This window comes from Doryrhamphus excisus, linkage group LG22 (genome assembly GCF_037039965.1).
Source record: "Doryrhamphus excisus strain RoL-2023G ecotype Guam linkage group LG22, RoL_Dexc_Guam_v1.1, whole genome shotgun sequence".
Lineage (NCBI taxonomy): Eukaryota > Metazoa > Chordata > Actinopteri > Syngnathiformes > Syngnathidae > Doryrhamphus > Doryrhamphus excisus.
Window position 1 is genome coordinate 8,737,398 of NC_136378.1, and position 130,306 is coordinate 8,867,703.

At 40.3% G+C, this 130,306-nt stretch overlaps 3 protein-coding genes and 1 long non-coding RNA gene across 5 annotated transcripts; 2 read left to right on the plus strand and 2 right to left on the minus strand.

Annotated features, from left to right (window-relative positions):
• Nucleotides 1–8,015: 8,015 nt before the first annotated feature.
• dusp1 (dual specificity phosphatase 1) lies at nucleotides 8,016–10,734 on the minus strand. The gene is made up of 4 exons (XM_058063897.2): nucleotides 10,151–10,734; nucleotides 9,823–9,968; nucleotides 9,515–9,734; nucleotides 8,016–9,003 (listed from the first exon to the last, which is right to left on the minus strand). Exons 1-4 carry the CDS (start codon nucleotides 10,557–10,559, stop codon nucleotides 8,648–8,650), a joined length of 1,131 nt encoding a protein of 376 aa, XP_057919880.2. The 5' UTR covers nucleotides 10,560–10,734; the 3' UTR covers nucleotides 8,016–8,647.
• Nucleotides 10,735–13,925: 3,191 nt separating this feature from the next.
• On the plus strand, nucleotides 13,926–36,251 carry ergic1 (endoplasmic reticulum-golgi intermediate compartment 1). The gene is made up of 10 exons (XM_058063206.2): nucleotides 13,926–14,091; nucleotides 20,437–20,498; nucleotides 23,791–23,863; nucleotides 26,491–26,585; nucleotides 29,632–29,756; nucleotides 30,549–30,653; nucleotides 30,953–31,013; nucleotides 31,362–31,462; nucleotides 32,732–32,854; nucleotides 34,465–36,251. The coding sequence occupies exons 1-10, from the start codon at nucleotides 14,072–14,074 to the stop codon at nucleotides 34,570–34,572; spliced, it is 873 nt and encodes a 290-aa protein (XP_057919189.1). The 5' UTR covers nucleotides 13,926–14,071; the 3' UTR covers nucleotides 34,573–36,251.
• A 447-nt stretch (nucleotides 36,252–36,698) lies between these two features.
• LOC131110272 (uncharacterized) lies at nucleotides 36,699–98,458 on the plus strand. Of its 2 annotated transcripts, none has more exons than XR_009120865.2 (4): nucleotides 36,699–37,149; nucleotides 51,137–51,211; nucleotides 82,579–82,662; nucleotides 98,372–98,458. It is a non-coding gene; the product is annotated as an uncharacterized LOC131110272 (long non-coding RNA). The 2 variants fall into 2 exon arrangements; XR_013625253.1 differs by lacking the exon at nucleotides 36,699–37,149 and adding an exon at nucleotides 50,775–51,070.
• Nucleotides 36,709–96,083, minus strand: flt4 (fms related receptor tyrosine kinase 4). Its single transcript, XM_058063205.2, has 30 exons — nucleotides 95,975–96,083; nucleotides 75,876–75,972; nucleotides 74,593–74,867; nucleotides 71,955–72,082; nucleotides 71,707–71,872; nucleotides 69,629–69,768; nucleotides 69,391–69,562; nucleotides 68,146–68,263; nucleotides 67,801–67,985; nucleotides 66,150–66,315; nucleotides 63,604–63,739; nucleotides 63,070–63,178; nucleotides 60,907–61,257; nucleotides 60,308–60,454; nucleotides 57,306–57,437; nucleotides 55,667–55,773; nucleotides 55,192–55,327; nucleotides 54,696–54,800; nucleotides 50,932–51,045; nucleotides 50,540–50,628; nucleotides 50,280–50,451; nucleotides 50,117–50,211; nucleotides 47,167–47,289; nucleotides 46,943–47,054; nucleotides 46,606–46,705; nucleotides 43,922–44,027; nucleotides 43,725–43,849; nucleotides 42,551–42,671; nucleotides 37,232–37,317; nucleotides 36,709–37,143 (listed from the first exon to the last, which is right to left on the minus strand). The coding sequence occupies exons 1-30, from the start codon at nucleotides 96,030–96,032 to the stop codon at nucleotides 36,906–36,908; spliced, it is 4,209 nt and encodes a 1,402-aa protein (XP_057919188.2). The 5' UTR covers nucleotides 96,033–96,083; the 3' UTR covers nucleotides 36,709–36,905.
• Nucleotides 98,459–130,306: the final 31,848 nt, after the last annotated feature.

Consider the following 130,306-nt stretch of genomic DNA (forward strand, 5'->3'; position numbering starts at 1 on the left):
AGACCCTGTAGACAATGTAGACAGTCACATTCATACCTACAGCAAATTTAGTCGCTATGCATGGTTTTTGGACTGTGGGAAGAAACCCACACAAGTACAGAAAAAAATGTAAATAATAATACTTAACAAAGAGTATAAAATGTATTTTTATTTTTAGCACACATTCAAAATAAATAGCGTAAGTGAGCAGTGTTACTTATTAACATCTCCGGTCAAAGGTCAACCGTTTGAACAGATTCTGCTGAGTTGGACCAATAGGAGACCAAATCGGAGATTTTCATCATATTTGTTTAACTAACGTCAATTTTAGTTCTGTTTGCCATTAAAATTTTACATATTTAGTCAATTGAACACAAATCAGAAATATATTTTAATTACTTCTAGGCATGATTAATAATGAAAAACTCATTTTAAACATACATACATCCATTTTCTATACCGCTTATCCTTACAAGGGCATGCTGGAGCCTATCCCAGCTGTCTTTGGGTGAGAGGCGGGGTAGACCCCGGACTGGTCACCCTGCAGCCAATCACAGGGCACATATAGACAAACAACCATTCACACTCACATTCATACCTATGGACAATTTGGAGTCGCTAATTAACCTTGCATGTTTTTGGAATGTGGGAGGAAACCGGAGTCCTTAAGGAAAACCCACGCATGCACGGTGAGAACATGCAAACTCCACACAGAGTCCTGCCTCAGGCGTGTATTGTTTATATTATTGTCATTCACGTAGTCATCCAGCAGATGGCACCCCTAACCAAAGAATTTTATTTTATATGCAGGCCAGTATGTGATGGCTTCTGGTGATCACGTGATCAGCTCATATAACCATTCATTATATAGTCACCCGACATTAGTCACCCACACATCTGGCAAGCATCTCTAGTGCGCCACTGTAAAACCATAAGAAATGAAGGAAGACGTTTATGCTGAATAATGCATCATAACATAACATATCAATCCCCAGATTCCATGCTTATATGATATGTTTTGATACTTCAAAATAGTCATAACGCGCAGGGGTTCAATCCCCGCCCTCGGCCATCTCTGTGTGGAGTTTGCATGTTGTCCGGTTTCCTCCGGTTTCCTCCCACATTCCAAAAACATGCTAGGTTAATTAGTGACTCCAAATTGTGCATAGGTATGAATGTGAGTGTGAATGGTTGTTTGTCTATATGTGCCCAGTGATTGGCTGCATGGTGACCAGTCCAGGGTGTACCCCGCCTCTCGCCCGAAAACAGCTGGGATAGGCTCCAGCATCCCCGCGACCCTCTTGAGGGCCTGGAACCAATTCATTGCAATAAATAAGGAAGGACAGTATATCTTATATTTAAACCAGTGCCTCTCAAATAGTGGGGCAGTGGTACTTTATATGTTAGTGCGGACCTGCCAACATGTACACATTTTTTGTACACTTATGCTTCACAACTCTGCATTTTTTATATTTTCTAAGTTCTATGTGCCCTGTGATTGGCTGGCGACCAGTCCAGGGTGTACCCCGCCTCTCGCCCAATAGATAGCTGGGATAGGCTCCAGCATCCCCGCGACCCTCTTGAGGGCCTGGAACCAATTCATTGCAATAAATAAGGAAGGACAGTATATCTTATATTTAAACCAGTGCCTCTCAAATAGTGGGGCAGTGGTACTTTATATGTTAGTGCGGACCTGCCAACATGTACACATTTTTTGTACACTTATGCTTCACAACTCTGCATTTTGTTGTATTTTCTAGGTTCTATGTGCCCTGTGATTGGCTAGCGACCAGTCCAGGGTGTATCCCGCCTCTCGCCCAAAAACAGCTGGGATAGGCTCCAGCATCCCCGTGACCCTCTTGAGGGCCTGGAACCAATTCATTGCAATAAATAAGGAAGGACAGTATATCTTATATTTAAACCAGTGCCTCTCAAATAGTGGGGCAGTGGTACTTTATATGTTAGTGCGGACCTGCCAACATGTACACATTTTTTGTACATATGTGTCTATATGTGCCCTGTGATTGGCTGACGTCCAGTCCACGGTGTACCCCGCCTCTCGCCCGAAGACAGCTGGGATAGGCTCCAGCATGCCCTCGTGAGAATAAGAAAACTAATGAATGAAAATAGTCATTTGAGGTCATTGTAACAATTGTATTGTTACATTGTATCTGTCACCTGTAGTACACTGATGTAACCTTGTATTACAATTAACAATGTCCAGTTATAATACTGTATGTGTACCTTTAAAAATGGGTCATGTGGGACTCGTCAGTAAAAGAAGCCTTTGTAGCCGTACAGAGTTTGGATTTAGGACGTCTGGTGCTTTCACTCAAATATGTGAAACCAGATTTACAGTATGTTTGGGAAGATATGGAGCTATAGTCTGGAATAACTGAAAAACTCCAGATGTTTTGTGTAAGCCGTCCAGGACAAATCGATGTTGTGTGCTTCAAACTAATATTGTTAACATATAATCAAAAAGAATCGGAACAAATTGTGATGTACATCTGCTCCTCTGTGTATGTTTTCGGAGTGTGACATCACTGAGCTATAGAGGGCAAGCGGTGAGGAAGACAGGATGCCAGACATTCCTTGAATGCCCCACACAGGATCTCACTTCTGCTTGTGAACACAACCCGTCGGCCTCTAGCCAGTGGAAAAATACAAGCTTGTCTTCAGGGTCGCAGGGGCGAATGAGGGAGGCTCTTTGGTGGGACTGTTTTGTTGACCAGCCGTGGAATATCTGCTGGTTTCTGATTGATGTCATTGTGTTCCATATGTTTGCTACATGTTGAGAGACGTTGCAGACCTGCAGAACTTCAAACACAATCATACAATGGTAGAGACGATGAACAAAACAAGCTCTTTCTTGGCCATCGTACGTAATGTTGTGACATTCAAGTGTTGGGCAATCAAGCAAAAGATCTGGTCTTATCTGAGCCCCTGTCACGCAACTGCTGCTTGTCTGGTTTATTTGACTTCAAAACGTCTCAAACGCAAAAGTTTCATCATGTTTAAAAATGGCGAAAGAAGTTGAGAAATGTCCTATCTTCAATACACATTTCGGCTAGTCGGTATAATGAAGTGTGTAAAGCAGGGGTCTCAAACACGCGGCCCGCGGGCCAAATGTGGCCCGCAGGACGCTAGTTTGAGGCCCCCGCCTTGATATGAAAGTTTAATGTTAGTGCGGATGCTGTATGGTATCATGTACCCAGAAAAAATTTGATTAATGTTCATGTTAAAGGTTAAATAACTGTTAATAGTTATCCTCCCTATCCGTGTGGAAGTGGTAAGTTTTTGGCTATTTAAGTTTAAAGGAAATAACTTGAAGGCTACCGTTTAGGTCGCTAGCTCTCTAGTTTGCGAGTTAGCATGTGTCTCAAGACGCTGCAGTTGCGCAATATGTTGTAAATAAAAAGAGTATAAATGTGACTATAGTCGTGTTTTGTCATGTCTACAGGGCTCTAATAATGCTTTGTTCATTTTAATCTGAAAAAAATAATTTGTCTACCCACCAACTATATGTAGTTTCTTAATTTTTAATTATTGGCCGTTTTATTATTATTATTATATTTATTTATTACTGATTTATTGATTGATTTTCTTTATTCTTGATTTGTTTATTTATTTTTCATCTTTTTTGTGCAGAAAAATTAAAATTAAAATATTTGAGAACACTGGATTTTTTTTTTATTGTAGAAAATCGGAACCAAAGCACTGAAAAAGTTTGTATATTTTTCTGTTTTTAATAAATCCGTTTTTTTTTGTTTTTTTTTTGGAAAACCTGATGCGGCCCAGCCTTGCCCAGACCCTAGCTCCAGTGGCCCCCAGGTAAATTGAGTTTGAGACCCCTGGTGTAAAGGGTTACAACAAACAAGAGGTAATCTCCTTAAACTGTAGATTGACCTTAGGTGTGTATTGTGCCATGACTGACATCAATATATGTGCTAAATCTTCTCGGTCAAGACATTCCGTCTGTGCCTGTATGTGTGTGAGAGTGTGAGACAGATTTAATCCGATGTTGTGCATGTACTACACCGCAACTGCAACCAAGTGTCAAGTACTGCCTTTAAAAATGGGGAAACCATTGGTATTTTTACTGGATCCTTATCATATCGCGGTACCATCATAGGCTCTTTACAAAAGACAGTGTGGTTTTAGCTGTTCATTTACATGACAACCATTATGGAGCCTAGAAACGATCCAGTTCCAATAAGGATGTTTTAAATTCATTTTCTACCGCTTTTTCTTCACAAGGGTTGCGGGGGTGCTGGAGCCTATCCCACCTGTCTTCGGGCGAGAGGCAGGGTACACCCTGGACTGGTCGCCAGCCAATCACAGGGCACATATAGACAAACAACCATTCACACTCACATTCATACCTATGGACAATTTGGAGTCGCTAATTAACCTAGCATGTTTTTGGAATGTGGGAGGAAACCGGAGTACCCGGAGAAAACCCACGCATGCACGGGGAGAACATGCAAACTCCACACCGATGGCCGAGGGTGGAATTGAACCCTGGTCTCCTAGCTGTGAGGTCTGCGCGCTAACCAGTCGACCACCGTGCCGCCAAGTAGGACTCATTATTTATAAATAAAAGCATAGAAAACCTGCTTAAGATACAGTTTAGAGCCCTCTAGACATGAAATAACACCCCTATAGTCACATTTACTTCTATTAGCTAATATATTACACATAATAACAAAATATAAGCCATTTAAGACATAAATGTATATATGTTCCAGTGCTAGCAGAGCAGAGTTTATGAAAATAAAATGTAGTTAGCTAAAGCAGAATTCCCAGTATTCTAGTTTCTTTGAACATATTGTATCTACATCTTTACATCAAAGATGATTTCCTGCAAAGACTGCTTTGATGTAAACCGTCCCATTCCTTGTAAAAAAAAAAAACCTCCAGGCGACTTTCCACATTCACATGATATTCCCAAGCAAATAACAACAACACGAGACATTTCCTGTGGCAAGTTATTGTCTGAAAATGTGACTTATTCACACATCGTCAAATTGTTGTTTTGTTTCAGACGGTGTCAATTAAAATGACTTTGAAGTTGAGGCAGAGTTTGGTTGCTAAATAAAACAAGCAATTAGCGACATGGTGAAAGATGCAAATGCCATTACGGTGTCTGACTGACAAGACAACAAAATATTGAAGGAAAGATGTAAGACAGTGTCCATTTTTTGTGTTTTGCAACGTATTGTGTCCACCCTCAAAACCCAAAAAAAGCACAGTCAATATTCAGGTTGCGGGGATGAAACTGCCTTATAACAACATTCACACGCATACAGAGTCATACACACCTCCTTTCTGACAACAGGAAGTCAAGGGACACAAAGAGGGGGGTCAGTTTGTCATGGGGACTGGTTGAGGGGGGGGTTGCACATATGTCACCCTTGTCTGAGAGAAGTGGTGAGGTCACGGATGAGCATTTCCCACAGAGGCGTCAACACTACTGATGTTCCTTTTCAAAGACTATTTACATGGCAGGGATTAGTCTAGGGGGCCCCCGCTGTGCAAAATATGGCTCAATAGCCTGGATCTGCTTTGAGGATGATTGTGATAGGCTTTTCAAATTGTTTTTTCCCACATTTCTGTTGAAATTTAGTGGTGATATATTGGGAAAATACGCTTCTTTAGTCCAGACAGTACATGATATGCTGCCTGCTACAATAGCTTTGTTCATTTTGACCCAAAATGTGAACACATCTCATTAAAAATAAAGGCACTATTATGGCAAAATATGCTTTTTTAGTGCAGACAATACATGATATGCTGCCTGCTACAATAGCTTTGTTGATTTTGACTGAAAATATAAACACTTTATTAAATGTAAAGGCGCTATTTTAATAAAATGTGCTTTTTTTAGTCCAGACAGTACATGATATGCTGCCTGCTACAATAGCTTTGTTCATTTTGATCCAAAATGTGAACACATCTCATTAAAAATAAGGGCACTATTATGGCAAAATATGCTTTTTTAGTGCAGACAGTACATGATATGCTGCCTGCCACCACAATTTTATTGATTTTGACTGAAAATATAAACACTTTATTGAATGTAAAGGCGCTATTTTAGTAAAATGTGCTTTTTTAGTCCAGACAGTACATGATATGCTGCCCGCTCCAATAGTTTTGTTTATTTTTACAGAAAATATAAACACTATATTAAATGTAAAGGAGCTATTTTAGTAAAATTTGCTTTTTCAGTCCAGACAGTACATGATATGCTGCCTGCTACAATAGCTTTGTTGATTTTGACCCAAAATGTGAACACATCTCATTAAAAATAAAGGCACTATTATGACAAAATATGCTTTTTTAGTGCAGACAATACATGATATGCTGCCTGCTACCACAATTTTGTTGATTTTGACGGAAAATATAAACATTTTATTAAACATAAAGTCGCAGTTTTATTAAAAATTAGCTTTCTTAGTCCAGACAGTACATGATATGCTGCCTGCTACAATAGCTTTGTTGATTTTGACTGAAAATATAAACACTTTATTAAATGTTAAGGTGCTATTTTAATAAAATGTGCTTTTTTTAGTCCAGACAGTACATGATATGCTGCCTGCTACAACAGCTTTGTTGATTTTGACTGAAAATACAAACATTTTATTAAACATAAAGTCGCAGTTTTATTAAAAATTAGCTTTCTTAGTCCAGACAGTACATGATATGCTGCCTGCTACAAACAGCTTTGTTGATTTTGACTGAAAATGTGACCACATCTCATTAAAAATAAAGGCACTATTGTGGCAAAATGTGCTTTTTTTTAGTTCAGACAGTACATGATATGCTGCCTGTAATAGTTTTGTTGCATTTGATCCAAAATTAGATTATTTATTCCCGACGGTACACGATATGCTGTCTGCTACAATATCTTTGCTGATTTTGACCCAAAATGTAGAAAAATCAACTGAAATACAAGAGCAATATTATGGCAAAAAAAGATTTAGTCCAGACAATACATGATATGCTACCTTCTAGATCAGCTTTGTTTATTTTTGACCCAAAATTTGAACAAGTCCAGATTGATGCTGCCTGTTACCTTAGTTTGGTAGTTTGAATAAGTATTTTTGATTATTTTTGATACTGTGAAATACTTCATCATGAATATGACGGTACTTCCTTTGCTGCTATGTCATGTTTTAGTCTTTCTATCTTTTACATCAGCTTCCTCTGAAACTATGATTATTATATCATATTTACGCTAAGCTGTTGTGGTTTATGATCCAAGCTGACCAATTTGGACGAGTCTCCACAGCAAATGAGTGCAGATGGCTGTTTTGTTCTAAAGGCCTTGCAGTACTGTCAACCTCACCTTTTTCTCACACCCCACTAGGAGTCACAGTCAATGTTGTGGCTAATTTGCAACCCAAACATATTCCTTTCCCTTTCAGAGGCGCCTCCATAAATGCAACCCCGTCCTTCTCCTCAACCCCCTCACCCTCCAACTGCCATGGGCTTGTATGGCCGGCGCACGACTGAGCCCTGAATGCTCTTCAGCGGTCACACTTTTCCCAAACGCCTTGCAGCTGCTCCTATTGTAGCTGCGTAGGGAGGGTTTCTTATGCGATTCTTTGGGCCTCCTGTCGTTGTCCGGGGCCCCACAGAGGGAGTGTGACCCCCAACAATGGAGGACGCAGTGACATCATGAGACTTGTGTGGGTAAAACTCTTATGACAGAATTCCATCGCATGAACAAAGAGAGCCAGTTGGTTGCATTATGGCAGCTTGATGTAAATAATAAATCAGATTTAAGTTTGAATAAAGCTGAAGAATTATCTTTACAGATATTTTACATAATATTGCTGTACATTAGAGTAAGATATTTTAGCTGAATCTTAGTATAATGCTCAGATCATTACATATTTTTGTATTATGAGATGCAAATCCAATAAAACATGAGTCATTTGCAGTAATTATCTTGCAAAATATCATATTTTATAACATTAATATATATTTATATGTGATGGCTCATTGAAAATAAGAGAATTTTGAAGGTACAAAGTCAAAGCAGATTTATTTGAATGGTATAAAAAACATTTACATGAACATATGCAAAAATAGATATGCCAAAGAAATATATTACTTTAGTTTAATAAATATGTCATATAGCAGTCAATGCTGACTACGTGCCCATTACAGGGCTTGCAGTACACAGTACAGAAACATGAGGTATTAATGGTCACTTTCCCCATTGAGTCAGGATCGTCGTATGTAGCAAAGGCAGACATTTGCATTCAAATTGGCCTTTTCTCCCACATTCGCAAAAAAAAAACAAAGGGGATACATTCATTGTTCTTCAAATGAAGGAGTAACTTGTCAGCGATGGGTTAATATTGGATCCCTTAACTAGGAAGCAAAAAGGACATTTGGGAGGTTGACATACCTGAGACTACTGTTAGCCCTCACTTTTTTTTTTTTTAATGATTGATTATCAAAAGCAGATGCCTTCATGAAAGAATACAGAAATATTCAGATACGTCTAGCAGTTATACATCAATACTGCTCGGTGGTAGCTGCCATGTCTCCTCTTGAAATGATGTTAGGACACAAGGTCACAGTCAAATTGAAATATTGTACAGTGATACCAGCACCACTGTTAAGTCCGAAAACAGTTCCTGCGGTCAATTCATCAGCAGCTAGGCGAGGTAGTGATGGGACTGTGGAGGAACGAGAGCTGATTGGCCGATGAGTGCACCGGGATGGAGACCGGGAAGTTAAAAACGGTACTGCTGTTGCCGATGGCTGGGCTTCCCGCTTCCGAAGAACAGGACGACGTGGCCAGGACCTGGGACTCGAACTGGAGGAGCTGACCCATGAAGCTGAAGTTAGGGGAGATGATGCTGCGACGTTGCTTTACAAACTCAAAGGCCTCATCCAGCTTGACACGATTAGTGCGCATGAGGTAGGCGAGACAGATGGTGGCCGAGCGGGAGATGCCTGCTTGACAGTGTACAAACACTCGACCCCCTTTATTCCTGATGGAATCTGCATGAAGACAGAAAACATCGAGGTTAAACATTTTAAAGGGTTAAAAGTGCAGGAAACAAATCCAATCCTCCCAGTTTCAGCAGCTCATTAAGACACGGGCGCATAGCTGATGGGGCTGCGGGGGTGTGAGCATGTGGGGGCTTGTGCACAAAGAAGGGGAACAAACCCCCACTAGGCATATTGATTTGGGAGGAAGGCCGTCAGTGAGCAAGAAGAAGTTGCCTTTTGTTCGGGCCAGAACAAAAGGACGGCACGAAGCCAAGCCCCCTGTTTGGAGGCCGCAACCTGGCAACTCATTTAAAAAGGATGGGTGGGGGGGGTCCTTTTTCTATGAATGACTGAGAGGTGATGATGTAACCACCATTCAAGCAGCATTGCTGAGCCAGCTGGTGAGTTTTGGAGGGAACTTTTTCAAATTTAAATCCAAAGTGAGGCAGATGAGAGGGGGGTGGGGCTCTGGGAGGAAAAGCTGTGACAGGCACTTGCAAGGGAAAAAAAAAATACTAACCGATGAATTCAATTGCCTCGTTGAACCAGGAGCTGATATCTGCTTTATGGTTGTCCTCCACGGGGATGCTCTTGTACAGAAAGGAGTCCTCAAAGTGGTTGGGGCAATTAGCGGAGACATTAATAAGAGCTGTGATCCCTAGCATGTCCAGCATGTCTTTTCGGGACGCGTGGTAGGCACTACCAAGGTATAGGAAGGGAAGGATTTCTACAGGACCACCCTGAGAAGACGACACATGAGAATAGTCAGTCAGAGTGGGACAGTAAATCTCTGTGGATGCCATGATTGCGTAATAAAATGATACAAACCTGGTCATAGAGTGGTGTGTTACATGGGCTGCAGCTTGGATCTGCACTGTCTGGGTGGCTGGAACTCAGAGGCAAACTGAGCCCCTGAGTGGGAGACGGTTTGGTGCACATGTCTGGGTACTCTGTGGAAAATGTGTCAAATCCACCTAAAGAAATAGAAGTTAAAAAAAACATGATGACATGTTAAAAGACATAACCAAAAAAGGGAATATGAGGTGAAGGGTCTATTTTGGAATTGTTTACAGCAGCACCAGCTGGTATGGTGACAGCTGTAATCCACATTTGTTGCCACGCACACACACACAAAACACAACAAAAGTCAAAGTACCTTTTAGGATAAAGACACTTGCTCCACAGGGGTCCCGGCAGAGGGCTGCCACAGCCAGCATCAAAGTTCCGTCTTTCTTGGCCTGGCTTAAGTCACAACTGTGGTCGTCCAGAAGCACCACAGACTGGTACTCCCCAGACAGGAGCCGGCTCCTAGTGTCCTCGTTGGGGACAATGTGTTCGAGTCCCAGGCCGCCCCTCGCTCTTCTCCGCACGATGGTGCTAAAGCGAACGTTGGTGGAGGCCGCGATGTGGGACGCGTTAAAGGACAGGAAAGAGCGGCAGTCCAGCACCAAGCAGCCCGGAGCGTCGCCCTCCAACAAAGCACGGAGGGACGCACAGTCGATGGTTGGCACCTCCATTATGACCATAGTAGGGCGACGGGAAAGAAATGTTAAATCCAAATACATATAGCTTGACCCGCGAGGGAACACGAGTTTCGGCTGGGAAAAAGTGTTGAAAGTCGTCTCCGAAGCCCCGAGGTAAAAAGCTTGATTAAACGGGGGAAAGAAAGCTTCTTTAGTGTATCCGTTGTTGTTAACCCCTCTTTGTGGTGTGGCTGTAACAGTACTTAATAGCTAGTCGCTCGTGAGCGGAGTTTATATACTCCCACGAGCTCGTGTTGAATGAAAGGCCACTGACGTCACTAACCCGCCTCAACTGGCGCCCTGCCAGATTTAATGACGTCAAAGGCGCGCGCCCGCAGTGAATAAACACAGCGCCAACGCGCATGCACGACTGGAGAACACTTTTTTTTTTTATGTCCACGCTCCGGTCACGTACGTGTGAACACGTCTTTCTCGTCCACCCGCATTCATTTCAAAGATGTCCTGTCTCAGCATGGACACACGTCCCAAGAAATGTTGCAATAAAAAGCAACATTTTAGTGTTGACTCCTCTCGGGAGTTAAAATGATTCATCATTATATATCATATGGTGGTGACATCATAGTCACGTGAAACTTCAGAAATAACCTCTGTTTAACCAAGGGATGTGTCACATAATATTAGTTTAAAACAAATATTACATTCAGTCATTCCAAAGTGTGTAAATGTTTGTCTTTGACTTTTCACACTTAAATTTTTTATGAACCATGATAAACCATGCACATTTACGTTTATGCTCTCATTGTGAATTATTTTGTTTTTTTTACTTGGTATTTATTTTGTATTTTTATTTCTTATCTTATTATCAATCGCAATCTAAGTCAAACACACAAAACACACATGTTAGTTTAAACAAATATAATATTTTGAATGCTATTTGTATTCAAATTAATATTTTGAATATTATTTACATTATGTCCTCCTGGTGTAATGTTCAAAGTGGTTATAGGGTGGGAAGGTCAAGTAATTAGTACACAGTATTCCTGTACATTATCTTTACATTATATTCCCTTACGTCAGACATGTCCAAAGTGTGGCACAGGGTCCATTTGCGGCCTGGGTTTGTGTTTTCTTGGCCCCAAATTAAACCAAAAAAACTGAGCAAAAATGGGAAAAATAAAGGAAGAAGAAACAATTTAAAATGTTGATAATAACACACATCTTTGTTTTTAAATATACTGAACTGTATGTAATTAATTTTGCTAAATTTTCTTTCATAAATTGAAGCATTAGAGTATGTCAATAAATGATAACGTTACAGATAAACAAAACAGAATGCTTTACACCGAAGATAGTAAACGCAATAAACTCTTCAACTTTCAGTTTTGCTCTCCTATTGGTGAATATTAGGTATTCACGTTTTTACAGTATATGCCATTTGTCATTTACCAAACTTTCCATGATGTTAGTGTATAACAACAATTATTATTTTGCCTCTTCACCTGAGAGTTGACAAATAAGAAAATAATAGGTAAATACCTGACACGGGGGGCCATAAACATTTATTCTTTGTTTTTATTAGTCAGAGGCACATAATGTTCAATGCCCCGAGAGCAAAGGCTAACCATAAAAGTTAATCACTGTATAGAAATCTGAAGTCCAGTAAATTTCCACATGCTGAGAACCAAAACACGGGCCTTCCAGGAAGACAACACCAGATGGAGATCTTTTTGACTTATAACGTGTGACCTAATCGAGACAGGAGGATGAAATCTTATTGCCCAGAATGAAGCTATGTCACATCAATGACAGTCACTTGGAGAAACCCTTTTTCTTTTGCTGCTTTGCTGACTCAGAATGGATGCTGCTGCCTCATGGTTGACATTGAGCGAATGGGTGTGTTCAATTCTTTTGTGACTGGAAACTGCTGAAGGTAAACAACAGGGTGGTTTTGTTGTGCAATGGGTATACCTGTTGCATACATTACCTTCCTTTCTGCATCGGTGTTATAATGTTTCACAAGTCAGACACTTATTGCTTATATATGGGTCATGACCTTCTTTTGCGACAATAAGAACTCACACCCATGGTGTTATGACGCTCAGTAAAGGGAATCACAATGATACTAGGGGAGGGAGTGGCACAAAAGTAACCAATAACAAATTAGTGCAAAAACTCTACAGCCGGTTTAACCTAACACTCCTGTGTGATGAGTCAACGGTGAACCAAATTCCACAGAGCAGGAATGTAGTACATATAGTACAACAGAGCAGGAGGGACTACCCAAACATTTTGTCCTGTAACTATAAATGTATCTTACACCAAGTGGGGGTAAGCAAAGACCCTTCAGAGTGACCAGAAACCGAAAAAGTGCATGAAATATATAAGTCATACTCCATCGTATAGATTTTTAATGAAAATGTAACATGTTTATAGACTGAAATTTGAGGCTGAGCTTTTTCTATGTTTTTAATTCCCACAATTACAGTACGTAAGCTAAAGTCTGCACCCACAAATGGGAAGTGAAACAGAGGACGCAGTGCAGTGATTTGGTAAGCCCGATCGTGTTGTCACTTGCCGTTTTTCCCTGTCCGTTTACTGTCATTGTTACTATAGGCAACCACTGAGCCATCATGGGAAAACACACAGCTTATATCCAACAACTCACATGCCCGGAATGTTTTTCATTTCCGAAAAAGGTTATGAGTGGAAGTACAAAAATGAGAAGAGGACACATTTTTGTACTAAGTTATCATCTACCAATGAGGGAACTTTCTGTTTTTGGTTTTACATACCCTTATGTGTATAAATGTATATATATGAATGTGTATATATGAGTATGAAATTATTAAAGAATTTATTCTTACTTTCATAATTGTTTAAAAATAAATGATTTAAACCTACTGCTGTTACATAAAATCACATTCAAATTCATCTGAATCTCAGAAATGCTTTAGTACTATGAAAGTGTGAAAAAACTACTGATGTCACACTTTAATCGGCCAATTAAACGTACAGGCTTTCCAGTCTCTTTGTCTGAATTGACCTCTTAAAATCAAATAACTTTAAAACAGTGCTCTAAATTGTTGAAATGTGCTAGTTCATGTGATATTTTGAAGTTATCTTATGTTATTCAATGTGCAGGGTTACATAATGTTAAGTGAAGAGTGAGAACGAGCCAGGATAATAATTCAAAAACATACTTTGTATGTTTTGCATTGCATATAGCATAAAATGTCTGACAGAAAGGCTCAGGAGGATAAAGTTGACTACATTTTCACTACATTTCACTACATTATCAGTCAGAAATAAGTAATTTTATTCATATAAAAGTATTTTGAAAGGATTATTAAGAAAAACACATTTTATGTACTTGTGTTTCGTTATTATTATTCCATTTTTTACCTGAATACGTCTGGATTCCAAACCGGAAGTAGAATCACGACAAACCGGAAGTATCTCTCCACCAATCACATTGTGCTAAGCGTCCTAAGCTGACGTCAACCCGGTACCGATGAACAACCGGTAGCTTTGAGAAGAACCGTGCGGTCGCTGTGATTTTGGCCCTGAATCAACCCACAAACCGTGCAAGCATCATGCCTTTCGATGTTAGGAGGTGAGTACGGGCCTTCCGGCTTCTTTTTGGAAGTTAGCATCCATTTCAGCTGTGGGTGACTATAGCGGTGAGTAATGAGCGAGGTAAAGTTGTTACGGTGGTCAACATCTGGCATGAATAGGCTTCATTGTGACATTTTTGGTTGTTTTTCGCAGAATCTCCGATTTAGCCTCCTTTTTGACATTCCCCATAACCAATTATTTTTTTATTAGGCGTGGAGAAACTCCTTTGACTCGCCTCAGTGTTTGGTAGCTAATGCTGCTTGCTAGGCTGCACATTTAGCCCACAGTGAGGGTCTGGTGTGAATTCACTCATTAACTAAAGTATAAAAAAGTCCCCTAATACACATTCATGATTCAGCATCAGCAGACAGTCCATTTGTAGCAACTGCAATGCCTCTCCATTGATACCAGAGCACCAGACAACAGATACAAAGCTGTTGGCACTGCCAACACAATTAACACATTAAGTCATAATCAAAATCCTAATTATTGCATGAATTTAGAAAAATGCACACCTTAATTACATTGCATTCAACTGTTTAAGGATTATCACACAAAGACTATATGATTAGAACCCACATCCCTCCTGCATAGAGGTTATCCTTTTGTAATATCCTGTTTAGTTTCTCTGCAGACCCATTACACAAAACCTGCATTGCCACACTTCAAACAGACCCCCTATTGACCAATTAATTAGTTTCAGCAGAGTCTGTCACACCATACTGTCGGTTGCGCAATAGGTTGAAGCGTACACTTTCCTAGAATGATGTGATGCACAGCACAGGATGTTCAGTTCCGTGAACCGCTCAAAAAATGTACTTTCTCAGAGATGGCTATTATTCTAAGTGCCAAATGCAGAAGAACCTGCAGGTTGAACACAACTCACATGATTGTTTAGACTAGAGGGTTGAGGTGTTATGGGGGAACTTGAAATATAATGATAGACTATGAAGAAAACAACAAAGATGCTTTGAACAACCTCAATGGGGGAAACAAATCAATGTGGAACCTTGGTTAGTGTCATTAATTTGATTCAGGAGGTCTGACTCTAACAAACATTTTAACCCAGAGGTTCCTAAAGTGGGGGGTTTGTGTTTAAGTGTGCAGGTGTGTGTGGGTTGGGGGTGTACATGACTTCCAGGCAGATGCCTGAAGAGGTACTCCACTGTGAAAAGTTTGGGAACTACTGCTCTAACCGAAACAATTTTTAACCGACGGTTAGCACGCAGGCTTCACAGCTAGGAGACCCGAGTTCAATTGCACCTTCTGGGTTTGCATGTTCTCCCTGTGCATGCGTGGGTTTTCTCCGGGTACTCCGGTTTCCTCCCACATTCCGAAAACATGCTAGGTTAAATGCTCGGTACGAGGTGCATTATTAAAAAAAAACAAAAACCTTAAACTATAGAAAGCAGGAAGTGAACAAATGTAACAGTTACTGATTGTAAAAGTACCAGATGGAGGGGTAGGATTTAATAAGCTTTGCTTCTTCCTACTCCTTTTGGACATGTGGAACTGTGAACTGATTATGTGATGCATTCAATTGTAATCTGATGCATGTTCAAATGAAATAAAACCATTACCATTACCAGTTGGCGACTCCAAATTGTCCATAGGTATAAATGTGAGTGTGAATGGTTGTTTGTCTATATGTGCCCTGTGATTGACTGGCCACCAGTCTAGGGTGGACAGGTAGGATAGGCTCCAGCATTCCCGCGACCCGTTTGAGGGTCTGGAACCAATTCATTGCAATAAATAAGGAAGGACAGTATTTCTTATATTTAAACCAGTGCCTCTCAAATAGTGGGGCAGTGGTACTTTATATGTTAGTGCGGACCTGCCAACATGTACACATTTTTTGTACATATGTGTCTATATGTGTCCTGTGATTGGCTGGCGACCAGTCCAGAGTGTACCCCGCCTCTCAATGGAAGACAGCTGGGATAGGCTCCAGCATGCCCGCAACTCTCGTAAGGATAAGCGGTTTGGAAAATGAATGAATAATACAAATGTACCTATTGGGAATGTAAAAATATGTCAATCTGGCCTTGGATTATTCAGTACCTTAAGACTCACTCATGACTCACCTGTGATTGGCTGGCGACCAGTCCAAGGTGTACCCCGCTTCTCGCCTGAAGACAGCTGTGATAGGCTCCAGCACCCCCGCGACCCTTGTGAGGATAAGCGGCAGAAAATGAATGAATGACCCAATCAACAGCGCCTCTGCTGGTTGCACACTGTCAGTTCAACACAGTCAGATTTTTAACTAGCCATTGAATGAATAGATGATCTTTCCATCCCTATGAATAAAAGATTATGGAAAATGATGATGTACTCTAACAATATGATACTGGTGGCTTTTATAGCCAGCATTAGAGTAGTGCTAAATTAAGTGAGCATTAGTGAGAATGAGGCTTTAGATACACACTCAATTTTCATGGCAAACAAGTAATGGTTTAATTACGCCGCAGCTTAGAAAATGTAAAATGTGTTATGAGAGCTAATTCTGGTAGTCTCTTGTATTTTTGTCTTGCCCTAAATCATAGGCAATGTGTTAGTTCGAGGAGGACTCATGAACAACTGACTCACTATGAGTCATGTGCTTCATATGGTTTATTTTGTAAGATTTTGTCTTTAAAAAGCAACCTTGTGTGTTTCATTTCTTGGGGTCAGCAGAGGGTGGACGGTACACGGTGTTCTCGCTAATTACTAAACATTTTGAGGTCTTGTGGGGAGGCGTGACGGAGCGAGGCAGACGTGCTGACAACAATTCAGGAAATTACAAGCGTCAAGGATGACCTCTTCGAGTCAACATTAATATTCATGATTACATAGTGTCCTCCAGGGGAGGAAATGAATGAGCCTATCAAAGGTGCAATCTTTTGAAATAGTGTACTACTAAGCAGGTTGGAACAATTCAAATCTGATCTTTATCGCCATTGTGATAATTACACTAGCGCAAGTTCAACACCTAAAAAAAAATTTATTCATTTTCTACCGCTTATCCTCACGAGGGTTGCAGGGAGTGCTGGAGCCTATCACAGCTGTCTTTGGGCGAGCGGCGGAGCACACACTGGACTGGTCGCCAGCCAATCACAGGGCACATATAGACAAACAACCATTCACACTCACATTCATACCTATGGACAATTTGGAGTCGCCAATTAACCGAGCAAAATCACACACAGCTCTGCTGCAATGTTATGAGCTATCTATCCCGGGTTCCAATATTTGTCTTTATTGGTGTGGAACGCAACCAGTACACACAGAGTCATGAAGTGACGGTGATGCCAAAAATGTGTAATTAGGACACCTGCACTTGTTGCGTGACGAACGTGTCATATGATGGAGTCGTGTGACACATTCATTGTGTAACACACACTGTTTTACGGTGGACCATTAGGATGTTTGCACAAAACTTCACAATCCGTTCAGATCGCTGTGGGGCATTTTCATTCGTTTGGAGAAATCTCTAGTTTGTAGAGCAGGGGTGTCCAAAGTATGGCCTTGGGAGGGCTATATGTGACATGTGACTGTTTTTTTTATAATTTTTAAATTGGCCTGTGACACAAAAATATGATTTACAATTTAACAAAAAGTAAAGTAAAAATATTAAGAGATAAAGGTTGTAATCTAACAAGAAAAAGTAGCAACACCGTAATATTATGGGAAAATTACATCAATGTAGTTATTAAAAAATAAATAAAATTAATAATAGTAATTTTTCCAAAATTAGGTTGCAGATATGTTATGTTCCAATAATAACAACGTGACAATATTATGGGAAAAAGTAAAAATTACATGGAGACAATTTACATGAAGAAAGTTGAACCAGTTGAGGGAAAAAAACAGCAAAAATGAAGAAAAAAAACATTTATTTTTTTAAAAATAATTTTATAAAATATTATAAAATAAAATGTAATTTTAAAATATAATAATTTTATATTATAATATATAATTTTTGGAAAATATTCAGGGAAAAAAGTTCTAACAAGAAAAAAGTCACAATTGCACAAAAGTAAATTGTTGTTATATTATGAAGAAAAATGGTGTCATTTTAGTTGCATAGAGTTTAAAACAAAAAATACTTTATATATATATATTTATCTTTAGTACTAATAAAACATTTTTTTCCACCCATAAGGCTATCTTAAATGTTTGTTGGTTCACAAAATAGTCAAGTTTTTATCATTTTTAAAAATCTTTTTCATCATTTTCCAGTGTGTATTCTCCATCTCCACTCCATCAGTTATGTAAATATTTTGAAATACCATCAAATGTCATCGTCAGTATGTTTTTTTTATGCCACTTTTTCTTTCAACATTCACGGTGAAAAGTGGGATCATAATTTGCGTCAAACTGATATGAGATGTGTTGCTAGGCGGAACACAAGTTAAACAAGTCTATATCCCTGCTTCATATACTTCATGAGGATCTTAAAAAATTGTCAGTATTTTCCTTCTTCTCTGTGACGCCACCCAATGCGGTTTGACCCAAGGACAGGAAATTCTGAGTGGAAGTGACCGAATAAAAAGCTTGAATGGACCCAAGCTTGGACCCTACTGGCAAAGAGAAGAAAAAACAAAGTGAAGTAGCAGGGATCGGGCCGGACAGGAAGCAACTCCCTACCGCTTCCTCCCCCACCCAGCATTGCCTCAACAGTGATGATTTCACTGGCAGCTCGCTGTGGAAGAAATGTCAACAGATGTGACTGTTTTAGTAAGAGATGAGGAAGGAGTGTGTGAGGTTCTGTGTTGTCAGTGGTTCAGTTTAGGTCAAAAAATGTATCACTGCCCAAAAAGGACATGTTCGTGAGCTCATTCACCTAAATAGTTATGGTGTTGAGTCGCACATTTTCCCTCCTCTTCGCTCCTCAAATAGGTTTAAATAACATTACTTCAGAAGAGCTGAATGTGTCACTTGGTAATGACTCTTCGCTTCTGATTCACCGCTTGCTGACAACTTGTTGAAAAAGTTAGAATTTTTGTTTGTCCTTTTATATGCGTTTGGACACAATTTTTTTGCGTTGTTAATGGACTGGTGGCCAGCCAATCACAAGGCACATATAGACAAACAACCAGCTACTGATACAGATGAGAATTTAATTTAATTTGCAAATTACTAGGTCATGGTATTTTTGTATCTTTTTCTATACTTGAACCTAGAAAATACAACAAAATGGAGAGTTGTGAATCGTAAGTGTACAAAAAATGTGTACATGTTGGCAGGTCCGCACTAACATATAAAGTACCACTGCCCCACTATTTGAGAGGCACTGGTTTAAATATAAGATATACTGTCCTTCCAGGCCCTCAAGAGGGTCGCGGGGATGCTGGAGCCTATCCCACCTGTCCACCCTGGACTGGTGGCCAGCCAATCACAGGGCACATATAGACAAACAACCAGCAACTGATACAGATGAGAATTTAATTTAATTTGCAAATTACTAGGTCATGGTATTTTTCTATCTTTTTCTATTTTGGTATTTTTATACTTGAACCTAGAAAATACAACAAAATGGAGAGTTGTGAATCGTAAGTGTACAAAAAATGTGTACATGTTAGCAGGTCCGCACTAACATATAAAGTACCACTGCCCCACTATTTGAGAGGCACTGGTTTAAATATAAGATATACTGTCCTTCCAGGCCCTCAAGAGGGTCGCGGGGATGCTGGAGCCTATCCCACCTGTCCACCCTGGACTGGTGGCCAGCCAATCACAGGGCACATATAGACAAACAACCAGCGACTGATACAGATGAGAATTTTAATTTAATTAGCAAATTACTAGGTCATGGTATTTTTGTATCTTTTTCTATTTTCGTATTTTTATACTTGAACCTAGAAAATACAACAAAATGGAGAGTTGTGAAGCATAAGTGTACAAAAAATGTGTACATGTTGGCAGCATATAAAGTACCACTGCCCCACTATTTGAGAGGCACTGGTTTAAATATAAGATATACTGTTCTTCCTTATTTATTGCAATGAATTGGTTCCAGGCCCTCAAGAGTAAAAATAAATGGGTTTCTCTAACGTGAAAACATTGCGAAATTATAAAAAATAAGAGACCTTTTTATTAAGGTCAGGTCAGAAATACACTGCAGACATTAGGCCTGTGTTTGGGTGTGTTAGTGTGTGTATGTGTTGCAGTCGTCTGCCTGGGCCTGCATAACTCATGGCTGTCTTCCAGAGCTAACATTCCAGCACTCTTCTGTAATATCGCACAGCCTGATGGGTACAAAGTGTGCTTCCCTTCTCTGCACGTAGTGTTTACCTTTTCAATCTTTTTTTTCTCTCCCCCTCCCCCTCACCTCTCTTTCCACCTTCTTCCTTTCTCTTCTCAGATTCGACATCTACAGGAAAGTACCAAAAGATCTCACCCAGCCCACCTACACAGGAGCGTTCAGTGAGTGCAAACCAATAATTTGTTATTTTTGTGAGATCATTTGTCCACTGCAGAATCGTAGGCATATGGTGTTCTTGTTATAAATTTGTGAAACCTAGCTTTGCATATTTACTGCACCTGTAACCTCCTAGCTAAGTGAACGCTTTCAAAGACAGCTTGTGATAAAACAGCAAAGCAAAACGGTGTGGAAATCAAAGTGTTTCTATGAACTCTAACAGAGGCTGTACATTACAGTAGAAGTGACTGTTAATTGCATTCATTATTTCCAGTGAGCTCTAATAACAATCCACGTCTCTCTTTAATTGCCATTGTTCGCTTGCGACAAAGATTAACAAAAGTTGTGGTTGAGAAAACATCGCCCCAAGTGTTTCAGCAGAGAATCGCACATCTCTCACTCACTCCGACAAAAACTATTAAAGGATCCAGACGATGTCAGTTTGTAACTGTTCTAACATGGTTTTATTATTGTTTACATGGCAAAGAATATATTGCGATATATATTGTTATTATGAGAGGATTCACTTGAGCAGCTTCAGATTAAAATGAACAAAGCATTATTAGAGCCCTGTAGACATGACAAAACACGACTATAGTCACATTTATACTCTTTTTATTTACAACATATTACGCAACTGCAGGGTCTTGAGACACATGCTAACTCGCAAACTAGAGAGCTAGCGACCAAAACGGTAGCCTTCAAGTTATTTCCTTTAAACTTAAATAGCCAAAAACTTACCACTTCCACACGGATAGGGAGGTTAACTATTAACAGTTATTTAACCTTTAACATGAACATTAATCAAACGTAATAATTTTTTCCGGGTACATGATACCATACAGCATCCATATCAAAAACTTACCACTTCCACACGGATAGGGAGGTTAACTATTAACAGTTATTTAACCTTTAACATGAACATTAATCAAACGTAATAATTTTTTCCGGGTACATGATACCATACAGCATCCATATCAAAAACTTACCACTTCCACACGGATAGGGAGGATAACTATTAACAGTTATTTAACCTTTAACATGAACATTAATCAAACGTAATAATTTTTTCCGGGTACATGATACCATACAGCATCCATGTCAAACTTGCACGGGCCGCACTAACATTAAACTTTCATATCAAGGCGGGGGCCTCAAACTACGACCCGCGGGCCGCGTGTTTGAGACCCCTGCTCTACAATACCAATGAATTGTAAAAATATTCATTAATTCATTTTCTACCACTTATCCTCACGAGGGTCGCGGGGGGTGCTGGAGCCTATCCCAGCTGTCTTCGGGCGAGAGGCGGGGTACACCCTGGACTGGTCGCCAGCCAATCACAGGGCACATATAGACAAACAACAATTCACACTCACATTTAACCTAGCCAATTAACCTAGCTTGTTTTTGGAATGTGGGAGGAAATCGGAGTACCCGGAGAAAACCCACGCATGCACACGGAGAACATGCAAACTCCACACAGAGATGGCCGAGGGTGGTATTAAACCCTGGTCTCCTAGCTGTGAGGTCTGCGTGCTAACCACTCGACCGCCGTGCAGCCCACCAGGAAAATATAAAAAATATAAAATGTGGTTTTATTGAAATGCATAAAGAATTGAACAAAGTGACAAATGTGTTCATGTCACCGACAGCTGTGATTCAAGTGCCTTCTCGCCCAGATAGATGGATAGATATCCTGGCTGAGTCAGTGTGCATGGCGTAGTACCTGTTAAGCACAGCTAGTATGACAACAATGTTAATGACAGCCGTAGGCATCTTTGAATATAATTCCACCCACATTCCGTCTTTGTCACCAATAAGTCATCATGTAATCATTGCCTTCTTTTTTTTTTTTCTTTCTTGACTTTTCGCCACTTCAGAAGATCCCATGACACATTTTGCGCTCCTCATTTTCTAATATCGGTCACATGATGAAAGCACAAAGAACAAAAGGCTAGTCATATGCAGACCTGATGACATAATGTTTAAGTGGTCCTCGTTACAAATACCTTCCTGGATGACGGGGAAGGAGGCTGCTAAAGATGTCTATTTCCCCACCCAAGAGGAAAGGGATGTAAGTAGTTCCTGTGTCGAGTCACCACCCTTCCTGTCGCCATCTACTGTCTGGTCCGAAAGGGAAGTGGGTTGTTGTCGATATTTGGGGCGGCTTTCTTAGAGGCGACCAGAAACGACCGTGGCTCCTGACAAAAGGCGACATATTTGACCCCTGCCGCACTTGTTGGTCTGTTTTAGCACCACATTCCTTTGGGGGTATTGTATTTTCTTCGAACAATACCTCTGTTTTCAACTACAGTGCCTTCCGGAGCCACCCCCTTTTAGCTGTGGACACAGTGACATGTATAATATGTGTTAGTCCTGCCCGAGTTGATGCTCAAAATGGTCCTCGGGCTGAGCAGAGTCAAACGGTTCTGTGTGCAGAACTGCTAAAGAATTCACTTTTTGAGTCCACGAGAGAACACTAAGAAAAAAAATGAGCTCATGTTATGTCACTTTGCTTGTCAGTTTTTCCAACTGTACCCCCCCGCCTCCCCAACCAGTTAGAATAACTTTACAGTACGTAGTGCCTTCGACTCTTCACTTCAACCTGAATTACTGGCTCGTGTGTCATTGTGACATTGTTGTTTGTCAGTTAAACATTACCCAAAGCAGATCCTTTAACAGCCACAAGTATGACTGTGACGCCCTGCCAACCGCAAGGTCATGTGACTGTGATCCTTGGAGACGGTTGCTACATAAACACGCCTCACCTGCTGAGTGAGAGCTTTCTGGCCGAGGCTTCTCACCATAGCGGTCAGACCGCAGTTGTGCAAGCACGTCAGCTCCTTTGCTATTTATTTTGGTACACACAACACACATGACAACATTTTTTTTAATACAAGCACTTAGATGATTAGTTTCACTTTTGAAATAAAACTCCCCAGATGCTTAGATATGCAGGAGTCAATGAGTTCAGCTTCGTCATGGTGTCCCGCTGTGATGGCATTTCATGTGTAATTAATGGAGGAGGGTGTCTTAAAAACCAGCGTTAAAGCAAGCTTAACACCACCATTAGAGCTGCTATTCAGAGAAACTATTTACAGCCTCGGTGATTTCATGTCAGCACCACACGTCCAACTTCGTTTCCTTCATGGAGCAGACTAGCTCATTTGGTTTGCATCATCTTTTCAAAAACGGTCATGTAATATGTGAGAAATGCCAAATGTGATGTTGGTGTTTGCCTTTCTGTGTGTTTAAAGGAAGGTACTCATTCACACTTTTTTCTCCTCTGCCCTGCAGTTTCCATCCTCTGCTGCGTCTTCATACTTTTCCTCTTCCTCTCAGAGTTGACGGGATTCATAGCTACTGAAATGTAGGTATCCAGGCCTCGACAATAACGATGTACCGATGGCCCGGGGCAAGTTAAAACAAAATTCGGGAAAGTAAATCCAATCAGTGATATTCCCGTCGGGGAAGTGCACTTTGGAATGCCGTACTGCCAAGTTTTTTTTTTAAAAGCGGTTCTTGTTGGGTGTTGGTAAAACACAGACTGCGTAATTCCGGTGATAATTTGAAAACCAATCCTTGCAAATCTTGAAATGGACCAATCAGAATCGTTTATTTAGCCCGCAGTCCTCGTTTTACCCACACCCGTTCTTGTTTGCAATCAACCAATCAGCGATCGTTTGATTACGAAAACATCTATCATGGCGTCCCTGCCAACATGGTCACAATTCTTCAACAAAATCTTAAAGAAAACAACAAAAAATGATGAAACAGTGCCAACTAAACAAGTATTTTATTAGCGGCAGCAAATCAAATGATAGCACAGGTGAGTGAATCACATTGCTGTGACAATTTGAAGCGGTCACAATGAAACACCACCGATTAGATCCAATACCAAGTGCTGATTTTGCACAAGCTACAAAATGTAGCGGTGAGACACATGCTAACTCGCAAACTAGAGAGCTAGCGACCTAAACGGTAGCCTTCAAGTTATTTCCTTTATACTTAAATAGCCAAAAACTTACCACTTCCACACGGATAGGGAGGATAACTATTAACAGTTATTTAACCTTTAACATGAACATGAATCAAACGTAATAATTTTTTCTGGGTACATGATACCATACAGCATCCATATCAAACTTGCGCGGGCAGCACTAACATTAAACTTTCATATCAAGGCAGGGGCCTCAAACTAGTGTTCTGCGTGCCACATTTGGCCCGCGGGCCGCGTGTTTGAGACCACTGGTCTAATTCTTCAACAACTTCTGAAGGAAAACCCCCAAAAGTAATGAAACAGTGGCTCCTAAACAAGTATTTTATTAGCGGCAGCAAATCAAATGATGGCACAGGTGAGCGAATCACATTGCTGTGACAATTTGAAGCGGTCACAATGAAACACCACCGATTAGATCCAATACCAAAGTGCTGATTTTGCACAAGCTACAAAATCTAGCGGTTCCATTTCTCTGTGTATTTTTCTCACCTTTGCTTCACAAATTATTGTTTGACCATTGAGCCTTTTTTTCTGGTAAAAAACACTTGTGTCTATTCAACAATGTTTCATTGTGGTGCACAACTTATAAATATCACTGCTTACTACGACTACGATGTGTAAGGTAGTATGGCATGCTATGTTAACATGCATGTCCACAATTTGATCTATTTAATCATGATATATGTAGGAAAACAACCACAAGAAATGATAATCATTTCATCTTTATTTGAGATTCTCATGTGATGCCACAAACATTACATGATATCATTATGGCAGTCTTTTCATTTTACATGGGGCAAGTTCGGGCAAGTAGTTTTCACCTTAAGGATTCCCCATGGGCAAGTCATTTTTGTTTTTAATGTAGAGCCCTGGTATCACACTTTTTGCTAAACACAGGAATATGTTGTAACATCCTGGATGGCAGCAAGATGCACTAAGATGCTGCTTGGTTGCTACACTCGTTCGAAACGTGCAATTTGGAATACCCGACAACTGAACGTCATCACAAATGTCACTGCCCTCATTTTGACGCTTTGTGCCGGGAGTCTGTTTTGTCACAGGAAATTGTCTTTGTATGTGCACCAACCTCTAGGTAATGTGTAATAAAGCAAGGCATGAAGTGAGGTGTGACGGTACGGAAATTACATTGGCACAGACGCACAAATCCTCCAATATATTCCCAATGGTTACCAATGTATATTTACTGTGCTGACATAGGCAAGCCTTACTGTCCAATGAAAATAATTTCAATCATTTGCAGTTTCTCCAGAATAAAAAGATTTTTTCCACAGATAATAGAAAGTAATGGAAACAGAAATAATCAAACCATAATTATCAATGGTAATGGTTTTATTTCATTTGAACAAACATCAGATTACAATTGAATGCATCCCATAATCAGTTCACAGTTCAACATGTCCAAAAGGAGTAGGAAGAAGCAAAGCTTATTAAATCCTACCCCTCCATCTGGTACTTTTACAATCAGTAACTGTTACATTTGTTCACTTCCTGCTTTCCATAATACAGTTCAAGTTTTTTTTTTTTTTTAATAATGCACCTCATACCGAAGTACGTACCTAGCATTTAACCTAGCATGTTTTTGGAATGTGGGAGGAAACCGGAGTACCCGGAGAAAACCCACGCATGCACAGGGAGAACATGCAAACGCCACACAGAAGGTGGAATTGAAATCAGGTCTCCTAGCTGTGAAGCCTGCGTGCCACCCACTCGGTTAAAAATTGTTTCAGTTACATTTGTTCACTTCCTGCTTTCCTAATATAGTTTAAGTTTTTTTTTTCTACGTACTGAAGTACAAGGTGATATGATATGTAATCTCACACATTAATAGTGTAAAAACTGTCTTCCTTAACTTTGATAATCTGAGCTTCATTCTGTGTTTCATTGGACAGTAGTGCTAGAGCTCATGCTGGAATTCTGTATGAAAGTTCTGTTATTGTATTATCGGACTCTAACCAGCGTTCTTCTTGCATTCGCAGTGTAAACGAACTGTATGTGGATGACCCAGATAAAGACAGTGGTGGGAAGATAGAAGTGAGTTTAAACATCAGTTTGCCAAACTTACACTGTGATTGTGAGTATATACACAATATATACACATATATTCTTTCTTTGGCTTCTACTTGTTTTTTGTCTGTTGTGCACCGTCTCCATCGTCATTCGCCATGCTTTTTCGTTTTACACGTCCTGGACAAGCCCACTAGAAGACTCAAACATTCATTCGTAATACAAACCCACCGATTTAATCAATGCTCACAAACAAATGGTGGAAAAATTGGGTCCAGATTTCTGCAGAAGACATTTTTGGCATTCGGAAAAACAGCTGCTGGCCTTCTGTTATGACAAGATCACTCATAACACACCAAACAAAAGCCAGGCTAAAATCCAAACTATAACACCATCTGGCCTTTCTGTCTCAAATGTAAAATTTGGTATTTTCCAGACTTATGGAGAATATTGTCATCACATCCTCCGTATCTGCTGTTCCAGAGTTAAACAGCACCTTCCTCCTTTCCACCTTTAGCATGTTGCTAGGCCTTGATGCATGACTTAATTGGAAAAGCAGAACATGCCTCATAATAACCTCATCATCATCATATTCTTCTCCCCCACCCCACACTCACTTTTGGAACTCTTAATCTCTTAAAAAGGAGAAACACGACCTGATATCTCTGTGCTGTATTTCGATACCACCATTAAAAGAAGCGGGTGGGGGTTAGGGGTGTCCAACATGCCACAGATGTCAAAGGTCAGACGTACGGCATGTGGAGGTCTTTAGCAGACATCCCACCTGTGCTCGCAGTCGACACACAGCCAGACACCGAAAATAGGCCACTGCTTCACTAGCCTGCAGGGAGGTGCTACACGAATAGTGGTTAGTGACGATGGACAAACACAACGGAGATGTTGGGGGAGGGGGGGGTTGGGTAGGCTGGGTCAAATATTTCCACGTTAGTCACCACGTGGGTCAAATTTAGTAAGATGTACTGAACTACTCGGCACGTATTCTGGAAAATATTTTCCTCAACGGGTTTTAAGACACATGGTTTTTATGAGAAGTAGCAAGTCACGGATGATGTGAGCATGCAGTTATTCTCCACAACTATATTGATATATATATATATATACATCGCCACGATGGATTCAATGACACAAAGATGACTGAAGTGCATTAAAAATGCACAATTTAGGAATTGTGATTTGTTTTTTTACACCTTAATTTTCAGGGGATCAAAAGTGTTTGGACTAAATGACAAGTGTTTTCCTTTTGGTTTACTGTATTGGAGTAGCACACAGGGAGGTTATAAATACCAACACACAAACACAGTCAGAACATTTACATTTGATAGCCACTAGGGGGGTGTATTGGCCAGAAGAAACAGTATCACGATACGATATATCACAATACTGTTAACAAGGCGATATTTTTTTCGTTTTTCTTGTAGTTAAAGATTATTTTCTGGAAAAACTGGATTACACCAGCAATATGCACTTACTAAACACATTTTTATTTGATTAGAACAGTAAAAACTGAAAGTGTGGCATTTGGATAAATAAAGCTTTAACATCCAGCTTTAAATTTACAAAAAAAAAACATAAATTAAATTATGTCTCAAGATCCTGCTCAAATGTTCACATTCTATTCGCTGTGAAAAAATGCAGAGTATATACAGTCCCTGACTTATCCACCATTAGAACAGTATTTTTGTGGAACTAACATCAGTAAAAAGTCATTTTAGGATGCTTGAAATAACCATTATTTAACAAAATAGTGATATCAATTTGAAAAACAAAATGCCTGCAATATCACAGTACTACTTTTGTAGTATACAAAAGGACCTTCGCATTGCTTGCTAGTGGCAGGTCCTCATTGTGGCTCACTAAGTGGACTCGGAGATTTGTGTCATGTCATTTGTGTCGTTTCCCCCCCCAAAAAACGCATTTATTAAAAACAGAAAAATTAATAAACTTGGCTTTGGTTTCGATTTTCTACAAGAAAAGCTCTGATAAAACATTCCACTGTTCTCAATTATCTTACTTTTTATTTTTCTACACAAAATAAGATGAAAAATAAATAAACAAATCAAGAATAAAGAAAACCAATCAATCAGTAATAAATAAATAAATATAATAATAATAACAAAACGGCAAATAATAAAAACTTAAGAAACCACATATAGTTGGTGGGTAGACAAATTATTTTTTTCAGATTAAAATGAACAAAGCATTATTAGAGCCCTGTAGACATGACAAAACACGACTATAGTCACATTTATACTTTTTTTATTTACAACATATTGCGCAACTGCAGGGTCTTGAGACACATGCTAACTCGCAAACTAGAGAGCTAGCGACCTAAACGGTAGCCTTCAAGTTATTTCCTTTAAACTTAAATAGCCAAAAACTTACCACTTCCACACGGATAGGGAGGATAACTAACAGTTATTTAACCTTTAACATGAACATTAATCAAACGTAATCATTTTTTCTGGGTACATGATACCATACAGCATCCATATCAAAAACTTACCACTTCCACACGGATAGGGAGGATAACTAACAGTTATTTAACCTTTAACATGAACATTAATCAAACGTAATCATTTTTTCTGGGTACATGATACCATACAGCATCCATATCAAAAACTTACCACTTCCACACGGATAGGGAGGATAACTAACAGTTATTTAACCTTTAACATGAACATTAATCAAACGTAATCATTTTTTCTGGGTACATGATACCATACGGCATCCATATCAAACTTGCGCGGGCCGCACTAACATTAAACTTTCCAATCAAGGTGGGGGCCTCAAACTAGTGTCCTGCGGGCCACATTTGGCCCGCGGGCCGCATGTTTGAGACCCCTCATATACAGTCTATGAAAAATGCCAAAAATATTGATATCATACTTTTTAATATCACACGCCACTACTTTTCATAATTGGAAGCAATAGTAAAAGAGGTGCATAAATACTTCTAAATCTAACTGTACATATGTCATCAGAGATCCCATTTTTCATGAGTCAATTCCCTGCTGTACTCATTATTGTACATTTCATGTTTTATTAATTGACTGTAAAGAACCTAAGCAGGACACTGCACGCTTGTCTTCCAGTGGTGGGGTTGGACATCCAAGACGAGATGGGCCGCCATGAGGTCGGCCACATTGACAACTCGATGAAAGTTCCTCTCAGCCAAGGAGCCGGTTGCCGCTTTGAAGGAGAGTTCACCATCAACAAAGTAAATCCCGCACTTCTACTTGTTGCTTCCGATGTCTGGACCTCATGAAGCTCCTAGCGTGTCGTCTAACCGTCTCATGCGTCAGTTTCTCCGTAAAGCCACACAATCATTAACCCAGCAGTTGTACGTTTAACACATTCACCCGTGTCAAGTAGGATGGTTTGTTGTCCGAAGGGTGAAGAACGTTGAATTTTCCCGACTCCCTCAAAGTGTTATTTGTTAACCACAGTCTCCTCTCATACTGAATTATGTGTACTGTAGACAAACTAATGCATTTTTATTTGGTGGAAATAGTGCTAAAAGTGCTAAATGACATGTGCAAAACTGTCTTATGTCGATGTCTATGAAGTCATCTCATGTGTGGTCATATTTCTGGACCACTCGATCGAACTTTAGCAGGAGAAGGACTTAAGGACGTAAGGAATTAAGGCACAATTTCCACCCCGACCAGGTATGACAGTACTGTTTAATGTCCAGTTTGATTTATTGACCAAAGCAAAGGGGTGGTCTGCAGAAGAAATTGGCATCATATTATTATTATTATTATTATTATTATTAAATTGTCTTACTGAGTGTTGAATCAGAGCAATTGGACTCGCTTGGGTTTTTAACGTCTTGTTTCACTTCTCATCAACTTCTTCTTCTCAACAACACAAACTGTGCATCATCAGTACAGCTTTTATACTGGCTGTAATTTAACTGTGCGATAATACCTAATGTTGTGGCTAGTAAGTTTATGGTTTAACCGATGAATACCCTATTTATAATATTTGCCCGTGCATGTGTGATCAGGTGCCAGGAAACTTCCACGTGTCCACACACAGCGCCACAGCCCAGCCCCAAAATCCTGACATGACCCACATCATCCACAAGTTGGCCTTTGGGGAAAAGCTTCAGGTTGATTTTGCACACAAAAACACACAATATTTAATTTTTCAGGTGCAAATGATCTGAATAGACATTTTTTTTTTTTTTACAAAAAATTAGTTTGATCATTGAGAGCAGAATTTGTACTAATAATGCACTTTTTTTCACTAATATCACGAAGCTGAGGTGCAGGCTATTTATTTTTGAAATACATATACTGTAACTTCTATGCATATCAAATTGGCCATTGTATCCTTTCATTTTTCAGTATGTGGCCCTCAGTGGACAGAATTTTGAAAAAATGACTAATCTTTTCCTTTGTTACGCAGGTGCAAAAAGTCCAAGGCGCCTTCAATGCTTTAGGTGGAGCTGACAGGCTGTCCTCTAATCGTGCGTAATTATACACATTATCATGATTACAGGGTGTGATGTGATGTGATGTGATGTGATTCAGTGAGATGGGAAGATGGCTGATTGACTCCAGTCTTGATGCAAACTTATTCAAACTGCTGGCATATCAGCAGGAAAGTTGCCAGCTGGCTTGTGGTCTCTGCAATGTAGTTTTGGTGGATTTACAATGATGTCACTAATACTGTTAATAATGTAATAATAATATTAATCATTTGTTTTGATAGCCAACATTTTCTTTCTTTCTTTCATTTTTATCAAATTAAGTGAATGAAAAAAAAAATCCATAATTGAATATAAAAAGCTATAACTCCTACATTTCCCTTTCAGCGCTCGCCTCACATGACTACATCCTGAAGATTGTTCCAACAGTTTATGAAGATCTGTCGGGCAAACAGAGGTTCTCCTACCAGTACACAGTGGCAAACAAGGTGCTGTCATACTTCCCTTTTTCCTGTTTGCATACCATGGGAATTCAAAGTCACACACAGTGTGACAGGGCACATATAGACAAACAACCATTCACACTCACATTCATACCTATGGACAATTTGGAGTCGCTAATTAACCTAGCATGTTTTTGGAATGTGGGAGGAAACCGGAGTACCCGGAGAAAACCCACGCAAACTCCACACAGAGATGGCCGAGGGTGGAATTGAACCCGCATCTCCTAGCTGTGAGGTCTGCGTGCTAACCACTAGACCGTCGTGCAGCCCATTTTTAGTTTTTTTCAAACTCCACACCGATATGGCTGAGGGTGGGGAAAGACAAAATAAGAAGCAAAAAAGTTACCACTTCCACACAAAATAGGAGGAGAACTCATTCATTCATTCATTTTCTACCGCTTTTTCCTCACGAGGGTCGCGGGGGTCTTCGAGCGAGAGGCGGGGTACACCCTGGACTGGTCGCCAGCCAATCACAGGGCACATATAGACAAACAACCATTCACACTCACATTCATACCTATGGACAACTTGGAGTCGCTAATTAACCTAGCATGTTTTTGGAATGTGGGAGGAAACCGGAGTACCCGGAGGGTGGAATTGAACCCGCGTCTCCTAGCTGTGAGGTCTGCGCGCTAACCACACGACCCATTACTTTTCAAGTGCAAGTGCAATTAAAAAATATGACAATATATTGCAATATACTAATTTAATAGATACTACATTCCATTCTTATGCATGCTGTGTATGCTACTGGCCCCGCCTCCACCCACCACCGACATGTAGCAACATGATACAGATGAGAATTTAATTTAATTTGCAAATTACTAGGTCATGGTATTTTTGTATTTATTTTGGTATTTTTATACTTGTAAGGACTTGAAAATGTCAAACCTTTGATTTCGGACATGACTTGATGTGCACACTTTCCTGGTAAATCATTCCTGGTGGGCGGAAACAACCATGGACACTTTAAGTGTCATCACAGTGCAGGTTGTAGAGTATGCTGAGGCCATCATAAATGTGTACTATTGTTTTTTTTGTCCTCATATGGTACCTCATCTGCTTTTGGTTAAGATTCCTTCTTAATGAATCACATATGGTGACTTTTTATCAGAATACGTTACTATTATGACTCATAAACGACACAGCCTCAAGATAAGAATGCGATTACCCGATCATTCGGGCTCGTTTTGACACTCTTGGTTATAAAAAGTCATACTGCTAAATGTATGCTTTGGCTGTGTCCCTTTGCAGGAATACGTCGCCTACAGCCACACGGGCAGGATCATACCGGCCATCTGGTTTCGCTACGACCTCAGTCCAATCACAGTGAAATACACAGAGAGGAGGCAGCCTCTTTATCGCTTCATCACCACCGTGAGTCACTCTAGCATGGCTTTCATAGCAGGAAACGAATACAAAAGTCACTTTATTTACATTGAAGACCCTTAAGGTGTTATAGTAAACAAATTGCAACACTCTGGAAGAGCCAGTGGAGCGTCTACGTGCTGATAAGTACAACATGATGTCCATTTTTGAGCAGCAAAGGCAATTTGTCAATACATGCTTTTAATTGGACTGCATTAATATATTTTTCTTTTGACTATGTATTGTTGCTTATGTTAACTTATGTTACTTTTTGAAAACTATTTTAAAAAGCGAGGTATTTAGTAATTATTTTATTCAACCATTGTTCCTGTCCCAAGAAAAACCATATAAATCAAATTTGGAGACTTTGATAAGTCTGCGATAAGTCAATTTTTCAATTAATTGCTAATTAATTAATTGCTAATTAATTAATCAATATTAATTAATTGAATATTTTCATGGTTATGTCATCAAAAACCTGTATATGAGCTTCTAAATATGTTTCTTTTAAATATTAGAGACCTGTATACATGATATAACACCCCTATAGTCACCTTTACAACTGTATTGCCTGAAATAGTAGCTATAGCCAGAGAAAGAAAGACATAACGGATGTTTTTTATGGATAGCGTGTTTCCAAGGGTCGCGTGCTGGAGTCTATGCCAGCTGTCTTCGGGCGAGAGGCGTGGTACACAGGCCGCATACAGGCAAACAATCATTCACATCACAGTCTCATTCATACTTAATGACATTAATTACATACATAATAATAGTAAATTACATAATAATAGTAAATAAGCCCTTTAAAATGATAATAACTGTGGGAGACAGGAAGTGATGTCAGATGTTCACATTAAACGCCTGGTCTGGTCATAGCAAACAATTACTGACACCTAGTGGCCAATGTAGAATATTACATTCACAATTAGAATGCTTCTTCTGCCTTTTATTTATAGTTTGATTTATTTAGCCATTTTTATGGTAATGGTTTTATTTCATTTGAACATGCATCAGATTACAATTGAACGCATCACATAATCAGTTCACAGTTCCACATGTCCAAAAGGAGTAGGAAGAAGCAAAGTTTATTAAATCCTACCCCTCCATCTGGTACTTTTATAATCAGTAACTGTTACATTTGTTCACTTCCTGCTTTCCATAATATAGTTTAAGGTTTTTTTTCCCAATAATAAGTCAAATCTATGTAAATATTCATTTCTTAATCCAATAATAGCCTGTTTTCAACCATGCAAAAGCGCTGGTTTATTAAGTAACGCTAATGGAGCCGTACATGTTTTCTATTTTGTATTAATGAATATTAATCACCTGACATTGTGTATTATTTTGTGTTATTTGTACATATTCCTGCTTACGTGCTACAAAGTTGAGGACTAAATTGCTCCACTCATTGTGTTGTTTTTGGTTTCACGCAACTTAAAAAGCTGGCGATGACGATGCTTATGACTCATGAGTCGACACTCGTGAGTCAACTCTTTGCTTGCATTCTTGCTTGCGATTACATGCACTTAACACGGATACCAAGGCAGTTTACAAGCAGTCAAAAACCGACAGATCGTATCACTCTATGTGTGTGTTTGTGTGTGTTTGTATGTGTGTAGATCTGCGCCATCGTGGGCGGGACATTCACGGTGGCGGGCATCATCGACTCCTGCATATTCACCGCATCCGAGGCCTGGAAGAAGATTCAGATCGGAAAGATGTCCTGAGGATGACACCGACAGCCCTCCTCCCAGGACACCCCACCCCCAACCCCCCCCCCCCCCCCCAACCCCCCGACCCCTCACCCATGACTTATTTATAAGTGCAAAGTAGCTAAATCCAGGTATCACGGTGACCATGGAAGGGGTTCCGGCACTGTGGGGATCTCACTATCAGGCTACACGCGTTCCATCTCGGTTACTGACACCCCCCCCCCCCCCCCCAGGCTCACTCTGTTCTGTGACGTATATGGTTGCTGACTATCACATGTCCAAGTTCAGAGTGTGTCGGGGGGGTCAGCCAAGGGAGCAAAAACGTACTGAAACTGATGTTTTTTACAATGAAGTTGATTTTTATTTTTATTTCACTATTTTTTCGACTGCCTATCACTAAAACTAAAAAATACCGTTTTTTACACCCTTACATTATATACATTACACTGATGATCACTGTGTCATTTTTAGAACGTTCCACCAGAACAATACAGTCATCCCTCGCAATATCCCATTTTATCATAAAATTAATTCACTCATTCAAACCCACACATTTTTTAGTTATGCGATTTTCCATCGTTTCAACAGACAAACATTACTTACAAGTACTTGGAGTAGGTCAAATATTAATACTGTGATTTGAGAATCGACATTAGGTTACCTTACATTAAAAAAACAAAAAATCTCTCATCCCATCTAGTGTGGAAGTGGTAAGTTTTTGACTTCTTAAGTTTGGAAAAAATAGAACTTTAAGGCTAAATAGTGTCAGCAGTATAAGACTTACAACTCTGAAAATAATTAAATTGAATCCTGGATAGCGAAAAAATTAATTTAACGCGGTTGGGTCAGGAACCAATTAACCTTTATAAACAGGCGAGGACAATACTGCCATCCAACAATGTCCTTTTTAAATAGTTTTTAAAAAAAAAATGTGACCACATGTATGTGTTTTTTTTGTCTTTTTTATTTTTGTGTTTTAGGGTCACACTTTGATGAACTTTCGATTTTACAGGAATAAACGTACAATATGGGGAATAGTCACATTTACTGAGAAAGTAGTAATATTTCTGCAAAAATGCAACACTTTAAAGCAGGAAAATGACTGAAAAGTACTGACATTGTGGCAAACTCCTTTATTCTTGTAAAGAATGTTCCCATTTTTATTTTTCTCAGGCATTTTGCTGCTGTTTTGGTTAACATTCATATGGACATAGAGTACGTCTACCGTTTTATTCCCATTTTACAGTCGTGTATTGAAATTCTGTGTAATGTAAAGGTGCCAATGAAGTCCTTGACAGATTGTTAATGAAAATCATATTTATTTTGACATGTTTCTGTTCTTGGCTGCACGGTGATTGAGTGGTTAGCGTGCAGGCCACACAGCCGGGAGACCTGAATTCGATTCCACCTTCTGCTATCTCTGTGTGGAGTTTGCATGTTCATGCGTGGGTTTTCTACGGGTACTCCGATTTCCTTCGATATTCCTAAAAACATGCTAGGTTAATTGCCGATTCCAAATTATCCATAGGTATAAATGTGGATAAGCGGTAGAAAATGAATGAATGTTTCTGTTGTCATGTATTGGTTCTCGATTTCAGGTAAACAAAGATACAACATGGTACTTTTTTGTAAAGTAAAACAGACAAAGTGTTTGTTAATAAACTGCCGAACTGAGCTCCTGTTTTTGAATGGAAAAAATAGACAAAAAGAAATCGAACCTTTTCGGCGTCCTTTGATGAGCCTTGTAAATGTGTACTTATTTGTGTGAAGTGGACCTTGCACCAAGACACCTCATTTACAGCAGAGGTCGTCATGTGTGATGTCAGCTCATAAGAAGGTGATAAGCTAGTCACTATGAGTACTGTATGTAGCGCTGATAAGAACCTCATGGCTCATGACTCAGCCCCTTTTGTTCACCCTGCATCCCTCAGGTGGCCTCCGTCACCGCGCGATGACACTGCAATCAGGTTAAGCTGCATGGAACATGACAGGAGTTTGTCATTGGTACTAAGACTTGTGTGTTTTTTAATAGGTTAACACTTAGGGGGGGGGGCATTTGTGGTGCACAGCTGTTTTTCCAATCCCCCCCCCCACACACACACACACAGTTTAAAAATACAGTTGAAACAAACACAAAGTGAGGAGATAATTTCTTTATATCTTCCCTAACAAGGCAGTGAATACAAAAGATAAAAATATACAGTATAAATGTAAGAAAATACTTGGTTTGCTTTAAAGTCACACTGCTGCCACCCAGTGGCTGTTTGCAGGAATGTCAGGCACAATATCAACCCACGTATATTCACCATTTACTCCTTAACCTTAACATGTTCTTCTTTCTGTAAAGGTTACACATTGGAGGAGGCCAAACAAGAAGGGGTGTTTAGCGGGGAGAAAAAGTCACCGCCACCGCCGCCGCAGAAACCTTCTTCGGACAAGTGTCCGTACTCGTTGTTGTAGAAGGTCTGACCTGACAGCTGGCTGAAGAAGTTGGGACAATGTCTGGAGCTGATGGCGCCAAAGCTTCGCCCCAGAGAACCATGGGAGGAGGTCAGAGGTTCTGTGCTGCTGCTGCTGCTCATGCGCCTGACGGTAGGACCACAAAACATGTATACAAGTATACATAAGTAGTGTGAATACACTAAGTTGGTACTAGTTATCATATCCTAGTTACCTTTTTGACCCCGCCCCTCGGTGCCTGTGCTCAAGTCTCTCAAACTCCTCCGAGGCTAAAACCATGCCGCTGTCTGTCTGGTTATCCTGGTGTGTGTGTGGGGGTGGGGGGGATATGACATACATTTAATATACAGGATGTACATTTATAAAAATTACAACACCTAGGAACATTTTTAGTCGGGAACTGATATTTTCCTGAAAGTTACCTATGTTCTACAGCTGATTACTAAAGAACGGAAACTGGTAGAAACAAGCTTTTTTTTCCTGATGAAAGACGGGACTCTAACCTTTCTTTTGTTGGGTCGCATGTTTATATAACCATAAAACACAATATTCTGTGTCCGAGGCTAAAACCATGCCGCTGTCTGTCTGGTTAGCCTGGTGTGTGTGGGGGGGGGGGTGATATGACATACATTTAATATACAGGATGTACATTTATACAAACCACAACGCCCAATTCCAACAACGGAAACTTTTTAGTTGGGAACTGATATTTTCCTGAAAGTTACCTATGTTCTACTGCTGATTACTAAAGAACGGAAACTGGTAGAAACAAGCTTTTTTTTCCTGATGAAAGACTGGAGTCTAATCTTTCTTTTGTTAGGTCGCATGTTTATATAACCATAAAACACAATATTCTGTGTCCGAGGCTAAAACCATGCCGCTGTCTGTCTGATTAGCCTGGTGTGTGGGGAGGGTGGGGGGGGTAGTGATATGACATACATTTAATATACAGGATGTACATTTATACAAACCATAACACCCAATTCCAACAACGGAAACTTTTTAGTCGGGAACTGATATTTTCCTGAAAGTTACCTATTTTCTACTGCTGATTACTAAAGAACGGAAACTGGTAGAAACAAGCTTTTTTTTCCTGATGAAAGACGGGAGTCTAATCTTTCTTTTATTAGGTCGCATGTTTATATAACCATAAAACACAATATTCTGTGTCCGAGGCTAAAACCATGCCGCTGTCTGTCTGGTTATCCTGGTGTGTGGGGAGGGTGGGGGTGGGGGGGGAGTGATATGACATACATTTAATATACAGGATGTACATTTATACAAACCACAACGCCCAATTCCAACAACGGAAACTTTTTAGTTGGGAACTGATATTTTCCTGAAAGTTACCTATGTTCTACTGCTGATTACTAAAGAACGGAAACTGGTAGAAACAAGCTTTTTTTTCCTGATGAAAGACGGGACTCTAACCTTTCTTTTGTTGGGTCGCATGTTTATATAACCATAAAACACAATATTCTGTGTCCGAGGCTAAAACCATGCCGCTGTCTGTCTGGTTATCCTGGTGTGTGGGAAGGGTGGGGGTGGGGGGGGGGAGTGATATGACATACATTTAATATACAGGATGTACATTTATACAAACCACAACGCCCAATTCCAACAACGGAAACTTTTTAGTTGGGAACTGATATTTTCCTGAAAGTTACCAATGTTCTACAGCTGATTACTAAAGAACGGAAACTGGTAGAAACAAGCTTTTTTTTTCCTGATGAAAACGGGACTCTAACCTTTCTTTTGTTAGGTCGCATGTTTATATAACCATAAAACACAATATTCTGTGTCCGAGGCTAAAACCATGCCGCTGTCTGTCTGGTTAGCCTGGTGTGTGGGGAGGGTGGGGGTGGGGGGGGGGAGTGATATGACATACATTTAATATACAGGATGTACATTTATACAAACCACAACGCCCAATTCCAACAACGGAAACTTTTTAGTTGGGAACTGATATTTTCCTGAAAGTTACCAATGTTCTACTGCTGATTACTAAAGAACGGAAACTGGTAGAAACAAGCTTTTTTTTTCCTGATGAAAGACGGGAGTCTAATCTTTCTTTTATTAGGTCGCATGTTTATATAACCATAGAACACAATATTCTGTGTCCGAGGCTAAAACCATGCCGCTGTCTGTCTGGTTATCCTGGTGTGTGGGGAGGGGGGGGAGTGATATGACATACATTTAATATACAGGATGTACATTTATACAAACCACAACGCCCAATTCCAACAACGGAAACTTTTTAGTCAGGAACTGATATTTTCCTGAAAGTTACCAATGTTCTACTGCTGATTACTAAAGAACGGAAACTGGTAGAAACAAGCTTTTTTTCCTGATGAAAGACGGGAGTCTAATCTTTCTTTTATTAGGTCGCATGTTTATATAACCATAAAACACAATATTCTGTGTCCGAGGCTAAAACCATGCCGCTGTCTGTCTGGTTATCCTGGTGTGTGGGGAGGGTGGGGGTGGGGGGGGGGGGGGTGATATGACATACATTTAATATACAGGATGTACATTTATACAAACCACAACGCCCAATTCCAACAACAGAAACTTTTTAGTTGGGAACTGATATTTTCCTGAAAGTTACCAATGTTCTACTGCTGATTACTAAAGAACGGAAACTGGTAGAAACAAGCTTTTTTTTCCTGATGAAAGACGGGACTCTAACCTTTCTTTTGTTGGGTCTCATGTTTATATAACCATAAAACACAATATTCTGTGTCCGAGGCTAAAACCATGCCGCTGTCTGTCTGGTTATCCTGGTGTGTGAGGTGGGGGGGGGTGATATGACATACATTTAATATACAGGATGTACATTTATACAAACCACAACGCCCAATTCCAACAACGGAAACTTTTTAGTTGGGAACTGATATTTTCCTGAAAGTTACCTATGTTCTACTGCTGATTACTAAAGAACGGAAACTGGTAGAAACAAGCTTTTTTTTCCTGATGAAAGACGGGACTCTAACCTTTCTTTTGTTAGGTCGCATGTTTATATAACCATAAAACACAATATTCTGTGTCCGAGGCTAAAACCATACCGCTGTCTGTCTGGCTATCCTGGTGTGTGGGAAGGGTGGGGGTGGGGGGGGGGAGTGATATGACATACATTTAATATACAGGATGTACATTTATACAAACCACAACGCCCAATTCCAACAACGGAAACTTTTTAGTTGGGAACTGATATTTTCCTGAAAGTTACCAATGTTCTACAGCTGATTACTAAAGAACGGAAACTGGTAGAAACAAGCTTTTTTTTTCCTGATGAAAACGGGACTCTAACCTTTCTTTTGTTAGGTCGCATGTTTATATAACCATAAAACACAATATTCTGTGTCCGAGGCTAAAACCATGCCGCTGTCTGTCTGGTTAGCCTGGTGTGTGGGGAGGGTGGGGGTGGGGGGGGGAGTGATATGACATACATTTAATATACAGGATGTACATTTATACAAACCACAACGCCCAATTCCAACAACGGAAACTTTTTAGTTGGGAACTGATATTTTCCTGAAAGTTACCAATGTTCTACTGCTGATTACTAAAGAACGGAAACTGGTAGAAACAAGCTTTTTTTTCCTGATGAAAGACGGGAGTCTAATCTTTCTTTTATTAGGTCGCATGTTTATATAACCATAGAACACAATATTCTGTGTCCGAGGCTAAAACCATGCCGCTGTCTGTCTGGTTATCCTGGTGTGTGGGGAGGGGGGGGAGTGATATGACATACATTTAATATACAGGATGTACATTTATACAAACCACAACGCCCAATTCCAACAACGGAAACTTTTTAGTCAGGAACTGATATTTTCCTGAAAGTTACCAATGTTCTACTGCTGATTACTAAAGAACGGAAACTGGTAGAAACAAGCTTTTTTTCCTGATGAAAGACGGGAGTCTAATCTTTCTTTTATTAGGTCGCATGTTTATATAACCATAAAACACAATATTCTGTGTCCGAGGCTAAAACCATGCCGCTGTCTGTCTGGTTATCCTGGTGTGTGGGGAGGGTGGGGGTGGGGGGGGGGGGGGGGTGATATGACATACATTTAATATACAGGATGTACATTTATACAAACCACAACGCCCAATTCCAACAACAGAAACTTTTTAGTTGGGAACTGATATTTTCCTGAAAGTTACCAATGTTCTACTGCTGATTACTAAAGAACGGAAACTGGTAGAAACAAGCTTTTTTTTCCTGATGAAAGACGGGACTCTAACCTTTCTTTTGTTGGGTCTCATGTTTATATAACCATAAAACACAATATTCTGTGTCCGAGGCTAAAACCATGCCGCTGTCTGTCTGGTTATCCTGGTGTGTGGGGTGGGGGGGGGGGTGATATGACATACATTTAATATACAGGATGTACATTTATACAAACCACAACGCCCAATTCCAACAACGGAAACTTTTTAGTTGGGAACTGATATTTTCCTGAAAGTTACCTATGTTCTACTGCTGATTACTAAAGAACGGAAACTGGTAGAAACAAGCTTTTTTTTCCTGATGAAAGACGGGACTCTAACCTTTCTTTTGTTAGGTCGCATGTTTATATAACCATAAAACACAATATTCTGTGTCCGAGGCTAAAACCATACCGCTGTCTGTCTGGCTATCCTGGTGTGTGGCGAGGGGGGGGGGGGGTGATATGACATACATTTAATATACAGGATGTACATTTATACAAACCACAACGCCCAATTCCAACAACGGAAACTTTTTAGTTGGGAACTGATATTTTCCTGAAAGTTACCTATTTTCTACTGCTGATTACTAAAGAACGGAAACTGGTAGAAACAAGCTTTTTTTTCCTGATGAAAGACGGGAGTCTAATCTTTCTTTTGTTAGGTCGCATGTTTATATAACCATAAAACACAATATTCTGTGTCCGAGGCTAAAACCATGCCGCTGTCTGTCTGGTTATCCTGGTGTGTGGGGAGGGGGGGGGTGATATGACATACACTTAATATACAGGATGTACCTTTATACAAACCACAACGCCCAATTCCAACAACGGGAACGTTTTAGTCGGGAACTGATATTTTCCTGAAAGTTACCTATTTTCTACTGCTGATTACTAAAGAACGGAAACTGGTAGAAACAAGCTTTTTTTTCCTGATGAAAGACGGGAGTCTAATCTTTCTTTTGTTGGGTCGCATGTTTATATAACCATAAAACAATATTCTGTGTGCGCTGAAAAATCTGTCAAAATTGCCTAAATTTGCCATGTTGACCGCCCAATAATTGAAAGTGCGAAAAGACACACTAACCCATGGGTGTCCAAACTTTTGAGCTTTAACTTTAATTTATCTTACCATACAATTTCCACTTTTAGTCATTTTTTTATTCATTTTTCAGGTCATGAGTGAGATGGAGCCAATCCCCACAGACTCATTGATCAGCCTTAGAGAAACCAGCGCAGTGTCGCTTCCTGGTTGCAGTCATAGCCCCCCCCCCAACTCCCCGTCATAGAATTGCAAATGTTAACTTAAAAGTGCTTACTTGAGTGTTCTTTTGAGGGTAAATCTCTAAGGGCAGCTCTTCAAATGTCTTCACTCTGGGCTGGCAGGTCTTTGAGGGTCCCACAGTCACACAGCCGGCAAAGGGCACACAGTTGTAATACCTGCTGAAAAGACGGGTTCAAAGTTCAGCACAAGAAAGAAATACTGCACGTGTTTCACAGTACTAAAAGTCATTTCTAGGTTTGATCATAAATTAGACATGATTTTAGTAGTTTGTGATGAAAATTATCATAAAAAGAAGCAGATTAGCAGCATTAGTTGTCTAGCAAAGTAGTCTAGCGAAGCATTAGTACACAGTTTATTCTTTAATAATAATAATAATTATAATTTATTCATTCATTTTGTACCGCTTTTCCTCACGAGGGTCGCGGGGGGTGCTGGAGCCTATCCCAGCTGTCTTCGAGCGAGAGGCGGGGTACACCCTGGACTGGTCGCCAGCCAATCACAGGGCAAATAATAATAATAATAATACATTTTATTTATAGGTGCCTTTAAGGACACTCAAGGTCACAGTATAGAGTTGTTAATTCATTCATTCATTCATTTTCTACCGCTTTTTCCTCACGAGGGTCGCGGGGGGTGCTGGAGCCTATCCCAGCTGTCTTCGAGCGAGAGGCGGGGTACACCCTGGACTGGTCGCCAGCCAATCACAGGGCAAATAATAATAATAATACATTTCATTTTATTTATAGGCGCCTTTCAGGACACTCAAGGTCACAGTACAGAGTTGTTAAAATAAATAAAATAAAACAGTTAATGAACATTGTACTTGTAGAATATCTGACCAAGGGGGATAAGAGAAATGATAAATACAAGGGGTCCAAGAACAGAGCCTTGGGGAACACCCATTTCATTTGAACATGCATCAGATTACAATTGAATGCATCACATAATCAGTTCACAGTTCCACATGTCCAAAAGGAGTAGGAAGAAGCAAAGCTTATTAAATCCTACCCCTCCATCTGGTACTTTTACAATCACTAACTGTTACATTTGTTCACTTCCTGCTTTCCATAATATATTTTAAGTTTTTTTTTATTCCACATACTGAAAAGCTATGGCTTTTTAACGTCCTAGCATATAAGGGTTTATAAGGGATGGGTGGGATGACGAGTACGTCTTTAAAGCAAGTATACGACATGTTCTGCGAGTACCTCATTGGCAAAGCGTTGCAGGCTAGCCTCAGTTCCTCTTCAGATGGAGGGCGGGATGAACCTTGTGAGAATCCATCATCTTCTGAGCTCTGGGAGTGGTTGAGAGGGATGTAGTCCTTCCCGTCCTGAAGGCAGGGAAGTTTTCTTCATTTTCAATCATCAGCTGGGAGTTACGATGTTTACAGTTAAGGGCTCACTGGTAGGCTGTTGTCCTGCAGCAGATCTCCCAGGATTTGAACCAGGGTTGGGAAGGTGGGCCTCTCTTTGGGCTCTCCGTGCCAGCAGGCCAGCATGATGCCGTATCTACCAGCAGAGGGCAGTAGAGTCACTTTTGTCATTCTCACTCACACTTACTGTGCAAAATATAGCTTTTTATGATTGATAATCATTTCAAAAGTGTTAAAAATATGTCTGGTGTTTACTACTGCACACTGGGAGCTGTTACTACTATAAAGGTTATTTCATTTAGCTGTCAATAATTTAGTTTTACAGTTCTGACAGTGTCAAAAGTACCTAAAGTGACCATTATTATCTTGGACTGTATTTCTCTCCATATTTATTTATTAAATTTGTATCTTTGAGTTGGAAATAACACAATAAATTGGAAAAAGGCAATACAGTGTTGCGATATATTTAAAAATACACAGTAGGTATTTAAAAAAAACAATAAAATAACAGCAGAATGTACCACCACATTGTCTTTATGCTTCACTGATAATGCTTTCTCATCGAGCATTGAGATTTCCCACTTTGCTCGACAGCCTTGAACGCATCCCAGTTGTGTACTGGGACTGGCTGCACACTCCGATTCCATCCGTTCATCATCGTTCATTCGATCATGAACATATATCGGACAATAACCTGGATTGTGCATTTATTGTGAACAATGGCAATTGAAGAGAGAAGGGTTAGGGTGACTTTTATTGCAAATGTTAATCTGATGCTCGGAGTCCACTGGGCTGCGCCAATGCAATTTGTTGTGGCGCCTCGTGTCGCCAATAAGGTGCCTAGTGGCGTGCAGTGGCTCAAACTGGCTCGTGGTGGCCCGTAACGGCGGCAAAAATTGTGTTTGGCGGCATGAAAATTTCTTCACTCCACTTGCATCAAGCAATCGTCACAAAGTGTCCACCAAGTGGAACCAAATGTCGCAAACAATCCGCCTATTGGAATCCACTGGAATGTAATGGCGCGAGCCAAGTTGCGGCAATGATGCTAGGAGTCCAACTGGGCTGGTGCCAGTTGGTGCCAGTTGGCGCCAAAGATTATGTGATTGGCATGTCGTGGCTCGCTGTGGCGCCGAATCACGGCAACATGGCAACATACCGAGCGAACATTAATTCGGCGCCAATCACATAATCTTTGGCACCAACTGGCAGCAGCCCAGTTGGTGCCAGTCCAGCCCAAAGATTATGTGGCTCGCTGTGGCGCAGAATAACGGCAACATGGCAACATGCCGAGCAAACTAGGCTGGTGCCAGTTGGTGCCAGTTCGCCCCAAAGATTATGTGATTGCCACGTAGAGGCTCGCTGTGGCGCTGAATAACGGCAACATGGCAACGTACCGATCGAACATTAATTCGGCGCCACTACGCGCCAATCACATAATCTTTGGCGCCAACGGGCTGGTGCCAGTTGGTGCCAGTTCGCCCCAAAGATTATGTGATTGCCACGCAGAGGCTCGCTGTGGCGCTGAGTAACGGCAACATGGCAACATGCCGAGCGAACATTAATTTGGTGCCACTACGCGCCAATCACATAATCTTTGGCGCCAACTGGCACCAACTGGGCTGGTGCCAGTTGGTGCCAGTTCGCGCCAAAGGTGATGTGATTGGCACGTAGAGGCTCGCTGTGGCGCTGAGTAACGGCAACATGGCAACATGCCGAGCGAACATTAATTTGGTGCCACTACGCGCCAATCACATAATCTTTTGCGCCAACTGGCACCAACTGGGCTGGTGCCAGTTGGCGCCAAAGGTGATGTGATTGGCACGTAGAGGCTCGCTGTGGCGCTGAATAACGGCAACATGGCAACATACCGATCGAACATTAATTCGGTGCCACTACGCGCCAATCACATAATCTTTGGTGCCAACGGGCTGGTGCCAGTTGGTGCCAGTTCGCCCCAAAGATTATGTGATTGCCACGCAGAGGCTCGCTGTGGCGCTGAATAACGGCAACATGGCAACATGCCGAGCTAACATTAATTCGCCGCCACTATGCGCCGATCACATAATCGTTGCCGCCAACTGGCACCAACTGGGCTGGTGCCAGTTGGTGCCAGTTCGCGCCAAAGGTGATGTGATTGGCACGTAGAGGCTCGCTGTGGCGTTGAATAATGGCAACATGGCAACATACCGATTGAACATTAATTCGGCGCCACTACGCGCCAGTCACATAATCTTTGGCGCCAACTGGCACCAACTGGGCTGGTGCCAGTTGACGCCAAAGAAAGATTATGTGATTGGCACGTAGAGGCTCGCTGTGGCGCTGAATAACATACTGAGCAAACATTAATTTGGCGCCACTACGCGCCAATTACATAATCTTTGGCACCAACTGGCACCAACTGGCACCAACTGGCTCCGGCCCAGTGGATTCCTAGAATGAAATCGGAGGAGATGTGCATGACTGATTCCTTTCTATGTATTTATGCTTAAAATGACATGCATGTGACGCTGAAGGCTGTTCTTAAATAAGAATAAGCTTCCTTGGTGTGACGTCTATAAAAGTGACTTGGGGAAAATGCGGCTAAAGAGATAAGATCAAAAATGTGAATAATTTCCACGATTTCTAGCTTCAAAATACCCATTCATCTTATGAAAAAGTACTTCCACTCAATATTTGAGGCATACGTGTATAATTCTGTGTATGGACATGCTTACATTTCAGGGGATGCTGTTTCCGGTGATCTCATTCTGACTCCATCTTTCAATCGTTTGCAAAACTCCTCATCAATCTGAACTCCCGGGTACGGCGATGCACCTGAACAAAAGAGAAACACAGAACAAAGTCTGATGCATGGAAAATTAGGCATGAAGATTTAATCTGCCTTGAAAAAAAGAACTTCAGCACAGGATAAATTCCCAATAGCTCTGAGCAGACACAGAAATTTACACTTCAATCGCGACCCCACGCACATCCGCAAAAGACGATATTGAACCACGGTCACATCACTTTCTTTCAAGATGTGTTAATAAAAAAAAAAAAAAAAAGTTTTACCAAGTGAAAAGATTTCCCAGAGGAGGACTCCAAAAGACCACACATCACTCTGACTGGTGTAGACTTTGTCAAAGATACTCTCCGGAGCCATCCACTTTAATGGCAGGCGGGCCTGAGAGAGCATTAAAAAACACACAAACATTAAAACAAAATTGCACCACTGAAATAAAACAGTTCTTCCCCCACAATCGTTAGCATATTCAAAGCCAAAAAAAACGTCGTACGTTGCCCTTCCTGACGTAGTCGGGGTCTTTGTATATGTCTCGGGCCAGGCCAAAGTCGCAGATCTTCACCACGTTGTTCTCTGACAGCAAAATGTTGCGGGCCGCCAGGTCTCTGTGGATACACTGTGGATACACACAAGGGGGCCGCACATGCGTCACAACGCCGCAGACACGTGCACGCGTGTATATATACTCGCTGTGTTTTTCCTCTGATCGCTGAACAACACATAAGAGTCGTGCAACAGTACGTGGGATTTAATCATCTGTTAGTTTTACTTAGCTGATAGGTGGGACTGGACTTTGTCTGCCAGCCTCTGCGGCTGCTTTTGCCGCCACTTTAAAGAGTCTGGTTGGAAAGTTCAGTATGACTGTTACTGTTTGATATGTTAAACTCCGTTTGATGCCCTCGCTCTGAGCAATTAAAATGAGATGCGTTTGCAGAACTCTCAGGATTTTTACATAGTGTTGGATAATATGAGGCAGACTGCACAAAGGAAAGGTTGGAAGGTTATTATTTTTATTATATAATTGTGTATCGACTGTGAAGTACTGATTATAAAATATAATACAGTAAAGTCTCGTTATATCGATATTCTCGGGAGTCGGAAAAAATACCGATATAACCGGACTATCCATATATCCGATCCTGCGCCGAACTGCATTAAAAGTGGGCGGATCTTTGATATGGCATGCAATTTTCTCCTTGAGTTCATGGATTGCGTATCTAGCATGCTTTTGTACTACAATACATTTTGTACTACAGTAAATAAAAATAAACTTACGCTGTAGTGATTACCGGTTACCGGGACATAATTCACCCCGGAACTATCGATAGGGAAGGTGTTGCCACCCGGAGGGGTAGGCGCGAGGGACGGGTGTTTTCTGCTGTGTGTGCTGCACTCTGGTGGTGGAAGTGTGAAAAATAAAGTTGACTGGAAGCAGCCGTTCGCCGTGTTCTTTTTTGGTATTGAAATCCTTAAGCAAAGATTGATTTAAGCTGCTTTTGTATCGATATAAGCAGACCAAATTGGCTGGCGGGAGATGAAAAGGGCATCGTAGTAACCGGATTATCATAATAACCGTGTATCGTACTAATGGAACTAATTATATCATAAAAGACTAGAAATTTGCCGGGAAATGAAAATAGTATCGTAATAAGTAGTAATTCGTTATAACCGATATCGATATAACGAGACTTTACTGTATAAACTACTTTGGTACGAGGTGCATTATTATGAAAAAAACAACTTTAACTGTATTATGGAAAGCAGGAAGTGAACAAATGTAACAGTTACTGATTGTAAAAGTACCAGATGGAGGGGTAGGATTTAATAAGCTTTGCTTCTTCCTACTCCTTTTGGACATGTGGAACTGTGAACTGATTATGTGATGCATTCAATTGTAATCTGATGCATGTTCAAATGAAATATTACCATTACCATAAAATAATGCTTAAAATTGCATTTTCTTTAAAAACTTTTTATTAACATTGTAACCTTGGCAACGGCCTGCTTTTTCCAATGTGTGTCATTCTAACTTTGAATTAATTTTATAGCTAAATGTCTTTTGTATTATGAATTGCTGTGTTGCAACCATGTGACCCCGAGGCAGTTTCACGTCACTTCAATGTTCAGCTGCGCGGCCGACATTGCAATACCGCCGTTAAGATCCGTTAAGAGCATCTTTGCACAGTGGTTGGCAGATTAATGCCAATAACAGTGCATGCCGTTTCAATGATTTGCTCCAGTTATGCGAGTGTGCATGGTGTGTTGAAATGGGATGAAACCGAGGCGATCAAACAACAGTGGAAGCTTATCTTAATGAATGGAACAAATGAAAAATAACATTAATATCTGCGTTCTTACTCCAAGTCAGTTTGCATGAATATATTTGTGCCTGTGTTCTTCATTCTGAGCTGCAGAGCCGAGCCCCCCGGGGCTTCCGGGGGGGCGGCAAGCTCAACGCTGTACCCTCAAAGTCAGGGTTGAGGGTCGATTCTGCCCGTCGATTCTGCTTCCATACAAGCTAAACTGCTTTAAATGGTTATTTTGTCTGACTTATATTTACTATTTGAGGTAATATGAATGTAGATGTGACTATATGGGTGTTATTTCATGTCTAGGTAGCTCGAATAAAATTAAAAAAAGCATAATTAGAAAGTTTTGTATGCAGCTATTGACAGATGTAATAATTGTATACAATATTTTAACTATGGTTTTCATGCAAAAGCGTGTATATTTTTATTAATCTCTATTTGAATGATTTCCACATGCAAAGCAGTGCATGCATTCGCTGATTTTTATATGATTCCAATCTACCAATACGCTTGTTTGCCCCCCCCCCCCAAAAAAAAAAACAAAAACTCGTGTTTCTGTTTATGACAGCTGCAACAGTATAGCAGCCGTAGCAGCACAGTTCAAGCATGAATAAAAACACTAACAGACCTGGCAACCTTGAAGAACTCTCTTGAGTACATTTTACCAACTCATCTTTGAGGTTTCTTTTTTATTTTATTTTTTTTTAAGAACTCTCCTCAAAAGTAAAAAGCATTCAAAGTCACCACAACCTAGAAGGTCAGAACTTTTAAAATTGCTTGAGTGCTGACTGATAAGCACATCCAATACTGATATAAACTACTGCAGCTGTCATTCATAAATTAAAAAAAGGTCAAATTTATGTGTTTATGTGTAATATGATGCCTTGCAAACGAAACATTTTTGTAGATATATGATACACTATGTTAGTATTGTGTTATTCTTGTGAAAACGAGACTGCAGTGCGTATTAGTGTATGTTCAGACGGCATCCATTGGTTCAAAAGAAAAACTATTTTCATATGCATTCTACCAACATGCTAATGATCTGTGCCGCAAACCACTTCCTGTGAAGACGACCCCCAGAGACAAATCACCACGGATCGCAGACTAATTGCTGCGGTGCTAATAATGAACCTTTCGAGATGCCAGGAACTCCATCCCACGAGCCACTTGGAAACTGTAGCAAATGAGATCTTCTATGGTCAAAGGCGTTTTCCACAAATCCTCCACTGAAGAAGAAAGAAAAAGATGAAAGCGGCATTCAAGTTAATAACCCACACTTCCAAACAGAACTCACGTTTCTCCGGAGCTGCGTTCTGATTGGATAGGTTAGACGACTGCGTGTGGAGGCCTTGCATGAGCGGGGAGGACGACGGTGAAGAAGGGGGTTGCTGGAGGCGAGATCTTTGGTCAATTTGGCCGGCTTCGATCATCCGTCTTACCTGACTTTGAGTTTTGGGAGAGCGATCCTAAATGGAGAAATGGATTACATGATTTATTTCAGTCCGACTCGCACGCATCAGTCGCAATTGAAACCCCAGGGAGGGGCGTTGATACCCTGTATGGGAGGAAGAACTCTCTTTTTGCTCGCAGGAAGTTGGACAGATTCCCGTACTTGCAGTATTCCACGATCACCATCAGCGGGCCTGTTCATCCAGAAATGATGCATTGCACATTGTAACCATTAACCTCTTTTTTTTTTACTGTTTCGCTTTTCAAAACAATGCAAATAATCCATCTGCTTTTCTAATCAGTAGTTCCCTTGATGTTCTTTCTGTTGTTTGCGCTTAAAGCGTAAACGGCACTGCAGAGAAACAACACCTCCCCCTAAAAAGGAATTTGGCTGAGACGTAACCAAGGGACATCTAACAGAGTTCCCTTGAGGACAAAGCATCTGTTCACAGATACACAAACAGTTCTCAGGGCTCATTTGGTGCATCGATTCTGACCATTCGGTTTGGTGCAGGCTCCTAGCAGGTTGACTACGTTCAGATGGTTGCCGATGTGAATGAGGATCTTCAATTCCGACATTAAGGCCTTATGCTCGCTGGCTGTGGCTCCCTCTGAAAGACAAAAAAAAAAAAACAAGTACGTAAGTCATGAAATGATGCTAAGGTACACAATTTCTTACAAATGTTGGTCTTTGCTTTGCAGCTCACTTTCACTCTGGAAAGATGTTGACTCTACAAGATGTTGGAGTGTTGTCCATTCATCCGCAAGAACATTGAGGTCAGTGATGTTGAACGTTTGGAAAAACAAGTACTGCCAGGTAGGAGTGGGTTTTCATCTTAGCTGATACCAGTGCCAAATTGAATCTGTGTTAATCTGGGGTGTCAAACTCATGTCACGCAAGGGCCAAGACACTACAGGTTTTCTGTCCAGACGCTCACTAAAGCAGGCGATTTTAATGATTAACCCTCCTTTGGTTTGAGGGAAGCTCGTCAATTAAATCACCTGCTGGAGAAAATGGTTGGAAAGAAAACCTGCAGTGCTTCGATCCTCTGTGGACATTCATTCATTCATTTTCTACTGCTTATCTTCACGAGGGTCGCACAAGGGGGTGCTGGAGCCTATCCCAGCTGGCGGGGTACACCCTGGACTGGTGGCCAGCCAATCACAGGGCAAATATAGACAAACAACCATTCACACTCACATTCATACCTATGGACAATTTGGAGTTGCCAAAGAAGAGAACATGCAAACTCTAAGGGTGGGATGCTGGAGCCTATCCCAGCTGTCTTCGGGCGACAGGCGGGGTACACCCTGTACTGGTCGCCAGCCAATCACAGGGCACATATAGACAAACAACCATTCACACTCACATTCATACCTATGGACAAGTCGCCAATTAACCCCACAGAGATGGCCGAGGGCGGAATTGAACTCGTGTCTCCTAGCTGCAAGGCCTGTGTGCTAACCACTTCTACATCATGCAGCCTGTGTAAATGATTTTAAAAGGATAAACCGACACATTTTTGCCAAAAACACATTAATTAATTAATTCATTTTCTTATCCTCATGAGGATCGCGGCAGATGCTGGAGCCTATCCCAGCTGTCTTCGGGCGACAGGCTGGACTGGTGGCCAGCCAGTCACAGGGCACATATAGACAAACAACCATTCACACTCACATTCATACCTATGGACAAGTCGCCAATTAACCCCACAGAGATGGCCGAGGGCGGAATTGAACTCGGGTCTCCTAGCTGCAAGGCCTGCGTGCAAACCACTTCCCCACCATGCAGCCTGTGTAAATGATCTTAAAAGGATAAACCTATACATTTTGGCCCCCAAAAACAGTGCATTTTATGTTTTACCAAAATTTGTGACATGCAATACAAGTCGAACATAATAGTAATTTAAATAAACTGTCATCATTATCAGTGTAAAACCAGCAGCAGTACAAAACACAGACTGTGTGTTTCTGCTTGAGATGTTTAGAATTCCTCTTGGCGAATGCCCCTTGCTCTCGGTGACCATGATTGGTTGATAATGAAGTGTTGCTCTTGTGGATAGTGTGTGTGTGTGTGTGTCGTATTATAGATAAAGTTCAGAAAGTTCAAAAAGAGTCAGGCGGTGTTCCTCTGAGACTTACTTGACGTTAACTCGGATAATTTTGCACCAAAATGAGGTACCACATTTCAGTTTTTTAGTCTGGTTGCTACCTTTATGATTCCAAATAGCCATGTAGTGACAACAGCTGCTTGGATTGTGGGGGCGGGGGGGGCGCCCCTATTTCCTGGTACTAGTATGTCTCCTACTCCATCAGCCATGACCCTGTTGTTGTTCTTCAGCTCTGCATGTAGTACTCTTCTACTCCATAGTCTCCATCATGCTGATTTCTGTGTCTGAGCTTTTCGCAGTGGAAAAGCAGCATCTGTTCTAGTTCAGATGTTTAATCGGGTTGAGGTCAAGGGGCAGTTGCACGGCCTGGACCTATAACCTGGGTCTCTTCCCACCGATGCAGTATTAGACCTTTTAGGGCCACCATCATTCAAGTACATGTTTGAACATTTGAAAAGTGACTAAACATTATAGTTGACAAAAACTTCATCTGAAGATAATAAAGTCAGCGTCGGTGACAAATGGAACACTATTAGACAATTAGGGAATGTTTGCTCTTTTACGAGACACATAAAACTCTACTTAGCTCAACTTTATGATCGTTAATACACTGGACTACTCTTTGGAGGCTTGATGTAGCTTTACATTTCATTTGTTTGCTTGACTTTCCTTACGTGCAGTGCTCAAGAGCAGTGATTTTCAACCACTGTGCCGCGGCACACTAGTGTGCCTTGAGAAATTGTCAGGTGTGCCGTGAGGAATTATCCAATATCACTTTTTTATAATTAACATTTATTAATCATCATTTGCAAATATTATGTCAATATCCACGTATACGTGGACCCAAATATTCCAATTGCATTTGGTTTATTTGCCAAATTAGTGCCAATCCGAATGAATCTATAATGGGAATAACAGGGGTGGAATATTCCTTTCCCTAAATCCGATTGAGGTATCTTGTAGCCGCTCAAACGGAAAGTTGTCAGGGTGCGTTTTTCTTCTTCTGTACTTTATTGGCGGTTGGCAAGCAGCTTTCGTGTGCATTAGCTCCATCTGTGGAACCGAATCTAAACCCTTCTATACGCCATTCATAAGTCCATAAGTCAAAAGAAAATATATATCTATATAAAACATGTACCGAGTTGAATTATAAAATATTAGCAAGCTTGAATTTGATCCTTTCCTGGTTAAATTTATCATATCGCATGCTCAGATATGACGTAACACGCAGATCCAGACGTTCTTCAGTTTTAAAAATGGAGGCCAGGAATCGGCACTGGACTGATACGGAAAGTTTGTTTTTGATGCAAACTAAATTTCAAGACTGGACAAACGAAAAACTGTGTTGTATAAAGTATTTTGGAAGTATTGGTTTTCATAATAACACATTTTTAGACTGATATCGGTACTGATAATTATCGGACATCCCTAGCGTTGATGCTAGTTTCCATTAGCTCACATTTGTTAGCTTCTTGCTGTTGAACATCCACGTTAGCTCAATCTATGCTAAAGCTAAACATTTTATATATTAAACACACTGGCTTTTGCTTTCCTTTTAAATTCAACATAAAATATTTTAAAAACAACAGCAATAATGGAAAAATATGCAATATTTTTACAAGAATAAAGTCAAAATATCAAGAAAAAACTTGTAATCTAAAGATAGAAGTCATAATTTCAGCTTCAGATAGAAGTCATAACACGCAGATCCAGACGTTCTTCAGTTTTAAAAATGGAGGCAATCGGCACTGGACTAATACGGAAAGTTTGTTTTTGATCCAAACTAAAGTGCTAGACTGGACAAAAGAAAAACTGGCAATACGGAATTATTCCAACAAGTGAAAGAACAACTCGGGGAAGTCGGTATCACGTGATGTTGGTGTTTACGTTTTACTGGGCATGCCCCGTTGACTATTCTGGTTGATTATAGACAAGAGATTGGAATATTCCTTTCCATGTATACCATTGTTTCCGGAAAAGTCATTCGGAAAGAGAAAAACAGTCCGTGTGGCAACACCTAGCTCGTTCCTCCTATAGACTTAGTGATGTTTTCCAATGTAAAAAAAACGTCTTGTGGCTCAAAAAAGGTTGAAAAACACTGCTCTAGAGTACTGAGGGTAGAGTTGTATATATTAAAAGATAAATCCCACCTTTTAGCATCTTCACAGCCACTGGATCCGGATGTGTGCTCTTGCTGATGGCGTAGATTGATGCTTCAATAACCTTCCCAAAGGCACCATGACCTAGAACCTTTCCTGTGTTCAGGGACGCAAAAATGTAGAATATTCATACCCCTTGATATTTACCGGGGTAATTCCAGCAAAATGTAAATGCATCTGGCAGCGATGGAGACCAGCCAAACAAATTACAATCTCAATTGCGGCACTCGGAAAACATTGTGCTCCAATGAGTTGCAGCCAGAGCAGATGCCTTTTTCCTTGGGGTGTTTTTAAAGAACCGTGGAGGGAGTGAGAACATATTAAACATTAGCACGTTTCTTGGCAGTCTGCAATCCAAACTCTTCCATTAAGAATTCAAGGGAATGGAAAACTAATTGAGTTTCATCCATCTATTCCGGCCTTTGTATTCCCTCATGTTTCTTCCCGCCATAATCCATGCATGTCCCCCTTCTTACTGGTCTCTCACCTAATCTGAGTCGATCTCGTGGGATTTCCCACTGGGACGAGTCATACGGCAGGTATTCGCACTGCTCATCCATGGGCACCTCGCCCGGGTCCATGATGATTGACAGATACCCCGTCTTAATGTCTGCTGGGTTGATCTGAGAGACACAGAGACGTGACTTATAGTTGTAATCCGTGCGGGAAATGAAAAATGAACGCACCCTGAGAGAAATGTTAGCCTGAGTCGTTCTCATAGACCCGGATCTTTTTCTGTGGTAATGATGTATTATGTGACAGAGTGAGGAAAATAATAAACGGCAATATGGGGACTCATCATGCTCGTCCTTGTGATGAGGGTTAATAACTGTGAATGGCGTAATTGCACCCCCCCAAATAGCTCCATTATGAAGGTGACTTAGACGGAACAGAACTGTGGTGAGTCAGAGTTTAGCCTCTCTCACAGACACTCAGACACACAAGGTGATAAGACCTCTGACCCGTTTCACATTGCAGAATATGAGGATGAGTAAAGCCCAGAAGAAAACAGCGATGACTCCGGTTCCGATGAGGATGACGATCTCGACATTTGCCTTGTCGCTTGAACCTACAGGCAGAAAGGAGAGCACTTAAAGACGGGGACATTTTGTAACTAACTGCTGATTTTTTTTTTAAAAAAAAACACCGCACAACATTTGTGAGGTCAGGCGTTTTTGGAGTTTTTGGGTTATAGACGGCCATTGGTTCATTCGTATTACTGCAACTCCGAGTACTCCGAGTTAAAATCCATAATTAGGAAATGGAAGTAACCTTTGGCACCTTTCTCGGCCTGCCAAGTGCTGGACATCGTCACAAAGTAATTGATCGGGAAGGAAGAAGACCGGTGAAGGAGGTCACCGAGATGCCTGTGACCACTTTGATGGAGTTCGGATTTTCCAACATTAAGTTGTATAACATCCTCATCAGCAGTGTAGTGCATCAATCATGACTTACTCCACCAACAGATGTTATGGGACATTCCATTGACTTTAGGGCAGGGGTCTCAAACACGCGGCCCGCGGGCCAAATGTGGCACGCAGGACACTAGTTTGAGGCCCCCGCCTTGATATGAAAGTTTAATGTTAGTGCGCCCCGCGCAAGTTTGATATGGATGCTGTATGGTATCATGTACCCAGAAAAAATTATTACGTTTGATTAATGTTCATGTTAAAGGTTAAATAACTGTTAATAGTTATCCTCCCTATCCGTGTGGAAGTGGTAAGTTTTTGGCTATTTAAGTTTAAAGGAAATAACTTGAAGGCTACCGTTTAGGTCGCTAGCTCTCTAGTTTGCGAGTTAGCATGTGTCTCAAGACCCTGCAGTTGCGCAATATGTTGTACATAAAAAGAGTATAAATGTGACTATAGTCGTGTTTTGTCATGTCTACAGGGCTCTAATAATGCTTTGTTCATTTTAATCTGAAAAAAATAATTTGTCTACCCACCAACTATATGTGGTTTCTTAAGTTTTTATTATTTGCCGTTTTATTATTATTATTATTATATTTATTTATTACTGATTGATTTTCTTTATTCTTGATTTGTTTATTTATTTTTCATCTTATTTTTGTGTAGAAAAATAAAAATTAAGATATTTGAGAACAGTGGAATGTTTTATCAGAGCTTTTATTGTAGAAAATCGGAACCAAAGCAAAGTTTATTCATTTTTCTGTTTTTAATAAATGCGTTTTTTTTGGAAAACCTGATGCGGCCCAGCCTTGCCCAGACCCTAGCTCCAGTGGCCCCCAGGTAAATTGAGTTTGAGACCCCTGCTTTAGGGGGTAACTAGTTTACAATCAACACCATCGGCCTTCCTCCTGCCATTTTGGCATTGAATCTTTAAGGCGGTAATGAGTAAATCATCAATATACTGTAATCGATTTTGGCCATGAAGCTATTGCATTATTCATCTTGCGTACAAAATTGCACTAGCAGTCAGTGACTTTGATTTTATTGCATGGAAACGTGCACGCCTGCAGCAGTGACGGGTGAAAGGTGATTGATTAAAATTCAGACCTCACAAGTGGTATGTCGGCAGTGAGTAGGTTTCTAGGTGATACTGTCGTCACATATTGTGTGTGTGTGTGTGTGTGAGTCTCACCAATGACGCGGATGGTCGCTGTGGAGTGTACGCAGCCACGCTGGTTGCAGGCTGTGCAGGTGTAAAGGCCGGCATCCTCCTCTCTAACACGCTGGATGCTCAGCGTGCGGTTTGAATCATGGAGTTGGATCCCTGCAAGGAAGTCACGCACGGCTTACACACAAAGTCCCCTTTTATTGTCTCAATTACCGTTTATCACCGTTCTCTCCATCCTGTTCCACCTTCAATCTATATTCATTACCTCAGCATCCTGTGTGCTGAACTGCATGTCCCAGCAGCCCCTCTTAAGGAGCTGTCATTCAGACCGGGAGACCGGCTGAGAAATGTAGTGAGTCATGTCTAGTCGCCTTGTAGGCTCTTTTTGCTCTGTGAGTCCCTCAGAGCGAAAATATACGCACGTTACAAGTCTGTGCAAATATTGTTTGTTTGTTTATTGAACTGTACATAAGCGTGGGCGGCTGGTGGATGGACTTCATAACACACATAACACACATCTGCCAAATACTCAAGTCCCTAAGTGAAAACGTTCTGTCGTCACTCTCCCACTCGTTTAGGTCTAAGTAGCAACCTGCAAGTTCACAGCAACTAAACAAACTCCTAAAAATACACCATCTATAACAATGTGGGTGTATGAGAGATTGTGTGTGTGTGTAGGTTGCCAGGTGGGTGATGAGCTGCTGTGCAAAAATATGTACCACCTACAGTAAGATTTGTTGCAGCCATTCCAGAACATACCCCCATCATCATTAATATGATATTTTATGATTAATTGGCAGATCTGTAGCTTATCATCATACCTGCAGTATACTCATAACTAGTACTATTCTGTGGTTGCATTACAAAATAAGAGAAGTTGGAGTGAATCCTTCTTAAAACTCTTAGAAAATATAATACAGCCGGGCACTGCCCTTCTCTATTCGTGCAAAAAAAATGATTTATGACGACCGGAGACGGTTGACTCACTCACTGTAGGAACGAAAAATTCATTTCTTTTGACTTCAAACACAACTGAAGTTATCTTAGCAGAGAAATATTTTATTTGTTTTTTTTTTCTCAAGGGAGGCAGCTTCACATTTTGAAAAACCTTGTTTCAGATGCTTATGATGCTGAAGTTTTTGACATCACACGAGATGGTGGTTTGACTCTTGAAGCATTTTTTTTTTGTTCGTACTACTCAAAATCTGGCGTGTTTACATTTGGAGGTTCTTGTGTATTTTGGATTCTTCCACTTTCTGTTTTTACTTGTGTCAGTGAGTCAGTCGGATGAATTATTGGGAGGCGGTGGCTCAGGCGGTAGAGCAATGTCGTCCAGAAACCAGAAGGTTGGCAGTTTAATCCTCACCTCCTCCAAACTGTCAATATCCACGTATACATGGATCCAAATATTCCAATTGCATTAGGTTTATTCGGAAAGAATCTAACCTTTGTATACACCTCATTCCGAAAGAAAAGTGCCAATCCGAATGAACATATAATCGGATTCACAGGGGTGGAATATCCCTTTCTTGTACCCACTCATAGTGCGTTCTTCTTCATTGTGTTTTTTCTTCTTCTGTTGTTTATTGGTGGTTGGCAAGTAGCTTTCGGTGTGCATTACCGTCATCTGGGGAACAGAATCTGAACCAGGGGTCTCAAACATGCGGCCCCTAGGATAAATGTGGCCCGCAGGACACTAGTTTGAGGCCCCCCGCCTTGATATGAAAGTTTAATGTTAGTGCGGCCTCTGCAAGTTTCATCACTTTTTGGTGTTTTCCTTCAGAAGTTGTTGAAGAATTAGACCAGGGGTCTCAAACACGCGGCCCGCGGGCCAAATGTGGCCCGCAGGACACTACTTTGAGGCCCCCGCCTTGATATGAAAGTTTAATGTTAGTGCGGCCTGCGCAAGTTTGATATGGATGCTGTATGGTATCATGTACCCAGAACAAATTATTACGTTTGATTAATGTTCATGTTAAAGGTTAAATAACTGTTAATAGTTATCCTCCCTATCCGTGTGGAAGTGGTAAGTTTTTGGCTATTTAACTTTAAAGGAAATAACTTGAAGGCTATCATTTAGGTTGCTAGCTCTCTAGTTTGCGAGTTAGCATGTGTCTCAAGACCCTGCAGTTGCGCAATATGTTGTAAATAAAAAGAGTATAAATGTGACTATAGTCGTGTTTTGTCATGTCTACAAGGCTCTAATAATGCTTTAATTTTAATCTGAAAAAAATAATTTGTCTACCCACCAACTATATGTGGTTTCTTAAGTTTTTATTATTTGCCGTTTTATTATTATTATTATATTTATTTATTACTGATTGATTGATTTGTTTATTTATTTTTCATCTTATTTTGTGCAGAAAAATAAAAATTAAGATATTTGAGAACAGGTGAATATTTTATCAGAGCTTTTATTGTAGAAAATCGGAACCAAAGCACTGAAAAAGTTTGTATATTTTTCTGTTTTTAATAAATGCGGTTTTTTTTTGGAAAAGAAAAGAAAAACTGCCAATACAAAGTCATTCCAACAAATGAAAGAAAAACTCAGCGAAGTCGGTATCACGTGATGGTGTTTACGCTCTACTGGGCATGCCCCATTGACTATTCTGTTTGATTATAGCGCGCCTGTAGACAAGAGATTGGAATATTCCTTTCCATGTATACCATTGCTTTTCGGAAAAGTCATTCGGAAAGATTCCATTCGGAAAGAGGAAAAACGCATGTAAACGTGGCTGCTGTTGTTGTGACACTTGTGTATCTTGCCCCCGGTGCTGCCCACACTAGTGTATGAATATGAATGAGCATTTGGTAGTGGTTGGACCTTGAAAAGCTCTGTATAAAATCCAGTCATTATTATTATTATTATTATTATTATTATTAATAGTTTTGGCTTTCACACCGGATGCAACTCCTCATCGGACCAACGCCTTCTGCCTTATGTTCCCCTGTATTTTGTATCAGTCCTACTAATTACAATGCCGGGGGTTGACCCCAGTCTCCATGCAGAATGTGTTCCCACACACCTGACATTTGGTGGAGTGGCTGGTTATCTTTGAACCATGTTAGACGGGGCAGGGGTCGTCCTTCCACGTCACACTCCATGCGCAGCGATTCGGTCACATTCACAGTCTGGTTGGTGAGGCTGCGCTTATATCGAGGTGCCTCCAAGCCTGAGGAGAAAACACACTGAAGTTGATGCAGAGAAACAGCAGTACGCATTGTGTGTGAACTATCATTGAAAAAAAGAACAGTAGATTGTGCATAATATCCATCCATGGTTCTCATAGGACTGCAGAGGGCAAGGGTGAAAAAAAAAATCCTATTAGAGTGTATATCTCATAAGCACTCATGAGAGGTTAGACTGTGTGAATAAGTGTACATTTTGTGTTGTTCAGCCCCGCGGCGCCTCAGCTCGGCTTTCTGTCCCATTGATGTTGCCACAGCCAAGCAGGTACACATCCTGTTAATGTGTGTGCAGACTTGCGTGGGCTGCTCTCTGCAGCGGTGTGCATTTACTACTCTGCAGACAAGCCTGCTGTGTATTTTTAAGGCTGCGGTGATTATATAGCTATTGTGTTCACGGATGATTGAGTGTGATGCATCCATTTCTTTTATCCCTCACCTTTCACTGACATATATCGGAACAGACAGTTCTTCTCGCCACTCCGTCTGCTCTGAGCTTCACACACATAGTGACCCTCATCTTGTAGTTGTATAGCAGGGATGGTAAAGTCCAGGACCCAGCTGTTAGACTGTCGCTGGAAAGATAGCTGTCCGTCAAGAGCGACGGCGTAGAGGTGCACGCTTCTGCAGTCCAGTTCCTGGGGCTTGCCCTGCAGGGCAAGCGGTTCCAGGCGGTACCACTGCAGCTGCTCGTAGGTATAATTGTCTGCACTGCAGCTTAAAGACGCTGTCTCTTGCTCCAGAGGATTCTCAGATGGATGCACATCCACACGGAACCCCTCAGGGATGGCTGTAATCATACAAAAAAAAAACATGAAACAGGAAATCTTGCAATACAGAACTTCCCTAAAGGATGTTTTGAAGCCTTCTTCAAGTAATGTACAGTCAGATGCTTCTTTTTGACCTGAAGCTTGAGCTGTGTCCACACTTCTGTCATTTACGGAAAAAAACAACCCACACCTTGCATCGAAGGAGAAGTAATACAAAACATGCATCAAACTTCCAGCCTTTTTGTGTGCCTGTAGCTTTAATGCTAATGAGCTGTCTTTGTCCATATATACACCGGTCAACATCACAGTGGGAACAGTCGGAACCACTACAGTCTACATTCATTCATTTTCTACCGCTTATCCTCACGAGGGTCGCGGGGGGTGCTGGAGCCTATTCCAGCTGTCTTCAGGCGAGAGTATACCCTGGACTGGTGGCCAGCCAATCACAGGGCACATATAGACAAACAACCATTCACACTCACATTCATACCTATGGACAATTTGGAGTCGGCAATTAACCTAGCATGCACGGGGAGAACATGCAAACTCCACACAGAGATGACTGAGGGAGGAATTGAACTCGGGTCTCCTAGCTGCGAGGCCTGCGCACTAACTACTCATCCACTGTGCAGCGTATACCTACATTATATTATTATTTATAATAATAATATAATACATTATAATATGATGAAATATAATAATACAATGAAATGGTCATAAAAATAGGACATTTGTGGGTGTCTAGCAGTGCCTTTGTAACTTCTTCTTCTTCTTCTTCTTCACCGCCCAGTACCCACGAACCCCCCCTAACATTAATTAGCATCCACTCATCTTCATCTTCAACGATTAGTCACAACATTCGAGCAGTTAAGTGCGTTTCTTCTCTCTGCTTTTCATGATGTTTGTTTTCTCGTTTATGGTGATGGCTTTGGCTTTTCTGACACTTAGGAGACATAATGACATAATGTAAAAAGTATGGATGCTCCAATCGGGGTTTTATACCCCCATCATGCATAAGTTAAATCAGTTGATATCAATCACATGGATTAATGATCAATTTTTCAATTTAGTTATGATGAGGGCTGCACGGTGACCAAGTGGTTAGCGCGCAGGCCTCACAGCTAGGAGACCTGAGTTCAATTCCGCTCTCGGCCATCTCTGTGTAGAGTTTTCTTAGAGTATTCCAGTTTCCTCCCACATTCCAAAAACATGCTAGGTTAATTGCCGACTCCAAATTGTCCATAGGTATGAATGTGAGTGTGAATGGTTGTTTGTCTATATGTGCCCTGTGATTGGCTGGCCACCAGTCCAGGGTGTACCCCGCCTCTCGCCCGAAGACACCCGTGACCATAATGGGATAAGCGGTAGAAAATGAATGAATGAGTTATGATGAGTATTATTGGCCAGGGGGTCAAAAATATGTCGTTACTAATAAAATTAATAATGAACTCATTCAATCCCAAAAGACAATCCTTCAGCACCGTCCATTTTTGTCGATTTGATTGATTTTTCAAGGCACACAGACTATTGGATTCTATGGCGACATCAACTTGGAACCTACCAAAAGAAATATTAAAGGGAACCAATTATGCTCATTTTACTCATTTTTTACTTGAGATGACTCCTGTGAGTGCCATACTCTTGCAACAGCGGCCTATTCAATAATACATCCATGTTCTTTGGTCAAAAATGATGTTGCTATTGAATATTTTAACACCACCTTCCAAGGCTGTGTGCACGAAAGTACTGACATCTCGAACTTGGATGAATAACACTAAAATGAACAGCAAGAGTCAATTTCAGGGAAGGATAGGAGGCTACGACGTACTCACTGGTTACATAGAAGTAAATCAGTCGTTCATCTTTCCCGACTTTATTCTCTGCGGCGCACTTGTACAGGAGCGAAACACTAGCGTTGCGAATCTGCAGCCGGCTCACAGTCTGTGAAGATGAGAGAAGGCGGAGTAAATATTCTATAATTCTCTGTGAACAGACATCAAGCTGATTGTGTCCACTGGCTGGGTTGAACACAGCAAACTTCACTCTAATGGGAGTGAAAACAACACTCGTGTGTCAGTTTCCCTTTGTTTTCCTGCACTGATTTCCTCTCATGTGCAGAGGTGAGGACGTGCACATGTGCGTCTGGGTGTGTTTACACGCAATCCTCGCAGGAAAAGCCTGCAAAGGAAGACTGTTCTAAATATTTCTACTGTGGAAATGGGTCTTGATTGACAAATTATGTTACGGAGCTCAGAATTTGGAACGCTCCTATAAAAACATCCCGGTTCATAGATGAAACCACTTATTGAAAATGCTTTTCTTTCTCGCATTCTGCAACTTAAGTATGAAAATTAGAATTTGCAAACCTTTTGTCGTCCGTCCACGACTTCAACTGATGTTTCAATAGCATCCACTTCGTTCACGGACTTTTCCAAGCATATGTCCTGCCAGTCCTGACAGTCTGGGGTAATGTCAGCGCGGGCCTTCCTGTGTGGTCGTACCCTGGAAACACAGAAACACATTGATGTGATCTCCCCTCATTCACATGCAGAGCATCAAACCAGATATCCTCATATATGTTATGAGATTTTTTTTTTTTTTTTTAACCCCCCACACACATGCCGGTTTGCCTTTCATATCTCAAAATTGACAATCACTTCTTGAGATGCAGTCTTATATGCATCATACTAATGACACTTGCAGCACAATATTATTATCATCACCTCCAGGTACTGATCCCTTTAAGGAAAAAAACAATAGGGGATTTTTATCTAATGTCTACAGGAGTCACCATGATAATATGCCCAGCGAGGGTTTCATTCAATACCCTGCCAAATAAACACATGCAGCACCGAAGATCATGTATTTTCCCATAAATTCATTTAATTGTAGTGACAGATTCATTTGGCATGACATGTTCTCCATTATGCCATTCTAGTGGCGAATCTAGCAACTGTTACTGACTATAAAGTACATTTCCCATGATGCATAGACAATGTTCAGGACTGAAGTGGAAGACAATATCATACAGTAAAGTCTCGTTATATCGATATTCTCGGGAGTCGGAAAAAATACCGATATAACCGGACTATCCATATATCCGATCCTGTGCCGAACTGCATTAAAAGTGGGCGGATCTTTGATATGGCATGTAATTTTCTCCTTGAGTATTGCATATCTAGCATGCTTTTGTACTACAATACATTTTGTACTACAGTAAATAAAAATAAACTTACGCTGTAGTGATTACCGGTTACCGGGACATAATTCACCCCGGAACATAATTCACCCCGGAACTATCGATAGGGAAGGTGTTGCCACCCGGAGGGGTAGGCGCGAGGGACGGGTGTTTTCCGCTGTGTGTGCTGCACTCTGGTGGTGGAAGTGTGGAAAAATAAAGTTGACTGGAAGCAGCCGTTCGCCGTGTTCTTTTTTGGTATTGAAATCCTTAAGCAAAGATTGATTTAAGCTGCTTTTGTATCGATATAAGCAGACCAAATTGGCTGGCGGGAGATGAAAAGGGCATCGTAGTAACCGGATTATCATAATAACCGTGTATCGTACTAACGGAGCTAATTATATCATAAAAGACTAGAAATTTGCCGGGAAATGAAAATAGTATCGTAATAAGTAGTAATTCGTTTTAACCGATATCGATATAACGAAACTTTACTGTACTACAGTTTCCATCTATCCATCACTATCACCATGGATTTAAAAAAAAATTTTGTCGAACCTGTTGGAAAATTATCCTATACTTATTCCCAAGTGCTCCGAAACTGCTTTAGGATTTACATATATGCACAAATGGCATCTCACAATGTTTTAAAAAAACTCCTTTAAAAAAAATCCTGGATCCAGACGGTGAACCAGATCACTCCCAAATGTCCCATTTCCGACAATTCCTAAAAATTTCATGCAAATCCAATAGAACTTTTCAAGTTATTTTCAACACAAAGTCAGTTTTACCACACATTGACGACAACAATGGAGGTAAATATTTCACATAACTCAATAACTAACTAATCTTTTTGTGAATAAGTCATAGACTAGGTGGTGTGAATACAAACAAGACGACAATGTGTTCCACCGGAGATATTTCATATCACCGTGTTTACCCATTAAATTAATAATAATAATTAAGGAAATGTAATTATGTAGCCTAAGAAAAGGTCAACAAAAACACACCACAGGGCTCATGAAATATCTCTCAAGAAACATTTGACGCTAATGTGTCAAAAACTAATGTGATCTACTCTCGGCACACCCACGTCGAAGGTGAGGCGGCCTTCAATAGCCTCCAGACTAAAACTCAAATGAAGAATGCTGGGTGGAGGTTAATATTAGAGGAATATAGTCAGCGTCACACCTGGGGTTAAAGAAATATGAAAAGCCCCCCCCTCCCTCGAAAAATGTATGGTTGTGCAAAGAATCTATTATAGCCTGTCAGGAGATTGAGTTCAGATGGAGAATGGGAAACAAAGCCCAGGGCAGCAAAATGTATGCCTAGCAATAAGAGTGTGTGGATGTGTGAGCGGTTGAGTTGTGTTGATGATTTATAGAAGCCTAATATGAGCTCAAAACACACTTGGTTGCTTGATGTGCATTTCCAGCACATTAGCATATGGTGCTGTTAGAGCGTATATGAGGGCTGCCGGATCATGGATAATATTATAGAGCGAGGTTGAATCCATCAGACCGACTCCAGCTTTTTGTCTTTATCGACTTCTTCTCTGCCAGTCACTCGGCTATGCTCCGTTTTTTCATCCTATCCTCTTCACTCAGCCTCACATCACGCTTCACGCACCGTGTCCCGCTACATTTATTTTTGGTTCTGTTCTATCAAAATTCCTGTTCCTGCGCTGATTACAAGTGAGTAAGGAAGCACAAGTGAGAAGTTTCTTTTTCTTACCCTCTGCTGTGGGTGCTGTTGAGAACACACGGGCTCCAGCTCCTCCACTGCCAGCTGATGGTGGGAGCTGGGAGGCCATAGGCAGTGCATGTTAGCGTCTGGGTGCTGCCGCTGGGGTAAGGACTGGACGGTTCTGCTACTTCTTTCTCATTTATCTGTGGTGAAACTGTAGTAGAAAAGAGGCAGCCATTAAGCAGCTGTAGTATTTAGTCGCTTCACAGTGTGTTTGCTGGACTGTGTGCAGTGCAACAGTGCAAACAGGGGGAGAAACACACACAGGCACTCAGAGCGAAACCCTCTTCTATTTAGATCAGCGCCAAATTGTAACCCTTCACTGAGGGCCTCCTCTGTTTTGAAATGAACCAAAACTGTATTTGGATATGGGAAAAAATTTGCACTCCATCTATTTTCTCTACTATGGCTATGCTGGAGCCGATCCCAGAGTACACCCTGGACTGGTGGCGAGCCAATCACATATAAGCAAACAACCATTCACACTCACATTCTAACTCACGAGCATGTTTTTGGAATGTGGGAGGAAACCGGAATACCCGGGGAAAACCCGCTCATGCACAGGGAGAACATGCAAACTCCACACAGAGTTGGCCGAGAGTGGAATTGAAGTCGGGTCTCCTTGCTGTGAGGCTTGCTCGACCACCATGCAGCCCACACCCCAGTTTTTGTATGATTATTTTTTTTTTGGTTTACATTTTGCTTTAATTTTTGTACACCAAGTCGGTTTTGGTAGAGTACTCAGTTTGTCCTGTATCATTCCGCAAAACATATTTGTGTGACTGCTAAATAATCCACCATGGGGCCAAAGAAAGTTGCAAGTGCTAGCATTGTGATTGAATTTGATGTTGCCAACAAGTTCCAGCCATTCATCATTTAGAATTATTTTTAATGTTTTTTGCAGGTAAAACTATAATTTAATACTAATAATTCATAATAATAACAACAATAATTTAATAATTAATGATAATTAATAATTTGATAATTTAATAATTAATGATAATTAATAATAAATTGATAATTTAATAAATTTATATTTAATAATAATTAATAATTAATAATTTAATAATTTAATAATTTAATAATTTAATAATTTAATAATTTAATAATTTAATAATTTAATAATTTAATAATTTAATAATTTAATAATTTAATAATTTAATAATTTAATTTGTTTTACATTATTTCCTATGGGAATTATTGCATATTTTCTTTGGAACTAATACAAAAATGCACAAGGTAGTACTGTATGAACAAATCAGAGGTTCTGGATCAGATGGCATGTATAGAGAATTAAAATTTGAAGAATGTTTGTCGGGAATCAAAGCTGATTTTTGGTCTCTTCAGCCTTAAAACCATTATTTACAAAAATAAGGCTAAACTTTGGTTACGCTTTTCCCTCTCTGAACTCTCCCTCTCTCAGCAGGATTAGGAATGTTTTCATGGATCTTCTAGCCCTCCAAAACAAACCTGGACAGAAAAGTAGCCAACAATTATGGGAACACAGTAATGCCTTTGCATAAACTGCAGTATGCCCTTTAATTCTGTCCCCCCCTTGCAAATATGTTTTATTTAAACATATTTTCCACCATATAAATAACACATGTGCACATGCAATGCAGCCTAATAAGGCAATTACCATTAACAACAAGCGTGATGTTAAGCTTCCTTTCAAGAGCAGCTGCGCTGTTCTTCAGCACCACCGTGTAGAAACCAGCATCCTCAGGACCAACATCCCTGATCTCCAAAGCGTGGTTAAGGTGAATCCTCATACGCTTCATCTTGAACTCGGGTCGCTCGGTAATCAGCTTTCCGTTTTTGTACCTTTAGACGTAACACAATAAAGCACAGCTGCTACAGTACCTCCAGTTGTGAGTTGTGCGCCTTCTAATTAAGTGTGTAAATCTCAAGGTGGGGAGGCCTAATCATGCTTTTAGAAATTACTTGTCAGGCTTAATGGACACAACAGGGAGCTTCAACGTACCATTGTGTTCCAGGCGTAGGGAATGCTGAGACATTTACGTGTAATTTGAAGGACTTCTGGCCAGATGTTACCTCCACCACTGGTCCACTTCTGTAGTCCAGGCTTATAAATGGCTTTTCTAGGATAAAACACATAGTCCAGTAGAGATAAGAGCAGTGAAGGTGATCCTATATACCAGGGGTCTCAAACATGCGGCCCGCGGGCCAAATGTGGCCCGCAGGACACTAGTTTCAGGCCCCAGCCTTGATATGAAAGTTTAATGTTAGTGCGGCCCGTGCAAGTTTGATATGGATGCTGTATGGTATCATGTACCCAGAAAAAATTATTACGTTTGATTAATGTTCATGTTAAAGGTTAAATAACTGTTAATAGTTATCCTCCCTATCCGTGTGGAAGTGGTAATTTATTTATTTATTACTGATTGATTGATTTTCTTTATTCTTGATTTGTTCATTTATTTTTCATCTTATTTTGTGTAGAAAAAAAAATAAGATATTTGAGAACAGTGGAATGTTTTATCAGAGCTTTTCTTGTAGAAAATCGAAACCAAAGCAAAGTTTATTCATTATTATGTTTTTAATAAATGCGTTTTTTGCTTTTTTTTGGAAAACCTGATGCGGCTCAGCCTCGCCCAGACCCTAGCTCCAGTGGCCCCCAGGTAAATTGAGTTTGAGACCCCTGCTATATACAGTAGGACATTCATTGTCAAGTATAACAAGGCAGGTCAAACAGAGTTGAAGTATGACTCCATTATGTTAATTATAACACCATAATTTAATCATACATTTCAAAATAGTCGAGCAAGTTAGCATATGTCAGTATACCCTGCAGAGGTATGGCAGCGACAAGCACTCTCACTTGCTCCCTTCAAAGGTGAGCCGGAGCGCCGTGTGACATTTCTCTGCAGGTTATTGTCCAATTAGCAAGAATAATGATACCGCATGATTCAGGCTGTAGAAAGGCATGGCGTGTAACACGTGTTTCTGCAAACATTATATTGGCGACATGCTGACAAAGAGAAGCGGATGGGCGCCATCCTACCCAGTTTATGAAGGATTGAGGGCGTAAAGACTCGGCTCATCTCAGTTTTCTGTCCCGTATTTGATCAGGAAATGTACAAATTCAGCGATTTTACTGTAGATAATGATTGTAATCATACAGAAAACTAAAACTCAAACTACTGGAAAGGAAATTGGAATGATCGATTTTTTTCAGATATTAAAATTTTGTGTATGAAGAGCATACCGTGCACCATGACCTGCATTGTTTGGCTCTGTGTGGAATCCATGCTGGTGACATTGCAGGTATATGAGCCCGTGTCCGAAACCGCAGCGCTATGGATGGTCAGGATGCTGACTGTCTCTGTGATGTGAGACAGAGATTCCCGATGGAATTTAATGTCTGCCGAGCTGTTGGCCTGGCGGGAAGAAACAAGAGGTCATTTCATGACCTGTCACTATAATTCCTGATAGCCGCTGCTTACCTGTTTGCCCGGGTAGGACCACCACATGGTCACCGGAGCGTCAAACTCCACCTGTGCTGTGCAGTTCATAGTGAGGGCCTCCCCTACTATCAGCTCCGTGGGCTCTTCGGGAAACATCTTGACGTCGTAAACCTGACTTCCTGTGTGGGAAACAGGAGAGAGGTCACAGTGACATTGTGATCGGTTTTTCCTTCCTCCAACGACCAAAGGAAGTGACTTCTCTTTGGAACAGATGGACCCTCCTACTGTACACAAGCTTACGCTGTTTCCATTGATGTGTCAAAGGACATGGGGCGGATGTTGTGATGTTTCAATTGAAGATAAAACAGAAACCTGAAGATATCTCTGGCCTCTCTGCGGTCTTTGAAACTTTGCTGTCAGTTGTGTGTGTGCTAATGTTGTGTGTGTCGGAGACTCTGTATTCTCTTCTGACTGATGTCGCTGTTACTTTTGGCCAACAGCTATGACTTTCTCTTCACCCTTGCAAGTGAAAGGTGAATAATCTCACCCTTGAATCTAGCCGGTGGGTATTTGACAAGTGAAAATCATATCTCTCTCTTTTTTATTTTAATATACTCAAAATGTAATTATGGATTCAATCCATTTGTTCTGTTTCGATATTCCGTGCACATAAGCTTTTTGTAGCGATGGAACAAAATCCAGGGAATAGCCAAAGAATAATTGGCATGCACAATTAGGTTGGCGACAAATCCAGTGCCGCATTTAGCTATTCAACAATAGTATCATAGAATTGGACCAATTAGATTTTTATGTTTAGAGCACAGAAATCCTGTTTATGACTTTCTAAATACAATTATTACAACTATTAGAGACTTGTATACATCACATAACACCCCTATAGTCACCTTTACTCTACTATTAATCTTTGTTGACACCATATTGCTCAACTGTAATGTCTACAAGATCACTGCAGGGTTATGATGAATATGGAGCGTTCAATTAAAACAAATTTGAGTCCAGCTCCAAAATGAGACCTTAGGTTCAGGTACTTATGGCAGACACGCCAGACTTAGATTAATTAACCTAGCATGTTTTTGGAATGTGGGAGGAAACCGGAGTACCCAGAGAAAACCCACACATGCAAAGGGGGAACATGCAAACTCCACACATAGATGGCCGAGGGTGGAATTGAACTCAGGTCTCCTAGCTGTGAGGCCTGCGCTTTTATCAAGACTGTTATATAGAAGGTAATTATTTCATTTCCATTTTGGTTTGATTGTCTGATATCCAGAACGCCTTTTAGTATTATCACATTTTTAGGGTGAAGGTGATTGATTCCATGTGATTGTATCTACCGTGTCAGTCATCCACCCACCCGGCCATTGTTAGAGTTTATCGTGTTCAGGGCCAGGAGGCTATCCCTGCCGGCATCTGTGTGGAATTTGCATCCTCTCCCCGTGCATGCGTGAGTTTTCCTCCCACATTCCAAAAATTGGTTAAATTGGTGACTCGAAATTGTCCATACTAGGTATGAATGTGAGTGTGAATGGTTGTTTGTCTATATTTGCCCTGTGATTGGCTGGCAACCAGTCCAGGGTGTACCTCGCCTCCCACCTGAAGACAGCTGGGATAGGCTCCAGCACCCCCGCAACTGTCGTGAGGAAAAGCGGTAGAAAATGAATGAATGAATGAATGAAATTGTCCATAGGTATGAATGTGAGTGTGAATGGTTGTTTGTCTATATCTGCGCTGTGATTGGCTGGCAACCAGTCCAGGGTGTACTCCGCCTCCCGCCTGAAGACAGCTGGGATAGGCTCCAGCACCCATGAAACCCTCACAAGGACAAGCGGTATAGAAAATGGACATTTTACAACTGATTTACAAACCTGCTCCCTTCTATTGTAGAAACATAAAATATTTATAAATACATCTTTTGGTAGCGAATCAGTTAATAGCCTATTTTCTCAACTCTGGTGATGAGACAGCATTCTGTGATTCCCAACAGCCTGTCAGCATCCTCCTATAGCCCCCCCTCAAACGTATCTTCATGTCATCTCCCTTCATTGATATTCCTTTGCCTCTTCCACCATGCTCACGGCAACCGACTGTTTGTTTACCTGTAGTGTGTATCAAGTAGTTAGCCGACTGATACTCTTTGCCTTCAATGGTGGCGACACATGAAAGGCCGATGAGCATTGGATCACTGTCGATGATGTGTCTGGGAATGGACCAGCCTCGCTTGTTGTCCCACTTCAGTCCGTTCTTCTCCAGAGGTTTTGGATACTGAAATCAGCCAATAATAACAGTAGAACCAATCAAATGTTCACTCAGATTTGTGTTATAAAGTGTGTGTCTTTGTACAAACCGCGTAAAGTGTGACATTTAAGTCGGGCACTGTGACCAAACATGGAACGATGACGTGCGTGGAATAGCGTGTGATAAAAATGGTCTCCAGGTTATTGCTGTTCCTCCTGAGGAAGGGTTCTTCAGGGTCTGGATGCCGATAGAAACAGCAGGCGATTAATAAGTAACCCTACATAGCAGCTGGCGTAATCGCAGCCATTACAGACAGACAAATATTTCAGAGACTCATAATGACCCCAAAGAGCAAACCGTAGGGGAGGTTTATTGATATTACTACAAAATGCATCATTTCACAGTATCCCGAAATTTTGACTTTGTTGCCAACACCTTGATTTTCTTCTTTTTGTGACTCGCTGCTAATGTGGTGGTAATGTTGTGTCACCCATTTACACCGCAGCTGTTATCACCGTAAAAGCTCATATTGCCGCAGCATGCGTGCACACCGGCGGCCTTATCTCTCACGCTTTTCACGCCAGTGCCATCAGCTTCTGTGCGCCAGCCACGGATGATGCATGACTGCAAAGGACTGCAAAGGACTCTTTTTTTTTGTGTTTCTTTTTCACAGTTGAACGAGGCTCCAAGGCCACACAAATAATACACAACTCACAGGCAATCACAGCTGATATTAGGCTGCAATGTGGAAAAAAGAGTGATGTGCAGAATTTAAGTGAGTGTGGGTAAATAGTGTGCAGAGCAGACAGGTTAAAGGGCCACCATCTGGTTGGTTAAGTGCGTCCACATGTGGCCATCCCTCCTAACCAGCATCACGCTGGCTTCTAATTGATGGTCGCAACTTCATCTGCTTCTGATCAGCCCCCATGCTTGGATGTTTGGAAGCTGTTTTGGCACCTTGTCAGGCAGAATAATCAGCCTGGGAGAGGACTTCCTTCTTCTTCCACATGCAGAAACAGCATGTTCCATAGATGGCCCCTGATGTCAATACAATTCCAATGAATGTATGGAATGTAATTATCCGATCCGGATAATGTCAACATCGGTTTTCTGCAACACAAACTCATAGCTGATGTTTATATGACACTTACATGTTGTTTCTGAGTGACCGTATTGTTTTCAGTGCTGTTTATGTACATCAACACTGCACTAGAGCTGCACGGCGGATGAGTGGTTGGTGCGCAGACCTCACAGCTAGGAGACCCGAGTTCAATCCCACCCTCGGCTGTCTCTGTGTGGTGCATGTTCTCCCCGTGCATGCGTGGCTTTTCTCCGGGTACTCCGGTTTCCTCCCACATTCCAAAAACATGCTAGGTTAATTGGCGAAAGTGAGTGTGAATGGTTGTTTGTCTATATGTGCCCTATGATTGGCTGGCGACCAGTCCAGGGTGTACCCCGCCTCTCGCCCAAAGACAGCTGGGATAGGATCCAGCAACCCCGCGACCCTCGTGAGGAAAAAGCGGTCGAAAATGAATGAATGGCTAATTTCCACTGATTAGATCACTAAAGATGACTATAGGGGTGTTATGTCATGTCTAGATTCTCTAATTCCAAAGATTTTCTATTTATAAAGAAGTAATCCTACTTAACAGAAATTCACATCCATGGTCAGATCTCATACTTTGGTACGTGGTACATTATTAAAAAAAACTAAACAAACAAAAAAAACCTTAAACTGTATTATGGAAAGCAGGAAGTGAACAAATGTAACAGTTACTAATTGTAAAAGTACCAGATGGAGGGGTAGGATTTAATAAGCTTTGCTTCTTCCTACTCCTTTTGGACATGTGGAACTGTGAACTGATTATGGGATGTGGTGCCTGAAGGGTGTAATATGGTGTACCCCGCCTCTTGCCCAAAAACAACTGGGATAGGCTCCAGCACTCCCGCGACCCTTGTGAGGATAAATGATAGAAAGCAAGCAAAGTAGCATGGCCAATATTAATGAGGGCTTTCGAAACCGCAGTGTCACCATTCAAGGAACTCGCCATATTTGACACGTTGGGAGTAAGATTGATTATGAAACAAGCTAATGCACTCTAATTTTATGTGCGACTCTGTCAAACCAAGAGGAGCATAACTCATTTTTCAGTCGTTATCATATCAGATATTTTTTGACAGTCAGCGATTCCATTAAATTTACCTTGGGTGAAAATGCATTTATAGAAAGCAGTTATTTCATATCTAGTTATTCACAAAATAGGAAACAATCTTTCCAATGAATAAAAAAAATATGAATGGAGCACCGCGACGTTACATTTATCAATGATGCTGAATCTCTAATTTCCGAAACGTTAATCCAGATCGTATCTGGGGATTTACTGAGGCAGATAATAATAATATAATATCATCCAACAGGAGAAATACTAACCACCGTAGACAGATTCAGTTCTCTGCCTGTAACATTTTCGAACACAATAAGTGCAGAAAAAGCAACTTTTCAAATGTTTTCTTCAGTTGGGACTGTATGGTGACTAATTGACACTCCTTTCCGCACAAAATAGTACCAACTATGCAAACTAAACTGCCTTTCATTAGTCGCAATAAGAAAAAACAATACTGGAGATGCAGCAACTGTGGCATCTAATATTGCATCCTCCAGTGCTAAGAACAAGTGTGATACTGTGCAGTGAAAAGGAGACATAATTGGCTGTTGCATCTGCATGTTTGTGTGTGTGCTGACTCACCCCTGACAAAGACATAAATGCTAACAGCCGTGGTTCCGTCGATGATGGCCTTCACATCCTTGTAGTAGCAGAGATAGCGGCCCGTATCTTGGGCATGAGACCAGTGCAGTATCAGCCTCTTGCAATACGGCCTCCCACGTTGACCGGGACACTCGCTGACCACGACCGCCCTCTCTCTGGGAGCCCTGGTGAGGGGCGATTGGGCCTGACGCTCACTTAGCTCCTGTCCCACTAGAGACTGGTCAGGCCAGGCCCAATTGAGAGTATGTTGCCCTCTGAGAGGAGAACAAGGAGATGTTATATTCATGTTGACTCCAAGCAGAAAATCATTTCAGCTGTTGAGGTTTTAAACTTATAAGAGTCAAAAATGATTGCGTGTGCGGGTGAATGCCTGAAGGGTGTAATTGAAATTTCCTCTGAGCATCGATCCACACATCCCTGTTTGCTTTGTGGCTTAAATTGAGTTACATGTGCACATTTAAACCTGGAGGCATCATATGGGTGACATCTCCGCCTACACATGTCCACATCTGATGACAGTTTCAAATGATGATGACGGGAAATAACTATAAAAAAGTATTCTTTGGGCTATTTTCCAGTCACTGTGATGGCTCAATTTCGGAGTAAAAAATATGATTGTAAAGAATGTTCCAAGACGATGACGAGGGGTGCAAGCTTTACTTGCTTACATACAGTAAAGTCTCGTTATATCGATATCGGTTATAATGAATTACTACTTATTACGATACTATTTTCATTTCCCGGCAAATTTCTAGTCTTTTATGATATAATTAGTTCCGTTAGTATGATATCCGGTTATTATGATAATCCGGTTACTACGATGCCCTTTTCATCTCCCGCCAGCCAATTTGGTCTGCTTATATCGATACAAAAGCAGCTTAAATCAATCTTTGCTTAAGGATTTCAATACCAAAAAAGAACACGTCGAAAAATAAAGTTGACTGGAAGCAGCCGTTCGCCGTGTTTTTTTTTGGTATTGAAATCCTTAAGCAAAGATTGATTTAAGCTGCATTATTGCCCACTTTTAATGCAGTTCGGCGCAGGATCGGATATATGGATAGTCCGGTTATATCGGTATTTTTTCCGACTCCCGAGAATATCGATATAACGAGACTTTACTGTATTATGTAAGCCCAAGAACTTTTTTTGGGAGCAGAAATATCTTTATGTTGATGCAAGACTTCGGACATACCATGACAATCAATCCTTTATTGTATCTCAGGATATAACAAAAAAAACAGTCATGCACACATATACAATACCTGCATGTGATAGTGAGTGTTTGGTGAACCGGGATCACTAGGTCATCTCTGGAACTATCCAGAATGGGTGGAGTCATAGAAAAGCTGATGACTAGACCTGTGGAAGAAAACAAGAAACCTCCATTAGATTTGTGTCACATTTGGGATCAACCAGTTTAAATGGCATTGCGGGGATGCTGCCAAATGTCAGACACACTTCAGGAGTTTGTAAGCTGATCCGACAGCAGCCCAGATGCCAAGTTGTTCATTACATTTACCAGCTATGAGGAAAAGCTGTGGATAATGATTTCCGGGCCAGACAGACAAACTGTGGACCACTCAAGAGGTTCATTGTTGTTTTTAATTGTGAATTGTTGTCAATGAGAATTGGTATTGGCACTTGCGCCCCAAATCAGCCCTCGGAAGCTACGTATATACAGTAAAGTCTCGTTATATCGATATCGGTTATAACGAATTACTACTTATTACGATACTATTTTAATTTCCCGGCAAATTTCTAGTCTTTTATGATATAATTAGTTCCGTTAGTACGATACACGGTTATTATGATAATGCGGTTACTACGATGCCCTTTTCATCTCCCGCCAGCCAATTTGGTCTGCTTATATCGATACAAAAGCAGCTTAAATCAACCTTTGCTTAAGGATTTCAATACCAAAAAAGAACACGGCGAACGGCTGGACATTGTTCTATACTATAGAACAATGTCGAGTGCATTATTGCCCACTTTTAATGCAGTTCGGCGCAGGATCGGATATATGGATAGTCCGGTTATATCGGTATTTTTTCCGACTCCCGAGAATATCGATATAACGAGACTTTACTGTATTGGAATACTGATATTTTTACATCAAGTTATACAAAAAACTGCCATCTTTTGGGAATCTGACACTGACATTTGTGGATGCATAGAGCTCCACTACCAAACCAGCAGAGTAAGAACAGAAACGACAGAACAATACACATCTCAAATACCAGAAAACTCTCCAAGGACGCCAGAAAAAGTCGCTTTTGAGAAAATGTGTCCAACATGATTTGGAATGTCACCAGATTCAGCGCCAAAGTTGCCAAGTTGGCAACACTGGTTGCTGTGTGTGTGTGTGTTTAATCCCGCCCCTTCGATGCTCGGTGTGGCGATGTTTTCACACATCTTTACCAATGAAAGTAAGAAAAACACCCTTGACTCCTGTAACCTTTGAGATTCCTCCTCCCATTTATTAATTGTATCTGTATGTATTACCATCCTTCATGGAAATCATTCTACCACAACCGTATTCAACTTGCAGTGGTACATAGTACATTCATCCAATGTATGTACTACACAAATAAGAGTGACTTGTCTGCCCTTGGTGATACTAAATGTAGCATTACTTGTGTACTGCAGTATTTTTTTTTTTACGAAGACATGGCAAATTAGAACTTCATGTTTGCATTTCTTTGTCCATTTCTTTTTCTTGCAATGGCTTGACTTGAAATTTCTCATGCAAATTAATTGAAAGCACCATCGGTTTAGATGCTTTTGCATGGGGTACAGGCTAATCAAGTACTAGCTAGCTGCCCATAAGTCATAGTACTCAGTCGGTTGGCAGTGAAGCCTCGCCCCAGTTGAAGTATTACAAGATCTTGTTCAAGAGAGTGAGATCGACAAGCGAATCGATGCAGCGTATTCAGTAATATGATCACTGTGCTATGCAGCGTCAGCTGAGCCAGAAGGAGAAGCTCTTGATTTAGCGGTCAATCTACGTTCCTACCCGCACCTCCGCTCCAAGGCTTTAGGTTGTGACCGAAAGCGCAAGATCACAAATACATGCGGCTGAAATGGTGTCTGGCCCTCATAGATACGGTAGAGAGGAGTGAAGGGATTATGTCTCACAGCTGAATGCATCGGTGTTCCCTTTGGTGGAAGTGGAAGAGGTGGTAGAGACAAGAGAGTAGTACATACATGCAATGTCAAGTCAGCCCAAGGCACTGTCACCAATCAAGAGCATAGTCATATTCCCTCTTAGTGAAGCGGTACATGCTGTTCCCTGTCGTGGCAGAAGGTTTGATCCCATCTCTGCACAGCTTGTACACAAGAGAAAGCACAAAATGTGAATTTTAGTCCCAGTCCACCACTGCGGAGGTCTGTGTTCTATTCATTACTACTGTAGTTCAGCTTTTCAAGTGTTGTCTTTCATGCCACAACAGCACCATTTAGAAAACAAACACAACACATGAAAAGCTTCATGTAGGAAGTAGTGTAGGACCGTGAATCAGTCCCAGCAGGGAATTCCTCCCGTTCTTTCACAGATCCTAAACTCTCCTCATGAGGACAAGGCCAGTTTCCCTAACGTATTGTGTGGGCGCTGATGTGAACTTGTCCCGTCAGCTTTGGGTTCCCACACTGAAAGTCAAAGAGTAAACTGAGTAAAAAAAAAACGCACTGTTGCCAAAATCACAATAAACATGGAGATCGACTCAGCTGTAAACAAAACCCTGGTAAATTCTGCCAACATACCAACCTCTGGTCACATTGAAGACACCAGTTTAACTTAAAACTCTGTGTTTGCACACCAAGCAGCGTATATAAACTCAACATAAAGTTTTCATAGTTTCTGTCCACTACATCGTGCTTGTGCACAACACTGCACAGAAGTCTATGATACTGCTAATGTTGTTCAGCACTTGTATAAACCTGTATCGTTTATGCTAACATTCTCATACCTGACATGATTAAGAATAGATTGCAATAAATAGGCATCCCCCACACTTAATTGCATGTCAGAGTCGTATTGCTAAGTGGAATGAACCTGCTGTCATGTTGTCGTGTCAATAAAATAGTGCGAAGCAGATAACTGCGGTTGCAGTCTATTTATGTCGGTGGGTCGGCTTAGATCTGTCAAGTATGAAATGCCAGTGAAAATGTTGTACAGTGTGTTTGAATGTATGTAGGGATATGACTTCAAATACAGTCACATCATAATTACAGGAAGGCAATTGTATTTTTTAGAAGTTTCTGAAATTGGGATCCAAGATCCAGTTTTCTCCAAGTACTCCAAGTATTTGTCTATATGTGCCCTGCAGTTGGCTGGCGACCAGTCTAAGTTGTACCCTACCTATCGCCTGAAGTAATGAGGGTAAGCAGCATAGAAAATGGATGGATGGACTCAAGAGTTGACTTGAAACTTCATTTGGAAAAAAGACATGAGACTCACTTTGAAAGCTGTGAAAACACTTGGAGTAACTCAAAATATTTCATTCTTTGAAAGACAAAGAAATCTACTCCAGGCAAAGGAATTACAGTAAAGTCTCGTTATATCGATATCGGTTATATCGAAGTACTGCTTATTACGATACTATTTTCATTTCCCGGCAAATTTCTAGTCTTTTATGATATACGTAATTAGTTCCGTTAGTATGATACCCGGTTATTATGATAATCCGGTTACTACAATGCTCTTTTCATCTCCCGCCAGCCAATTTGGTCTGCTTATATCGATACAAAAGCAGCTTAAATCAATCTTTGCTTAAGGATTTCAATACCAAAAAAGAACACGGCGAACGGCTGCTTCCAGTCAACTTTATTTTTCACACTTCCACCACCAGAGCGCAGCACACACACCGATTCCCGCACTTCCTGGTTCACAGGTCATGCTCAACCCGCCCCACATAGCTGGCCAAACACATGCCTGCAACAGAAGAACCATTCGACATTGTTCTATACTATAGAACAATGTTGAGTGCATTATTGCCCACTTTTAATGCAGTTCGGCTCAGGATCGGATATATCGACAGTCCGGTTATATCGATATTTTTTCCGACTCCCGACAATATCGATATAACGAGACTTTACTGTATGTCACATCCCCCAAAAACTGGGAGCACAAGAGAACCATGGGAAGTAAGAAGCGTTACATGTGGCCACACAACGACTCAACATGTAGCAACAATTAACTGTGAAGCTGGAGACTAAATACACAGAAAAAAGACAACTGGGGAGGGCGAGGAAGGAGGTGGATAGCAGTGACACAAGGGGGTGAAACAACACAAGTCCAGACCATAGTAATGAGAGACAGACACAGCATGAAACACAAACGGAAAGTTTATAAAATTTATACCACAAAAAGTCCATACACATATACTGTACACTTGGATTACCAAACTTTCTGTTTTCAACCAGTATCAAAGACAACATCACCAACTATGCACATTACGCTACGTTACAAAGTTACACAAATGTCAACCATACAAAACATGACGACTTTATAGTGGCAGCCACTTCTTCATGTTTGTAGTTCTTTTTAAACTAAGCCAGAGGGACCACCGGTGACTACATCCAAGTCAAGAGTCCCAAAATGCGAACCAATAACATGCAAAGCCAAGACGAAGAAAGGTCATCAAGTGACAATGTTTTACGGGATGCGGACATTGGTTATAAGACACCCAAACGCAACTGCACCTGGTGTATTGAGGCCGTGGTTGAGCGTATTCGAGACCAGTCCTACCCTCCTTATCCTGATCATGTGCTGTGCTACACCAAGACATCTGAGAACCATGTAAACCACGTAAGACTAGGTCTAATGAGAGAACATGGGATCAAGCTAAGACCCGCCATGTGTGGATTTTTCAAAGTCGGGATTCGTTATCTCGCTCGCTTTGTGTCTGGAGAAGAAGAGTTAAAATGGACCCACAGGATTTAAAAGCTAGCTTTGCACTTTAAAACAAAAAGCCCCAGACCGTTAGAAATGTCAAGTCCCTGTTAAGTTTCCTTAGGATGCTATCGCTACATTGTCCGAGACTTTTCCCGTGTGGCCACATCATTATTTGAACTGTTACAAAGACCAGACACAGAAGGAATTACTAGTCAAAACAAGACAGTCAAAGTCAAAGGTAGACATAGGAAAGTGGACAAAAGACAGGTACCACAAACAACACCTATCAAATGGAAATACGAACACGAGGGTGGTCGATACACTTACAAACATTCTGGCAAATCTCCCTGTACTTGCTATCCCAAACTTTGACCTACCATTCATTGTCTACACTGACACATCTAATGAAGAGCGTAGTGTTATATCTGCAGCAGATTACCCGTCTTATTGGATTTCAGTCTTGATTTTCTCAACACAAGCTGAGAAAATTTTCCATCTTCAACTCAGGCAAACATGAGTCTCGGCATTAAAGTGGGCTGTATGCGACAAGTTGTGCACCCATGAATAATTGTAGCCATGCACACAACACAAATGATATTTCACAGCAGTATGTGCACAGTATGCAAAGTCAAGGTATTTCATTTCAAGAATGAGAAACACGATCTGTGGGGGCAACATGATAATAACATCCACAACATTACTGCTGGGAACATGCACACATACAGTATTAGATCATAACCCCCCCTCAACATGCCATCATTTCCATGATGGATGCTTCCCCTCTGCAATCAGTGGCGAGGTCATCCACTGACAGACAGGATGCAAATTGTGAGTCTTTAAAATGCCATGACTGACTCGCATGCTGTCAGATGCATGACATCAAGACTTACAACTCAAACATGCAAGTCTTCCATATGTACGGTATTGACAGTGTCAACTTCCAGTGTGACTTTGAGGTTAATGAGAGCAAACAGACATCACACGTCATCTTTAGTGGCGGTGTTGTAACTGCTGATGGATGCTGCGATATCATCTTTTATGTCAGTCGGGCTTAACATGGGAGCATCCGCCCCTGAATGTGGCACTCAGACTCTTCAAATTGGTGTAATGTGGGGCTGGAAAGTCACTAAATAGAATAGAATATGAAAATGATGATAAGCTGTGAAATATGACGTAAAACACACAATGTATGAATGGATGTAAAATAACACAAGGTCAAAGTACATTATATACATTTTGTCGTGATAATTGACCATTTTTACACAGTGACCTTAATCAAGCTTGTTCTGTTTTCACTTATGGTTGCCAATATGGAGCTCGTTTTGTTCCCCTGTGAATCGCATTTACTGTGTCTCCTGCATTTGCTTCATTTACAAAAACTGTTCTGATTTAATTTTCCATATTTACTAAATGTGCAAATGAAATACCTGTAGTGCAATTAAACATTGCCTCACCACTTTCATAAAAATGTAATAATTTCAGCTGTGTGATGAGGCAGCATGAGGAGTAACATGATGACACTCAATCACAATAAAAAAAAAAAAAAAGATTTGTTTTATTGCTTTAGAGCTCATTAAAACATTTAAGGATCTATAAATTACATTTTAATTAACAAGTACTTTGAAAGCCATAAAGATGATGAAAGTTTAATAGTCAGCATCCGGTTCAGATAGTAAATCTGATGATATTGTTTGTCTGTTTATGACCTTCTAAATATATTTTTAACACCATTAGAGCCCCCAAGGCATGAAATAGCACCCCTATAGTCACTTAAAAAATCGTATTAACCAATATAGTAGACATAATGTGTGGAGAACAGAAAGTGACATTTGGGGGTTCAGAATTTAGTTTTAACTTGGAGTGGATTACGGCCGCAATGGTATTAGAATTTTGTGAAATTGCTTAATTTGTGCAAAAATATGTCAACTACTGATTCTTACACACCGACTAATAAGGAGAATAGCATTACTAAAATTGCTATGACAACACTGATCACCTACTCTAGCGGTCTATAATGCACTTATTCCACTGCAAAGATTATATATGTCTGATCACCTCTGTTCTACTTCCAGACATCCATCTTACTGGATTTTCCTCTTTATCTACTGGAAGGACAGCAGTGACAAGCACCTTCCAGCTCACCCTTTCAAGATGAAGTGAGTACTGCAAGTGCGTCCCCTATAAAAGTTCTATGTATTTGAGTGTCCGATTAGCAAAAAGGTCACAAAGTCATTGTGTATAATAAATGTTGTAATATTGGCAACCTGCTGATAAACAGAAACTGACAGGTGCCATGAATGAACGGTCGGCAGAGCTTACACACTAATGTGAGAAGAGACACTCGAGGCACCTTCTGCCCTGTGTTCAATGACGAAATGTGCAATCAAACGATGTTCAAAGTGATTGGAATCATGCAGAATTTTTCTTTAACTTTTCATTGTGACAGATGCCCCTAAACATGCACCATTTGGCGATAAGGTGACCTTTTTTGGCTCAATCCGGTATGCCAAATGGAAATAACTTCACCTCCACGGTGACTTTAAAGTAAATTACGCTACAGTGGAAGTAATTATTCTTTACTGCTGCTTTAGCTTAAGCTCCAGAAAGGAGATCAGCTCAAGGACTGTAAGGACTGTCAGCCACATGCTGACAAACAGAAACCGGCAGGCGTTGTGATCCAACTCTGTGTGCACTCGGACAGTAGTAGCTTGCTGCGCTCACGGTAGCCTCACTTGAGTTTTTTTCCCTGTATTTGATCAGAAAGTAATCAATTTTTATTGACGAAAATGTAAAAAAAATTATCAGTTTTTTAATTAAAGCTTCACCTGCCTCTCTTGAGCACACAACACAGGACGAAACATCTGCCAATTAGTGATAAGGTGACCTTTTTTTCAGTGATTTAGTTAGCAAATAGCGATCCAGTATGCAAAATGTAACTTCATCTCCACGGTGGCTTTAAAGTAAATCACTACATTGGACAGTAATTATTCTTTATTGCTGCTGCAGCTTAAGCTTTAGAAAGGAGCTCAACCCAAGGACTTCAGCTGTACCCGCCAGTTTGTAGAAGCATAAAGAGAAGTTTCACATGTACATATTACATACTGTAAATCTATAAATGTACATGTAGTATGTAACCCACTGTACATACAGATTATGCAATTAGAGCACTATTGTATTTTTCATTCTAAACCCATCAACCGGCTTGAATGACACACACTAAATCACAATCAGGAGGATTATCTGGCCTATAAAGTGAATGATGCAAAGATAAGTATGCAATCGTTCACAATATTTAATACTCTGATCATTGCTTTTCAAGAAAAAAAAAAAAGCGCAGTGAGTGTTTCCTAACAAAATGCAGGCGTTGCTGCTGAGATGTGTAGCATCTGTGCTGTCGTGAAAAGCTATTCTCACTGTGGGACTTACGTGCGTGTAGCCTTCATCGGCTCGGCCAAGCAAATAAAAAAAAAATGTGAGTGGCCTAAAAAACTTTTCAGGCTGAAGTAAAAGAGAGGGAAGTGCGATGATAGTGGGTCTCAAAGGTTGGATTAGTACTACACGGTTTAAGCGACAAAATCGACAACTGAAATATGTTCCATTGTAACAGAGCGGCTATGCAGTTTATTATGAATCTGTTACAAAGAGTCGTCTATAACAGAACCGTACCCAAAACGGAATACATTTTTCCTATAGGAAATATTAAAAATCCACAAATTCTTTAAAACAGGGGGTCTCAAACACGCGGCCCGCGGGTCAAATGTGGCCCGCAGGACACTACTTTGAGGCCCCCGCCTTGATATGAAAGTTTAATGTTAGTATTTTCTTATTTTAACGTTAGAAAAAAACAAACAAATTAGTTTTGGACATTAACAACTGCCTGAAAAATATGCTGATGTACACGTTGTGGATTATTGCCTGCAGCTCAGATCCTGCATTAAAACTGCAAAAAAAAAAAAATAATAATTCATGGTGGCTTAATGGTCTTTGCATAGCATCTGCTTGTACTGTGTACCCTGCTGTGGTGCGATTCCTCTCTATTTTTTGCCTTTAAAAAGTCCAGTCCAAGTAAACACGCTTGTCCTCAAAGAAAGATGAATCCTAAAAATTGCCCCCATTATGTAGCTCTTCCCGATGGTGGAAGAGAAAGTCTATGCATTTTTAAAAACAACAGCACAAAAGCAGAGGTTTATAGCAGATAATAAGAGGATTATGAAAATGAACAATTCCGTGTATATGCATTACAACACTTTGTTTTTGCTCCCATTTCCCACCATTTGAAGTCGCTGGTTTAAGATTTTGGTGGAGTGTAACATTGTGTACAAAACAAAGACAGGCACAAAGTAAGTGAGTGCTTATGAAAATGACCACTGATGATGTGGAATAATAAAAATATCATAACAGATTCAATTTTGTAGAGCATTTTCAAGGCACCCAAAGTGCCATTATTCATTGATCCTCAGTCAAACACTGGTAGCGGTGAAGTATATCTGTAGCTACAGCTGCAACATGTTATGAATGTGAGTGTGAATGGTTGTTTGTCTATACTATGTGCCCTGTCATTGGCTGGTGACCAGTCCAGTGCGTACCCCGCCTCTACCCAAAGACAACTGGGATAGGTTCCAGCATACAACCGAGGACACTAGTGAGGGTAAGGGCATAGAAAATAGATGGCTCAATGGATGATTAGTGCAGTTTGTGCATTTGATAAAAGCTCAGCATTAATCTTTTCCCCATGCAGCATGGAGGAGTGTAGTGTGCAGAAGGTTAGGAATTCATGCACACCAATTTTTTCCTGCTGTTATGGCATAAATATTTGTCTAAATAAATATAACTATGAGCCACACGGTGGACAAGTGGTTAGCGCACAGGCCACACAGCAAGGCGATCCGATTCGATTCTGGGGGTGAATCTCTGTGTGGAGTTTGCATGTTCTCCCGGTGCTTGTGTTGCTTTTCTCCGGGTACTCCGGTTTCCTCCCACGTTCCAAAAACATGCTAGGTTAATTAGCGACTGCAAATTGGTATGAATAGGTATGAATGTGAGTGTGAATGGTTGTTTGTCTATATGTGCCCTGTGCTCAAAGACAGCTGGGATAGGCTCCAGCATGCCCACAACCCTTGTCATTATAAGCGGCAAAAAATGTATTAATATATAATATAAAAGTTATGCTTTTCACACAAAGCTGTTTTTCCTCCTTTTTTTGTTGAGAACTGATATTTTGCTTAAACCTACCTTTTTTCTACTGCTGAATACTAAAGAAGGGAAATATCACTTGAACACAACATTCTATGTCCCTTGAAAGATCAGTCCAGATCTTCTGATAAGGCCGGTTCTGGAGTAGATGTCGTGAATGGGTTAACACGACACACAGACAAACACAAAGCCCTGCGCATTTCATCATGTCTGACTGCACTGAACAATATCAGAAAAGTAGCTTCCAATAACATTAAATTAAAAGTCAATAAAAATGAATATAACTTCAACATTGGTTTGAGCCTGGAGTTTGTTTTCCAGAGAGCTCATTACATCGTTTGATGGGTATAGTGCCGGCTAGCGTGCAAGCATGAATTAACTGGACGTTATGCACCAGCTCAAACTCAACCCTGACATAATGTCGTTAAAGAGAAAAGAGACAGAGAAGGAATGCAGATGATATGGCTCATGTGACTGATAGTAAATCACCGTCTGACTACTATCAGGCAGTCAATAAGAAAGCTGCGTAGTGCGAAATGCCAACAAAACCAGGAGGGATGCTGTGGGACCGCAGGAATGGTGGTTCCACGTACCAGCAAATACAAATAGACGGTGTAGACTAGGGGTCTCAAACACGCGGCCCACGGTCCAAATGTGGCCCGCAGGACACTAGTTTGAGGCCCCCGCCTTGATATGAAAGTTTGATATAGATGCTGTATGGTATCATGTACCCAGAAAAAATTATTACGTTTGATTAATGTTCATGTTAAAGGTTAAATAACTGTTAATAGTTATCCTCCCTATTTGTGTGGAAGTGGTAAGTTTTTAGCTATTTAAGTTTAAAGGAAATAACTTGAAGGCTACCATTTAGGTCGCTAGGTCTCTAGTTTGCGAGTTAGCATGTGTCTCAAGACCCTGCAGTTGCGCAATATGTTGTAAATAAAAAGAGTATAAATGTGACTATAGTCGTGTTTTGTCATGTCTACAGGGCTCTAATAATGCTTTGTTCATTTTAATCTGAAAAAAATAATTTGTCTACACACCAACTATATGTGGTTTCTTAAGTTTTTATTATTTGCCGTTTTATTATTATTATTATATTTATTTATTACTGATTGATTGATTTTCTTTATTCTTGATTTATTTATTTTTCATCTTATTTTGTGCAGAAAAATAAAAATTAAGATATTTGAGAACAGTGGAATGTTTTATCAGAGCTTTTATTGTAGAAAATCAGAACCAAAGCACTGAAAAAGTTTGTATATTTTTCTGTTTTTAATAAAAGCGTTTTTGTTTTTTTTTTGTGGGAAAACCTGATGCGGCCCAGCCTTGCCCAGACCCTAGCTCCAGTGGCCCCCAGGTAAATTGAGTTTGAGACCCCTGGTGTAGACATTGTAAGAGTGAAGGAAAATACATTTCTGGGGATCACAATAGATGAAAATGACTTACAGCTACGCCCATATAAGGAATTTGTATACACCTATGTTAAGTTTAATTTCTATGGAATTATTTCTTCAGAATGTAATAAAATTGATACTGAATTATGAAGATTGTAACAAGAATAAGCATTTCTAGTTTGTTGAGCTCTCTTCCTGCTTCATGCTTGTGGTTAGGCTACAGTCAAAGAACATTGACCATGACCGTCAAACCTATAGGAGCACCTACTGACGATAAATAAATCACACATACACACATAGTATATCGAAGGGGGAAAAAAAGCTCTCACAAAGAACTCTATACCATAAGCCAGTTAAAATGTAAAGCTTCTTTTGACAGGCAGGCGAATACGAAGTGAGCGCCATCAAAGGTACACATAAAGAGAATCCTTCTCTTCATGGGAACGGCGGAAGGCACATTAAAGCTTGTGTCAAAAGCAGTGCCGAGTTTTTCATAGCGAGCAAATTTCCTGTTTTCTTTATCATAGTCACTCGTCTCTCACTTCCCTTTTTCATGGACAGTGAAGGAGATGTCGCGTTTCCTTGCTCTTCCGTAGTTTGATCCCTAAGCTGTCACACATAACAGGAACAGAAAAAAGTACTTCTCCGTAAACAAACGATTGCATGGTGGGAGTAATGAAGAGATTTTTCACATGTCATTGATGATTTAATAAAGGGGTGACCAGAGTATGGACCGGGGACCATTTGCAGTCTGAGGCTGTTTTTTTTTTTTTTTTATAAGCCTGCAGCAAATTCTATACACAATTCCAAACAACAAAAGAAAAATTGCAAATGCGCAAACCTCATTATCTGAAACTTTGGCATCGTTTAACAAGAGAATACAACATTCTAACTACATTTATAGGTCTGAAAAGTGGGAAAAAAGCATAACAGGTACCCTTTAAGAAAGAAAGAAATGTGTCTTCTAACATCGCAATTGTACGAGAATGAGCTTGTAATATTTGGAAAAATAATGGCTTCATGCAGCTCATTGTAGCACCGTGGCAAATGATTTGCTGAGAATACATGCATGATGGGAAACCATTTTTTAAATTCCTATTGCACTTGTTATGTATATTTCTTAGCTACCTTTTGGGTGTTAAGTTGCTGTGCGATGATTTTAGCATTCTTTCTAAAATGTCAGACTGTTACATTTCTTTATTTCTTCTTTTCTTAATTTATTTCAGACATGCATACTATGTTACTTTATTCTTTCTCACATATACACTTACAATATCTATTTATATATATATATATACATATACAGACACACATATATACATACATATACATACACACATATATACATATATACACATACATGCGTACACACAACACCTCATTACTACACATGTCTGAAAAGGAGCAGGAAGAAGCAAAGCTTATTAAATCCTACCCCTTCTCCACGCCATAGCAGTTACCAATTCAATAAGTGATTTTTTTCCACACATATAATCACAGAATCTTACATAAGACAAAACAACAAAAGAAGAGTGGGAACATCGGACACCCCAGCAAAACCCCAAGGCATTGCTGAAGCACACCACCAACCCCGCCAGTCAACCCACCTGGCCCCGACCCCTCAGGCATTTTCCAATGTGAATGTTTTCTCACAGCTCATGATTGACTCCGTGATGATGTGGACATGTGTGTCTTATAGTCCGGTGTGGCTTATATATGGCTCTAATTTTAGCACATGCAGCTTAAAAAAATAGAAGTACTTACTTTGATTATTCAGTATGTTTTAGCCTGTTTCTGTACAGACTGTAATTTTCGCTTATACTCATGCAGCAAACACAATGACTGCAATTAAACAGCTTTGAAAGCTGTACAAGGGTGACAACAGGCAAAGAGCCAAGACCGGGGCACTTTTCATGTCCGGTGACGGACAGGAGGCCATGTAGGCCACGGAGCAGATCTGCAGTCTGGATGTGCAGTCAGCCTTCCATGGTCTACAACATACTCTCTCTCTCTCGCCTCGAAAAGAAAGAGTCCACTTCCTCTGTCATGTGGACACAAGGCCGAGCTGAGCCAGGCGACCGCCTGACTGGCAGCGAGGCTTTGATTTCATTGTTCCTGTGAAGGGGGATGACATCCACTGCATCCCCGGTCCCCCTTCCACTATTGGGGCAGTTTAGTCTTTGCAACATCCTGCCAGGGGAGTGTCAAATTAAGGATGCAGCGACAAGACATCTGGGTCAGTTTCCTATGTTTAAATCCTCTGTCCCTGACTAAAACTTCCTGTACCTGCCTCACTCAATTTTTTTTTTTGCATGCCATCATTTTTAGCGCTGCCTGCAACACCCCCCCACCCCTGCTGAGGACTCCTCCAATGTCTGCGCGATGACTTCTATGATGAGGTAGTTAAAATTTCACTTTGAATACAAAAAGTACTAAAAATGAGAGCTGCTGTGATGTTTCAAAAAGTCCTAAAACTGTCAAAAGCGCCGCAACAGCCCAAAGGTCAGACTTTAAAGTGCGCTTGTTACCCGATTCCCGCTGCTGCAAGCTGAATCACCGCGGCAGGTTACGTTGGAGTACACGGTAAAGTATGCTGTGTCAACAGTTGTCAGCGGGAGGGAAGCTAGTCATTTCCCCGGTGGTGACTCTCCACCCGTGAGTCCCAAGCATCTTCAGTTGACAGCTAAAGCTGCCTGGTACTACAAAACCAATTGAAACAAAAATTGCAACCACGACTCTCGTTAAGCTTCTGAGTATTTTAATGAGGCTTGTTGCTAAGCAACATTACACTTTGGAGCGTTGTAATATTCATGTAATAGTCACACGTGTCTTGGGATGGCGGTTTCCATCAGAACATCATTGTAAGCCGAACAACCACAGTGTGCCTCGATGTTCCTCATAGTTTGACTCTGGTATCTTCCCCGGCTGGTCGCAAGACAACTGATTTTCCAAGATATTGGCGATATAACAAAAACTGTCCTTCCTTAGTAGTTCATTCTCTGCAAATGAGTGAAATTAAGGTATTCCAGTTGCTGACTGTAAAAACATAAAAACGTGCAAATTGTATGGAGGACAGAATAATGTAAATAGAAAAGAATTAAGGAATTAGAGAGCTGGTTGGAAGAAGGGAAGGCAAAGGAAGCTGGTTGAATGAAATGTAGTGGGCCTGGTTGAATGGATGGATGGCTGCAATAATACTGGATTAATGGCACAATGAATGGGAGCCACAATGAGAACACAGGAAAGGAAAAAGGAACAGTGTATTGAAGAAACCCGGTTGCATAGAATGAAGGAAGGATACACAAGTAGTGTAAAAGCTACAGTAAACCTCGGATATATCGGATTCAATTGTCCGATATAAGCGAAATCCGTTATATGCGTATACCGGAAAATGTCCGTTTTACGCATATATCGGATTTATATCCGGTATATGCGTAAATCGGATTTTATCCGTTATAACAAGGCACTTCCTTGACTATGTTTCCAATGTACGTGGACGCGCAGGCAACACTGCAAATGACGTCGTATAGCGGCCTGTCACGATTCGGCGAATCGAAGCGCCACGATGCGGCCATCTGATATATGCGAGGGAAATTTAATGGAAATGCATTGGAACGGGACTGGAGATTTTGTCCGAAATAGGCGAAATCTGTGATAAAAAATCCGATATATGCAATGAATTTTTATTGGAAATGCATTACAGAAAAATCGGTTCTTTTTTATCTGTCCGTTGTGAGCGAATTTCCGATATATCCGAGTCCGATATATCCGAGGTTTACTGTATTTATTAGTGTGTTCCTAAATTTCCAATATCTGTTGATTTATTTTTTGTTGTTGTTGTTTTGGGGCGGCACAGAACGGCGGTCTAGTGGTTAGCCGCAGACCTCACAGCTAGGAGACCAGGGTTCAATTCCACCCTCGACCATCTCTGTGTGGAGTTTACATGTTCTCCCCGTGCATGCGTGGGTTTTCTCCGGGTTCTCCGGTTTCCTCCAACATTCCAAAAACATGCTAGGTTAATTAGCGACGCCAAATTGTCCATAGGTATGAATGTGAGTGTGAATGGTTGTTTGTCTATATGTGCCATGTGATTGGCTGGCGACCAGTCCAGGGTGTACACCGCCTCTCGCCCAAAGACAGCTGGGATAGGCTCCAGCACCCCCGCGAAAAAGCGGTAGAAAATGAATGAATGAATGTTGTTGTTTTGTTTGGATTGCTTGATAATATTTTCTTGTTATTTGTTTAGTTGTTTATCATGTTTTTTGGGGTTAATTAGTAGTTAATTCGTGGGTTTGTTTCATTGGATAACACCCTGGGCACCTGCAATATATTTAGGTAGGCAGTGTTTGCTTGCTTGGTAATAAAAGGAAATAAGAAGAAACGGAACAAGATTGTTTTCACAATGACTCTTTTGCCTGCGTAAAACAAAACCCGTATAATTTTGATTATAGTTTAAGTTACGTTTATTTTTTGAAGGACAAATAGCCACTACAGGTAGCATGGTGGTGGTTGGTTAATTCCATTCAAAAGTGACACATTTAAGTAAAAAAAAAAAAAAAAAACATGAAGTCCGAAAAATGAAAGCACACACATGGTTTCCATTACCTATCTTCCAAACTAATGAGGACACATTTTTGGCCTTTTCTACAAATTCCTGCAGTTGAAAGAGCTTATCTCTCAGCTGTAGTCATACTTGACATGAAAGTGAGTGACCAGACATCTATATGCCCAAAGAGGCCTTGCTGCTCCACACGAGTGATGAATGAAGCACCAGCCTTCATTTATTTGTACTGCACAGGGCTTCCCCACATGGAACAGCAGAATTCCTCTCACATACGTGCCGATATAACAAAATATTCCAATGACATGCCCTCTTGGAGTCCTGAGGTTCAATCATGAGATCGGTGCATGGAATAGTTGGCTATTGTTGGCTCAAACAAGTCAACCATATAAGTAGTCTGCCACAATAATACCAAGAAATGAGAGTCCGATTTCGGTATATGATCTGAAAATATGCGTACAGAAAACATCTTCAAGCAACATTAAAGCCAAAGATCATTCTGCTCTCTTGCATGTCACTTTAATATTTAATCAGCACGTTTTTAAATAGCTAATTACACTCCAACGTAACTCCAGATTCATTTCTATTTCATCTTTTAGACACCGAAAGTAGACATTGTGATACCACTGGCAAATCTGATAGAAGCAGGACACTTCAAACCGAAGGAGTCGCATCAATAGGAGATACTTTGGAGCTCCACAAATGGAACGATGCTTCCCTCATCAAGCCTCGATCTCACGTCTTAACATTACAAGGGCTTGTGGGGCCCGCAGGAACAACGACCACACTCACGCTCACGCTCGATGTTCGTAATGATGCAAAAAGCCAGTGGGGATATCATGCTTGCATCGCACTCACACATCGACTGTTCATTTCATTTCTTGCATGTCTTTGCTTGAAAGAACATGGACGTGTTAAGAGGGTTAGGGGAAGCCCAGCAGCACAAATTTGTGTTTACCGTACATATAGTACATACGTAAATAGTGCATAGCGCATATAGGAAATCCATCCGGAACATGCTTAGCCCACACACTGCTACCAAACTTCATAGGCTTCAGCAGGGATGTCCAATGAAACAATAAAATGAGAAAAGAAAAAGCTAAAAATTATTCTAAATCAGAAATAAAGTCAAAATATTAGGAAAAAAAAGTAGCAATATTACAAGTAACATAGCAAATTAATCTCCATCTGTCTCTCTCACACCAACTACCCTCATGTCCTCCTTCACTACATCCATAAACCTCCTCTTTGGTCTTCCTCTACGCCTCCTACCTGGCAGCATTCTTCTACCAATATATTCACTAAATCTCCTCGGGACATGTCCCAACCATCTCAGTCTGGCCTCTATGACTTTATCTCCAAGGCCTCTAACATGTAATGTTCCTCTGATGTACTCGTTCCTGATCCTATCCATCCCGGTCACTCCCAATGTGAATCTCAGCATGAATGCAATTGCAAAAATGCAATTTTATGAGAATAAAATCATAATATTATGAGGAGAAACATTCATTCATTTTCTACTGCTTTTTCCTCACAAGGGTTGCGGGGGTGCTGGAGCCTATCCCAGCTGTCTTCGGGCGAGAGGCGGGGTACACCCTGGACTGGTCGCCAGCCGATCACAGGGCACATATAGACAAACAACCATTCACACTCACATTCATACCTATGGACAATTTGGAGTCGCTAATTAACCTAGCATGTTTTTGGAATGTGGGAGGAAACCGGAGTACTCGGCGAAAACCCACGCATGCACGGGGAGAACATGCAAACTCCACACAGAGATGGCCGAGGGTGGAATTGAACCCTGGTCTCCTAGCTGTGAGGTCTGCGCGCTAACCACTCGACCGCCGTGCCTGCCTTGAGAAACATTATATTCAAATTTAAAGTAAAAAAATTAGTTGAAATGACTAAAAACAAATTATTATGCATTACTTTCTGAAGTCATAATATTATGAGAAACAAACAAAACAAATAAATAAACAACTACAACAGAAATAGCAGAAGTAAAAACATCTTTTTAGCATATCTACATGGGTTGGTTTACAAAATGTAAAATATAAAAATGAAAACAACATCAATACTACACCCAGACGCCCCCTAATGATGAGTATATACTCACGGTCTGTGAGGTACCCAACATCTGTCATCTTTCGTACTGAAAAGCAGAAAGCCCCAAACATGCTGGACACTTAGTTCTTTGCACGATGATGGAGAAATAGCAATGCTATCAGACGCTGTTTATGCTTGACTACCTGCATTCACGCAGTAACGTGTAATCACGCAATCATCAGTCTCACCGCCATGACTCATCTCTGATATGACATTTAGATGACTGATTCACGTTTTTTTTGACGTGGGGACATTGCAGGTTGGAATGACAGGCCTGCTTATTTAACTTCTCAAAGGCCACACTGTGGGAGTGGGCACAGGTGTTATTGAAGTAAGAAAAAAATTATTTAAAGGGCATGCGTCTCTCTACTTTGCGATTCCACGTCTGATTCGCTTTTGTGTAGTCTTTAAGGTAGGATTTTGGTCAAATTCCAAATTGCTTTTTTTTTTGTCAAATGTCATCAATGTGAGTACTTATATTTTGGGATTATAATTTGACAAATCCTCTTTTCCTCAATTGAACAATAGAGTGATGAACAACTTCAACAGAGACATTAAGTCCCTTTTAAGAAAGACCGGGAACACTCTAAGCTGCACTCCCACATCACGCAGTCAGTGACAGGGCACCAGTGGGCTTTCTGCCACTTACTTTTGAGCTACAGTTCACAGCCAAATCACATGCAGCAACAAAAATGAGTAGGTGACAACCCTTCTCTTTTCACCAAAGTAAGACACATCAGACCCCGAGGGCCTCCTTCCACATGTCAGTCCAATCTATATCAGTCACCCGCCCTCCTACATTGCATCCATAGTGCGACCCCCATGCACTAACTGTGTTGTCTCTTCACTTCATTAACATCATATGCATGGTTGACAAACATGACAACACAAAGTTGGACTTCATGCATGCCTGGATATGAGGGGGACAGCTCATTGTTTTAGAAAAAACACATTTCTGAGAAGTTCAGGATAGAAGTGTAATTATAATGGGGAAATGTGTATAAGAATAAGTCATGAATGAACACAACAAACAAAAAAAAACTGTTGACAACATCAGGGGAAAGGTTGAATCCGATTTGTAGTGGTGATCTCTGTAGTGGTTGGGTGATGCAAGGACACATTTGATTTGGTTTAGAGCATGGGTCTCAAACACGCGGCCCGCGGGCCAAATGTGGCACGCAGGACACTAGTTTGAGGCCCCCGCCTTGATATGAAAGTTTAATATTAGTGCGGCCTGTGCAAGTTTGATATGGATGCTGTATGGTATCATGTACCCAGAAAAAATTATTACGTTTGATTAATGTTCATGTTAAAGGTTAAATAACTGTTAATAGTTATCCTCCCTATCCGTGTGGAAGTGGTAAGTTTTTGGCTATTTAAGTTTAAAGGAATAACTTGAAGGATACCGTTTAGGTCGCTAGGTCTCTAGTTTGCGAGTTAGCATGTGTCTCAAGACCCTGCAGTTGCGCAATATGTTGTAAATAAAAAAAATATAAATGTGACTATAGTCGTGTTTTGTCATGTCTACAGGGCTCTAATAATGCTTTGTTCATTTTAATCTGAAAAAAATAATTTGTCTACCCACCAACTATATGTGGTTTCTATTATTTGCCGTTTTATTATTATTATTATTATTATATTTATTTATTACTGATTGATTTTCTTTATTCTTGATTTGTTTATTTATTTTCATCTCATTTTGTGCAGAAAAATAAAAATTAAGATATTTGAGAACAGTGGAATGTTTTATCAGAGCTTTTATTGTAGAAAATCGGAACCAAAGCACTGAAAAAGTTTGTATATTTTTCTGTTTTTAATAAATGCGTTTTTTTGGACAAAGTCGTGCGTCATTAAAAGGGGTTTTGATGAATTTGCGAATTTGCGTAAACGCAACATCTCAACATCCTGGAGCACACAGTGTAGTCAAAATATTATTGCATATGTATATTGTACACATTTTCATTTATAAATAGACATGAAAGTCTATTCATTGTAAAATTACAACTAAATAAAGTCTATATCAATCTATATCTATCTAGCATTAGCTATAATTAGCTATATCAAGTATCTAAACTAGACATATCATAAATGTGATAGGGAAGCCATTAAGTTAAATGCTAACAAATGGCGTCTATAACACTAATAGGTCACATTATAACATGAAACTTTGACTAAACTTTCAGCCGTGTTGTAAAAAAGTCTCCTCACCTGATGCGTAAACAATTCCAATCCAAGTCCGACAGAAAAAGTTTAAATGTGTCTTCATCTCCAATAACTCCAAAAACTCCACAATGCAACAGGTTGAAAGATGTTTCCACTAAATCTTTTTTTTTTGTAGTCTGCCGAGGAGTTTCTTGCATTTAGAGTCCACACACAGAGGACAAACCTCAGGTGAAGTTCGGCCAGTCGATGTGGAGTGGATACAGGACAAATCCCAAATGCTACGGGGGGGGGTCGGTTAGGGGGGAGTGGGGGTCTAATGTGTGGAAAAGGATGCATAGGAAGTGAATAGGAATTACAATGAATTCCCTTTCCTTGGCTCGTCACTGGAGCGCGTGCACACCCGCTGAAGTGAAGTGATCACAGCAGTCGCGTGCGCGTGCTACATGACAACACAATGTTTGTGTTCCTCTTCCTTAAAGGAAAACTACACTTTTGGGAATTTTGCCCATCATCCACAATCCTAATGTAGATGTGTCTTTCTTTTTTTTCTGTGCGTTCTAAAGATATAAAAACAGATAAAAAAAAAAAGAAAGAGGTTGAACACATAAAGGGACACACACATTTACTAACATGTTGATGCAGGTTTTTGTTAGTTTTTTCTTTACAATTATGTTTTTGGTGGTACGGTGGTCGAGTGGTTAGCGCGCAGACCTCACAGCTAGGAGACCAGAGTTCAATTCCGCCCTCGACCGTTTCTCCGGGTTTTCTCCGGGTACTCCGGCTTCCTCACACATTTTCCAAAAACATACTAAGTTAATTAGCGACTCCAAATTGTCCATGAGTGTGAATGGTTGTTTGTCTATATGTGCCCTGTGATTGGCTGGCGACCCAGTCCAGGGTGTACCCCGCCTCTCGCCCAAAGACAGCTGGGATAGGCTCCAGCACCCCCTGCGACCCTTGTGAGGAAAAAACGGTAGAAAATGAATGAATGAATGTTTACATTTACAAACATGTTGATGCAGGTTTTTGTTAGTTTTTTCGGCGGTACGGCGGTCAAGTGGTTAGCGCACGAACCTCACAGCTAGGAGACAAGGGTTCAATCCCTCCCTCGGCCATCTCTGTGTGGAGTTTGCATGTTCTCCCCGTGCATGTGTGGGTTTTCTCCGGGTACTCCGGTTTCCTCCCACATTCCAAAAACATGCTAGGTTAATTGTTGACTCCAAATTGTCCATAGGTATGAATGTGAGTGTGAATGGTTGTTTGTCTATATGTGCCCTGTGATTGGCTGGCGACCAGTCCAGGATGTACCCCGCCTACAATATAGACGAAACATCTTGCTAACAGCATACAAAATTGTGCCATTATGGAATACTGGAAATGCATCATGGTTTGAAAGGGTACTGCAACAATAACTTCAACAAGCATACAAAAACGCCACAGTATAACGGAACGGCACCAGGATGACAAAAGCATGGTTACAGGAGTGAAATAACACGTGTGTCACAGAATAATTAATTTTCTCCAACCTATAGTTTAATTGGCGGGCGTGGATGTATTCTAATTGGCCCGTAACACATTTGAAAAATACATTTTAAATATAAAAAAAAACAATAAATTGCGGGGAAAACACAGCAAAAATGACAAAAAAACAACAACAGTAATTTCATGCTAAATAATTTTTTAATATTAGAAGAAAAGTAAAAAAAAGAAAAAAAAAGAGGGAAAGTGAGATGACAACATTTATAGTAAAGATGTACAATGCAAATATATCAAATAAAGGGTTTATTTTGTGCATATTTTCTTTTCTGTAAGCAAAGACTACATAGCCTTCTTGGCTGAATGAACTATTCTGTATGTCTTTGTGCTTTTGGCTAAATATTTTGGAGGAATTTCAAATTGCTCTGCATTCCTCTAAGTCAGAAGACATTCTTCCAAAATTACCACAGATATTCAGAAGAGGCATTTAAGAGGCAAATACACGCAGAATAAATCACATTCTTGCAGACATTCTCTACTGTATTTTCTCCCTTGGTCAGCTGTTATTTATCCTCAAGGTAATAAATCTGTAGAATATCCTGTCAGTTTTATCTGTGCAGGTCAAATGTTTGTTATTAATTTTTGGAAACACAAAAAAGCCTACTTTGTTTCATACTGTCTAAATTCCTAGCAAAAGAAACAAACTTCTTGCTGAGTCTGTACTCACTTTGTACTGTCTGCAGAATGTAAATGAACAACAACTTATCTGGGTGAAAAACAAAGTTTTCTTGAAAGTAAAAAAACAACAACAAGTACAAGCTTTGTTGTGCTCCTCAATCTGGTTGACTTCCTGCAGTGTAATTGCTTTGTGTCCCCTCTAGACAAGTGAGTCCCTTAAATGTGATTGTGCAAACAGATAGAGGCCCTTCCAACATGAGTAATACATGATGGACACATGTTTTGCAGGCAGCTGCGGGTCTCACTTATCATCATTTCTGCAACCTGGAGCCAAGTGAAGCAGAGGGACGATCACTTTTTCAACCCAGCATGATAAATGCGCATGGAGAAACAGTATGTGCAATTATTTTTTCCTCATTTTGGAATTCTTTTTGAATCACCAGTGAAGCTGCATGCCGTGTTTCCTAACAAAATCACTATACTATCAAATTGATTATGTTGTTATAGTCAGCAGAGCGGCTGCACGGTGGTTGAGTGGTTAGCACGCAGGCCTCGCAGCCAGGAGACCCGAGTTCAATTCCACCCTCGGCCATCTCTGTGTGGAGTTTGCATGTTCTCCCCGTGCATGCGTGGGTTTTCTGCCCACATTCCAAAAACATGCTAGGTTAATTAGCGACTCCAAATTGTCCATAGGTATGAATGTGAGTGTGAATGGTTGTTTGTCTATATGTGCCCTGTGATTGGCTGGCCACCGGTCCAGGGTGTACCCCACCTCTCGCCTGAAGACAGCTGGGATAGGCTCCAGTACCCCCCACGACCCTCGTGAGGATAAGCGGCAGAAAATGAATGAATGAATGTGTTCTCCTCCTATTTTGTGTGGAAGTGGTTACTTTTTGGCTTCTTATTTTGTCTTTCCCCACCCTCTGCCATCTCTGTGTGGAGTTTGCATGTTCTCCCTGTGCATGCGTGGGTTTTTTCCGGGTACTCCGGTTTCCTCCCACATTCCAAAAAAAAACATGCTAGGTTAATTAGCGACTCCAAATTGTCCATAGGTATGAATGTGAGTGTGAATGGTTGTTTGTCTATATGTGCCCTGTGATTGGCTGGCCACCAGTCCAGGGTGTACCCCACCTCTCGCCTGAAGACAGCTGGGATAGGCTCCAGTACCCCCCACGACCCTCGTGAGGATAAGCGGTAGAAAATGAATGAATGAATGTGTTCTCCTCCTATTTTGTGTGGAAGTGGTTACTTTTTGGCTTCTTATTTTGTCTTTCCCCACCCTCTGCCATCTCTGTGTGGAGTTTGCATGTTCTCCCTGTGCATGCGTGGGTTTTTTCCGGGTACTCCGGTTTCCTCCCACATTCCAAAAACATGCTAGGTTAATTAGCGACTCCAAATTGTCCATATCTATGAATGTGAGTGTGAATGGTTGTTTGTCTATATGTGCCCTGTGATTGGCTGGCCACCAGTCCAGGGTGTACCCCACCTCTCGCCTGAAGACAGCTGGGATAGGCTCCAGTACCCCCCACGACCCTCGTGAGGATAAGCGGCAGAAAATGAATGAATGAATGCGTTCTCCTCCTATTTTGTGTGGAAGTGGTTACTTTTTGGCTTCTTATTTTGTCTTTCCCCACCCTCTGCCATCTCTGTGTGGAGTTTGCATGTTCTCCCTGTGCATGCGTGGGTTTTTTCCGGGTACTCCGGTTTCCTCCCACATTCCAAAAAAAAAACATGCTAGGTTAATTAGCGACTCCAAATTGTCCATAGGTATGAATGTGAGTGTGAATGGTTGTTTGTCTATATGTGCCCTGTGATTGGCTGGCCACCAGTCCAGGGTGTACCCCACCTCTCGCCTGAAGACAGCTGGGATAGGCTCCAGTACCCCCCACGACCCTCGTGAGGATAAGCGGCAGAAAATGAATGAATGAATGTGTTCTCCTCCTATTTTGTGTGGAAGTGGTTACTTTTTGGCTTCTTATTTTGTCTTTCCCCACCCTCTGCCATCTCTGTGTGGAGTTTGCATGTTCTCCCCGTGCATGCGTGGGTTTTTTCCGGGTACTCTGGTTTCCTCCCACATTCCAAAAACATGCTAGGTTAATTAGCAACTCCAAATTGTCCATATCTATGAATGTGAGTGTGAATGGTTGTTTGTCTATATGTGCCCTGTGATTGGCTGGCCACCAGTCCAGGGTGTACCCCGCCTCTCGCCCGAAGACAGCTGGGATAGGAAAGTAACACTGACAGCGACAAGAGAGAGGCTGACAAAGTGTGTGACAAAGAAAGTATGAGGCTATTCAATTGCAATAACAGCGATGGATGACTTTTCTGGTAGGCTATTGTTTTACTAGTCATGTTACATGGATTTATTGGAAAAAAAATATTATTTTTTTTTGACATGAACACCCACGGCTTCTAAACCTGTGTACTGGACTTAGTTGATGCTCTTATAGGCCAAGTCCAAACTCTGTTATAGCTCTGAAACTACCTCTGAATTTAGACCCCAAGCCATTTAAACTTGGCTAATGGATAAACTGCAGGCACAAAGAAACGTGTAATAACATAACCAGGCGGTCATGAGATCATTGTGTGTGATTTCCCTCAGATCCCCAGTGGCAATGCACCTCTGCGACCTTAAAGCACAATGTTGAGATTGAATGGCTGTAATTAAAATGTTCCCCAGCACATCCAACACACCCACGCCCCCACCACCCACCGACCCCCAGGCTCCACATCTTCAGAGGAAGATAAACACACTAAATCATGTTGATAGTTTAGCAAAACGTTATGCAGGGAATTCCCAAATCTCATCCCAAATATAAAACCAATAATATCATAAAATTGAGAAAACACTCAAGTGTCCAATATAACATTGCATTGCGCACATCAGCATTTAGAAGAGGCCATTTGTGCAAAAAAAAAAAAAAGCGATAACAAAAAAACAGCCGCGATGTCTCTGCAGTGCCATTGTGCATCTTTTCACAAAAGATGCAAGTTTATAATCCTCTAGGCTCCCAAGGGACAACTTATAATGTCAAGGGCCCGTCCTTGAGGTGCCAACACTCCATCCGGCCCATCTTCAGGCCAGGAAACACATTAGGCATCCACAAGTTGACACGAAGGAAGGATGTAGATCATGCTTAAAAGTGGTTCAGCCTCCCGCCGAGGTGCATGCCAATGGGCTAGTCCTGCATAATGCGCCATGCCAGGACTGTCAAATAGAAATCATTTATCTTTTTTGCTTGGATTGTGCCTGCAAACATCTCTCATCTGTCATGCAATACCTTTGGCAAGATTATTTCTGAGGAGAAAGCATTTGCAGTATTACCAAGTCTGATAGTATCATTGTTGGAAATGTTGTTTTGATCATGTTTGTTGGAAGGATTGTAAAAAAAAAAAAAAAAAAACACTACCAGTTTCCATGAAACCGTGTACTAGGGTGGCTTGTTGCTGAGCAATAAGTTCTTCTGCATTGTTGTGATTTTGCCACAATTCAACTTTTCCTCCCACCCTAGAATGCAGTCTCCAATCTGTCTGTCTATTCTCGAAACAGAAAGTAACCAAAATACTGTTTACAATGAATGCCCCTTTTTTTCCATTGTACAGTGTATACTGTGCCTTGTTTTGATACTGCGGTACTTGCTATTGTAGCCCAACCAAAAGCAGGTACTACCAGGTATCTTTTCCATCCAGGCTTCCAAGCTGTCATCATATGTGAGACCCCCTTTCGGTACCCTCCACCAACAGCACACACATAAATTCTTATACAGTAATCCCTCGCAGTTAATTGGTTCCAGACCCGACCGCGATAAGTGAATTTACTTTTAGGATTCCTTTATAAATTGAAATTTTTTCATAGTTATAGTATACAAAAACTGTTTACAATCCTCTAAATAAGTTTTTTAACATGATGAAAGCCATCTACACCAGGGGTCTCAAACACGTGGCCCGTGGGCCAAATGTGGCCCGCAGGACACTAGTTTCAGGCCCCCGCCTTGATATGAAAGTTTAATGTTAGTGCGGCCCGCGCAAGTTTGATACGGATGCTGTATGGTATCATGTACCCAGAAAAAATTATTGCATTTGATTCATGTTCATGTTAAAGGTTAAATAACTGTTAATAGTTATCCTCCCTATCCGTGTGGAAGTGGTAAGTTTTTAGCTATTTAAGTGTAAAGGAAATAACTTGAAGGCTACCGTTTAGGTCGCTAGCTCTCTAGTTTGTGAGTTAGCATGTGTCTCAAGACCCTGCAGTTGCGCAATATGTTATAAATAAAAAAAGTAGTTTTTGGAAAACCTGATGCGGCCCAGCGTTTGAGACCCCTGATCTAGACATGAAATAACACCCATAATGTCACCTTTACATATCAGAAATAAGACTTCTAAGACAGTTTACTTTGTAGAGGCTATGGCCCTGTTATTATTATTATTATTATTATGATTATGTTATTATCATTGAGTCTGTTGTGAGACATATATATAATACTATATTCACAAGTTGTGGTCTGAATGGCTTATAGGCCTTCTGTGCTTTGGTTCATTTAGTCATTTTTATTCTAAAAAATGCTTAATGTGGGCAACAAATTATGCATATGTTTTGCGATCATTAATTTTTAAAAAATAGTTATGCAGTGAACCGCCACATTAATTGGTCTCTCGCATCGCCGCCTCTCATTGAGTAACATTACTTAGATCCCATGGAGAATATTAGTGTAATGCTGCTGTTTGTGGTTAAAGAGACTCACAATACCTTAGTAGCTTTATTAAGAAGCAGATATCTAACACATATATTGTAACTATTGACACAGGAGCTGCTGTCAGCTACAACCCACAAGAAGTGGCAAGGGATGACGGTACTCAATTTACCTGGGGGCCACTGGAGCTAGGGTCTGGGCAAGGCTGGGACGCATCAGGTTTTCCAAAAAAAAACAAACTTATTTATTAAAAACAGAAAAATATACAAACTTTTTCAGTGCTTTGGTTCTGATTTTCTACAATAAAAGCTCTGATAAAACATTCCACTGTTCTCAAATATCTTAATTTTTATTTTTCTGCACAAAATAAGATGAAAAATAAATAAATCCAGAATAAAGAAAATCAATCAATCAGTAATAAAATTATTTTTTTCAGATTAAAATGAACAAAGCATTATGTAGACATGACAAAACACGACTATAGTCACATTTATACTTTTTTTATTTACAACATATTGCGCAACTGCAGGGTCTTGAGACACATGCTAACTCGCAAACTAGAGAGCTAGCGACCTAAACGGTAGCCTTCAAGTTATTTCCTTTAAACTTAAATAGCCAAAAACTTACCACTTCCACACGGATAGGGAGGATAACTATTAAGTTATTTAACCTTTAACATGAACATTAATCAAACGTAATATTTTTTTCTGGGTACATGACACCTTACAGCATCCATATCAAAAACTTACCACTTCCACACGAATAGGGAGGATAACTATTAACAGTTATTTAACCTTTAACATGAACATTAATCAAACGTAATAATTTTTTCTGGGTACATGATACCATACAGCATCCATATCAAACTTGAGCTGGCCGCACTAACATTAAATTTTCATATCAAGGCGGGGGCCTCAAACTTGTGTCCTGCGGGCCACATTTGGCCCGCGGGCCGCATGTTTCAGACCCCTGATTTAACGGGTCAAATGCAAGTGTATTACCTTTTTGAGCTAATTCGATTCCAGTGACTTTCTACCTTTGTACTTATTCAATGTGAATTTACTTCACGGTGGCATTTTTATGATGAAATGCAACAGCTTGACGTGCTAACGATGTTATGTTAGACCAGGTGCAGCATGGGAAAACATCTGCATTAATATGTCGTAGGGATATACCATGGTGAGTCATTCTAATATTCACACAATTGTGCTCAACGGTTCCATAGGGAGGCATTTGGCTCCTTGCTGCACAATTCCCTACTATTTCACAATGTTGTGTGTGTGTGCTGTACAGTGAGTTATCTGTGTAGTGTAATCTAATTGGACAGGGTTGGAGCCTGAGGATATCAAATACTGGACATAAAGCACCATGATTAGGGAGTGTGATACAGCAGATACCAAGAAAAAGAGTGGATTTTTTTTTCTTCAAAATAATTTACATTTATATTCATCTCAGGGTGTATCCAGCAGAATCTCATAAAATCTCATAAAAGCTTAACAAGGCAAGAATAGCCAAAATGTATGTTTTGTACTGAACTTATGACACAGAAAACAGAAAATATTTAGTCAGGGTTTGCATTCATGGGGATTATCAAACAAATGTTGCAGCCATAACCCACTCCGAGCTAAAACTCAACTCTGAAACTCTGACATCACTTCCTGTCCGGCCCTCACTCATCACACATTTCCAATAAAACACATGAGCATGAGTCTGATATGTCTTAAATGGCTTATTTTTGCTTTTGTGGACTATATTGTGTAACACGAGTGTACAAGTTTACAATAGGGGTGTTATAGAGAGGGCTCTAATGTTAAAAACTGTATTTAGAAGATCAGAAATGGGTTTTCTATGCTGTAACTACTCAAATATTTGATTAAAAATTAATCTTATTTTTGCTTATGTGGACTATATTGTGTAACACGAGTGTACAAGTTTACAATAGGGGTGTTATAGAGGGGGCTCTAATGTTAAAAACTGTATTTAGAAGATCAGAAATGGGTTTTCTATGCTGTAACTACTAAAATATTTGATAAAAAATGAATCTTATAGGAAAATTCACTTATCACAGCAGGGGGTTGAACCAATAAACCATAAAAACAGCCCAAAATAACATGTCTTAAATTGCTTATTTTTTGCTTATTTGGACTATATTGTGTAACACCAGTGTAAAGTTTACAATAGGGGTGTTATAGACAGGGCTCTAATGTTAAAAACTGTATTTAGAAGATCAGAAATGGGTTTTCTATGCTGTAACTACTAAAATATTTGATAAAAAAATTCATCTTATGGGAAAATTCACTTATCACAGCAGGGGGTTGAACCATTAAACCATAAAAAACAGCCCAAAATAACATGTCTTAAATGGCTTATTTTTGCTTATGTGGACTATATTGTGTAACACGAGTGTACAAGTTTACAATAGGGGTGTTATAGAGAGGGCTCTAATGTTAAAAACTGTATTTAGAAGATCAGAAATGGGCTTTCTATGCTGTAACTACTGAAATATTTGATAAAAAAATGAATCTTATAGGAAAATTCACTTATCACAGGAGGGGTTTGAACCAATAAACCATAATAAACAGCCCAAAATAACGTTTGTTCAGAGCTAAGTAAGTTTGAATGTGTGTCAATGTATGTCTATTTATGTACCCTATGATTGATGAGTGACCAATAGAGCATGTACACCACCTCCCACTCAAAGTCAGCTGGGATAGGCTCCAGCTTACTTGTGATCCAGTGTATTCTCTTCTTTTTTACAAAATAAAGGCCTTTCCTGAGGAACTATCACGGAAAAATGAATCTGTGAGCAGGCATATCCACATATTGTCCTACATGTGACACGTTGGTTTGTCCTGTGTCCAAATCCAGTTGGCAATGATTCAAAGCAATTCAACTAATTGGACCAAATTGCCGCCCAGAGAGGACATTGATGAGACATATGGGTAGAAGCTTGCAGCTCCACCGCTCAACAATTTTAATATTAGCAGTAATGCCAGCTGTGTCTTTCAGCTGACTAGCAAGAGAAGTTTGTGTGAGTTTTTTTTTCAGATTTTGCTGTGATTGTGCTATTTGTTGTTGCATGATTGTAATGTGATGAGCTCAGCGGGAGAATTGTCCATACAGCATCGGAGGTACTACAGCAATGTGACAAAGACGCACTATGGCAACCTGACAAGATTGTGCCTTATATTTCCGCAATGGAAGAATCTATTTTGGTTGTGATGCATTTGGAGAAAAATGTGATTTTCTCCCCGTGGATAAAAGGCTAAGCACATTAGAAAGGAGACAGAAGAATGTGCAAGAAAAGCTCATCCTGGTGCATATTATTGTGATCCTGTCAAATGAGCAGAGGTATATCCTGCTCCAGTGTGGACCAGAGGCATCCCCACTGTCACTCTGTTTATTTGACCTTTCACATGCCAGGAGGAAACAGGACGTGGGTGCCCTTGTGTGTTTGTGCAGATAACCACAAAAAGCAATTTTTTGGCTTGGAGTTTGTACACCCCCAAGTTCCTATCCAGGTGCAGAACAGACATTCAATTTGCTCATTCATGGATTTTAGGCTTTGATGGTGCGCCATTAATTATTTCAAGTGAAGTCGTGTTAGCTTGCAATGTCACAGCCGGACAAATGAATCATATTAGAATTAAACATCCAACGTACAAAATACCCTTTTTGGGTATCCCAAGAAGCAGTCGAATCATATCTATTACGTCAGTTCACAAGATGAGACGATACAAGCGATTGGGTCTACGAGAACAAGACGAGACTTGAACATCACTTTGCAGAAAAGTGTCGTTAAAAAATCAAACAATATATGATAATCATTTTTACTATGTTACACTCTTCTATTGGCCCCGCCTCCACCCACAAAGACAAGGAAACTGCATGACTCAGGGCTCACTCCGTTAATGCCGTTGTTCTATATGTGATTCATTTTTTCGCTCTTTCAGAGTGAGTAATTTTGGCACGTTTTTAATCTTGAGAGATCCTTTCATTCATTCATTTTCTACCGCTTATCCTCACAAGGGTCAAGGGCGTGCTGGAGCCTATCCCAGCTGTGTTTGGACGAGAGGCGGAGTACACTCTGGACTGGTCGGCAGCCAATCACAGGGCACATATACACAAACAACCATTCACACTCCTATGCAAACTCCAAACAGAGATGGCCGAGGGTGGAATTGAACTCAGGTCTCCTACCTGTGAGGCCTGCGAGCTAACCACTCGGCGGCCGTGCAGCGTGAATTCATTATTCATTCATTCATTTTCCACCGCTTATCCTCACAAGGTGAAGGGGGTGCTGGAGCCTATCCCAGCTGTCTTTTGGGCAAGAGGCAGGGTACACCCTAGACTGGTCGGCAGCCAATCACAGGGCACATATAGACAAACAACCATTCACACTCACATGCAAACTCCATACAGAGATGGCCGAGGGTGGAATTGAACTCAGGTCTCCTACCTGTGAGGCCTGCGAGCTAACCACTCGGCAGCCGTGCAGCGTGAATTCATTATTCATTCATTCATTTTCTACCGCTTATCCTCACAAGGGTGAAGGGGGTGCTGGAGCCTATCCCAGCTGTCTTTTGGGCAAGAGGCGGGGTACACCCTAGACTGGTCGGCAGCCAATCACAGGGCACATATAGACAAACAACCATTCACACTCACATGCAAACTCCATACAGAGATGCCCAAGGGTGGAATCAAACTCAGCTCTTTTAGCTCTGTGGCCTGCTAACCACTTCGTCACCGCGTAGCCCCTTTTGTGAGATCTTGTGCATAAGAAAGAAATATACATTTTTTAAATGTCGAAGGGCGGCATGGCGGTCTAGTGGTTAGCACGCAGACCTCACAGCTCGGAGACCAGGGTTCAATTCCACCCTCGGCCATCTCTGTGTGGAGTTTGCATGTTCTCCCCGTGCATGCGTGGGTTTTCTCCGGGTACTCCGGTTTCCTCCCACATTCCAAAAACATGCTAGGTTAATTAGCGACTCCAAATTGTCCATAGGTATGAATGTGAGTGTGAATGGTTGTTTGTCTATATGTGCCCTGTGATTGGCTGCCGACCAGTCCAGGGTGTACCCCGCTTCTCGTGTGATTATGACTGGAATGGAAGAGGTCAGTCGGATATGAATTGGACCCTTCAGTCGGACCCTGAGTGTTATATAACTTGTAATTGCTATTTCAAAAGGTAAACAACAAAGAATCCGCCACAGTGGTGCACTCTGCTTGACACGGTTGTATTTGCTGAGTCATTGGCAAAAGTAGCTATTCCGAGGTACTCCATTTCTATGTTTACTGGTCGAGCATGTCCGGATTGTTTGTTCTCAAACTAAACTGGACATTAATGGATGCATTCAATGAGGCAGATTCAATGACAAAATATGTAGTCCGGGTAGGGATGACATAATAATACTCACTGAAAATCTCGAGTATTGTTATAAGTCATCAGACTAAAGTTTGAGTCATTGATGCCAAAATCCAAGTCAAATTGCATGTCTTTGGTGATATTGTCAAGGTCATGAAAATTGTGACTTGCTATCATTGATACAAGACTGAAAAGGGGTACATTTTGACCCATTGGTGAGAGGCTCATATCATCAGCCTTGAAGAACACCGTTAAAAAAAATTAGGGGTGTTATAGAGAGGGCTCTAAATGAGTTTTCTATGCTGTAACTACTAAAATATTTGATAAAAAATGAATCTTATGGGAACATTCCACCCAAAATAACATGTCTTAAATGGCTTATTTTTGCTTATGTGGACTATATTGTGTAACACCAGTGTACAAGTTTACAATAGGGGTGTTATAGAGAGGGCTCTAATGTTAAAAACTGTATTCAGGAGATCAGAAATGGGTTTTCTATGCTGTAACTACTAAAATATTTGATAAAAAAAATTATCTTATGGGAAAATTCACTTATCACTGCAGGGGGTTGAACCAATAAACCATAAAAAACAGCCCAAAATAACATGTCTTAAATGGCTTATTTTTGCTTATGTTGACTATATTGTGTAACACGAGTGTACAAGTTTACAATAGGGGTGTTATAGAGAGGGCTCTAAATGTTTTTTTATGCTGTCTGTAACTACTAAAATATTTGATAAAAAATTAATCTTATGGGAAAATTCACTTATCACAGCAGGGGGTTGAACCAATAAACCATAAAAAACAGCCCAAAATAACATGTCTTAAATGGCTTATTTTTGCTTATGTGGACTATATTGTGTAACACCAGTGTGCAAGTTTACAATAGGGGTGTTATAGAGAGGGCTCTAATGTTAAAAACTGTATTCAGGAGATCAGAAATGGGTTTTCTATGCTGTAAGTACTAAAATATTTGATTAAAAAAATTATCTTATGGGAAAATTCACTTATCACAGCAGGGGGTTGAACCAATAAACCATAAAAAACAGCCCAAAATAACATGTCTTAAATGGCTTATTTTTGCTTATGTGGACTATATTGTGTAACACCAGTGTGCAAGTTTACAATAGGGGTGTTATAGAGAGGGCTCTAATGTTAAAAACTGTATTCAGGAGATCAGAAATGGGTTTTCTATGCTGTAAGTACTAAAATATTTGATTAAAAAAATTATCTTATGGGAAAATTCACTTATCACTGCAGGGGGTTGAACCAATAAACCATAAAAACAGCCCCAAATAACATGTCTTAAATGGCTTATTTTTGCTTATGTGGACTATATTGTGTAACATGAGTGTACAAGTTTACAATAGGGGTGTTATAGAGAGGGCTCTAAATGGTTTTCTATGCTGTAACTACTAAAATATTTGATAAAAAAATTATCTTATGGGAAAATTCACTTATCACAGCAGGGGGTTGAACCAATAAACCATAAAAAACAGCCCAAAATAACATGTCTTAAATGGCTTATTTTTGCTTATGTGGACTATATTGTGTAACACGAGTGTACAAGTTTACAATAGGGGTGTTATAGAGAGGGCTCTAATGTTAAAAACTGTATTCAGGAGATCAAAAATGGGTTTTCTATGCTGTAAGTACTAAAATATTTGATAAAAAAAATTATCTTATGGGAAAATTCACTTATCACTGCAGGGGGTTGAACCAATAAACCATAAAAAACAACCCAAAATAACATGTCTTAAATGGCTTATTTTTGCTTATGTGGACTATATTGTGTAACACGAGTGTACAAGTTTACAATAGGGGTGTTATAGAGAGGGCTCTAATGTTAAAAACTGTATTCAGAAGATCAGAAATGGGTTTTCTATGCTGTAAGTACTAAAATATTGTATTATATTGCGCCTCTCAGGCGTTGAGTTGAGCTTCATTCTCATGCAGGGCCGAGTGTCAGCCGAGTACTCGCTTTTGTTTCGTAAGTAGCCATTTTCGAAGCTCAGCTTGATCTGAGCGTGCAAGTCGATGCATTCAGAGATCCCACTCGGCTTCAGGGCCAACTTCCACCTCCCAGTAGTGCTGGCCTGATTGGACGGATGTTAACCTACTGGAGGAAGTGCTTGTTGTGTGAGACGACCCCGTCGCATTCCACTACCAGTGTTGTCTCTGGAGATAAATATGCCGGGGTGTGCTGTCACCACATTAAAAGTTAATGGGGAGGGCCCTTTCAGGTGAAACAATCCATTAACTTACAGCTGTGATAATAATTTTCTATAATGGCTTTGTAAATTAAAATCATAGCCAATCAGCGGAACAATATATTCATTAGCGCCGTCCATCTACCCCTTTTCTGTTTTGACACCCATTTTCTTTGCGGCAATTAACTCCTTTTTATTGAAGCCGACATTTTTCCAACAAAACACAATGTGTGTCTACTGACGCACATGAAGGAAAAGATCCCCTGATTTCAGGGACTCGAACATCTTTCTCCGGAGCTGAAAAGCACCCACATCAAACTGCAGCGTCATCCACCCGTGCACCCGTGCACGACATACTTCTTATTTTTCCCTCCAGCACAAATGCCAGCATCAGGTTATAAAACGAGATGGGAATCGAGCAAGCGTGTGACAACAGCAACGACGCCAATAGCTAGCCATTAGTCATCAGCGTAAAATGAAAACGTACCTGAGCAATTAAAGGAGACGTCCCATTAGTGCCTGACGTGTCAAATATGTGACAAAAAGTTCACATCAGAGTAATAATTATATTTATTAGTCATGTTTGGTGAAGCATGAGAGTGATTTTCCTCATGATAAGTCATAGCGACGTATTGATTTTATTAATGTGTTCAAACAAAACAACAGCTGGCACGAGAGAAATAGTGGTTAGTTTTGCTCATTTTTTTGGATTAAATATATACTTCATACATTTGTACTTTTCCTTAAAAAGTATGGCTAAGTTTTTTTATTTTATTCATTCATTTATTCATTTTCTACCGCTTTTTACTCTCGAGGGTCGTGGGGGTGCTGGAGCCTATCCTAGCTGTCTTCGGGCAAGAGGCGGGGTACACCCTGGACTGGTCGCAAGCCAATCACAGGGCACATATAGACAAAAAAATGTGTACATGTTGGCAGGTCCGCACTAACATATAAAGTACCACTGCCCCACTATTTGAGAGGCACTGGTTTAAATATAAGATATACTGTCCTTCAGTATTTATTGCAATGAATTGGTTCCAGGCCCTCAAGAGGGTTGCGGGGATACTGGAGCCTATCCCAGCTGTCTTCGGGCAAGAGGCGGGGTACACCCTGGACTGGTCGCAAGCCAATCACAGGGCACATATAGACAAAAAAATGTGTACATGTTGGCAGGTCCGCACTAACATATAAAGTACCACTGCCCCACTATTTGAGAGGCACTGGTTTAAATATAAGATATACTGTCCTTCAGTATTTATTGCAATGAATTGGTTCCAGGCCCTCAAGAGGGTTGCAGGGATACTGGAGCCTATCCCAGCTGTCTTCGGGCAAGAGGCGGGGTACACCCTGGACTGGTCGCCAGCCAATCACAGGGCACATAGAATGGAGAGTTGTGAAACATAAGTGTACAAAAAATATGTACATGATGGCCGGTCCACACTAACATATAAAGTACCACTGCCCCACTATTTGAGAGGCACTGGTTTAAATATAAGATATACTGTCCTTCCTTATTTATTGCAATGAATTGGTTCCAGGCCCTCAAGAGGGTCGCGGGGATGCTGGAGCCTATCCCAGAGGGCACATAGAACCTAGAAAATACAACAAAATGGAGAGTTGTGAAGCATAAGTGTACAAAAAATGTGTACATGTTGGCAGGTCCGCACTAACATATAAAGTACCACTGCCCCACTATTTGAGAGGCACTGGTTTAAATATAAGATATACTGTCCTTCCTTATTTATTGCAATGAATTGGTTCCAGGCCCTCAAGAGGGTCGCGGGGATGCTGGAGCCTATCCCAGAGGGCACATAGAACCTAGAAAATACAACAAAATGGAGAGTTGTGAAGCATAAGTGTACAAAAAATGTGTACATGTTGGCAGGTCCGCACTAACATATAAAGTACCACTGCCCCACTATTTGAGAGGCACTGGTTTAAATATAAGATATACTGTCTTTCCTTATTTATTGCAATAAATTGGTTCCAGGCCCTCAAGAGGGTCACAGGGATGCTGGAGCCTATCCCACCTGTCTTCGGGGGGAGAGGCGGGGTACACCCTGGACTGAGATAAATGTTTGTCTTCTTGTTTACTAATGAACCGGGACATTTCCCTCAGATTGGCTGGCGACCAGTCCAGTGTGTACCCCGCCTCTTGCCCCAAAACAGCTGTGATAGGCTCCAGCATGCCCACGAGGATAAGCGGTATAGAAAATTACTGAATGAAGCTTCCTTATTGATTGAGTCCTTATTGTCGTTTTCTAAGACGCCTTATCCTCACTAAGGTCGCGGGTATGCTGGAGCCTATCCCAGCTGTCTTTGTGCAAGAGGCGGCGTACACCCTGGACTGGTGGCCAGCCAATCACAGGGCTCTTTCTTTGGAATAAAAACCCTCAAAGATTGAGGATAAATAGTCGTATAATCCTGTCAAGTCTTGTCACTTGGTGTAAAAAAAAAAAACTGTAATTTGAAGCTCAGACGTGACATATGTTACTTTTTTAGACTTTTCCTCACAGACCATAACCGTCATTAGCGTCTCACCTCAACCGTTACCGAAGTCTGCATGATCGGCCACGCCGGCTGAAGCGTGCTCTTATTTTTCTACAGCTCTTTTTATTGCACATTTGATGCGCTCCACATGACGCTGGAGTTTCTCCATCTATTCTTTTTAGCTCCTCTTTATAAGTGCTCCAGCAGAAATGTGTCCTCATCATGCAGGATCTGATAGAGAAGTAGAAATTCCCTGCTGATACCAGTCTGCATGTCGCTGGAGTCAGGAGAGAGAATCAGGGACGATTTATCGATGCGTGGATTTTAATAGATGAACAGATGACAGGTGAAGAAGTGGTATTACTTTTTACGACTAGCCTCAGTTGTCTGCATATCAAACAACTATGGACTGTTTACGCAGGGAGGGCATCAATTTGCACTTAAGCTCTTCTGTCTATATCCCATAGTGTGTGTTTTATTTCCATTAACCCAAAGGTCTTAATCTCAATTGGGGCCACTGGAAGCACAGCCTGGGCGAGGCTGGGTTGTATCGAGTATTCACTCCAATTCATTTCAAGCAGATGCCTAACTTGTCAACAAACACCACTGGAAGATAAAGTAAAAAATATATATATATAATATTGTTCAGTGGGCCATGAGGTGAAAGGCACTTCCGTTTGTAAACAGCAGTGTTAACTCTAAACACATGATTTTTCATTCATTCATTCGTTTTCTACCGTTTTTTTCTCACGAGGGTCGCCTAGAACCTAGAAAATATAACATATAAAGTACCACTGCCCCACTATTTGAGAGGCACTGGTTTAAATGTAAGATATAGTACTGTCCTTCCTTATTTCCAGGCCCTCAAGAGTGTTGCGGCGATGCTGGAGCCTATCCCACCTGTCTTTTGGGTGAGAGGCGGGGTACACCCTGGACTGGTCGCCAGCCAATCACAGGGCACATATAGACAAACAACCATTCACACTCACATTCATACCTATGGATAATTTGGAGTCGCTAATTAACCTAGCATGTTTTTGGAATGTGGGAGGAAACCGGAGTACCCGGAGAAAACCCACGCATGCACGGGGACAACATGCAAACTCCACACAGAGATAGCCGAGGGTGGAATTGAACCCTGGTCTCCTAGCTGTGAGGTCTGCGTGGTAACCACTCGATCGCCGTGTACCCGGAGAAAACCAGCATAGGCGTGGCGCAATGCAGTTGCGGGGTATAGCCAGTGCACTTTGCAAATTTTGTGAGCAGCGCAGTCTGGCGCAGCGCCGCGCACCCACGCCTCCATTCCTCCCACTGCCACAAATGGCAAAGAGGGAGGAGAGAAGGCTTTAATTGTTGTTTTAATCCACCGTGCAGCCTTGTTGTTTTTAGTTGTTGTTAATTAGTAGTTGGGCGGCACGGCAGAGTTTTCACTTCTGAAATGTTGATTTTGGGGGACAAGACATTTATTTAGGGGGGTGTTGTCCCCCAGTCGCCCTAAGGTAGAGTCGGCCCCGGTTGGCATCATACTTTCAGCTGCAGTCAGGTTGAGTTGGTGCATGACGTCTCAGATGTGATTGAACAACTCGTGTCTGCACTATGCGCCTGTCAGCCAATTTACCATTACGCAGACTGCGCTTCGCCTGCGCCCCGACTTGACCAAGTCAAATTTGGTGAGCTTTCACCATACCTTTGTTGGGCTGTTTTGTCACAAAGTTGTCACTGCGCCAAGCTGAAAATATGGACTCCTCCCGTGGTGCGCCGTCACACCCATCTCACCGCAGTCCGGTTTACCAAATTACCAAATTCTGCACTAGCGCCACAGTGGTGCACTGGACCAAATTAGCCACACTTCGCCACCTTGCACTACGCCACAAAATTAGAGCCCACTTACCACATTTGCAAACATCATTACATACTGTATGTGCAAGGACATACTGTAAACAGCCATTATGAAGGGACATGTGTATTCTTATCTGCTAAGTGTTCTGTAGGAGTGCGCTTTTATGATATCCATTGTGTCTTAGTTTCTGTAAATCCTAGTGATTAAGGTGTCTTTCAATGTAGACCCAATGTGGTGCTCCTGCACCACAAAAGCAATCAGTGCTGGGACAAAAATAGGCGAATTCAGAAATATGCCCCGAAAAAAACATGATCGCTTTTGGTTTAGGTGGTTGAAGATATGTTGTATGTACGTAGTTGTATTATACTACACATGTGGACTATGGTAATGTTAATGGTAATGGTTTTATTTCATTTGAACATGCATCAGATTACAATTGAATGCATCACATAATCAGTTCACAGTTCCACATGTCCAAAAGGAGTAGGAAGAAGCAAAGCTTATTAAATCCTACCCCTCCATCTGGTACTTTTACAATCAGTAACTGTACATTTGTTCACTTCCTGCTTTCCTAATATAGTTTAAGTTTTTTAAAGGTTTAAAAAAAAGAAAAACATTTCAAATAAAATTTAAAAAATAAAAAAAAATTGTAAAATTAAAAAAAAAATTAAACTTTTTAAAAAAAATTAAAAAAATTTTTTTTTAATTTTTAAACTTTTTTAATTTTTTGTCACGTACCGAAGTACAAGGTGATATGACCATACAATAACATAATGGGTACCATAGTAAGTGTCAATATAGTGATATATATACCACACCATGACTGGTTCAAGACTCTTCATCCTTGTATTTAGCAAACATCTATTATTAACTCTACTATTAACTTGTTCCTCTAAAATTATGAGCCCTGTGTAAATCTATATTCTCTTATAACCGCATTTCATTATCAGGGGGACCTCCTGGGGCCATTAGAGTGAAGATAAAAAGATACGAGCCACTTTTTTTTGCATGCAAATTTGTATGTTAGCCACCCACTTGGGGCTTCTTTTCCTGCAAATGCACCAAAACAAATGATGAAAAATTGGAAAAAGTAAAAAGCAAATAATAAATAAAGCTTTTTCTTCACTGCTCACTATCACTCACTTGAGAGATAATAGAAATAGACACGCAAGTTTAACCTTGCAAATAGTTTCAGCTGATGTTTTGCTTTCTCGCTGCGTAGTAGTATCTGTGTTTTGGTTGCGATTATAACTTTGTCATACAAAGTCATGTCTTTAGAAAGTAGGTTTAAAATATATACTTATGACATAGAATAGAGTAGTATTTGATCCAAAAACAAAGGGCTTGAAGGATAGTACCAGTCAAAAGTTTAAAGATCCCGACGGTTATGGAAAATGTCATTGACTGAACCAAACGATACGATTGGCTGTCTGTCAAGACGCAGGACGATTCTTGGCTGAAATGAAGAATGTTACTAGTGCTGAGTGCAGTCCAATTACCATCATCTGAGAGAAAACGGTCTTCAAAGGCGTCGTCTCCGTCAATGCCACGGAATTGAACCATGGGACACTGAAAAGTGAAAAAGTTTTTTTTTCTCAGAGGAAAAAATTTAACTTTAAAGTTCTTGATGTCTTCCGACGCCTGAGATGTTTTCCCATACAACACAGTGGGGGTTCTTCCTTCAACAGAACAGTGGGTGCTTCAGGTTGTGCAGGGGCATCACCCAACTCCGGAGTTGGTGGACATGTTTACTAGCTAAAGACTAGATTTTTCAATAGAACAATACTTCAGTTCATAATGTCTGCCGGACAAAGAACTTTGAGACCTCAGTTTTAATTTCGTAAATTGTTGTGGGAAATCCACTGACCAATTGCGTGCAGGTTAAGGCATGCCACAGGCTTCCTAGTCAGCCAATCAATCAGTGAATTCCAGCCACTATCATGAGGTGACACAGTAGAAACCAGTGATACCTGCAGAAAGACGTGAGACATTCGGGGAAAATGTGAGAGATATTGTGTGAGAGATAAGGAAATACATATGGAGCTCTCTCAGAGGAGAAAAGTGGACAGCGAAAATTGAGCTTTCAACCCAGAATAATTTTTCTATGTTTATTTTCCTCGCTGAAAGTCTGTCTCATACACTCAGACACGGTGGCACTCGTAAAAAATTGGCAATGAGACAAAGTATAAAGTTTTTCACCACACACCCACTCTAGTCTGACCTGAGGTTATTTAAAATAAGCAATCTCAGAGCCTAATATGAAATATCAGAACCTGATCAGACTCCTCATCCTGAATGTCGGTGGTTTTCAACCAAGTACCTTCTAAAACCAGCAGTATCCAAAGTACTTGGTGTCCACAGTTCTTAGCCCAAGGATGACTTCTTTTGGTTTTTCAAAATATCAGCTTCCTGAAAACGTTGTTGCGGTGGGGTTTATTCGTTCATTCATTCATTTTCTAGTGCTTTTTTTCGCAGGGGTGCTGGAGTCAATCCCAGCTGTCTTTGGGCGAGAGGCGAGGTACACCCTGGACTGGTCGCCAACCAATCACAGGGCACATAGAACCTAGAAAATACAACAAAATGTGTTGTGAAGCATAAGTGTCCAAAAAATATGTACATGTTGGCAGGTCCGCACTAACATATAAAGTACCACTGCCCCACTATTTGAGAGGCACTGGTTTAAATAAAAGATATACTCATTCATTCATTCATTCATTTTCTACTGCTTTTTCCTCATGAGGGTCGCGGGGGTGCTGGGGCCTATCCCAGCTGTCTTTGGGCGAGAGGCGGGGTACACCCTGGACTGGTTGCCAGCCAATCACAGGGCACATAGAACCTAGAAAATACAACAAAATGGAGAGTTGTGAAACATAAGTGTACAAAAAATATGTACATGTTGGCAGGTCCGCACTAACATATAAAGTACCACTGCCCCACTATTTGAGAGGCTCTGCTTTAAATATAAGATATACTGTCCTTCCTTATTTATTGCAATGAATTGGTTCCAGGCCCTCAAGGGGGTCGCGGGGATGCTGGAGCCTATCCCAGTTGCCCACCCTGGACTGGTTGCCAGCCAATCACAGGGCACATATAGACAAACAACCATTCACACTCACATTCATACCTATGGACAATTTGGAGCCGCTAATTAACTTGCATGTTTTTGGAATGTGGGAGGAAACCGGAGTACCCGGAGAAAACCCACGCATGAGGGTGGAATCAAACTTGGGTCTCCTAGCTGTGTGGCCTGCGCATTTACCACTCGGTCGCCGTGCAGCCGGATTCAATATTAATAACAGGAATATTTTCATTTTTAGATACTGGAGTAGGCTCCCAGCTGTCTTCGGGGGAGAGGCGGGGTACACCCTGGATTGGTCGCCAGCCAATCACAGGGCACATATAGACAAACAACCATTCACACTCACATTCATACCTATGGACAATTTGGAGCCGCTAATTAACCTAGCATGTTTTTGGAATGTGGGAGGAAACCGGAGTACCCGGAGAAAACCCACGCATGCACGGGGAGAACATGCAAACTCCACACAGAGATGACCGAGGGTGAAATTGAACCCTGGTCTCCTAACTGCGAGGCCTGCACGCTAACCACTCATCCACCGTGTCGCCCACGGTGAGGTTTATGTTCAGGTAAAGATTACTTAATTATATTTTAGTCAACTGCACGTCAAAGCAAGCTATGAGAAGTTGAGCTACCTCGATTCAGACCTCGGCTATGACTCGACAATATGACTCCATCTGACGAAGGTCACGTGATCGGTCTGCCAGCTGAATCACTATAGTGCGATGGACTCCAACGTCTACGTTCTTGATGTTTCAGCAGGTGGCCCTGACCTTCCCCACCATTGCCGTCACATGACAGTTGACTTGAAAGTGCTGAATTCTTTAGATCACTGCAGGCAGGACGTAAAGGCCTTTGTTTTCCTCTCCAGTGGATGGAGATGCATGCCTTGCACAATTGTCAGGTGTCTAAGACAGTGTTTTTCAACCTTTTTTGAGCCACGGCACATTTTTTTTTTACATTGGAAAACATCACTAAGTCTATAGGAGGAACGAGCTAGGTGTTGCCACACGGACCGATATTACATTGCTCTGCCAGTCTTTACACCACGGACACTCCACAGTAGCCATGTTTACATGAGGAGTTTTTCTCTTTCCGAATGACTTTTCCGGAAACAATGGTATACATCAGGGGTCTCAAACACGCGGCCCGCGGGCCAAATGTGGCCCACAGGACACTAGTTTGAAGCCCCCGCCTTGATATGAAAGTTTAATGTTTGATATGGATGCTGTATGGTATCATGTACCCAGAAAAAAATATTACGTTTGATTAATGTTCATGTTAAAGGTTAAATAGTTAATAGTTATCCTCCCTATCCGTGTGGAAGTGGTAAGTTTTTGATATGGATGCTGTATGGTATCATGTACCCAGAAAAAATTATTACGTTTGATTAATGTTCATGTTAAAGGTTAAATAGTTAATAGTTATCCTCCCTATCCGTGTGGAAGTGGTAAGTTTTTGATATGGATGCTGTATGGTATCATGTACCCAGAAAAAATTATTACGTTTGATTAATGTTCATGTTAAAGGTTAAATAGTTAATAGTTATCCTCCCTATCCGTGTGGAAGTGGTAAGTTTTTGGCTATTTAAGTTTAAAGGAAATAACTTGAAGGCTACCGTTTAGGTCGCTAGCTCTCTAGTTTGCGAGTTAGCATGTGTCTCAAGACCCTGCAGTTGCGCAATATGTTGTAAATAAAAAGAGTATAAATGTGACTATAGTCGTGTTTTGTCATGTCTACAGGGCTCTAATAATGCTTTGTTCATTTTAATCTGAAAAAATAATTTGTCTGCCCACCAACTATATGTGGTTTCTCAAGTTTTTATTACTTGCCGTTTTATTATAATTATTATTATATTTATTTATTACTGATTGATTGTCTTTATTATTGATTTGTTTATTTATTTATCTTATTTTGTGCAGAAAAATAAAAATTAAGATATTTGAGAACAGTGGAATGTTTTATCAGAGCTTTCATTGTAGAAAATCGGAACCAAAGCACTGAAAGTTTGTATATTTTTCTGTTTTTAATAAATGCGTTTTTTTTGGGGGGGGGGGGGGGGGGGGACCTGACGCATCCCAGCCTTGCCCAAACCCTAGCTCCAGTGGCCCCCAGGTAAATTGAGTTTGAGACCCCTGGTATACATGGAAAGGAATATTCCTATCTCTTGTCTACATGCGTCACTATAATCAACCAGAATAGTCAATAGGGCATGCCCAGTAAAACGTAAACACCGACATCACGTGATACCGACTTCACCCGAGTTGTTCTTTCACTTCGGTTTTTCGTTGGTCCAGTCTTGGAATTTAGTTTGGATCAAAAATAAACTTTCCGTATCAGTCCAGTGCCGATTGCTGGCCTCCATTTTTAAAACTGAAGAACGTCTGGAGCTGCGTGTTACGAATAAGCGGGGGGCACGTTGGATGTATGGATGGATTATAAACAGTATTTGAAATAAATAAAAAACTCCAAACAGCCACAAAATAGAATGCATGGCTTTCGGCTTCCGTTTGTTTTTCTCCATTTCGTTGTTGTTTTTAGGCTTCGGCAGTAATGACTAAGGACTTGGACATGGGGAAATGTCAATCAGCGACTGTCAATACCTCTCAAGGACGGTACACTTGACCGCTTGCAAGACAGATGAGCGCCTGTAATTCTTCAGTTAGAATAGATTTAAAGGGATGAAGAGTGTGAAGTTTGCTAATTGGATTCTGAGTAAACTGCTTTAATTCCATCGCCCACTGTTTCTCTTTCATTCTTAAGACCGCCTCCATTAAATGTGGAAACCAGATCAATCTTTCACGTGGGACTTTATCAATACTTTTTGCACCATTTCTCAACACATTGACAAAGACATTTAGTAAATGACCAGAAATATAATTCCACTTTGCAATCATCAATAACAAAAAAAATGTTCTGACAAATCAATAAAATAACAAGCGCAAAGCGGTTCTGCATTGAATTCGGTTCACACCTTTTTGTGAAAAAAACGACCCTAAATCTCGGGTCTCAAACTCAACATCCCTGAAGTCTTCTGGGTAAGAGAACCCATAATATGGTCTACTATTTGTATGTATGGCCATTATGCAGCGGTAAAAGATGTACCAGAAGGTCTCCACGGATTCAGTTCTGCGGTCTAGTGTCTATCTCAGGGGTGGGCAAACTACGGCCCGGGGGCCACATCCGGCCCGCCAAGTGTTTGAATACGGCCCGCCCAATCTTTCCAAAGTATTTCATTTAAACTCAACATACAACCTGGCCTGAGCCAACCTTTTGATGGTTTTATCAATTTCGTTTTTTGACATGGTCTGTTGTTTACAAAGTGCTCCTGAAAAAAGGGACACAAACACATAATAATAATAATAATTATTATTATTATATTATTATTACAACTATTATGATTATTATAATTATTATATTAATTATATATAATATCATTGCTATATTTGCATATTTTACATAATAATAATATAATAATTATTATTTTAATTTTATTGTAATTATTATAATATTTTATTATTTTTCAAATATTTAAATATAAATATAAAATAATAAATAATAATAGCAGATTGCATGACAATTTTTTTATGCATACTGCGGGCTTCAGATACTGTATCATTCATGCTACTGTTGCTCATTTGCACAACAGCAAGTGAAATTGATTCAGAATTATTACTGTCTTATTACTGATACCACAGAACAGTGAATGATTTGCAGTCAGCATAAATTCCTCCAACATATCCCCCCTGACTCTAGAGAGGATAAGCAGCATAGAAAATGGATGCATGGATAAATTCCTATTCTATAGTCAAAGGCAAAATTTCCTTGACCATGAAATGTAAAGAAAAACCTGCTTCAGGGGTGCCACTGGCTAGAGATTCCCGCTAAGGTTAAAAAGTCCACAACGCTTAATATTAACAGTATGAATAATTTGCAAGAATATTATACTTAGTCAGTAAAATTTCATGGCTATTTGAATTGTTTTAAAGGACTCGACTGGCCATTTTGAATCATCTCACCGGACTCCCATGAGATCCGCATCAGACACGATGAATCATAATGACTTTTCTAATTACTTTTGTGTTTGCATGGAGGCAAAGTACGACTGCTTGTGTAATAATTATTCTACTGGCTTGCCTTTTGAACTGTGCCATCTTTGTTTATGCACCGAAGAAGCGTTCTCTGTATTTCATTATAATCACAAAATAGAGTGTACTTGATTGTGGGCGACATCACAAAAAGGATTTCACAAGTTATTCCGATGACAAACTGATACTTAAATAAAATAATTCAAAGTGAAACTAACTGAAAAATCAAATCGAAGAACTTTGGACTGTTTTGACTGAAACAGCTGACAGCGGAAGTCATTTAGCGCGTTAGCACGTAGACACACGCCGACAGGATGTGATAGCTGCTAAATTTTTATCATTATTTATTTTTTTTTTTTGCTCAGGGTTGCTCCACGTTGCTCAAAGTCAAATAACAACATATCAGACTCACAAATGACTGACGCTGTCACTGCAGTCAAGCTGCTTGTGACTCATTTTATTTCGTCTAACAAAACAAATACAAGTGTTGAGCTCTCAAAATCCTTGTGTTTCTTTGCTTTCCTCAACCTGGAGAGAGTCTAGCTCAGGGGTGGGCAAACTACGGCCCGGGGGCCACATCCGGCACGCCGAGTGTTTGAATACGGCCCGCCCAATCTTTTCCAAAGTATTTCATTTAAACTCAACATACAACCTGGCATCATGGCCTGAGCCAACCTTTTGATGCTTTTATCGATTTCGTTTTTTGACATGGTCTGTTGTTTACAAAGTGCTCCTGAAAAAAGGGACACAAGCACATAATAATAATAATAATTATTATTATTATTATTAGATTATTCTAATTATTATTAGAACTATTATGATTATTATAATTATTATATTAATGCTAATTATATTAATTATATATAATATTATTGTTACATTTGCATATTTTACATAATAAAAATATAATAATTATTATTTAAATTTTATTGTAATTATTATAATATTTTATTATTTTTAAAATATTTAATTATAAATATAAAATAATAAATAATAATAGCATGACAATTTTACAGATATAATAATACCAGGTGGACTGTCACGTGTAAAATATATAGTCTGCCCCCCCCCCCCCCCCCCCCCCGTAAATTTTCAAAGGTGGACTGCACCCCTGCAACACTTCTTTTTGTCCACAGTGGGACTCCAAGCACACATCCAATGCAACCCAACGGGCTAAAGTCGATACCTCCCTCCGCAGTCTGTCATCATGTCAACACCAGTGCTAAATTAGACGTAAGTAGAAACGCAGTATCCCAACTCTCAGGCTGGCTTTACATTGATTTATACCGACGGTGTTAGAAAATATGAGGTGGGAAGAAAGTTCCAAAGATTAAATCACCTTTGTGCTGCACCAGCCCCCTTTTAAACCGGCCCACTACCATTCAGAGAAGTGTTTTAAGATTACCAAGAACATAAATCCTCCAATGCGCTCAGGTCAAAGCGGGGGATAGGTCTGCAGTGCACACAGAAGCTGGGGATGGGCCCATAGAATTGAAAGAATAAATTGAGGTGCCCCGATCAATACAAGGACATCTCATGTTGCTGAGGCAATCATTATTGCGTTGTCAAATACCACTTCCAGTACTGATTCTATCCTTGCTCACCTGTAGTAATCAATGTGGGTGAGAATATCAAAAAGCAACAATTAACAGCTAAAACAAAACCCCTTGGAGCAGGGGTCTCAAACTCAATTTACTTGGGGGCCACTGGAGCTAGGGTCTGGGCGAGACTGGGCCGCATCAGGTTTTCAAAAAAAAAAACAAAAAAAACGCATTTATTAAAAACAAAAAAATTAATAAACTTTGCCTTGGTTTCGATTTTCTACAAAAAAAAGCTCTGATAAAACATTCCACTGTTCTCAAATATCTTAATTTTTATTTTTCTACACAAAATAAGATGAAAAATAAATTAAGAATAAAGAAAATCAATCATACCAACTTACCACTTCCACATGGATACGGAGGATAACTATTAACAGTTATTTAACCTTTAACATGAACATTAATCAAACATAATAATTTTTTCTGGGTACAAAATAAGATGAAAAATAAATAAACAAATCAAGAATAAAGAAAATCAATCAATCAGTAATAAATAAATATAATAATAACATTAAAAAGGCAAATAATAAAAACTTAAGAAACCACATATAGTTGGTGGGTAGACAAATTATTTTTTTCAGATTAAAATGAACAAAGCATTATTAGAGCCCTGTAGACATGACAAAACACGACTATAGTCACATTTATACTCTTTTTATTTACAACATATTGCGCAACTGCAGGGTCTTGAGACACATGCTAACTCGCAAACTAGAGAGCTAGCGACCTAAACGGTAGCCTTCAAGTTATTTCCTTTAAACTTAAAAAGCCAAAAACTTACCACTTCCACACGGATAGGGAGGATAACTAAGTTATTTAACCTTTAACATGAACATTAATCAAACGTAATAATTTTTTCTGGGTACATGATACCATACAGCATCCATATCAAAAACTTACCACTTCCACACGGATAGGGAGGATAACTAACAGTTATTTAACCTTTAACATGAACATTAATCAAACGTAATAATTTTTTCTGGGTACATGATACCATACAGCATCCATATCAAACTTGCGCGGGCCGCACTAACATTAAACTTTCATATCAAGGCGGGGGCCTCAAACTAGTGTCCTGCGGGCCACATTTGGCCCGCGGGCCGCGTGTTTGAGACCCCTGGTATATAGGATCTGCCGCTTTTGTTCTTGACACAAATGATGCGTGCAAACCAATCTTTGCAAATCTTGAAACGGACCAATCAGAATCGTTTATTTAGACCGCGGCCCATAGTCAAAAACTTACCACTTCCACACGGATAGGGAGGATAACTATTAACAGTTATTTAACCTTTAACATGAACATTAATCAAACGTAATAATTTTTTCTGGGTACATGATACCGTACAGCATCCATATCAAAAACTTACCACTTCCACACGGATAGGGAGGATAACTATTAACAGTTATTTAACCTTTAACATGAACATTAATCAAACGTAATAATTTTTTCTGGGTACATGATACCATACAGCATCCATATCAAACTTGCACGGGCCGCACTAACATTAAACTTTCATATCAAGGCGGGGGCCTCAAACTAGTGTCCTGCGGGCCACATTTGGCCCGCGGGCCGCGTGTTTGAGACCCCTAGTATATATGATCTGCCGCTTTTGTTCTTGACACAAATGATGCGTGCAAACCAATCTTTGCAAATCTTGAAACGGACCAATCAGAATCGTTTATTTAGACCGCGGCCCGTAGTCAAAAACTTACCACTTCCACACGGATAGGGAGGATAACTATTAACAGTAACCTTTAACATGAACATTAATCAAACGTAATAATTTTTTTCTGGGTACATGATACCATACAACATCCATATCAAACTTGCGCGGGCCGCGGGCCATGTGTTTGAGACCGCTGCCTCGGAGGAATGACCTGCCACTCTGTTGTCATGTTCACAAAACATCAGTTGACTTGGGAAGCGGCTCTCAATCGGGTCAAAGTACTTCTTGACTTATGTGGAACTTTAAGTGGGACCTCATTCACTGAATTATCTGATGACGCTAGTTAACGATCTACCGGTTTGAAGTCTCATAAAAGCAAACCATAAGAAGCCGAATGACCGTAATGAGCAGCAGTGACTGGAATATCCAAACCACGGCCAGGATTTCCTTAAATGTTTCCAAAATCTGCTGAACACGTTGTGGCCTCAACTGATTCTGTTTCATCCATGAAAGGTGCTGAAACAACAGCTGCAACTGTGAAAATGTCAAAACAAGATTCAAAACATCATCAAACAGTCTCTCGTTCCGCATAAAGGAAATACCCTCTGGCACACTATACAGCATATTGTAATAGGGTTTCAAACCCGTTAAAGGTCAAAGTTTTGTCACATAAATCAGAACATAAAAACATCAGCGTTGGTGACCTGAGAGGAAAACTTCACTATGTCTATAATAGTCAGGTCAGAATATGCCTGCTCCGTGTTTGAACTATAAATAGCCACAATCTGAACTATTTGAGGTAGATATGGGACCGTTCACTGTCAGTGATGCATAATAATAATAATAATGATAATGATAATGATAATGATAATGATAATGATAATAATAATATTAATAATAATGATAATGATAATGATAATGATAATGATAATGATAATGATAATAATAATATTAATAATAATGATAATGATAATGATAATGATAATGATAATGATAATGATAATGATAATGATAATGATAATGATAATGATTATAATAATGATAATGATAATAATAATAATAATAATGATAATGATAATGATAATGATAATGATAATGATAATGATTATAATAATGATAATGATAATGATAATGATAATGATAATGATAATAATAATAATAATAATAATAATAATAATAATAATAATGATAATGATAATGATAATGATAATGATTATAATAATAAAAATAATAATGATAATGATAATGATAATGATAATAATAATAATGATAATAATAATAATAATAATAATAATAATAATAATAATAATAATAATAATAATAATAATAATAATAATAATAATAATAATAATAATAATAATAATAATAATAATAATAATAATAATAATAATAATAATGATAATGATTATAATAATGATAATGATTATAATAATGATAATGATAATGATAATGATAATGATAATGATAATGATAATGATAATGATAATGATAATGATTATAATGATAATGATAATGATAATGATAATGATAATGATAATGATAATGATTATAATAATGATAATGATAATGATAATGATAATGATAATGATAATGATAATGATAATGATAATGATGATAATGATAATGATAATGATAATGATAATGATTATAATAATAATGATAATGATAATGATAATGATAATGATAATGATAATGATTATAATAATGATAATGATAATGATAATGATAATGATAATGATAATGATAATGATAATGATAATGATAATGATAATGATAATGATAATGATAATAATAATAACAATAATGACCTCTTCTGGGATTTCATGACCATATTGTGTCGAGCTACTGTTTCATTCCAGACTTTAAAAAGTAAGAACTATCCCACTTGGATCCTCCAAAGCATTCCAATGGAAAGTAAACAAAGCATGACTGACAACATGGATAAGAGTAGCCTACATTTTGCTAGTATAACCAGTAAATACTGATAAATTCAGTTTATATAATCTGTTAAATGCTGTTTTATGTACACATGGATTTAGAGTTTGGGGATAGGAGCTTTGGCTCAGTGTTGCTGTAATCCAGTGGCAGGCGGTGCATTTAAGTGCCGGGGCCTTAAGTGGGGAATTTTTGTGAGTATCATTTAAAAAATGTCCATAGTAGGTTATGTACCTGTTATGCAGACGCATTATTACCTCCTCTTTGGTCTTCCTCTACAACGCCTACCTGGCCTCCTATCTCGCCTCTGGACCATCTCAGTCTGGCCTCTTTGACTTTATCTCCAAGTCCTCTAACATTTAATATCCCTCTTATGTACTCCTTCCTGATCCTATCCATCCTGGTCACTCCCAATGTCAACCTCAGCATCCTCATTTCTGCTACCTCCGGTTCTGCTTCCAGGCTTTTCCTCAGTGTATACCAGGGGTTTCAAACATGCGGCCCGCGGGCCAAATGTGACCCGCAGGACACTAGTTTGAGGCCCCCGCCTTGATAAGTTTAATGTTAGTGCGCAAGTTTGATATGGATGCTGTATGGTATCATGTACCCAGAAAAAATTATTACGTTTGATTAATGTTCATGTTAAAGGTTAAATAACTCTTAATAGTTGTCCTCCCTATCCGTGTGGAAGTGGTAAGTTTTTGGCTATTTAAGTTTAAAGGAAATAACTTGGAGGCTACCGTTTGGGTCGCTAGCTCTCTAGTTTGCGAGTTAGCATGTGTCTCAAGACCCTGCAGTTGCGCAATATGTTGTAAATCAGGGGTCTCTAACACGCGGCCCGCGGGCCAAATGTGCCCCGCAGGACACTAGTTTGAGGCCCCCGCCTTCATATGAAAGTTTAATGTTAGTGCGGCCCGCGCAAGTTTGATATGGATGCTGTATGGTATCATGTACCCAGAAAAAATTATTACGTTTGATTAATGTTCATGTTAAAGGTTAAATAACTGTTAATAGTTATCCTCCCTATCCGTGTGGAAGTGGTAAGTTTTTGGCTATTTAAGTTTAAAGGAAATAACTTGAAGGCTACCGTTTAGGTCGCTAGCTCTCTAGTTTGCGAGTTAGCATGTGTCTCAAGACCCTGCAGTTGCGCAATATGTTGTAAATAAAAAGAGTATAAATGTGACTATAGTCGTGTTTTGTCATGTCTACAGGGCTCTAATAATGCTTTGTTCATTTTAATCTGAAAAAAATAATTTGTCTACCCACCAACTATATGTGGTTTCTTAAATTTTTATTATTTGCCGTTTTATTATTATTATTATATTTATTTATTACTGATTGATTGATTTTCTTTATTCTTGATTTGTTTATTTATTTTTCATCTTATTTTGTGTAGAAAAATAAAAAGTAAGATATTTGAGAACAGTGGAATTTTTTATCAGAGCTTTTATTGTAGAAAATCGGAACCAAAGCAAAGTTTATTAATTTTTCTGTTTTTAATAAATGCGTTTTTTTTTTAAAACCTGATGCGGCCCAGCCTTGCCCAGACCCTAGCTCCAGTGGCCCCCATGTAAATTAAGTTTGAGACCCCTGGCATAGAGTAAATAATAAAACTACTTTGAATGGCTTTTGTAGGTGTAGTAGATTACATAAGATTTTTAACAACTATACCCAGATATAGAATATTATTCCACAAGTAATGTTATATGATGCAGGGAATGTGCGTTGTTTAAAAGTTTGAAAATAACTCTCTTGCATTTAATGATCCTTTGTCGCTGATGGGGAAGAGAATAAATGATGTGTGACACCTTCTCTGCCGACGACTTGTTTACTCTATAGATAAGGCGGATGCAGGAAGGTTTATAAAAGCTGTGGGCCAACGCGTATACACTTTGGTAACCTTCAAGAGAAATCTGGCTTGGTTGGATTCAAAACATGACTGGCCTATAAAACTATTGGTGATGGGCATTATAAATGACTTTTAAAAGCATCAATAATTGACACGTCATTTATAACACATGAGGATCGTGCTTTAGTCATAATAAATGAAGTCTTAATTCGATATATGTTTGAAGATAAAGCAATTAAAAATGGAAATATGTATCTTGTGAAGATTTATCAAGCACAGACATTTTTCAACTTCTAATATAGTCATCCCTCGTTACATTGCGGTTTGAACATCCCTCTCACTTTATCCCCTTTTTTAAAAAAAAAAAATCATGAATAAATAGCATGAATTATTAGTCAAAAAATAGTAGTATTCTGGTCACTATATACTAGCTCATGTTTTCTTCTTCATTCATTTTCTACCGCTTTTTCCTCACAAGGGTCGCGGGGGTGCTGGAGCCTATCCCAGCTGTCTTCGGTTGAGAGGCGGGGTACACCCTGGACTGGTCGCCAGCCAATCACAGGGCACATATAGACAAACAACCATTCACACTCACATTCATACCTATGGACAATTTGGAGTCGCTAATTAACCTAGCATGTTTTTGGAATGTGGGAGGAAACCGGAGTTCCTGGAGAAAATCCACGCATGAAGGTGGAATCAAACTTGGGTCTCGCATTTACCACTCGGTCACCATGCAGCCGGATTCAAAATTAATAAGAGGAATATTTTCATTTTTAGAGCATACAAAATCTGTTTATGACAATGTAAACATGGTTTTTAACATTATAAGAGCAGTGTGGGTATGAAATAACACCCCTATATTTACCTTTAGACTATCATTCTTTGTTTACACCGCATAGCACAGCAAACTAGGAAGCTAACTAGTTAGCCTCTCCAGTATATGTATTCTAAATTTAAGAAATTGAGTAGAAGAAACGGCGGCACGGCGGTCTAGTGGTTAGCAGACCTCACAGCTAGGAGACCAGGGTTCAATTCCACCGTCGGCCATCTCTGTGTGGAGTTTGTTTGTTCTCCCTGTGGGTTTTCTCCGGGTACTCCGGTTTCCTCCCACATTCCAAAAACATGCTAGGTTAATTGGCGACTCCAAATTGTCCATAGGTATGAATGTGAGTGTGAATGGTTGTTTGTCTATATGTGCCCTGTGATTGGCCACCAGTACAGGGTGGACAGCTGGGATAGGTTCCAGTATCCCTGCGACCCTCATGAGGGCCTGGAACCAATTAATTGCAAAAAATGAGGAAAGACAGTATATCTTATATTTAAACCAGTACCTCTCAAATAGTGGGGAAGTGGTACTTTATATGTTAGTGCGGACCTGCCAACATGTACACATTTTTTGTACACT

Excerpts from the sequence above, each read along its gene's own strand:
- dusp1 (XM_058063897.2), bottom strand. The coding sequence starts at position 10,559 with ATGTATTTGGATTTAACATTTCTTTCCCGTCGCCCTACTATGGTCATA. Across the intron at positions 9,735-9,822 it reads ACACACCACTCTATGACCAG|GGTGGTCCTGTAGAAATCCT; the intron begins GTTTGTATCATT and ends TCGTCTTCTCAG. Across the intron at positions 9,004-9,514 it reads CGAGGCAATTGAATTCATCG|ATTCCATCAGGAATAAAGGG; the intron begins GTTAGTATTTTT and ends GTCTTCATGCAG.
- flt4 (XM_058063205.2), bottom strand. The coding sequence starts at position 96,032 with ATGAAGACACATTTAAACTTTTTCTGTCGGACTTGGATTGGAATTGTT. Across the intron at positions 63,179-63,603 it reads TCGTGGACGGACGACAAAAG|ACTGTGAGCCGGCTGCAGAT; the intron begins GTTTGCAAATTC and ends TCATCTTCACAG. Across the intron at positions 55,774-57,305 it reads AGCGACCATCCGCGTCATTG|GTTCAAGCGACAAGGCAAAT; the intron begins GTGAGACTCACA and ends TTCTGCCTGTAG.
- ergic1 (XM_058063206.2), top strand. The coding sequence starts at position 14,072 with ATGCCTTTCGATGTTAGGAG. Across the intron at positions 26,586-29,631 it reads GCCAAACTTACACTGTGATT|TGGTGGGGTTGGACATCCAA; the intron begins GTGAGTATATAC and ends CTTGTCTTCCAG. Across the intron at positions 31,014-31,361 it reads TGACAGGCTGTCCTCTAATC|CGCTCGCCTCACATGACTAC; the intron begins GTGCGTAATTAT and ends TTTCCCTTTCAG.